The sequence below is a fragment of the Pelmatolapia mariae genome, linkage group LG3_W (genome assembly GCF_036321145.2).
Source record: "Pelmatolapia mariae isolate MD_Pm_ZW linkage group LG3_W, Pm_UMD_F_2, whole genome shotgun sequence".
In the NCBI taxonomy this organism is placed as follows: Eukaryota; Metazoa; Chordata; class Actinopteri; order Cichliformes; family Cichlidae; genus Pelmatolapia; species Pelmatolapia mariae.
In genome coordinates, this window is record NC_086229.1 from 9,801,436 (window position 1) to 9,945,614 (window position 144,179).

The window sequence follows — 144,179 nt, forward strand, 5'->3', positions numbered from 1 at the left end:
ACAGAGTGAGCATTTCTGAGGCCCAAAATAAACTGAGTAGTTCACTGAATGAACACTGTGAGCTCAGTTCCTTCATCATTAGTATGGATTATATATGTATATGTATTATATTAGTATCATATATATCAGGTGCTGCTGGTTTCAGTCATTCTGCAAATGTGCTGTTTGTAAGGTTGTAAAGCTGCAGTCAGCTGAGACTGAAGAAGTCACCTGATCAGTGAGCAAAGGTGAAAACGTCCAGATGAACAGAATCAAGCTTTTGGGATCAGCCAGCAATGCAGCATCATTGTTGTTCAGGTTCAGAGGTTTGCAGGAATGAACTGATGACCAGAAACAGCTGCAGAGTCCAATCAAATACCAGCTGGAGTTCAGCTGCATTTGAAGAAGTCAAAGAAAAGTAAGGATGGCAAAGGGCGATGTTTTCTTCCAAAGAACTGAAAACATGGTCGACGCCTCATTAGAAGAATCATCTGGACATTTGTGAGGAACTCTAACCAAGAAAGCAACGTCACACAGATCCAACAGACAGTTTCCATGACTGGAAGTGTTCAGTGGAAAAATGCTACATTGCATTATTGCATCCTCTCACCACAGGAGGCGCTGTTGGCACCACTGATTGCTGATCATCTCTGATGATCTGATTGATCCTGTGAATAACGGGACTCACTGAACTCTGTGACACAGTGAAGATCACAGAGTTTAACATCTGACTGACGTCACACAGACAGAAGGATGAACCAGTGAGGCACAGAACACAGTTACTGGAGATACTGGATCAGCTCCATGTGAACCTCTGATGGAGAAGCTGCTGACCCAGAGAAACATCAGGACATGACAGGCAGCTGCACTGATCTAACAACATGTAGCAGAGCTGATCTATGTTAGAGGATCTATGACAGCAGCTGAAAGTCCAACACTGGATACCAGCTGAGCCTGTGCTGAGTGTTACAGGAAAAGAAACACTGACACTGGGAGACACAGTGATGCTGACTGGGGCACAGAGCTGAATGATGCAGCATCAGGACACTGTTTCAGTCTGACTGACAGAGAAACCTGTAGCTGCATCTACATGTGAGGCAGAGGCCACACAAGCAGCTTTCTATGTTTCACAGTGACTGAGATCTTCAGTGGGGGTGGACATGCTCCTGTACAGACCTCTGAGGAGAACCAAGGTGCAGTCAAAGAGTCCAGTCTGTCCTCACAGATGTCAACATGTGGTTTCATCAGGTCTGCTGTCAGCTAGCAGGCTCACATCAGAATCACTGTTCCTGAAAAACACAGTCTGTGTGACATCATCAGTCAGCTGATCGTCCCAGATCTGAATGGTTTCTGTCTCTACTGAGGAAGTCAGAGAATATCACTGAGGTGTGGATCAGGTCTGAGTGACCTGTGGAGGGACAGCTTTAAACAGTCCACAGGTCTCACGTCCTGCTCAGTCTGGTAGCAGATACCTCGTATTGTTCCAGATGTGCTGACATCACCAGCAGCAGCACAGCTGTGTGATACGATGAATCTCAGTTATTGATCCAACACACAGTAAATACAAAGATCAGGATTTATGAGAGTAATCATTATGAGTCTGAACACATGATCACTGAATGTTAGTCTCCACAATAATAAGCTAACACAAGCAAACACAGCTTTCAGCTCTTATTTTGAAACTTCTTTAGAGAGCTGTGATGTGAGCGTGCCTGGCTCTGAGGCACTTGGGTCAGCCTCTGTTGTTTAGAAGTGTTACAGACTGTGAATGACACAGACCTGTCAGTTTCATGTTTGTCTGTAACACAGCTCAGGGCTCCATGCTGAACGCATCCATCCAGTGTTATTGATCCAGGACTAATACCAGCATTGGGATCAATACTACACAATCACATGTGTCCACGTGATGGATTTGACCAGCTTTATTCATTAATGATCAATCAACTTATTTACTGAGTCCAGCTTCATTTAAATGATCCAACCATGAAAATGACATCAGTCCTACAGAAGCACTTAATGCTAACAGGAAGTCATTGATTAAGGTGGAATAACACAGAGACACAACCACTCACAGTTAACCTGACCCCACTAACTGCATGTGTTTGGACTGTGGGAGGAAGCCGGAGTACCGGAGAGGACGCACACAAACACGGGAGAACATGAAACACTGAAACAAAGATGGTGGATTTGACCTCAGGACCAGGCGCGTCATTTCCAGGGGGGTTACGGGGGCCATGACCCCCCAATAATCAGATCCAGCCAATATAATTTCATCATTCCAGTTTATAAAATTATAAATTATCTTGATTTTCTTTAATCGTTTCAATTATTATCAGCAAAATAGTTTCATGTTTAATCATCTAGTAATGTAACCCCGCCTCCTCCGCTGCATACTTGGTATTACCCAACCAGCTTTCTCTACAAACCTTCACTGTTTGCTGTATGTTTGTTAGCGCAGTCGCTGGTGCCAGAGACTGCCAGTGACTTCAGTCTGAGGGTTTGAAGTTTCCATGTCTGTGTGGTGTGTGGTGTGAAGGCTGCTGGTTAAACTGGGACTCACTGTTTAAAGCACTGAGTGCTCATAGAGAGATGCTCCATGAGTCCCAGTACAGACTACAAACATGGTGGAAACTTAGCTTTGATATCCACACACTCTGCACGTCTGTGAGTAACTGTGATGAAGATGTGCAGAGATCTGTGTACAAACAGGAGAAAGACTGTAAAGACTCTGTGCTTCTAACAGCCTCTGTTAACATATGTGAGGCTGTTTGTTGTTGTTGCCATGGAGCTTTTCACTGTTTGGGTCAGCAGGTCATGTGATCAGGTTTGTTCTGCTCGACGATGGTTCAGTGTCAGGGTTTGTTTGCATTCATCAATAAATATCTAAATAAATCAAAGACTCCATGTTTGTTCTTTCATCATGTGACCTCTGCTCATCCATCTCTGTGTGTATCAGGATACATTTAGTTCATAATACACAGAAAAATCAGAGTTATTACCTGTAATAAATGTGAAAGATTCCTGCAGTGATAACCAGGCAGGACTGAAACACATCACAGCTGTCACCACGGTAACAGCACCGTCCATCCACAGGTGAGGGGAGGAGCAAAAAGAGGGACTTTCACCATTTTATACTAAAAACACTCAACTAATGTTTCTAATATGAAACAAATAAGCCCACATTAATGTGAGCATTTATTAAATAATAATAATAATGATTTCCTCCTGATCTCATTTCCATAGCAGAGAAAACTGTGGTGTATATTGAGGTGGAGGGTGTGGTCTATGGCTCAGGTGTAGAGTGAGGGTGGGGTGCACCACAGCAGCATGCTGGGACTGCTGAGGGTGGAGGAGGGAGTGATGATGACATCAGAGCTGCAGCAGTCAGCAGCACAGAGACCAGTGAACACACAGTCTGTTCATCTTTGCATAGATACAATATATACACAATATTGAATGACAGAGACGCTGTGTGAGCTTCCACAGATACACTGACGTCAGCATCCAGAGTCCTCCTGCTGCTCCCCCCTCAGAGCCCCGTGATCAGCACCAACACATTCAGTTAGATGACAGAGTCCAGCTGCAGCTAGAATCAGCTCTGTGAACAACAGCACAGCGTCAGTGTTTCACACTCAGTGAAAGGAGGAAACAGCAGAAGAACACCATGTGTGCTACGTTTCCCAGGACACACTACAAACTGCACAAATACAGCACGTGGAAGGACCTGGAGCTGCATTTAAAGAGAAAAGACAGCGTGATGTCCTGTATGGACAGGTGGAAGGAACCAAGTCCTCAGCTGAAACACTCGTGTTTGTCCACAGACAGGAAACACAGCAGGAAACAAAGAAGCTCATGGATAACACACTTCCTGTCAGTCACAATGAGGCTGGAGCCAAACACAGAAAGGTGTTTTTGTCCAGATGAGCCCAGAGAAGAAACACGAGTGTTGATCAGGGCAAGCTAAAAAAATAATCTAAACATGTGTGTATTGGCAGTTTTGACGGGCATGAAATCAGCAATGGGTGGGTGAAAGCCATTCACCAGAGCTTAACTGCTGCTGATGTGGGCTGGCCTTCTCTGCACGCTCTTCAAGGCTGCTGTGTTTTCTGAAAACTTCCAACATTTGAGATTCTCCCGCAACCAATTTACGCTCATGACAGTTATGAGGATATAAATACCTCGCACTGTTGGGAGTAAATTCTTGCAAAAATGTGTTGTCTCCCTGTGAGGCAGTCTTACTTGCTCGGGAACCCATGATAACAACAACAGTCGGCGTCACAGACCACGTGTTCTACTCCGCACTTACTCAGACAAACACACTCAACACAACAACAACACAAAATAGGCCTATTGTCCAGCACATCTGGACCCCGCGGAACTTCTCAATGCCCCACAAAGCGGTCTACATTTCGCCCCACTAAGACGGCGAACCAAACAAAAGTTCGAACTGCGCAACTCTGCGACTTAATGCTTCTGTACAGGCCCAGGCTTCTTTTTTTTTTCTTCTGCCCAGGCCAGGACACTAATTTTGGGGGGGTTAACTCTGACTTCCTTCACAATCGCGTGTCTTGATTGGAGGGGGGGATCACTCTGACCGGCCAGCTGCTCTGACTACGCAATTGGCCAGCTTCACCATTGGTCCGGGATGCCTTTCCACCCGTTATACAGGTGTCCCTCCCTCAGACTCCGAGAGTCTGGCCAGCCCTCATGACGGGGTGGCACTGCCTACCAGGCGTGTGAAAGAAAGCAGAGGTCCACGCTTTATATCGGTTGACCTCCCCCAGTCCTCACTGCCTCCCCCTTCTCGGAGAAACCCTCTACAAATCTTGTGTAGTTAGTGTGTAGTGTAGTCAATAGTTGTGTTGTGTGTGTCAGAACAATGAGGCGACTGCTGAATGTTACAGGTGTTACAGCAGTGATACATCTCCTGTTGTCAGGCCTGCAGGTATCAGGCTGTTGTTCTCCTTTATCTCATAGTGGACAGAAATTATTTTTTGGAGTGGCACAAATAATTTGTGTGGCATCAGATTTGATACAGAACAGCTGATTGTTCTGTAAATAGTTTGAAATGGTTATTTTTAAAAGGGTAAAAGGTAAATGGCTGCAAATAACTTTGTTTGAAAAACTTGTGCATATGATTTTAAAATGGACAATTTATATTTGCATATAAAGTTATGAAATATGATTCATTAAAATTGTTTGTGGTTGAAATAGTAAAAAAAAACCTTTTTATTCTCAGATTTTATGTTTATTTGTCTGGTTGTAGATCAATTGTGTTTATACAGTATGTAAAAATGAAAACATAACTGTAAATCAGACACGTGAGGTCGTGCTGAAAAGGAAGATAGTTTTTAAAGGGAAAATGTGGAGGGAAAATCAAAAGTAGTTAAAAATGGCCAATTATACCCTGGACCCAAACTTCTCTTTTTTTTAAGTAATGCAATAGTTACTTTTCAAGTAATTAATTACTTTTAGAATATTGTAACTCAGTTACTAACTCAGTTACTTTTTTGAAGAAGTAACTATTAACTATAATGAATTACCTTTTCAAAGTAACCCAACACTGGTTACAGGTGGGTGCAGCCTGCACTTTCTCGAGACAGACCAGCTGCACCACAAACACTTCAAACCTCATCTCAGGACAAAAACTGAAAGAACAACATAAAAAAAGAAGAAAACAAACCCTAGAAACATGCTGGGTTACAGGAGATGGCAGACGTGTGAGTCTTTTTTCTGTTAATGAACAACAGAAAAAAGAAAAAACTGGAATCTGTAAACAGTTACTCCGAAAAGGATCCAGATGTTTCAAAATACTTGTTTCAATTCTGCGAACATAACTGCTGCAGTTAATGGAATAAAAGTCGTCACTTTTCACCCCTAGTTATGGATTTAAGGATCAAAGGATCAAAGTGGTGGTAAGATTCTAAATATATGTGATGTCATTATCCCATAATGACATCACATATATAGGTTGTCACATGACATTTATCAGTAAAGTTACCATCTCTGTCACCCCCCCTCCAAAAAAATAAGTGCTATTGCAATAACCGATGTTTTCTACAGTCATCTGTGCTAACAGATGGCAGCATTTTAAAGCTGGGTCTTACTCTGCCCAGGCTGCTCTACCATAGAAGAAGAATGTAGACCTACAATACCTTGAAAAACTTTCACACATTTTGTCACTTTACAACAACAAACGTAAGTGGATTTTTTCTTAGATCTTCTGTGACAGACAAACACAAAGTACCAGATAACTGTAAAGTGAAAATGATGGACATGGTTTTCAGATTATTAAGCAAATAAAATCTGAAAAGTGTCATGTTGATTAGCTTTCAGTTCCCTGTACTCTGATACCCCTAAACAAAATCCAGTGATATCAATTGCCTTTAGAAGCCAACCAAATTAGACAAGTTTACCTGTGTGTAATTTAGTCTCATTATAAATACAACTGCTCTGTGACGGCCTCAGTAGTTTGTTACAGAACATTAATGAACAAACAGCTTCATGAAAACCAAGGAACTCACCAGGCAGGTCAGGGATAAGTTTAAAGCAGGTTGACCAAAAGTCATTAAAAGTCCCATCTGCAGTTTGCCTGGAACCATGTTTGGACACAGCAAACAGTGGAAGAAGGTACTCTGATCAGACGAGACCAAAGTTAAACTTTCTGGCCTATATGAAAGGCGCTACATGTGGTGGGAAAAATAACATCATCATCACCTCATCACCCTGAACGTGCCATCCCCACTGTGAAACATGGCAACATCATGCTGTGGGGATGTTTTCCTTCTACAGGGACAGAGAAGCTGGTCAGAGATGATGGGAAGATGGATGGAGCTAAGTAAATGGGAATTCTGGAAGAAAATCTGTTGGAGGCTGCAAAGGACTCGAGCTTGGGATGTAGATTTACCTTCCAGCAAGACAATGACCCTAAATAGAGCTTGAGCTGGTTTACATTGAAGAATGGGCAAATATTTCAGTCTCTAGATGTGCAAAGCTGGTAGAGACATACTCCAAAACATTTGCAGGAGTAACTTTAGCAAAAGGTGGCTCTATGAAGAGCAGGGGGTGAACAGAAATGCAGCCACACTTTTCCAAATTCATTTGCCTAGAATTTTGACAAACATGTATTATTTTCACACCTCTTCACAATTATGTGCTACTTTCATAGAAAAGGTCAATAAAAACATATTTTGTTTGTGGTTTCAAGGTGACAAAATGTGTAAAAGTTCAAGAACTATGAATAATTTGTCAACTTCAAATCACCACACAAGCACACATCAGTTCACATGCATGTACACATGTGCAGAGTAAAAGCATATGTGTGCATGCAACTTCAAAAGTTAAAGTAGAAAAAGACTGCAGACTTTAGGAACAATATGGAATGAGTGATAGTGTCATCACCTTTCCATGATTTGGAAACATTTGTTTCACTGTAACATTTGTTTCACTGTAACATTTGTTTCACTGTAACATTTGAATGATCTTTTTTGTCACTTCAATGTCTCCCTCTTGTATCTTTGCTACACATTGGATATAATTTTTCTTACCATGATGATGCGTGATCTTTACTCTCAAATCATTTTAATGGCTTCAGGAAGTTGGCCCTCTGCTCCAAATTACTGTTTAATAGGCAGTTTGTTCTTTACTCTAGTTTGTTCCTTGATTGTAAAATCTGGTATTTTTGCAAATTTGGCTCAGGGGGACCTGAACGCCAGGAGACAATTTATTGTATTGGCCACAAACAATCTAATGGAGGAAAAAAATTCCCATAAATATTAATAAAGATTTCTATCAGAGCAAATTATCTCTCTCTCTAACCACGTCGTAACCTAGCAGTCATATATAGCCTTTAATTAATCCTGCATTTTTGTCAAAGACATTTGTCACCATGAAATTAATAGTTTAAAACAGCAACACGTGAGCAGATTCACTGAGTAATCAGAAAAGTTTAGCATGAATCTGGACATTAGATTTAAGCTTGAAGTTTTAACCTAATCAAATATCACTTGGTAGAAGCTCCTTACCGTGTGAAGAAATCTCTTCTCAATCTGCTGTCCTCTTTTGCCTGCATCTTGTATTTTTTCCATCTGAGACTGACGTTATTCCATCTTAATTATTTTTCTCCGTGAAAAACACAGCAGCTCATCTCATCCCGGGGCGCCAGCGCCTCGAGCTCCGGATCTCAGCAGAAAAGTGCCGATAAACGTTGCAGGCTGATCCAGGTTCTAGTATGTGACGTCACAGCTGGAACGCTGTTACGCCTCTGCGTAACCATGGTTACAGGGGACGCTTTGGAGCTCAGCAGCAAAAGATTTCAGGTTAAACTCTAAAACCAAATAAAATCAATATACTGTACATGTGTATAGTGTACCGCGTTCGTTTTCTGGAAGAGGCTGTACAACAGAGTTAAAAGGTGACCGATGGCAGCCGTACTGAGGTGAGTTGTTGAGGATATGTCGAGCACGGCTGTTTTGTGCTCTTATACACTGTTAGCCTGTTCTGGCTGGCGTTAGTGAAGCTGCTTTCAACTGGATGTCACATTGTTGAACTCTGATGATTAATGAACTCTCGATGTGACGATGGTAGAATGTAATTGTAACCCTGTGTTCATTTAGTCCTTTGATACCGTTTAATATCCAGTCCATCTGTTTGGTGTTTTTAACATGCCCTGGAATAATGTAAAGTTTTACAATGCCGGTGATTTACGACTCTTTCGCGACAGTCAGCTGGGGAGTAAACTGTGGCGGTTCTCAGAGGTAGCTCATGTGAGCCAGCAGTGACATCTGTACATGCAGTAGCCTTAAAATGCTGATTATTTATTCTCCTGCTAGGTAAGAATTGGTGTTTTATACGTACATTGTTTCTTTCCGTATGTTATCGTTTGGTTATGTTATGATGTGTGGTTAATGATGATTATTAGTGTGCTAATCGTGAATAAGCTAGTAAGCTTGAAAATTAGCAGCCATGTTAAGCGGACTTCGGTGATCAAGTTCGTGTGTGACTGTTTGGAATATGGCTGGCACTACTTTTAAGAAGCAAGCTAAAGGGATGTGTTTTAAAAAGGTGCAAGGACCTAACTCAGTGAGTGAGTGTGTTCAGTAAGTTGTCTTTCATGTTGTGCATTTGAACTAGCAGACTGTACTGTTGTTGTTTAGGGGCTATGAGCTCACATGGGCTGTGTCCCAATCCAGCGACCGCACGTACACAAAGTAACACAAAGTACCAGAAGTGCGGAAGTGCGAGGCTTGTGAAACGGGACGGTCTAGCCATCGTCACGCTGCTCAGGTTGCCTAGCAACCATGATGCTAACCGCGAGAAACGTGTCATACAGCTTTGTGTGACAGAAATGAAGGAGAAAAATGTTTTGTTGGTCCTTCATTTTTGTCATGACATCACTTTGAGTATCTGAGGCTGAGACCACGTGACTGTAAAACATGAGAGTTGTTCTTCATTCTGTACAACAGTCATTTTAAGATTAGTTAGTAAATAACAATTAGCTCATGTTGTTCATGAGACTAAAATCATTTAACTTTGGTAATGTAAATATAATATGGTCAATGTTATATAGAGAAGGAGGATTTAGTGTTTGTGTTATTACGAGTGCTAAACAAGAAGAGTTCCAGATGGTCCAGTGGACACATGTGTGACTCCTGTGATTAAAGCATCTTTCTTTCAGCTTAACGAGTGAACCGTCAGCTCGTTCAAACACACGTTAAAGTCCGTTTGGCTCGACACCACCGAACAGAGGCAGCAATATAACATAGCTAACATTAACAGTGCAGTGAATCCTGCTTGTGCCGTCATATTCAGGACTGCAAACCGAGCAGCATCACTGACTTTCAGCTTGTTGTGTTTGTGGATATATGACTGACTTTAATTATCCATGAAATCATCACATTCTCTGTAAGATTAAGGTCAGATATATAAGTAGAGGCTTTAAAACCAAGTTAGTACAAACATCACTAATGTCACATAACTTTGCCGACATGTGGCCAACAGTAATGTTTTAATATTCTTCATTATTAAACATTCGCACATGAATAAGTGTGAAAGTTTACTCATCGGCCGCTCCGCTTCAGCTCTCTACCGTATTTTTCGGCAAAATTATCCACACCCAGCACTGCACGGCCCATCGCGTATAGGTGTAACGGAGAAACAGCCAATCAAATCGCAGCTTTTCAGGCATTGGAAAAAAAGGATTTTTTTTACACTGAACCGTCTGAGCGCTGGTTCGAGTCCTGGTTGGGACAAAGGTTGTGTTACATTATCAAAAGTTAAACACCATTTTCAATTTACTTATTGTGGATAACATTTACTTTTCACTTTGCTTTTTCTTATTATTTCATTATCATTTTATTTATATTATATAGTGTTATGGTGTGTGGAGCAATTTTACTGCATTACGTACCTATACTGTCACAAAGTACATAACTCAGACTAAACTGTATCATCACAGTTTTGAGATGATACATACAAGACATATAGTCTACAATTTGCAGACATCCAACTTTTAATTCAAAGACTGAGGCTAAAACTATAATACAGATAGATTCTGTTGGCATAGAAAATGAAGCTTATGCATAATTTCAATAAGGAAGATCTGTAATAAGTCATCTGTTTGCTTCCTGGTGGCTGCCAGTTTATATCTATTCATTTTCCAGCACAAACTCAGTACTGACATCATTACTTTATTCCAGTCATGCTCTTGCCAGCCTCCACTCTGCATGCTTTAAATCTGTTGCTCTTCTGCTTCTGCCATTCTGCATTTCAGATCCGCAGCCATGCAGCCCGCCTTCTCTCCTTTCTCCTCCTCACTGTGGTCACTCAGAACCCTGTCCCAGCCTCCATCTTCATCTTCATTACTACCAGCATGTTGACTCTGGGGTGGTTGTTGTGCAAAATCCTGTCACTGCTGGGATTCTTTTTGCTATGATGGGTCATTGGAGTCTTAACTGCCAAACAGTTAGATTTATTTCTGTATCTCAATAAATCATGTTCAGTTTCTCTACATCATCTCTCCTTATTGAATTGTTTTTGTAGATAAGTTTCAAGCCAGAAAGCAACAATACCTAAATATTATCACCAGAAGTGAGAAACTGTCTGCAGCTCCAGCTGTGTGCTGCATGTATTAAAGATAACTTTAGACATTGTGTGGTGGTCATGTCTGAAACAGGCTGTACAGTCACACAGATAAAAGACAGCAGTCATGTTTCTAATAATATAAATTAAAACAGAAAGATTATGAAGATAAAAGCTGTGAGACTCCTCCAGAGAAAGGATGGCTTGTTATCATTACATGAAGAGATTTAGAAATAGTATGTAAGCTTTCAGGGCAACACTCATAACTTATTAAAACTGATTACCTGATGGTGAGCACACACAGATATATAAACATACAGGTGAATCTAAGAGGTTATAGAGAAGAGAGCTGTGCTGATATTTTAGCAGAAAACTATTTATTTACACTTTTATATTTACAATCTGTTTTTATTTATATAAACAAAAGAAACATTCACAACTAGAACAAAACTGTCTTATGTACAATATCAACTGTTTCTCCCTTATTTACTGTTTTCTTCCACCATACAGCCAGCATACAACTATACTATTAGAGGAACATCGCCGGAACGTGGCCAGAACACACAAAAACAAGAACAAGACAATATATAAAAGTTCAAGTTCAGGCTCAGCTTTGGAGAGCAATTCATGTAAAACTATTTGACTCCAGTTCTGAAACCTTTCATGTGAAAACCTGTGTTTGCTCCTGAAGATCCTCTGGGTGTGGACCCTTCTGCTGCTGCTGGCACAGTGACTAGTTATGCAGAGACAGAGGACAGAGGCATGTGAGATGTAAACAGACTTAGCCATTATCACGTCTGACATTTAGTAATAATGCAGTACTTACAGCTCTGCATGTGTAGTTTTACAGGTGAGATGCTCAGCATTGCGTCCTCCAGGTCTTTATCCTCATCCATCCCTATAATGCAGGCAACAATTAGATAAATATATACTGAACTTGTTTCACATAAACAACGTTACTAAAATATTATTAAAACAACTTAACCAGGGGTTTAGTTGGAGCGTTTGTGGAAACAGACGCAGACTGCTGCTTCTTCCGCATGTACTGCTGCAGCTTATGCATCCGTGTTCCTTGACTGCAGCTCTTCCTCATGATAAAGTCTCCATAGCCGTCACTTCTGCCGTCCCAAATCTCCCTCCAGGTGCTCTTGGCTCATGAGCCAAAGCCAACCAGCTGATCATCCTCAGAGGCTTCTGCTGCAACGCTCACTCTGCTGGCCTCATAGTTCAGAAGAGTTTTTATCTCTGTTAAGCTGATGGCATACTGTACAAATGAATGCAAGCTCTCCTTGCCATGTCCTTCTTTCACAGAGGTCCCTGCAGCCTCTTGCTTCTGGGGATCTTTGATCAGGTACATGGTGTACCCGACATTCATTCTCCAGAAGCCCCCGGAAAGATTTCCCTTTATACTTTCCAAACTGCAGGATGTACTCTCCCTGCACTTCCTTCATGTCAGAGGCATCCCCTCCTCTCTGATAGATGACAGTCAGAGCATCGTCCTCCCTCACAGATGCAGACTTGGATATGGCGCAGTTTTCTTCTGGATCTTGACATGCAGTGAAAAAATAAACAATTATATTAAACAAAATTGATTCCAAACAGAAACAAAGACATTTCAGGTTATAATCTTGCTGCACATTGTGGCTGAGTTTAACAGCAGGATGCAGGAGAACAATAAAGAGACACAATCTGAATCAACATTTGTGTTATAAGTGTTTTCTCTCCAGGCAATACAAACTGTTCTGTCTGTAAATAAAAACCTTTCATGGTTGAATGCAAAATTTGTGCCAACTGCTTAGTAGTCATGGTACATAGGAACTGCAGGCAGATTATCGTCATACCTATTTAAGATATCCTGTTTATTCTTACACTAGTGGGCATTGCTCATGTTAGTGAGATATCAAGACTGTCGTATAGATAAGATTACTGACCATTACAACATGAATGCAATACAAATTTTTTAAAAATGCAGGTAAAGGCATTTAGCATGTCATCTCATAACAAGCCATTTATCGATTATTTAATTACACCACATTATAGTAATGTCAGTGTCACAGCAGTCAGAAACCTGCCAAGTTTATTTAACAGTAAAACACGTCAATGAAACACGCAATTTATTTAAGGACCAGGTTCATTCAGGATTTACCGTGCCACTTTACAACAGCGGATAAACTCCCACCGTCTTTAACCGAGCGATCGATGCTTCGTAAATGCAATCGCAACACGTCTATTACCTGTAATATACACCTGTAAATGTATTCTGTTGGTTTACTCTTATTTCAAACGACGTTTCTTACCTTTGATCAATGAACGAGGATCGTTGAGATGTGTTCCGAGCGGTGAGTTACTTGTTTTCTCGTAAAAGAGGAGATTTTTTAAAAGTGCCGCCGCGTCTCAAACTCGCAACAGCGCCGGAAGACCGTAGTGGCCAAAAATATATTACATCCGTAGTGGTTTAGCACTACCATAGAGAATGAATGGGAAACGGTTTAGGCCGTTTAGCTAAACAATCCCAGGCTCCCGCTGCACTATGAATTGTGGGATATATGGGACCACGAAGTGTAAAGCAGATGTGAGAGAGGCTGTGATGAAGTCCTGGAGTTTTTAAGGACGTACGTGCTGCAGTCCAGAATATGAATATGTTGGACACAGGTGGTAAAGTGCTGTCACACCCTGAATAAACTGTGCTCTGTTCTTTGGTAAGCTGACATATTTGTCACATAATCACATGGTTTATCAGAGGGGAAGTTTTAGAATACTAGAGTCCAAGGTTAGGTGCAATAATATTCAACCGTAATATTAGTTTATAACTAGGTCTTGTCAGTTAGCCAGTGTTGTGTCAAAAAGTCATGTCTGCCATAAACTAATTCCCAGTATTTGTCAAAAACCAGTTGATCATATTTAAACTGCTGTAGACAACTTTTTATGTATCCCTCATGAGTGATATTGAGTCATCTTGTGCCACAAACAACATTCCTGTCACAAGGTAGAAGCTGTAACCATGTTTTGGCAGTGATTTTTACTTCTTATTCTTTCATTTGACATTAAAATGACTTTTTTAAAGAGCAGAAACTGCAACTAATATAATAATAGTTCTCTAAACATATTATAAGTTTCCCAAAAGGACTGGGTTGGTTTTAATATAACACAGAGTTATAAATATACTTGAAAAAATGGGTCGTTATTAAGTTTGATATATCCCCTTTTGTAAATCATGCTCACTAAAGTCTGTTTACCAACATAAGTAAAGACACTGGAAATCAGTTTTTGTCAGACGATGACTTTTTGTCACAACACTGGAGGTGAAGCAGGTATGATCCTTCATATCTGGAGTGTGAAGGTGCAGACATAAGTTCAGACATCCCTGGATGTTTAAGAGTTTACAATTTCTCTGGTTCATTAGCTTTAGTCAGTTAGTCACTAATCACTCAAGATTAGTTCCCAAGTCCTCCTGAATTCAAAGAAATAGTCAGGGGATTGGGCCCTGTGCTTTCCCACAGGTGAACTCAGGTGAAATGAAAGAAGTAGTGGATTACCCTCCTCCTCTGGTACAATGATAACTCAGAAAAGCTCCTGGGAGTAAGGAGATCAGGCTCAGGAGTGGTTCTAAGAATGTATATGTGTATTTATAAATGACATCCTTAAGTAATGCTTAAATAATGAGGAGATTAAGCAGTGACCAGTGACACGTTTAACAATGTGTCATTGTGTCATTCTATGTTTGTTTATGAGAACAAGATCCTTGTTTTCTATCAAATAACGTAAAAAATGACTGAGTGCACCTTTAAAAATACTAACTTAAATAAACCAAGATAAGCCAGCAGTCCATAATGTGTGCACTATGTCACTAAAGTTATTGTCACTGCAAATGTAAAAGTAAACATAAATGAACCACAGAGGAAGTGACATGACTTTGAGGACAGATGTGATCAGGTGGAAAGTGCAGAAAGCTGACTGATGTCGATCTGTGGCTGCATTAAATGTTGGCCTGTCCTGTATCAGCCATTCAGGATTTTCTTTGATGAACATTTAGCTCTTATGGCATGAACTTGCTCAGTGCATTATTGTTGGCTTTTCTACAGTCTGATATTTGTTTAATAATTGATCGATACAGTGTTAAATAAGTGCATAAATAAGATGTTAAAAACCTCATCATCATATCAAACATGATAGATTTGTTTGGCACATGCTGACTGCTTTCTAATTGTAACAGAACAGGAGGCGAGAGCAGAGAACAAGAGTGCAGCAGTTTGGTGGAAGGTGAAGAAGAGGTGAGCATCCAAAAGACGAGCAAGAGGACAGTTTCATAGGAGACATCACGGCACAATAAAGGCTGTAAGAGCAGAGATTCATCCATATTTTTACTATTTTTCCTTTTAGTCCCGCTGCCTACAATAAATCAAATATAAAGAACAAACAAGAACTCAAATTGCATTGTTGTTCAGTATAATTCTGTGACTTCAACCTTTAGCTAACGTGTAACGTTTGACATTTCATATAAATGTGACTATAACATACAGTCAATAATATTAGAAAGGTGTTACTGAGTGAAACCTCCAAAGTCTGGATTTAGCTCCAGTGTTTTAAGATCCCAGCAGCGCTCGTATTTATGGCCACATTGTTCAGAGAGACGAGCTTTCTGGGTGCTGACTCAGAGGGACCACTTTAGTTCATTGAAACTTTAATGCCAGTTTAGTTTAAGACATTAAACTGGACACGTTTTGAATCAAATTGATAATAACAGAGCGATGCAACAGTGTTAGTGTGACGCCCTGCATATTTGAAGGATTATGATAAACCTCCGTTCTTACTGAATCTGTAACATTGATCTGCCTGCATCATTTTTAAACAGTTTGTGTTGTTGTTGTGTTACTGTGCACAGAGAAAAACTCACCTGATGTAGTGGTAAGGCCTTATTCACCACTAGATGGAGACAACCTGGCACAGGTATTTTCTCTACACACTAAATTTCACACTGAAAGCCTTGGTGGGAATTTTTGTTTACATAGAAAGCAAAAGAAAAAATGTCTTGAGGTCTTTGCAGTGTTTTGTGCTTTTCAGATACTATTAAATTCTGCTCTTTTGAATTTCTTTGGTGACAGAGAAAGACTGGACTCAAAAAATGATCTTTATTTTTACATTTGCAGAAATGGAGACCCGCCACACGAACACACAAGCTCAGGTCTGAATTCTTTGCCAGCTGCATATATATTTCTGCACTGCGTCACACCGACACACAGTTTACTTTTTGTCTGGTTTCCTGTATTTTATACGCCTGTGCAGCTCTGCACTAAAACTTGCTGTTCTCTGCAGCAGCATGCAGTTTCCTCTCAGTACTCTGTGACATTGTGCTCAAACTGGTGTTCTCCCAGTCTGGCCTCATTAAAACAAAATAAACAGAAAATAAGCATTAAGAATATATATTTATTTCATAACAATACACATGGAAACTTCACACAGACAAACACACACACAAAACAACAAAATGCTCGTCTCATTTTGAGAATTTCACCACTTTTACTTTTCATTTAAAATAAGTTTGTCAGTGAGTGGCTGCCACATAAGTATAAATCTAAATCATACATGTGGGTAGGGCTGCACAGTCAGTAAAAGTCTCCAAGGCTCTGCAGAGCTCCAAACCTCCTCTGCCACAGACAGAAGCACCAAAAATGTGCGCTGGGAGCTTCATGGAAGGATTTCTACAGCCAAGCAAATCTATATGTGTGTGGCCAAGAAGCTCAGTCCATGTAGGGTATCTTAGCACAGTTTGTGTCAGTTAGGTCAGCTAGTGGGAGGGCAGAGAGGGCAGCCTTTACAGTATTTTATTGTAGAGTGACAGGAACTGCCTATGAGCTTCTAATCAGGCAGAAGTGTTGACAGAAAACATATCAAAGGAAATACGTTGATGAAAATCAAAGAAGAGAAATATTTATGTGATGTTCTATTTTCCTGAGAGCTGATTGGCTGTGATGACTCCTTCAAGTACTACATGAAACTTTGTCCTGCTAGTTAAGCCTGCTGTCTGTTCTCAGGCCTCCTCCTGTTTCACTGGCATATATCCATCACCAGAGGGCTCCACTGACCTGCCTGCTGACATCAGAGCACACCCCTGTGTCATGTGACCTGTCCCAAGCAAGTTCAAAGGCAGCTGTGGTAGAGAGAGCAGGGAGTTTAGTAGAGCACTGGAAGGATGAGGTGGAAACGGTAGATTCAGTGGACGTGGCGTCCTCCATCTGTCTCCATGCTCTCTTTACTGGCCTCTAAAATCACTTCTAAAAACTTCTCCTGTAGCTGCTTTTGTTTAAATGTTTAGCATTTAGAATTCAACTTTACTGTCATACATGTCTAAATACAGGGTTACAAAATACAGTTTGCATCTGATCAGTAAGTGCAATAAGAGCAGATTATATACAGTAAGTTCAGTAGAGAGCAACATGTACTGGTCTGTACAGATAAGGGTAGTATAAGTGGTGAAATAGTCATGAACAGAGAGACCAAACATACAGCTGAACAAATGTATAGCATACAGATGTTTTATATTGCTGTACAGATGGGCAGATTTACAGGTGTGCTATGAACAAATATACAGATGTGCTACATATGTACAGATGTAGCAGTGTGAGGTAAACAGATCTACAGAGCTATGAATATATCTAGAGCAGTGGAAGTGTAGCTCTCTGAACAGACTAGTGACCAGTGTAGGCACTATAACAGAGACTCTGTCAGTGTCCTAAAACTACAGCAGTAACCAGTGTGAGCATGTGGTGAATGTTGATAATGATCATGGTCACTGGGAGGAGGAGTGTAGAAGGGTTCAGTGAGTGTGGATGGAAAGGTTCAGCAGGAGGCTGAGTTCAGCTGTGAGGAAGAAGCTGCTCCTAAACCTGCTGGTTTTAGTCTGAAGGCTCCTGTAGCGCCTCCTGGAGGGGAGGAGCTGGAGGAGTTTCTTGGCAGGATGAGTGGAGTCCCTGAGAATGATGCATACTCGGCATAGACGTCTCTTCTTGTGGACATCCTCAATGGCAGGAAGTGGAGTCCCTGTGATGTGTTGGGCAGTTTTCACCACCCGCTGCAGTGCCTTGCGGTCAGCAACAGAGCAGTTCCCACACCAGACTGTGACACAGTTGTTCAGGATGCTCTCTATCGCACAGTGGTGGAAGTTACCCAGTATGTTAGCAGACAGGTGGTTCTTCTTCAGGGTCCTCAAGAAAGAGAGGAGCTGATGGGCCTCCTTGACCAGGCTGCAGGTGTCAGTTGACCAGGACAGATTCTCAGAGATGTGGATCGCCAAGAACTTGAAGCTGGAGACCCGTTCAACAGCTGTGCCATTTATGTAGATGGGGATGTGGGTGTCCGTCTCCTCTCTCCTGAAGTCCACAGTGAGCTCTTTGGTTTTGCTGGTATTCAGGAGCAGGTTATTGTCAGCACCACACAGCTAGGTGCTTTACCTCTTCCCTGTAGCAGACTCATCGTTGTCACTGATGAGAGTCACCGTGGTGTCATCTGCAGACTTGATGATGGAGTTGGATGCATACCGAGGTCTGCAGTCATAGAGGAACGGGCTCAGCACACAGCCCTGTGGAGTGCCAGTGTGAGTGTGATGGTGGTAGAGCTGTTATGGCCTGGCCTAACATGCTGAGGTCTGTTAGTCAGAAAGTCCACGATCCAGGTACAGATGGAGTTGTTGAGTCTAAGATCCACACGTTTGGTGATCAGCTTGGAGGGAAGAACTTTACCTGATCTGAAGTCAACTAACAGCATTCTTACATAAGTATTGCATAAATATCTGAGTACACGTTGCAAGAAACTGCATTCCTAGATCACATCCAGTGTGTGCTGGTGCAGCAATGCTACAAAAATGTTCCACGTGGTTGTTTTTGTTCTTCCTACTGGTGATGATCCAGTGGAGCTCCAGTCACTCCAGGCTGGTGGTGCCACAAAACAGACTGCAAAACACCTGTGCGTCCATGACTGATGCTGCTGCTTCACTTCTTTATGAATTGATCTTTTTACGACTGTTCACTTTGGACGAGCAGGAAACAGCTGACTTGTGGCTTTGCAGGAGGATTCCCTTTAACAACAAGAGCATGCACACAGTTTGTTTAGGCCACCATGAAGAGCTCACATTGTAAGTCACAAAGAGTCGGTATATGATACTGTAGCTTCCACTCACTGAGACAGGAGGGCTCGTAGGAGGTGATTACACTCTGCTTCATTGGGTTCCAGTTCAGATTAACACATGGAAGGACGGAAACTGGAAACAAATGTTAGAAAAATATTTACTGTTATAAAACATTCAGTGAAAACAATATCGATTTTTCTGTTTGGCTTCAAATCTGAGTCTCCAAAAGCCAGTCAGACAGTAGAGTTGGTATAAACAGAGAGAGGAGAGGAAGCTTCTTTTAGACACAGGAAGGAAAATATTTAGATTCACTTCAAAGGATAATTCTGTATTTTTAGCACTTTCCACTTTCATGCCATTAAGCTCTAATTAGCTTTACTTTCACTTAAGATACATGAACACAGAAAAGTAAGAGTGTGATTCTGGCAAAAGATAAAGTTTCTCATTGTTAAAGGTCCGTGCTCACTGACCCCTCTGTCTCTTAACTGCTGTATATGTGCTGGACTATTTGGACACAGTTAGACTGTGATTGTATCTGTGGGGCTTAGAGACAATGACATTTGTTCACACAGTGGATTCATTTTCAAAGATCAGGGAGCTTTAGGGCTGGTCTGACATTAACTGGCTCTAGGTGGCAGAAAGCGCTGCAAGGACTGAGAACAAACAGTGTTCATTTGGTGCACATTATGACAGCTGGGATTTATGTGTGTGTACATTATGTGTTGAGGTTTTCTCTTTGTGACTGAGGTCCTTACTGGCGGTGAGATTTGTGTTGAGCGTGCAGTGCAGAGTGATCAGATGTGCTGTTCCACAAACAGGATGTTTTTGTAGTCACTGTAGCGAGTGAGATCTGTGAGAAATAAACCAGGAGAGATCAAACAACAGATCTTAAGTCCATGATACAATCAAAATGAAGAGAAAAGGCTAACTGTGTGGAAGGCTGAGACACTCGTCACTCTGCAGACGAGCAGCAGAGACAGTTCAACAGGCCACAGAGTATTTTCCCAGAAGTCTCGGGGATCATCAAGATGTTTTCTGGCAGAACTGAGAGCAGCCTTTGTTTCTTTTGCTCAGCAGGGTTTTCATCTCACAGTGTGATTTAGCAGGTGGGGAATCCTAAAATCAGCTGCAGTGGCTCTTTGTAGAAACTGAAATCAACAAGATGTAAGCAGGTATTTGATGAGCTGTCCTGGCTGATTTCCACCCTCAACACTGACAGTTTCCACCGTCTTTTTTCTACATGTAAGCATCACCAGCTGAAATTCATGTTCATCTCTGTTACACTTGATGTAACCACGAGCACCACAGCCACTGTCACACAGTTCTTTACTGTAAACTAACCTGATTATCCTGCACTAACCTGCAGAGGACTTTCATGTGCTCTTTAAATAACACAGTTAGTTTGCTTTGCAGCAATATGAGAACGTGAAGACTTCCATGTAAGCTTTCAGTTTATATCCCACTGAGCCGTCCTTACCTTTAAATATAAGCTCTCCTCTTCCTGTCCTGTATTCTTTCTCCATCTCTGCGTGAAGTTATCTCCAACTCTTTTCCCTGTGTGTCCCTGTGAAATACAGCAACTGGACCTTTAGCTGCAACACACTGTGAGACAAACTGCACAAAAACAGTTTGTGTGTTTGCTGATGTTTGTTGAGCTGATAGAAACGTTGCATTTGAGATTACCTGCCATAACATGTTACTCTCTTTATGCTTGATCGTCTTCTGTAGGGCTCGTTAGATGCTGAAGTACTGCAGCCACAACTTATGGACACCTGCAGTCGTTGCAGAGCTGTGCCAAAAAACCAAAACCACACAGCGGCCCACTTGGACCCTTTACTGTGGCACACGTCATCTATGTGTGCCACAGTAAAGTTCTGTGACATCCCCTGGTGATTATTTCAAAGAGGACGGTACGCTCAGAGTGACAGAAACAATGACCCCCTGCAAATGTGTTAAACCAAAAGTAACAACAAAATGTCAGATATTTGTTTCAGAATGTAATGAGGAAAAGTAAAAAGTACTCCAGTAAAGCACAGATACCTGAAAATTCTACTTTAGTTCAGTAGAGTACAGAGTATTTGTACTTTGTTACTTATCCCTTGTGATGAACCTTAACTGAGGCGAGTGGGTCGTGCAGCTCTTTGTTGTTCTGTTTTGGACCTTTTGGATGCCCGGCCGCTCCGAGGAAGGTTTCCATCTGTGGATAATGGCTCTCACTGTGGTTTGGTGGAGTCCCGTAGCTTTATAACCCTGTCCACACTGATCTCAATTCATTTGTTGCTGAATTTCTTAGGATGCTGGCATGAAGTCTGGCTTTGGAGGAGCTTCTGGTCTGTGACACACAAACAGTTCATTTATCTTAATAATAAACATTTTCATTTACAAAGTGCATTCTGTGTTTACTTGTGTTGTTGTGTAATATGTAGATGTGATGGTCTGAAACATTTAAGTGTGACACTTTTTCACACTATGGTATTTTATTTTTGATATATTTTTGGAGCGATCATGATCGGCCACCTGGACCAAAAATGCCAGGGCTGCTTTCTGTCAGTGTGACATATTTAACTGTTTTTCTACATGATAATGAAAAAGCTGCTGTGACAGAAATCTGTTGGCACGGCCAACTTAAATCGTAAGAAATAAAGGTGTACAAATATAGAAAAAAGCCCTGACAGCTCATTGCCCAGACTGCAGTTTTTTCCTTCTGATTTTTAAACTGTAGTCGTGAAAAATCCAGAAATTTCTGTAGCAAAAAGTGAAAAACAAACTTTTCTGTTATTTAACTGTTATTTGCTTGACAACTTTGCGTAGCATGAATGGAAATAAAGGAGGTTTTTATTACTAGGAGAAGCTGTAACACTTATAAAAACACATTTAAAGACCAAATTCATGCTTGTGCTGGTTTGTGGTGAGCAGCAGATCCAACAAGTTAAGAATTATTAACGACTTCAAGCGTTCAGGCCGGTGAGACTCATTTAGACACTCAGTGAGCCATGGCTCTGTGGTACACGCACACATCTCTGCCATTCAAAGACACTTTGTATAACTTTATTTTCACATGTACATCATCTTTTTCAAGAAAGCAACATTTTATTCAGTGTTTTCATAAAAACGTTATTTTAATGCATTAACTACTACCAGGGAGAACACATGAGGTCTGAGGCTGGACAAGTTTGGAACAAAGGAAAATGAAATCAGGTTTATCCCTTTGATCAGTTCTGCACTCAGCTTTGCAGTCTATCATTGAAATGCTGCTCATTTGATATTTTTGCTTCGTCACTTTTTCCCAACACACCAGCTTTTAAACCCCCGTCTCTCTGCGTGCCTGGCCTGCATGATATGGTCCCTGTCTTTGCATGTGATTGGCTGCATGCTGTGCAGTCAAAACCAGAGTCAGAAAGCCAACCAGACAATAAAGTTGGTATAAACAGAGAGCAGCCATAAAGAGAGGAGCTGAAGCTGAGTGCAATACCTGCACCAGACTCAGCATGAGACTAAAAAGGTGCAGCTTGAACTGTCAGGCAAAATACTCTGTATGGAATGAGAATGGATGTAGGAAGAATGTAGGAATGATTAATGGAATAATGAGCAGAATTAATAGATTCACTTGAAAGGATAACTTTCAGATCATTGCCATTAATAAGAAGCTGTACATAGTAGTTCGCCCTGTGCACTCTTTAATCTTTAAAATGAGTCAAGAGAAACTTATATATGGTGGTTTTGCACGTCTCCTCTATGTGTGCGTTTTAAGCAGGTTTTAATGTTTTATCTGTTATATCAGGTGTGTATTTATACAAAATGAAATTATTTCAAACAGCTGATCCAATATTTAATGTTGCTTTATCCTGACACTATGGAGTATTACTGTTTTTAATTGTGGAGTGGAAGGTCTGCTAGTTTTTTAGACTGTTATTGATAGTGTCAGCTTTGACTGAAGGACGTCTTCTTTTGCGCATGCGGGCCGCTTTGAGCGTTCACACTAGAGCGCGTTTGCTGTCGCATTTTATTTGTAGTGTGAACAAGCAGACAAAAAAATTGGATTTGATCAAAAAATCGGAATTGAGCATCAAGACCTGCAGTGTGAACGTAGCCTAATTTCAGCTAAAGCACACACAACGCGCTCTGTTTAGACCCAGAGCAACAGTATTGTTTGACTGATGGCCTTAATATAAAGACTTCAGACTTTACGTTTCCCAATTTTTGCTTTAAGTTAATTTGTTATTTACATAATAATGTAAATAACCTAATAATGATCCTTATTGCTGTTTTAGAGGAGCGCTGCTTCAAAAGAGAAAGTGTCCCAGATCAGATTTGAAAATATTGGATTTGTGCCGTTCACACTGTCACACCATGATCAGAGATGGGTCACATATGGTCAAAAAAATCGGATTTGATGCCTGCAGTGTGAACGCAGCCTGAAAGGTAGCAGCAAACTACTGTGAAAGCTACTGTGACACGAGCTTTCACAGTAGCGTTTCTAACTTACTAGTTAGTAAGTCTGTAGTTCCTGCCTTGTTTAAACCATTGTGTTAGTAATTCCAGCTTTGTGTCCGAGTCCTGCACTTTTGGTCTTCACTCTGACTGCCACGCACAGGTTATTAAGACAGGCACATTACTGTGGACCTTTGACCTCTTCCTTAAGGTCAAATAAGGTCAAACTTTCATAAAATGCTTTTTCATATTTAAAACTATGCTTAAAATTCTACTGCCTTTGTTTGCATTTTCATTAGGAAATAATAATACAGATTCTAAATATGACATTGGCCACAAAATGTGTTATTTCTTCAAAGAAAGTATTGTAAAGCCAAAGAATACATCCAAAATATAAGAGTATTCTGGTGAAAGTAAACAATCATCAGAGAATTAGCTGCCTCGGCAGAGAGTTGCTCTGACTGCTTCTTTCTTTAGACAATAATTCTGATGGCAAAAAAAAGACTGTTTTTAGCCTGAATGAAGGTTTGCTTCTTGTTATTTGAGTCTGTTGTTCTGAATTTGGCTCTGCTGACTAATACAAATTAATCTTAAAATGCATTTAGATAATCTCTTCATGTTTTTGATTGCACATATAGATGAATTTATATCAAAATTAATTAAATAGCTAAAGTGTTACGTTCTGTTTGGTTGTAATGAAGTATTTTAAATTAATTTTAAGTTAAACACTGTAATGTCATTTAATGTCAAAAAAATCAAACATTTAAACATTATTTAAACATAAACATTATTGTTTTTTCCACTTCAGTAAAATCTGAATGTTGACTTCACTGGAACAAACAGGTTTTATCTGCTCATGCTGGCTGTTTGCAGTTAAAGGGGAGAACAGAGTCCCATCACTGATGACTGATCACTTTCTGCTCATAGTTTTAAGTTTAGTATGATTTTATTAGCTATAAAACTGTCCCAGTTTCATTGAGCGCTGAGGATGAACCAACACATTACCGTCTGTGTGCTTAACTGGTGACAGATTAAAGATAAGAGATCTGTGTGTGTTGATGTTAACTTTAAAAATCTGCCGTCTGACTGCTCAGACTGAGTCAGAGTAAAGTTCACATGCTGACGTGTGGAGACATGAAACCCTGTTGTAGCTGCAGGTGTGAACACACTGATCCCAGATCAGCTGTATTTGTAACATGAACATTTCTGTTGTAAAGCTTCAAATGTTCAGCATGTTTCTCTGTTTCCAGTCTATAGATCCAGACACACTTTCTACCTTCACCTGTGCAGTAAAGACTGAGAGCAGAGCTGAAACCAACCGTCCAATCAGTGAGCAGCATCAACACCTGAGCTTCATTCAGACTCTGTTATTGAAGATGTTGTTGGTACAAAGTTCATCTGCTGCTCACATGAATCCATGAAAGATTTATTTCACTGAATGTTTCTTCAAAGCTCATTTCAACCTGTTGAAGTCATGAATGAAAGTGCAGACTGAGAGTGGATCACATGATGTGTAAGGTGTGTCATGTGACATGTTCAGTATTGTCACACGTGTCTAGATTGTCCCTGATATCATAACTGCTCAAACACTGATGATTATATTTGAAGAATTATTACTGATGGCAGCAAAGTTTGAATGGAGCTCTCTGTCTGTGCTGATTTGTCGCCCTCTGGAGGTCAAAACACAAACTGCATGATGTCACTGTGACCACCACAGTGACAGGAAGTGTTTTTATGACTGAAACACTGACATGATGCTAACGGCTGTCGTTAGGCTCACTGACAGCAGTGCTGATGTGTTCATGTCAAACACTGGCTCAGGTCAGACTCCTTCATCCTGCTCCACAGCCACACAACCACATGTTTAAGGACCAGTGGACTTTCCAGTATCACATCTGTTAGCTTGGTGTCTCAAATGAAAGAATAGATGTGGATCTGTGTTAGAGCAGCTTCTTCCTCCATGGATGTCCACGAGCATCAGTCCAGCTGCTTTAATTCAATTCAATTCAATTTTATTTATATAGCGCCAAATCACAACAAAAGCAGCCTCAGGGCCCAGCAGAAGATGGAAGAGGAGGAGGATGGATCAGTGTGTGACGCCCTGTGACTCTCACTGATGCTGCGCTCACATCTGTTTTCCTGTTGGATGGAAACGGGCCACCGTCTGGCATGTCTCGTAGTCTGTGTGACATCCCTCGTGTCATGTCAGGTTAAGTGTTTTCAGGATTGTTGTGCAGTTCATGTTGAAGTTATTCATGTATTGCACTGTGCACAAGGTTCTAGTTTAGTTTGGCCACTGCCCTTTCTGCTTTATGTTGCCCTGTATCAGCCATAATATAGGTTCACCTTTTGTTATAGATATTTCTGTCTCTGTGCCTGTGTCCATACCTGGGTCCAACACACACACACCTCCGCACAGTCTGCCTCAGCCGATCGTGACACAGTTATCAGCCCCATAACTGTGGCTCAGATTAGCACCTGCTAGCAGGCTCAGTAGGTCGTTATCACCAATTCATGAGCCGCAGCGCTGTGTCCCAAAAATATTATTTCTCTTATCGACTTGAAACCACTGACATGATCTTTATTTTAAAACAGGTGAGCAGATCCAGTGTATGTCATCAGTGAGCTGGTGAAAAGATGCCAGGACAAGAACATCAGCCTGGACTGTGTGTGTGCTGTCCTCACATATACATGTCAGTATCTTCTTTTACTATATGGCACAAGAACAACATTTCCTGTTTATAAAACACTGTTTGGTGTTTATCAGACAAACACCCACATAGCAAGCAGGTCTGGATCTGGTATCAAGCCGGCACTGCTGGCTGACTTCCATAAGACGTATGTCATCCAGATACAGGCCAGGCCTGGCATAGATGCCACTGTTTATGTGACTGCATGCCATATCTGGCTTGATTGTGCTTTGGGTTATGTGGCCCAGGCTCATAGAAAACAGGTCTTGGGAGGAGGAAGTCATCAGATCTAGGTCTACATATTTCTGTATTAGTAGTCAAAATGACTCATTTAGATTCAAACTGAGACAGCTAACATTTCCTACTTATAGAAGTGCAGCTCCTTCAGAGATGGGACAAAGAGGAGGTCACCAGCCTGCTGAGGCCAAGTTCGATTTGATTTTCCAGTCAACGCTGAGAGACTTTGACCAGGAAGTCAGAGGTCAGCTCATGCTGCGAGCAGGAAATGAATCAAGGAAGAAGGATCGCTCTACTCAATCTCAAAGAAAATCTCCTGGTACTTGTTTTATAGCTGTTATTTATATTCATTATGTCCATTATAATGATGAGCCTTTTGATATTAACTAGAGATGGCACGATACCATTTTTTTATGTCCGATACCGATACCGATATCATAAATTTGGATATCTGCCGATACCGATATTAATCCGATATAGTGTGTTTTTTAATCAATAAAACTGTTTTTTTTTTATATCTTGCTGCATTTTGTATAAGTTCATACTCAAGTTTAAATAAACAACAACACTAAAGCTATTCTGTTATACCTGTATGTAAAAAATACACTGCACCCAAAATATTTCATAGTTCAGCAATACTGATCAATCTAATAAACTTAAACCTACTCCATCCTCCCTATTCTGGTATTTTAAAGAGTACTTAGCAAAAATATTAAGCAACCTAACTAATAGGGTTGCAAACTCCCAGCAAAAAAAAAGGGAACCACCCCCCACCCTCCACCTCATGATTCTTAATCAACGTAATCAACTTTAATTTGATGCAGTTTGAAAAAAAATGCACAGAAATAAATTATTTTTCAAGAATAATTAAATAGATTCAACATCTTTCTTCTACAAAATTGCAGACTGCACAGATGGTATCTTCCCAAAGGAAAAAGTACTATAGCTTACTGGGGTATATTAGACATTTAACAGTTACTATATACAGTAATGGACTTCTATACATTTTACATCAGATTAAAACTTTGGGTGTAAGATTGAGATAATTATTTATTAAAAGCTAGACATTTTAAATGGGAATAAGAAAGAAAAGTATGTCTTTGTGCCCCCTTTTCCCTGTTAATGCCCTATCGGCCCCCCTGGCAAAACTTTGCTAGATCCGCCCCTGCACAGTAACCAGCCGTCAGCTACGTAGAAAAGGATCCTGGTCTAGAAAGTAATATTACATAAATTCTAACAACAGCTTATCAAGCTTAAACGCGCTGCTGTTGTTCAGCTGCTGTTTTCCTCCTTGTGGTGCAAAGTGGACCAAAAACAAACAAGAGAGACGGACTCGCGACAGAAAAGCCGATCAGCTGATCGTTAAGCAGTTTCATGAAGTAGCGGCAGGAGAGGGAGGGAGAGAGAGAGGCAGACGCTCCATATATCGGTGGTTAAGCTTAACGCAGGTACGCTTTACAAACATTTAGAGGTGAACTTACACACTTCCTTTACTTCTGTCTGGGATAACTTCCTCGGAGATGAATGCTGGATTGCTAGCCAGGCTACAAATACACACAGCCGCTCTATCACGTGATGCACACTGCTCCGACTGCTACGGTGATGAGCCGAGTTACGCCGTGTCGCAAGTTTTGTGATGTGCTTTTTTGATATTTAATGGATCGGATTACATTTTTTATTTCTCACCGATATCCGATCCAGTAATTTACGTCAGTATCGGACCGATACCGATACCTAATATCGGATCGGTCCATCTCTAATATTAACAAGCACGTTTTCATTGTCACAGAGAGGGAAACGTTGTATTTTCTGCGTCTCTTCCTCACAGTAAAGATATTTGTATCGCACTCCTGCAAAGAAGATTCTGTAGGTAAACTGTTGATGGGACAATAAACAAATTTCACTTTGTAAAATGTTCTGCAGGGAGGTTGTGGTTGCTTCTTAGTCTACCATGACCTGGATGACTGAGAACCTACGCAGACACATTCTGAAGGAAGGGCTCCACACTTATTGGACTGATTTAACTGTGTTCATTGTCATCTAGCAAGTTTTGCTTTAATGTGTCTCTATCGACAACACAAAGCATTTTTTTCACTATTTATAAAACATAGAAGTCTTAAAATATATCTGCAGTGCTTGGTGTAAATTCAGTGATTCAAGCCGCAGTTGGTTGGAGTCCAACAGTCTGCAGTGGCCTCCACAGTCCACCGTCTTCACATCACAAGGACAGTTTCCACATGTCTGTGACGTCTCCTTGCACTTGTACTTATGCCTTGATGAACAAGTAGGTAGAGTTCAAATGTGGGTTTTCTGTGAGTTTATAAGTACAATTTACTGTTACTGCTGCTGTTTTTGTTTTGTCAGGTTTGTTTCATGAATATTTCTCAGACAGAAGAAGGTGATATTCCAACGGACCTGAAAAGCAGAGCCGTCGATGCCTTACATTTGAAGAGCAGAGCAGCTGAAGAAAAGCTGTGACTCCATCGTGAGATGGACACTGTGATTCATCACCAGCAACACACTGACCTGCATTCATCCATAGATGACACTCAGTTCCACAGCTGTTCCTGTTCACAGCTGCATCCAGTTAGAGAGGAAACTGTATAATGCAATGATGATGTTCCAGTGTCCTGCAGATGGCGTTCTTGCAACGCGTTCAAAGAGCCGACACTGATGATGCTGCTCTGCTCAACTTACTTTAGCCTGGGTTGGACTCTATATGAGCAGCTTCCACTCTGGTTTCACTGTTAAACACACTTGTTTGATTTCACTTGGAAAAGCTGAAAAATAAATATGTTATTGCAAAATTATTTGTTGGTACATTTCTTGAGGGTCAAATATCTTGTTTGATTTGAGGAATGAACTGTTAAGGTGTTAAAAATGAATCATGTTAAAATATTTCAATTTTCAATTTCAATTTCAATTTTATTTATATAGCGCCAAATCACAACAAAAGTCGCCTCAAGGCGCTTCATAGGTACAGAGAAAAACCCAACAATCATATGACCCCCTATGAGCAAGCACTTTGGCGACAGTGGGAAGGAAAAACTCCCTTTTAACAGGAAGAAACCTCCAGCAGAACCAGGCTCAGGGAGGGGCGGGGCCATCTGCTGCGACCGGTTGGGGTGAAAGAAGGAAAACAGGATAAAGACATGCTGTGGAAGAGAGACAGAGGTTAATAACAGATTTGATTCGATGCAGAGAGGTCTATTAACACATAGTGAGTGAGAAAGGTGACTGGAAAGGAAAAACTCAATGCATCATGGGAATCCCCGGCAGCCTACGTCTATTGCAGCATAACTAAGGGAGGATTCAGGGTCACCTGGTCCAGCCCTAACTATATGCTTTAGCAAAAAGGAAAGTTTTAAGCCTAATCTTGAAAGTAGAGATAGTGTCTGTCTCCTGAATCCAAACTGGAAGCTGGTTCCACAGAAGAGGGGCCTGAAAACAGTTCTATTAGTGGGTCTGTGTGATCAGCATCAGTGGGTGAAGGTGAGGCCTTGACTAGTAGAACGTCATGTTGGTGTATGACAACACATGAGCCAACATCAGACTCCGAGCGCTACGATGCTAAAGATCAGAAGATCCAGTGTGACATCATCGTTACCTGGCAACAGCAGCCCTCATCTGACTTTATTGGAGGATATTTACACCAGCAACACTGTTTAGTTTGATATGACGGATTAACAACATGCTGTGATATCCAGTTCATCTGTAATAGATACTGGATCTAATCAGTCAGCAGATATTTGATCAGCTTATTTATAACTATACTAGAAACAAACACAACTGTGTTGGTGATTCATGCAAACTTGCATATCAGCCTTTGAAGGTTTTGTAGTATTGAGAACAAAGAGGTTGTGTTAGGGCTGAAAAGCCCGACTTGTTCTCCTCTGCAGGTCATCAAATGCACCACAGAAGTTTGTATTTACACAGCCTGTATATGTTTGATGGCTTTATTATTCTCTGTTCAAAGACAATAAATGTGCAAAATGTCTCATGTAGTATCAGCTTCATTTAAAATGACTGCAAACATTTAGAGAACATGTGCTGCTGTTTGTCCTACATTTCAACACTGAATGAACCCTGAAAACGTGATGGCAGGTGGCAGATTGGAGTCCACATGAAATATCGGCTGTATGAAGACTGGAAAATATAGATGATACAAACATGCAGCCAAACATTTGTGGACATGGATAAACTCTCTGATCCAAAAAGCAGGAAGTGACACAGCTAGAAAATGAAAGTGTGTAACAGCTGAAGTCAAATGTAATGCAGAGTTGAATCTGCACTTGGATCCATGTGTGAAAGGTCCACATGTAGGGATCACATGAGTCCTGATGTTTGTCAGTGCAGCTTGATAACTCCATCTACTGTGGGCTACATATACTGGGCTGGTAGCCAAAATAAGAGATTTTTAAAAACTCAGACTGAGGTCTTAATTTTGAAAGGCAGAGTTTTTTGAAGCTGCTTCCTGAAGCAGGACCCTAAACAATAAGAAAAAGCAGATTTAAAAACACTTCATGTCGTCTGTGCTCTTTAAACTGACATCATGCAGTTCATCTTATCACCAGCAGAGGGCCACAAATCACAATCAATGAAGAGTTCAAGGAGATGTTACTGACATCAGAGCTGTACGTATTGCTCTGATCAATATGGAAGTTCATGTTTCTCTGATTGGATCAGTTTTAAAAAGCAGCTGTTTTATAGAATGACAGAAACATGAGAAATGATGAATGTCTTTAATATTTGATACACTGAGTACTACTGGATGTCCATTTATTCAGCCACGATGGAAACATCCCATTAAGAAGGAGAAATCAAACATTTGAATTCATTTTAATGAGCTCAGACTTGTTGAAAATGCAGAGGAGCTGGTTGTGAACTGAGCTTCAGAGAAACATAACGTACTGATATTCACTGTGAAGCTTTGAGTGGAAAAAGACAGAAAAACAACATGTGGATCCTGGAATAATGGGAGCTTCCATCTTTAAAGGACTGAAGAGGAAGAAGTTTACAAGGAATCATTTAGAACAGTGTCAAACATCAACTGATTCAATCCATGAATCTGAAAACGTATTTGTGAGTGAAAGAGACAGAGATGTACAGACTGAACTATCTGTTCAACAGTCAGAGTGTTTCTCTAACAGGAGACACTCTTTACACTCCACTCAGCACAGAGTTAATAAGGAATCAAAACCTAATCTAAACCCAGGATAAAGAGTTTGAGTGAATGTGGTGTTGAAGGTGTGGAGGTGGATCAGAGTGTCAGAGGAGACTCTGTAGAAGGACAGAGTGCCAGCAGGACAGTCCACATACACTGCTGCTCTGTTAGAGACAGAGGAGGAGGAGGAGGAGGAGGAGGAAGAGGAGATGGATGTTACTCTGTTATTGTAACAGACATAAACAGGACCATCATCAGAACAGTTTAGCCTCCAGGACTGATCATTCCCTCCAAGTAAGCAGTCATCACCACGGCCTTTCCTTCTGATGCTTCTGTAACTCACTGATATATAAACCTCTCCTCTCCACTCGACCTCCCAGTAACAGCGACCAGTCAGACCATTTCTACACAGCAGCTGAAGATAAACATCAAATCTGTCTGGATGATCAGGATATGACTGAACCTCCTCCACATGTGTCACCTTCCTGTTGTTGTCAGACATTTGGAGGTTTGTGTGTACTGTGTTTGTGTCGATTGTGAGTTGACAGGAATCTGATGGAGAGAACAAACACAATCCAGCTGCAGTTATTGATCCATCATCTGTTCATTGATTGACACTTTGATGATGACTCCTGACATGATGAAGATGGATGAATGTGTGCTGCTTTGTTTTCATGAATCCCATTAAAAACACACTTACACTTCCTCAGACCTGGTCTCAACCATCGGACTCCAGCAGGCTCCACCCTGAAAGGAGGAGGGGGGTCAGAGCAGCACAGTCAGCATGCACACATGGACATTACATGGCTCTCATACACATACTGTTAGACAATTGAGCATCTAGTCAGTTGAAGTTATTGGATACTGATGTGGTAAATTAAGTAGCAGACAGGGTAGATAGTCAGTATCAGCTGCTTTGGGGTTAATAAAATGAAAACTTTGATTGTTGTAAATGGTGGTCGTAACAATAGTAGTAATAATAATGGTAAATGGCCTGTATTTATATAGCACTTTTCTAGTCCCTAAGGACCCCAAAGCACTTTACATATCCAGTCATTCACCCATTCACACACTGGTGATGGCAAGCTACGTTGTAGCCACAGCCACCCTGGGGCGCACTGACAGAGGCGAGGCTGCCGGACACTGGCGCCACCGGGCCCTCTGACCACCACCAGTAAGCAACGGGTGAAGTGTCTTGCCCAAGGACACAAAGACCGAGACTGTCGGAGCCGGGGCTCGAACCGGTAACTTTCCGATTATAAGGCGAACTCCCAACTCTTGAGCCACGATCGCCCCATGATGATGATGATAATCAGTGGTGGGTGTAATGCATTACTTGTAATCACTTTAAATTGTTCATGACAGAATAGAATAGCCTTTTGTCATTGTACATGTAAAAAATTGGTTTCTCCACATCAACTGTACCAGCATAAAATATAAATAATAAGGCAGCAGGAAAAAAAGAAATAAATACAAAACCAGAAATGACAGGCAATCTCCTGCTGGCTGGCTTTTCATCCCCTTGATGAGTGGAATCGACGAGTGTGACGGCTCAAACCCTGAGAATTTATGTCCCCTACCTCATTCTGCTAATCATGTGGCTTCTACCTCACCGAGCATGGTGGTTTTAAATGCTCGATCTATAACTAATAAATTGTTCTTGCTGAACAATTTTATATTTTCTAAAAAACTGGATTTTTTATTTCTGACTGAGACCTGGCAGCCGGTCTCAGTCGTCCCTCATTGAACTTGCAAAGATGGCTATTCCTTCATCAACCAAGCTTGCGTGTCTAGTTGTGGAGGAGGTCTCGCTGTGGTATTTCAGGGCCAACTTTCATTGAACAGCAAGAGCTGTTCAGCGAAAGTTGGAGATTTTCTTTCGTTTGAATTACATCTGATTAAATCTGAAATAAGGATCCGTTTTATAGTGCTGTGGCTGTAGCTTATTCTTACTGGAGTTCAGTGAGTTCTAATGCTCCACTATAAACCTCCAAAAGTTGATTCTGTTCATCTGGACGTAGCGTTTTGTGGGAGAAACGTTTCATCACTCATCCAAGTGACTTCTTCAGTCTCAGCTGAATGCAGGTTTCCCCAATTCTTATAAACAGTACATTTGCATAATGATTGAAACCAGCCCACTGAAGGAACAATGGGCTGGGAGGTCAGTTACTTAATCATAATTATGCAAATTCTCATGACCATTGATCAACAACCACTGACCAAAACCCACTGATCAAAGAACACTGATCAATGGCCATGAGTACCATTCACAGAGAGTTGGGGAATGGCTGCAATCACAGCATTGTAAGATGGCGAAAGATTTACCCTTAGGCCCCCTCCTCGATTCAGAGATGGTCTTTCCCTTTTCACGTAAATGGCCTCCTTGACTCCGCGCTCAAACCAGCGTTCCTCCCTGTCCAGGATGTGTTCATCCTCATCATTGAAAGAGTGTCCACTGGCCTGTAGGTGTAAATAGACTGCAGAGTCCTGGCCTGACGAGGTAGCTCTTCTGTGTTGTGCCAGAGATTGTGGGGAGGATTAAAGATGAACAAAGGGTGGTGGGAGAACAGTGAAGTGAGGATACACAGTGTGAAACTCCTTTAAGTGAACAATAATGTTGATGTGATATACAGAATGTCGGGAAAGAAATTCTGGTTTTAATGTGATTCTTGATTTGAGAATCAAAGGGTGGGATTGTATAGGAATTTCTTTCACTTATGTATTAACCACATTATTTTATTGTAATGCCTTGGTGCCACTGGATTTTAGCATGTCTGACACCCATACTGTAAGACAAATGGTGGGGGTCTAGTTAGGAAGTTGGGGGAAGCAGACAACTCCACAGGAAGAGTCTTTTGTCTCTTCCAGGGAGTGTGAATCTTAAGGTGTGAAACATCTGTGTACTGCCTTTTTGTTCCTGGAGAAGGTATTTAACTGAAGAGCCATGCTAGGCTCAGTGAGACTCTGCTGACCTGCCCCGTGGTCATGCAGGCTCTCCATCAAGCTTGGTTTTTATGTTCTTTTGTGTGTTGGATTAAAGAATGTTAGCTACAGCTCACCGCTCGTCTGCAGGCTTTATTTAAGTGGAAAAACTTCCACAACAGACCGGCACCGACCATAACTAGTGGACGCATTAGTTATTTCTTAGCCCGGGTGGTACCCGCGGGAGGTCAAGCACCCGTTAAAAACCCGGTGGTCGACGAAGACCACAGTTTTACTGCGCTGTTTGAATAGCAGGGTCGGACCCGGCCGTGACCATTTAAAACGTGACTGACTGGTGAAGCTTTAAGTAAAGCCGAAAGCGTGAGTGTGATACTGGACACTCTAGGTGGAGCTCTCTGTCAGCTGCGGGAAGCGGTTATAAATTAATTAGGGCTTAGCGATTAGACCGCTCTCTTAACGGCGTTTCCGAAGCGGAATTTATTGGGCAGTAAGGTCGAGGACCTGGGCTTAGATGCTTTTAAATTGGTCAAAAAGTTAGGTGTACCGGTACAAGAGGTTTTAAAGAAGTGATAAGGATAAGAATAAGAAACTGTTGAATAACCTGTCTTGGCATCTGGCGTTTTTTCATGTCTATACAGGCCTGAGTATATAAAATAAAGTGTAAACCGGCTGTGTACATTGCTTACATTGATCATAACTGGGTGTGGTGTGAAAGTGATTTACCATAGAGGTTGAGTGTATGAGGATTAAACGTAACAGTGTGTGAAAAGTGTGGTGTGAAATCTGTTGGTGAAAAGAAAAAGGCTTAATAGTATGTGGCTGGAAGGTTTTAAAGAGTGGTGAAGTGTTTAAGTGTTTCTAGAGGTGAAGCTGTGTAGTGGTGAAGCATTGAAGAGGGAGAGTGTGAGAGATGTGGATGTTGTTTAGTGAAGAAAAGAGCATAATAGAGCTTTTGGTGATTTTGTCAGAGGTTGTGTGTATTGTTTGAGTATATTGAATAAACCTGTAGTCTGGTGTCTGAGATTTTGCATTGTGAGCACGGGTGTGGTGATATTTCATGAGGAGGTCAGTAAGAGGCCTCCTGGAAAACTCCTGTAAAATAGAGTTGTTGTTTTGTTGTTCAGTATATGAAGTGCAAAAGAATTAATTGTGTGATTTGTGGTTGATTTTTCTGTGTAGCCTAATGAGGCAGAAGTGTGTGGGTTATTTTTTGATATTTTATTAAGTGTGAGCTGGTTCATGTATGTTTTCTCCCTATTAGAAGTGGGAGAAGTGGAGTTATTTTTGTGTTAAACTTTGTTATTGCTGGGTGACGTGAATGTGAGAGTGAGCTTTTGCTGGCTTCGCGTGCTTAATTAGTTGTAGTGGGTTTTTTGAGAAGCTTTGTGTTTTTTGTTGTTTAGGCGAAGGGGTGCAGTTGACGCACCAACCGTGTGTGTGTGTGGAGAGAGAGAGAGTCTGTGTGTGTGTGAGGTGGCTGTGAGAGCTTAGAGGAGGTGCAGCTTAGGCAGACAGGGCGCCTCTGACTGTTAAAGGGGAAGTACGGCGAGGCAACCCAAAGGGAGGAGCTCAAGAGCGGCCATTTTGTGGGTGAGGTTAAATACAGAATGGCTGACAGCGAAAGGGCGACCCCCAGTGGGGAGAAGAAGTACAAGCCACTGAGGGAGCAGATTATACAACTTAAGAAGGCCATCAAAATTACCTCTGAGGGAACTCCTAAGGAGATTGCCCGAGAGTGTAAGAACATGGAAAATGAAGTGAAGAAATTACGTGAGAATCAACAAAAAACTTTGGAGGACAGAGTACCCCTCCATTTGATTTTTCAGATTGGAGGTGAAGAGTGTGAAAAGAGGATAAAGGAACTGGAAGATGAGCCGGAGAGACGCTTTCTGGGGAGAAAAGTGATGGCAGAAAAGAAGTTGATGATGGAAAGACAAGGTAAGTGTTGTAAGCTCATGATTATGTGTCAGGGGGTGTCTCATTGGATGAAGGAAGAGGATGTGGTCGAGACCAGTCCAACACTGAAGAAGGAAGCCATGGCTGAGGGGACATCAACGTCAGTTTATCCCAGCCTGACACAATTCTCGAGTGCCCCTCCCCCTCCGTATGCCTTTCCAATTTTGGCTGTGGAGGGTGGCACTCTGTGGGGACGAGGAGGAAAAACAGGAACAGTGAAGGGAGGAATTGTGGATTTCCAGGAGGACAGCAGGCAAGTGACCCCTGCCCAGCAGGCAAAGGGAGCCAACACAGGAGTGACACAGCCTAAATCAGCGGCAGTTCCATCAGAGGTGACTCCGTCTCAGCCAGTTGCTGGGACATCACGAGGTGGCATAACTACACCATGTGTGACTTTGCTTCCTCCCTCGCACTTCAGCCCAGAGTGCAGATAAGGTGACACCAGAGCGGGTCAGCCAGGAAGCGATAACCCTGGATTCATGGACCTCAGAGGAGGATACGCCTGCACCGCAACCTCAGAGTTTGCCGGCAAAGGTGAAGCAAAAGGCCTGTCGGAGGCTAGATGTCGGCGACCTGGAGGAAAATCAGTGGCAGGGGGAGGTCCTTGGGAAAATATCTACCAATCAGGAAGCCGTGACAAGGTTGGAAGTGAAGTTGAAGGAGCTGGAAGAGGGGATGGTTGCCCAAAGGATCGAAACACTGGAGAAGGAGATTGAGGTGTCAGCAAGAAGAGGACGGAAACCACGGGAAGTGTTGGCTTTGGGGATTGAAGGGTTTGCCCCAAAGTTCAAAGCTGACTTGGGTCTGAGGACTCTTCGCTCTGGAAGGGCTTTGGGGGAACCAGAAGACAAGAGACAGTCGATTTTTAAGACAAATCAGACCCAAAGCATCGCCTTGCAAACCAATGAGGGGGAGCTGGACCCAGAAGATGTGGTGCCACTCACTATGCCTTTGCTGAAGGGGCTGAAGGGAGAACCAGACTATCACCCCTACAACATCAGAGACTTGGAGGCATTGGTGAAGCAACTGCCCCCGATCACAGAGGGAGGAGCCGCTTGGCTGAGAAGGCTGCGCAGTCTCACAGAAGGGGAGGAGCTTGCTCTGGGTGATTTTAGAGCTATTTCTGGACGGGCTTTGAGGGGGTGTGGCTTGGCTGACGTGGAAAAGATAGCAGGCACCACATGTGCTCCAAATGACGTCCCCTATGAAACGGTGCAAAATGCTCTCGCTAACGCAGTGCGTGACAAATATCCAACCCCTCACACTGGCACCACACCTAAAATAGTGTGGAGCCCAGAACACACTCCTAGAGAGTTTATAGAGCATGCAAAAGAACAGTGGATTATGCAGACTGGAGAGCATCCTGGACAAGAAGGGGAACATCGGGCGTGGTTCCGTTCTGCGCTGCTGGCAGGTTTACCAGAACCTGTAAGAGTTGACCTGGAGAAGAATCCAGACTTTGCGGTTGCAAATTCTACAAAGTGGGAGCGACATGTCATACACAGACTTGAGTTGGAGAAGGACGAGGCGACCAAAAAGAAGAAGGAGTTGGAGGAGGCGCAAGGGCAGCTGGTGAAATTGAAACTGGCTGAGGCCAGAGAAAAACTAAGTGAAAGGAGAAAAGAAGGTAAGGAGGGAGCTAAGAAAATGCTGGTGGCGAAGCCTCAGGGCGATCCGATGCCTGACTGGCCAGATCTGGACCCGGTCTTGTACCCTGATGACCGATGGCCCGCCAATGGACCAAGGCAAGGACGACCCGCGGGGAATTGGGGGGCTAGTAGGTCACTGAGGGGGCGTGGTGGATCTCAAAGAGGAGGAGGACTAAGGGGCCGTGGTCTGGGGGGACCTATGCTGGACCCCAACATGTGCCGAAAATGTGGAGGACAAGGACACTGGGCTCGTGACTGTCCTACACCATGGCCACAAGAACCGTATTATCCACCCCAGGCACGTGGAGCTCCTCGAGGCAGAGCAGTCCAAACGAGAGGACATCAAGCTCCAAACCCAGGCATGGCGCCGGTGGCTCAGTATCCCCTGACCGACTGGGTCAGGGAGGAGGAGCAGTACTGACGGGACCCACAGAGATCCGGCAGCATGGGAATGGCAGATCCCATGTTGTCGATGACCGTGGAAGGGACTGAAATGACCTTCCTAGTGGACACTGGAGCAACTTACTCAACGTTGAGACAAAGACCAAGCAGTGCAACACTTTCCAATCACACGGTTAGTGTAGTTGGTTTCTCTGGGGTTCCGATGACTCTGCCAATGACCAATCCAGCCCTGACAGAGCTGGGAAAACAGACATTGAAGCACAGATATGTGGTGTCTCCTCACGTGCCAGTGAATCTGATGGGCAGGGACCTGCTCATTAAACTGGGAGCCACTATCATGTGTTCGGCTGATGGATTAACAGTTACGCTTCCGGGAGGAAAACAGTTCCTGTGCCTGGGGTCACATTCAAAGAACCAGTATTTGCTACAAGACTGTGAACAATCGACAGCTGACATATACTGGGGTCGGTTGGTGGACGAAGGCATTCTAAGACAATACCAGCAGTGGAAACCTTGGATTATGGCCTTGGCTGTCTATTCTCCTCCGAGAGATCCCTACCATGTCACCCTCTATTATGACAGGGACGATGATGAAATCTACAGGGACCATTTCCAGTCTGAACTTGAAGGTCAGACGTGGAATGTGTGCTCTCAAAATATCTCTGTCGGTCCTGAAGGCGTCGCGGCAGCTGTCAAATTAACCGAAGAACAACGGCCTTGGTTCAATATGGGACCTGATTCAGTGCCCCACATCACATTGGCGGTCCATGAGGGTCATCAGGCGAAGGAGATGGGAACGATGGTCAGGAGAGCGCTGGATGAGGCCTGTTGGCAAGCCACTCAGATTCCAGATGTTTGGTATTCGCCAAAATGTAAAATTTATCGTATCACCTGCCTGTCAAATGACGCAGTGATATTGGAGCATGAACAAGTCTCAAGAATTCATGGAAGAGAAAGAATAGACCATGCTGATGCAGTGGCCGCACTTGCGACTCTTCCTGATGTTAAGAGATTTTGGGGTTTTTACTCCGACCTGGGTTGCATTACAGGAAAACTCCTGACACCTGACACTTTGTGGTCAGCATGTTCCACAGATGTGGGCCTGGCAACTTGCTCGCCTGTCTTGTTCCAACTGAAGTCTGATGCACCAATCTGGAAACCGCAGTACAGACACAAACGAGAAGCTGAGGAGGGAATTGCAGAAACCATTGAAGGGCTATTGAAAGTGGGAGTGCTGGAGCCCTCACAATCCTACTGGAACACTCCCATTTTGCCAGTAGAGAAGCATGGGACAGGAAAGTACAGGATGGCACATGACTTAAGAGCCATAAATGCCGTTCTACGTACTGACACTGTGCCTGTTCCAAATCCCTACACAGCACTAACAGCACTAACACCAGACCAAAAGTGGTTCACGTGCATTGATCTAGCTAATGCATTTTTCTGTCTCCCACTGCATGAGTCCCTTAGGGACATTTTCTCATTCACATACAGGGGGCAACAGTACAGATACACATGGTTACCACAAGGGTTTGCATTGTCACCTGGGATTTTCAACCAAGTGTTGAAAGAGGCTCTCTCACCGTGTCACCTACCAGAGGGGTGCACACTGGTGCAGTATGTTGATGACTTATTAATCGCGGCTCCGTCTGTTTCGGCATGTACGGCAGCCTCACTCACCATACTGGAGAGACTTGGTGAGTGCGGGTTCAAAGTGAGTAAAGAAAAGTTACAGTTGGTCCGACCAGAGGTAACATTTCTGGGCCGTGTCATTGCTCACAAATCAGTGGGGTTGCTTAACACACACAGGGATCAGATTCTGACACATCCAAAACCGCGCACAGTTAAGGAACTGCTCTTATTCTTAGGCTTAACGGGATACAGCCGGCAGTTCATTCCAAATTACGCGGGCAAAACAGCTCCTTTGAGAGATTTGGTGAAAGAGGTGGGTGTCCGTAACCTTAAGGCTGAGCTGCCATGGACATCGGCCACCGAGTCGGCGTTTATCACACTAAAACACGACCTGTCAAGATCTGCTGATCTTGCCATGCCTAACTATGATGAACCCTTCTATCTTGATGTTTCAGAAACACACGGGATAGTTAACGGGGTGTTGTTTCAGAAAAAGAGGGGAGGAAGAGATGTACTTATGTACGTCAGCATCAGACTGAATCCATTGGAGACAAGCCACCCTGTATGCACACAGCATGCAATTGGGGTGGCAAAAATCATACAAAAGACAGCACATATAGTGAGGGAGCATCCATTGAAAGTACTGACCACACACAGTGTAGTGGCATATGTTAACTCGCAAACCTTCACTATGACACCATTGACACAGCAGAGAGTGAGCAAAGTCTTAGACGCTCCAAATCTGACATTCACACATGAGGGAATCAACATGGCAGATTTAATGGGGTCAGGAGAGCCGCACGACTGCGCAAAGAGAGCTGAAGTGGAAGAGAAAATCAGAGAAGATTTGAAGGCGGAGCCTATTGTGGGAGCTGAAGATTGGTTCACCGATGGATGTTGTCACACACTGTAAAAACGATAACTAGTAATTGTTGATTTGAGTAAAGTTTTCAAAGTAAACTGACTTAGAAATAAAACTTTCCATTTACAACCTAAAATAGCTTGTCTGCCCAACAAATTTCTTCCATTGTTGTCCTAACTAAGATTTTCTAGCGAGCATAACAAAGATTATCAACTTTTGAGTAGATTTTTTGAGTCGAGTTGGGAACGGTGGGAAACCCCGTAGGTGACTGGCACACGTCGTGGTCTGAATAAGTTTGAACTAGACCAAACGAGTCTGAGCAGACTGTGTGATAGTGGTTTGTCGATGTGTTCTGAACTGAAAACCTGCTAAGAAACTTTGAACAAACGTGGCCAAAGTTGGATGAAAATTAAAATTTTTCGACCATTACGGATTTTACCTGGTCTGAAGTTGGAGTGTATTATTTGACCATTTTTTGGACAGGTGTGGGAGCTGCCGGCCATTTGCCCTAGCAGGTAAGCTAACGACATCTGTTATTAGGATTTTCTACAAGCGCTAGGCTGCATCCTCCTGAGGACCCAGGAGGGTGGAACGAGTAAAGCACTGAAAAAAAGCCAAACAATAACATATTTAAGTCATCTAAGGGACTTATATATCATGTTTAAGCTAGCGAAGGACCGCGCGGGGGGTTGAAAATGATATGCCAGGAGTTCGCTGTTCTCGCTGCTCTAGCAAGCCTTGAATCCCCAGCTAGCTATCGAAGCTGGTGGTAACAGATGTCTCCGAAAACGTAGAAGCATTTTTGCAAAAATGTGTTGTCTTAATAAACTGAGCAGATATTTGAAATTTACACAGCTACATTCTCGCCTGAAAATACCTTAAAAGTTTACTTTGTGACCCAGAAAGAGTAATAAGAGTAATATTAAAACTAAGTGGCTGCCGCCATTGTTTGAAACTAGAATCGGCTGGGCCGCGCTATGAATTCTGGCATAGGGTGGGCCACGAAGGATACACCTGACCCATCCTTCAAAGCTGTGGAAAGTATTGTATTGTTTTGAGAACCTTTTTGTTGGTGGAGTATTGATTTTATGTACAATTCCACGGGTAGACGCGATCTGTACGGTCCGACTTTGCACATGCGCAGTAAGGATCGGGGAGTCCGATCCGTAACTTTTTTTTCTCATTTTTTTTTTTCTACATTATATTGAAATGTTTCATTATTGCAAACATTTTCTCTCAGGCGGAGAGAGGTCGTGGAGTGTCAGCCTATGGTATCTGAGGTCCAGGAGAGATGACCTGCGCTGTTTTCCTCTGAGGAGGTAAGACTGTCCTAATTTATTTATAATTTAATTATAATTCAAATTGGGCATGATTTATACTTATATTGAAGCAGTACGGTATTTGCTGGGGTAATGCATTGGCCAACTTTACTATCTTGTGCTACCACTCCAGTCAAGGCCCTTGCCAGTGTTATATTGAAATCCTTACCCTGAACATTTCTGCCAGTACAAAAGTCCCCATGCTAAATCGAAATTGTGAAACAGAAAGGCAATCTCATAATTTTGACTTAGCATGTATTTTTTTTTCTTTTTGTGCTAGAAATAGGACTTCTATAGTCTGAGATTGTTAGGGAAAGAATACTAAGGCAGGTCACAGAATCTGATTGGTCACAGATTTTGGTGCAACTTAGAACATAATATGTATTTTCATATTGATACTGGGTTTTGTGGGGGGTGTTTCTATTCCTGTGCAAAAGATGTATTCATGAGAGATAGTAGGTAGGTTTTGCTGTTGATGACACAGTCAGGCATATAACATGGTGCAGACTGTCCAAGACAGCTACCCAGGAATTTTCTGTGCTGAATAAATGACAATATTTTGGTGAATGTATTGTTTAGATATCTGAAAATTTCATCGGATCACAAGCAAAGACCTCCTGGGGACCTTCAATGCATCCCTTGACAAAGTTGTGCCTGGCCTGCCTGCTGAAACTGTACTGGTCTAAGAAGGGAGCTCTTGGTGAGGAGATGGAAGACCTCCTGGATAAACTTGATGAACAGGTGAGTGAAGTGCTCCTTTATCTGACATTTTTAGAAGAGAGTATACTTTTCTCTTAACAGAAACTGAAAAAGATGTTGGCTTCAAACAAAACACATCAGTGGATATGTCAGTAAAAATGAATGTCATGAGTCATTGCTTTGTTCTTATTTGGCAATATTTTATTTAATTTGTAAAACGAAATTAAAATTGTTAACATGGTGTTGTTGTTGTTTTTGGGGGGGGGGGTTGTACGTTTTGCGTGTTGCTGGGTCTGACCTGTGCTTTACTTTCATTACTATGAGAGTTCTGATTTTGCATTGTCTATAGTACACCATGTTACTTCACTAATTGAAATTCTTGTTTTCCACTGAATACTCTTTAGACATCCAACACTGTGTCCAACGGGCACTGAGAGGCCTGCCCATTTTCCTCAAGAGAAGATGCAACAGAGGTTTTCCTGAAGTGCTTAGTAAGTACAAAAAAGTAATGCAAGTAAAACTAATTGCTATGAGATGTTTTTAAAGGATGAGTTTATCCAAAATGGAAATGTACACTTTCTCAGTGCAGTCCAGATAATTTTATAGTGGGGATTGCAGTTGTCATAACTCAGTCCTTTTTTTCTGCTGAGCAGCAGCTGGGCATTGTTAGTGGTTGTTCCATAGCAGAAAATATTTTTGTACAAAACTCACAAGGTGGCATTAATTAAAAGAAAATAAGCTTTTTCTTCTTAAAACCTCCATGGGTCAAACGACCAGCATGGTATAGAGGTTAAAGTTAAAATCTTTAGAAATTTGTTTTGTCTTTAGTTTTTCTTAGCTTTCAATAATTCATATTTTACTTTTCTTCAGGACACTGACATTTTGGAACCAGTGTTGAACGGTGCATCAGTTGCCATCCTCACCATCCTACAAGATGACGATGCTGATACGTCTGTGCGAGAACATGCAGTTGTGTTGGAAGGGGACATTGTGCTACATAACATTCCAGATCTCTCTACTGCCCTGGCACACCTCTTTGGCCTTCTGTATGCCCTCAACATTGATTATCCAAAGCAGATGAGTTTTACCTTTGAAGCAATTCAGGCCATCTTATTTTGGCCTGGTCGGACAATATGAAGGTGAAGTGGATAAATCATTATTCAAAATGTAAATTTTAGTCAGATGAATCTGTATTGTTGAGAATATATGGTGAAAATTTGTCTTGTAGTATTTTAAAAGATTTGTTATAGTGTTAGTTTCCTCTTCATTGATGGTAACATTTCTAAGAACTTTTAACTTCCATAGTTCATCATAGTAAGCCTGTGTAAAATGTCAATGTCTGGGTGCATAGGCAATCATTTGTAGCACTACCCTATTTAATGTGCAATAGTTATGTTCAGCTTTTACAAGACGGTCAGGGTGTGTGTGCATGAATTATTAAGTTGCTGGACACTTTTCTTTTTTGGTTCTGGACTCTAGAATTTTAACGTCTCTGCTGGGGTGCTCAAAGCACCCAAAAGAAACTGGCAACACGTTTTGTTTGTTTGTTATTTCTTTTCTTTCTTTCTTTTTGTTTTTTTAACAGAAATTCACCCTACTACCCATGACATTCTGAAATGTACTGAAAAGACTGTTGAACAAAATAAATAAGCTTTTAGATAACATTGAATTGTGCTTTGTTTTATTCTATATCTATTTATTAAGTGTTTTTTCAAGTATAATAACAACATACATTTTCCTTTGTTTATATAGGTAAATTTTCAACTCACTGGAGTAAGAATTGTATGATTACTCAACAAGAATATCTGTGTTTGGTGAAGGCAGAAATACATGGCATTGAAACCAGAATTTCTTCGTTAGACTTCCAGGATTATCCTAATTAGGTGAACAAGAAGATCCAAGTTGGCAGAACTTGTAAATCTTAGTTGAGTCAACAACAGTTGGCAAAAGTTGAGAAAACTCAAAAATCTCTTGCATCATGTTGCCTTGAAATTTTACGTTTTCTCAACATTTTCTTTTTTACAGTGCAGAGATGAAGAAGGATTAAAGGCAGGCTATGCTGTAGTCTGCAGAAATGGGACTGAATTTGAAGTAAAAGAGTCCAGAAGACTTGAAGGGCAGCAGTCGGCTCAGAGAGCAGAAGTAATTGCTTTAAGCCGAGCCCTGAGACTTGCTAAAGGGAAAAGAGTCAACATTTACACGGATTCAGCTTATGCCTTTGGAGCAGCTCATGTGGAGCTAGCTCAATGGAGAAGAGAAGGATTCAGGACAGCAGACAATGCACCAATCTGCCACAAGAAGGAAATGGAGGAACTTGAACAGGCCTTGGAAGATCCGGAAGAGGTGAGTATTATAAAATGTAAAGGTCACTCTTCTGGGACTGGCATGGTGGCCAGGGGAAATGAAGAAGCCGATCGAGCCGCAAAGGAGGCTGCAGGATATAAAGGACCAAGGCAGATGGTGCAAATAAGTGTGGAAGAAGAATCAGGAGTCAACATGTTAGAGGAGGCCAGGAAGGCCCAAGAGGAGGCGGCCCCAGAGGAGAAGGGGGTCTGGAAGAGCCGAGGAGCATGGGAAGAAGGAGGTCTCTGGCGAGGACCCGAAGGACGACCTGTGCTGACTGCAAACCTGGCAAAACAGAAGATCACCAAAGCACATGGGCTCGGTCATGTGGGTGTGGCCCAGATGGAGAGACATCTGTGTCATTGGTGGCACCCATTCTTGAAAGATATGATTAAAGAGAAAGCTAGGACGTGCCTGATCTGTGGGAGGCACAATCCAAAGCCAGTGATAAAGCCAGAAGCAGGTAAGTTTCCCATTCCAGAGAGACCAGGAGAAGAGATTGTCATCGACTTCACTGACATGATCGACTTGGGTCCAGGAGGAGTCAGGTATTTGTTGGTAAGTGTAGATGCTCTGACCGGCTGGCCAGAGGCGTGGCCTACAAAAAGAGAAGATGCAAAGAGTGTAATTAAGTGTCTGATTAATCATTACATTCCAAGGTATGGGTTTCCTAAACGAATTCGGTCAGACAATGGAACACATTTCAAAAACAAAGATTTGGCAGAAGTAGAACAGAGGCTGGGGGTGCAACACAGGTTTGGAACTGTGTATCATCCTCAGTCCCAAGGGAAGGTAGAAAGAATGAACCTAAACTTGAAAAACAAAATAGCCAAAATTTCTGCTCAAACGGGGCTAAATTGGGTTGCAGCTCTGCCCATTGCATTAATGATTATAAGATGTTCTGTTAACCATTCAACAGATTTCACGCCGTACGAGCTGCTGACAGGACGGCAGTTTCCAGGTCCCTGGACGGCAGTCCCGGCGGAAGAAAGTATAAAAAGTAACAGAACGCATGCAGAATATTGGAAAGAATTAAAAGCTCTTGTGTCTAGTTTCACACAACAGGTTGCAGCAGGAGTGAGCCCGGTGGACAGGACCATCCCAGACGCCAAGGTGGTGTGGCTGAAGGTCATTAAGCGAAAGTGGAAAGACCCAAGATGGACGGGGCCATTTGAGGTGACGGCTCGTACCACAACAGCGGTCCAGCTGAAGGGGAAAGGCGAGACCTGGTTCCATTGGTCTCAGTGTGCAGTGGCAGACGAGAGCTTGGTGGAAACAAGCTCATCTCCAAATAACACGGGTGGTAAAAAGAGGCAGAATAATCCTCTCACCTGTGCAACGACTGACCAGTAGTCTACCTGGTAAGTCGAAGAAAGAAGAGGAGGATCGCAGACCATCACGGCGCTCAAAGAGGAGGTGCCAGAGAGGCGTGGAGTTTGAGAGGCTGGGGCTCCAGTCTAAAGTTACAAGGAGAGTATGGGGATTAGAACCATGAGGTTGTGGGGAAATTGGAAACTAATCAGAGTGTTGGCATGTGTGAGTGTTCTAATATGTTTGTTTATCTTTTGGCAGACTGGTGAATTGCCCAGACGCAGAGGTCCAGCCGCTCCAGAGTCCAAATTGATTGAGTCGCGAAGAAAATTCAAGCGTGACGTCTCAGGTGAAGGTGATGAGTGCCTCAGCACCTCTGGCGGGATCGAGTTAGATTATGTTAACGGGTCCACAACATCATTCACGTTCGATTTGTGTGATGTCATTAAGTGTACAGGAGCTAGTAGCAGCTGGAGAGCATATGATGTGTGGGTTTGTAATCACCCCATGATATGCTTTCGTAAGTCGGTTTGGGGCCCTTCGTGGAGCGAACATGTTTACATCTACATAACAGATCAGTGGTGTGCGTGGGAAGATGTGGTAGGTTGGACAGGACTAGGATGGCAGCCAGCGGTGCCGCAGGCCCTTAAGGGGATAGCCATTCAAAGGGATTATTCTGTTTCACATAACCCTGTCACTCTTTCCCTAGGACCGTGGAGTGAACTTCCTGAATCGGGGATTTCAGGAGGCGCGTTCTATCTGGTAATTGGGGTAGATGTGATAGGGACAGATCCATCAGGTGTAATTCGGGTGAACTTAGTTAATCCAAAGTCTGAACCATCTCATAAGGGTGTGGTCACAAATCTAACAGAGCCAACAGTCACTTCGGGTACAATTGCTCATAAGGAGCACCAACCAAAAGAGAAATGGCTTGTCACAACAGATTACACTAGACTAAAACCTCAGGATTTGATTGAGCGTGCCACCGGTTTCAGTGACAGTAATCTCTGGCTTGATTGGGTGGCTCAAAATGCTAAAGAACAAGAGGTGTCTGACTGTGTTGCCTGTGCTACAGCTAGACCTCGGTTGTTTACTGAGCCTGCGCCTCTGTATCCAGAGGATGAGTGGGGTTATAATTGCATGCTGAGACTGACGAGAGAAGCTGTGGTCACAGGTAATTGCACTACGCTGTCAAGTTTATATCCACCTATTGACAAACGTACACGAACAGGTTCATTCACACCTAAGCGAGATAATTACACATGTTTTGAATTTGCTACAGACAGTGTGAGATACACTCTGGGACAAATTGACCCAAGTTGGTGTATAAGGACGCTCACGGGAAAGACCACCAACAATGTAAGTGACCCAAACACAATAATAGGTACATGGGCTAGAGGTGGATTGTATTATTACTGTGGACATTATACTCTTTTGGTGCAGGTTCCTTTGGGAAGTGTGGGGACGTGTGCTATGGTGCGGTTAGGAGCACCATTAATGCTGATAGGGAGTAAGGTTAAAGCCATTCCACAACATGACACACGCACATTGACAGCCAGACGGAGGAGACACATGTTGAGGGTAAGAAGCGCAACGGGTACACATCGTTATGACCCAAGAACGGACTCCCCAACCTGGATTGACTCAATAGGAGTTCCCAGGGGAGTTCCTGATGAATATAAATTAGTTAACCAAATAGCGGCAGGTTTTGAGAGTGTGTTTATATGGATAACTCCAAATAAAAATGTTGATCGCATTAACTATGTTCATTATAATTTGCTGAGGCTCTCTAACCTTACCAGAGACGCGGTGGAGGGGTTTGCGGAACAATTAGGCCCGACGTCTTTGATGGGGGTGCAAAATCGCATGGCTCTGGACATGTTGCTGGCCGAAAAAGGAGGTGTATGCTCTATGTTTGGTGACATGTGTTGTACTTTCATTCCCAACAACACTGCTCCTGATGGCACGGTAACCAGGGCGCTGGAGAGTCTGAAAACTTTATCCAAAACTATGCATGAACAATCAGGTGTGAATAATGTGCTGGGGGACTGGATGACGTCTGTTTTTGGGCAATGGAAGGGTGGGTTTATGTCTGCCATGTTTTCTTTTGTTACTTTTATAGGTATTTTGGTTATAGGTTGTTGTCTCATCCCTCTGACCAGACGAGTGCTGATGAAGCTGGTGGAGAGGGCTATGGATTCGGAGCCAGTTGGTTTAACTGGTCCTGGGTCTATGATGCCATTGCGAGAGGTGGCTAACTGGTCTGAGGAGTGAGACAATAATGATGAGTGTTGGCCTTTTTCTAAGGCCAAAGAGGAGGAATGTGGAGAGGAAATTATTTTTTCTGTTACTATTCATAACCAGCATATATGAGTGTGCATTATTTTCATCATCATGTCATTAAAGCATTAATTGAATCTGTTGATGTTATATTACAGTTTGTATTCCAGGTGTGATAACAATTATAATTCCATAATAATCTTTTATCGCAGGTTGAACTGTATTCATGTTATCTATATATATTCATATCTGTTTACACTATAACACATTATGACAAATAATGAACTCACAGCATAGAGCTCTGTGTGTTTCTGCAGAGTCTGACTCTAGTAGAAGGTTGACTGAGGACACGAAAACACTCATCTTGGGCCTGCACATACACACACTGTATCTAGACTGTTTTGTTCTGTTCAGAAGTTGCTACGTGACTTGTCCAGCGTAGAAGATGGTTGAGCAATGATAAAAAACATCTGGTGGGGTCTCTACCGTCCACTGTGCTGGAACGTTCTTAGATTACAAGAATTGATACTTTCATTTCCAGGAAATCTAAGTGTTTGACGCTTGTTCTCCGTCATCAACTGTTATATATACCACTCCTTATTATTGTTCGGGGAAGACTGATGCTGTTTTTGGTGATCGTGCTCGGCTTCCCACATATATATGTGTGTTTAATAAAATCATTGTTTTGACGCATCACTGGGCTCTGTAGTCGTTTGTCCCTCACCTCAAACTACGAATTCAGGACACGTGTTTTGGGGTTTAAAAGCCACAGAGACCCGGTGTTTAGAAAAAATGCGTCTCAACTGCTCCGATACTCCTGACACATATGGGATCACTACAGGTTTATGCTGGGGCAGCGGTTGTCCTTCTCTCCTGGATCGGCTGGAGCTTTCTGTAAGTGCCTTTCCCGCTTTGACAAAAGTCCAGCTGGGATAACCACATTTACTCAGGGCCTTCTTGATGTGCTGTTCTTCTGCCTCCCTGGCCGCTGTGTCAGTGGGGATGGTGCTCTGTGTTGTAGCGTCCTGATGACACCCAGTTTGTGCTCCAGTGGATGATGAGAGTCAAACCTTAGATACTGATCCGTATGCGTAGGTTTACGGTACACGTCAGCTTTTAGATGTCCCCCATTACTGATGGAAATCTCACAGTCTAAGAAGGCTAACCTGCCACTTTTCATATCCTCCCTAGTGAATTTAATGTGTCGGTCCACCAAGTTATTGTGATCTGTGAAATCTAGTATGTCCTGAGATTTGATTTTCACCCAGGTGTCATCCACATATCTGAACCAATGGCTTGGTGGTGTTCCAGGGTAGGATAGCAAAGCCCTCTTTTCCACTTCTTCCATGTACAAATTGGCCACGATGGGTGAAACTGGGGAGCCCATGGCACACCCATGTTTTTGCCTTTTGGAGATTTACTTTCCTGGATGATTGAGAATGAATCAAGACGCTCCACTATAAAACTGTCCAGACTGTTTATAGTCAGGGATTTTAACAAACACATTGATGATGTCTCCAAAGGTTGATTCTGTTCATCTGGATGTAGCGTTTTCAGAGGGAGAAACTTTTCGTCACTCATCCAAGTGACTTCTTCAGTCTCAGCTGACTGCAGGTTTCCCCAATCTTATGAACAGTACATTTGCATAATGACTGAAACCAACCCATCAAAGGAACAATAGGCTAGGGAGGTCAGTTCCTTCAACATAATTATGCAAATTCTCATGACAATTATCAACAACCACTGATCAATGGTACCATTCACAGAGAGTTTGGGAATGGCTGGAATCACAGCATTGTTTGATGGCAAAAGATGTACCCTTAGGCCCCCACCTTGATTCAGAGATGTTCCTTCTCTTTACTTTCCCAGTACATATGTCACGGTTTGCGGGTGCAGGCCGTGTGGGAATTATTTAGGACCAGAAGCAGCAGCTCAGGTGCAGGTGAACATTTATTGACAGGAGTGCAAATCAACAGAAATGGCAGGTGACATGAACAGGAAAACCTAAACTGGGTAAAACTAACAAAACAAACCAGAAACGAAGATGCAGGGAGGTCCGGGGAAATATACATGGAGAGACGCAGGGAGGCCGAGGGGAAACAACACAGACCAACCAGCAATCACTAAGACAAAAGACACGACTAAAATACACTCAGAGAACACAGGGAGATTACACACAGGTGGGGGACACAGCTGGGAGAGATTAACCTGACGAGACAAGGGAGGCAAACTGAAAACACTCACATCAGACGCAGACCTTCACAATAAAACAGGAAACACATACACACAAAGACACAGACTAGGAAACGCGGACTTAACACAGGAGTAGACGGCAGAACAGAACAACACTAAACAGGAGGAAGAACAGAACCAAAATGACACTAATAGAAAACACAAAACGCTGGGTCAAAAGGACCCAGGATCATGACAACATACCCATATAAAAATATGGGTATGTACTGATAAGTGATCAGAATTATAATATTTTGTACTGTCTGAGGCAAAATTTCCCCGATTCAAATCGAATCGAATCGTGGATCAAATCGAATCAGGACTTTGTGAATCGGAATCGAATTGATTCTAGAAATCAGTGATGATACCCAGCCCAAGGTGAGTGTCAATCAATCAATCAATCAATCAATCAATCAAAGCTTTATTCGCCACATGCAGGTTGCCCTGCAGTGAAATCCCCCCCCCCCCCCCCGACCTTACGCACACAACACAGACATCACATGGGGATACAAGTCGGAGATCGGTAGCGTTACAGAAAAAACACTGAAATGTACACTACAATGGGAAAGTACAAGAGGAAAAAAAGAGACCTCTACTCATGCTGTGCTTCCATGGTAGGACAGCATGAGAACAGGAGACAAAAAAACTCCTCTGCACAAAAAGCACATAAATGTCCACGGCACAACATTATGAAAGACATGACAAGCCACACGGTTGGGTGGGGGGTGAGGAGTAATCCGAAGCAAACACAGCAGCCACCCTGCACAGCGCTACCATTCCAGAACGGCACACAGACCCGCCGTGTTCCCACGCAGGAAACAAGCATCGAAGGCGTTTGGAAAGGGAGGGGGGATGAATGTGTGCATATCAGTGAGTGTGTATGTGTATGCGTGTCCAGAGTTTAGCTGAGACAGTGTAAAAACAGTCGTTATCAGGGTGTTTTTGTTCGGCTCAAGTCTTGCGACCGCAGCTGGCACCAAGAGGGTATCCGCATGAAGTGATGGTGCTTTTTACTTTAGTGCGAACAGCTCATATGAACTTCAAAGCAGTTCTATAGTACAACACTGGTCTCTCAATCTCCCGTTGGAGAGCCGCGAGCTTCGCCATACTTGCGTCTGTGATGTTGTCATTCTTGTGTTCAAAGAGGCGATTCTGAGAAGTCACGACAGTGTGCCTCCCCGAGATGTCATCCGATTTGCACCCAGAGATGTTATTCCGAGCTAGCCCTTCCAAGATGTATCCAGTCTGCATTCAGAGATCTTATTCTGAGTATTCACAGCAGCCGTAGCCTCTCCAAGATCATATCCATGCTGCACTCAATGAGCCCATTTTGAGAAACTCACGCCTCTTCCCATCGTTTCAATCCCAGCGGGCAGCCTCGTGGAGGTTTGAACAGCCGGTTCTGCTTTCTTAAGTCAGGGCCAAGCCAGCTCCGATCAGCCAGAACCCTGTTATCATGGTTCCGAATAGGTAGATATCTTCAGCACTCAGGCTCACCCAAGCCAAGACTTGTCGTTGAGAAAGGGGTGTCAATTGCATGTAAGGACCAGTTGATCCAATCCATAATTCCTCTTTTAGGTTTTAGAGAACAGACTGTGAGAGAGTGTTCCAGGGAAAAGTAATACAAAAACACAAGACTAGACAAAGACATTAGAGGCTAAGCAGGGAAGCTAAGGGAGAGGAGAAGAGGAGAAAAGTGCGACCGCCTTCGCTGAGAGCCAAACGAGCACCACAGTCCAGGATGAGACTGGATATATGAGACAACGAACATACACGAATACATCAGGAAGATAGCCCTAACTGACTGCGTGCTCAGCGAATACCTCAGGCAGGGGAAACCCAAGAAAGAGGAGGAAGACAAGGAACCATCATGGAAAGACAGGCCCCTGCAGAATATGTACCAGCCGGCAGATAGAGGAGGTGGCAGACATCTAGAAATCCTACCAGTGGCTGGACAAAGCTGGACTGAAAGACAGCACAGAGGCACTAATCATGGCAGCACAGGAACAAGCTCTGCAAAGATGCCTGCAATCCAGCACATAACAGCAGCGTGCAAGATGCTAGCAAGCAAGGGATACATGGATACTGTTTCGCTAGCTTAGCTCGTAGCCGACTCGTTAGCACCATGGCTACTTCACCTGTCCCTCCTGCACTTTCTTGCTCATTGTGTCAGATGTTTAGTTACTCCTCGGCCTCCTTTAGCAGTAATGATACCTGTAACAAATGTAGCATATTTGCAGCTCTGGAGGCCAGGATTACTGAATTGGAGACTCGGCTTCGCACCCTTCATTCACCCGTAGCTAGCAAGGCCCCTGTAGCTGGTGCAGCCGAAGATAGTGTAGGCCCCGCTAGCTGTTCCCCGGCAGACCCCAAGCAGCTGGGGAAAGAGGGCGGCTGGGTGACGGTGAGGAGGAAGCATAGACTTAAACAGAAGCCCCAGTACACCACCAACCTGTTCATGTGTCTAACCGTTTTTCCCCACTCTGCGACACACCCGCCGGGGGTCAAACTCTGGTAATTGGTGATTCTGTTCTCAGACATGTGAAGCTAGAGACACCGGCAACCATAGTCAATTGTCTTCCAGGGGCCAGAGCAGGCGACATTGAAGGAAATTTAAAACTGCTGGCTAAGGGTAAACATAAATACAGTAAGATCATAATTCACTTCGGCAGTAATGACACCCGGTTACGTCAATCGGAGGTCACTAAAATCAATATTGAATCGGTGTGTAACTTTGCCAAAACAATGTCGGACTCTGTAGTTTTCTCTGGTCCCCTCCCCAATCAGACCAGGAGTGACATGTTTAGCCGCATGTTCTCCTTAAATTGCTGGCTGTCTGAGTGGTGTCCCAGAAACGATGTGGGCTTCATAGATAATTGGCAAACCTTCTGGAGGAAACCTGGTCTTGTTAGGAGAGACGGCATCCATCCCACTTTGGATGGAGCAGCTCTCATTTCTAGAAATATGGACCAATTTATTAAACCGCTTTATTAAACAGCTGTCTTAGCTAATTATAGGCCAATCTCCAACCTTCCTTTCATATCAAAAATCCTTGAAAGAGTAGTTGTCAAACAGCTAACAGATCATCTGCAGAGGAATGGCTTATTTGAAGCGTTCCAGTCAGGTTTCAGAGCTCATCACAGCACAGAAACAGCTTTAGTGAAGGTTATAAATGATCTTCTTATGGCCTCTGACAGTGGACTCATCTCTGTGCTTGTCCTGCTAGACCTCAGTGCTGCGTTCGATACTGTTGACCATAATATCCTATTAGAGCGATTAGAACATGCTGTAGGTATTACAGGTACTGTACTGCAGTGGTTTGTATCATATCTATCTAATAGACTCCAATTTGTTCAAGTAAATGGAGAGTCCTCTTCACACACTAAGATCAATTATGGTGTTCCACAGGGTTCGGTGCTAGGACCAATTTTATTTACATTATACATGCTTCCCTTAGGCAGCATCATTAGAAGACAGCATAAATTTTCACTGCTATGCAGGTGACACGCAGCTCTATCTATCCATGAAGCCAGGTAACACACACCAATTAGTTAAACTGCAGGAATGCCTTAAAGACATAAAGACCTGGATGGCCGCTAATTTTCTGCTTCTTAATTCAGATAAAACTGAGGTTATTGTACTCGGCCCTGAAAATATTAGAAATATGGTATCTAAGCAGATTCTTACTCTGGATGGCATTACCTTGGCCTCCAGTAATGCTCTGAGGATATATATATATATATGTATACATATACATATACATATATACATATGTATATGTATATATAAACATATATATATGTATATATATATATATATATATATATATACACACATACATATATATACACACATACATATATATATATATATATATATATATATATATATATATATACACATATATATATATACATATACATACATATAAAAAAACACCCAGCACGCCCCTGCGGGCGGTTTATCCTTCAAGCTCGGGTCCTCTACCAGAGGCCTGGGAGCTTGAGGGTCCTGCGCAGTATCTTAGCTGTTCCCAGGACTGCGCTCTTCTGGACAGAGATCTCCGATGTTGTTCCCGGGATCTGCTGGAGCCACTCGCCTAGCTTGGGAGTCACCGCACCTAGTGCTCCGATTACCACGGGGACCACCGTTACCTTCACCCTCCACATCCTCTCGAGCTCTTCTCTGAGCCCTTGGTATTTTTCCAGCTTCTCGTGTTCCTTATTCCTGATATTGCTGTCATTCGGAACCGCTACATCGATCACTACAGCCGTCTTCTTCTGTTTGTCTACCACCACTATGTCCGGTTGGTTAGCCACCACCATTTTGTCCATCTGCATCTGGAAGTCCCACAGGATCTTAGCTCGGTCATTCTCCATCACCCTTGGGGGCATCTCCCATTTTGACCTCGGGACTTCCAGGTTATACTCGGCACAGATGTTCCTGTACACTATGCCGGCCACTTGGTTATGGCGTTCCATGTATGCCTTGCCTGCTAGCATCTTGCACCCTGCTGTTATGTGCTGGATTGTCTCAGGGGCATCTTTACACAGCCTGCACCTGGGGTCTTGCCTGGTGTGATAGACCACAGCCTCTATGGATCTTGTACTCAGAGCTTGTTCTTGTGCTGCCATGATTAGTGCCTCTGTGCTGTCTTTCAGTCCAGCTTTGTCCAGCCACTGGTAGAATTTCTGGATATCAGCTACCTCCTCTATCTGCCGGTGGTACATACCGTGCAGGGGCCTGTCCTTCCATGATGGTTCCTCGCCTTCCTCCTCTTTCTTGGGTTTCTGCTGCCTGAGGTATTCACTGAGCACGCTGTCAGTTGGGGCCATCTTCGTGATGTATTTGTGGATATTTCTTGTCTCATCCTGGACTGTGGTGCTGACACTCACCAGTCCCCGGTCCCCTTCCTTCCGCTTAGCGTACAGCCTCAGGGTGCTGGACTGGGGGTGAAACCCTCCATGCATGGTAAGGAGCTTTCTTGTCTTTATGTCAGTGGCTTCTAGCTCCTCCTTTGGCCAGCCTATTACCCCAGCTGGGTACCTGATCACAGGCAGGGCGTAGGTGTTGATGGCCCAGATCTTGTTCTTACCATTCAGCTGACTCCTCAGGACTTGCCTGACCCTCTGCAGGTACTTGGTGGTTGCAGCTTTCCTAGCGGCCTCTTCATGGTTCCCATTTGCCTGCGGGATCCCCAGGTACTTGTAACTGTCCTCTATGTCTGCAATGTTGCCTTCTGGTAGTTCAATCCCCTCAGTTCTGACTACCTTGCCTCTCTTTGTTACCATCCGACTACACTTCTCCAGCCCGGATGACATTCCAATGTCATTGCTGTATAGCCTGGTAGTGTGGATCAGTGAATCGATGTCTCGTTCACTCTTGGCATACAGCTTGATGTCATCCATGTACAGGAGGTGGCTGACAACCGCTCCATTTTGTAGTCGGTATCCGTAACCAGTCTTGTTAATGATCTCACTGAGGGGGTTCAGGCCTATGCAGAACAGCAGTGGGGACAGAGCATCTCCTTGGTAGATCCCGCACTTGATGGTGACTTGTGCTATGGGCTTGAGGTTGGCCTCTAGTGTTGTACGCCACATCCCCATTGAGTTCCTGATGAAGGCTCTTAGGGTCCTGTTGATCTTGTACAATTCTAGGCATTCCAGTATCCAGCTGTGGGGCATTGAGTCATAGGCCTTCTTGTAATCAATCCAGGCAGTGCACAGGTTGGTCAGTCTGGTCTTGCAGTCTCGGCTGACTGTTCTGTCTACCAGTAGCTGGTGTTTTGCGCCTCTGGTATTCTTGCCAATCCCTTTCTGTGCCCCGCTCATGTATTGACCCATGTTCCTGTTCATCTTAGCTGATATGATGCCTGACAGGAGCTTCCATGTAGTACTGAGGCAGGTTATTGGTCGGTAGTTGGATGGGACCGGTCCCTTCTTGGGGTCCTTGGGGATCAGGACCGTCCGGCCTTCGGTTAGCCATTCCGGGTGTCTCTCATTAACTAGCAGCTGGTTCAGTTGTGCTGCCAGACGCTCGTGGAGTGCAGTCAGCTTCTTCAGCCAGTAGGCGTGAACCATGTCGGGCCCTGGTGCTGTCCAACTCTTCATACTGGAGACCCTTTCTTGGATATCTGCCACTGTGATGGTTACTGGACCCTGTTCAGGGAGGTCGCTATGGTCTGCCCTCAGATCCACTAGCCACTGAGCATTGCCGTTATGGGTTGCGTCCTTCTCCCATATGCTCTTCCAGTATTGCTCCGTCTCCAGCCTTGGTGGTGCTGTTCTCTTATTGTTCCCTTGCCACTGAGAGTACACTTTTGCTGGTTCTGTGGAGAACAGCTGGTTTATTCTCCTGCCTTCTATCTCTCTGGTGTACCTCCTCAGGCGGCTGGCCAAGGCTGTAAGTCTTTGCTTGGCAGTTTCCAAGGCCTCAGGTATGGACAGCTTGCTGTATTTCTTATGCACCTTCTTTGTCGCGTCTTTCTGCAATTCCGTTAGTTGGCTTACCTCCCTTCGTGCTACTTTGATCTTGCCCTCTAGCCTCCTTCTCCATGGAGGGTACTGCCCCTTGTGGCTGTTCAACTTTTAGCCAAGCATCTCACTGATCGCTGCTGCCGTATTGTAGATCAGCTTGTTGGTGTCGGTAATCGTGGTTGTAGGTATCATCCGTAGTGCTGCATTAACATCATCTAGCAGACCTTCTGAGGGTACTTCACGTAATCTTGGTAACCGGCTACAGGGGATCCAGGTTATATATATCTACATATATCTATATCTATATATCTATATATATATATATATATCTATATATATCTATATATATATATATATATCTATATATATATACATATATATATATATATATACATATATATATATATATATACATATATATATATATATATATATATATATATATATATATATATATATATATATATATATATACATATATATATATATATATATATATATATATATATATATGTATTGAACAGCCACAAGGGGCAGTACCCTCGATGAAGAAGGAGGAGGGAGGGCAAGATCAAAGTAGCACGGAGGGAGGTTAGCCAACTAACGGAGTTGGTTGCACATCTTCACTCTCTGCACATCTTTATCACAGTTACTCACAGACGTGCAGAGTGTGTGGATATCAAAGCTAAGTTTCCACCATGTTTGTAGTCTGTACTGGGACTCATGGAGCATCTCTCTATGAGCACTCAGTGCTTTAAACAGTGAGTCCCAGTTTAACCAGCAGCCTTCACACCACACATCACACAGACATGGAAACTTCAAACCCTCAGACTGAAGTCACTGGCAGTCTCTGGCACCAGCGACTGCGCTAACAAACATACAGCAAACAGTGAAGGTTTGGTAGAGAAAGCTGGTTGGGTAATACCAAGTATGCAGCGGAGGAGGGGGGGTTACATTACTAGTAGAGATGGCACGATACCACTTTTTTATGTCCGATACCGATATCATAAACTTGAATATCTGCCGATACCGATATGAATCCGATATAGTGTGTTTTTTTAAATCAATAAAACAGTTTTTTTAATATCTTGCTGCATTTTGTATAAATTCATACTCAAGTTTAAATAAACCACAACACTAAAGCTATTCTTTAGAAATCAGTGATGATACCCAGCCCTAGTGAGTAGCCCAGGCCTGACAGATGTGAACTTAAGGCCTGATCCGTCTGAAATTCATAGCCACTGCTCTGACACGGTGCCATCAATCTTTGAACGCTGAAAAAGCAACAGTGTTTCCAGAAAACACATTATATGCTGAAATAAATGCATTGCCCAAGTGTCCCCTCTCCCCAATGCCTTTCAGCAGCATGCAACAGCAAACAGGTCGTCAGAGGAGGCAGAGATGATGATTAAGTTTAACATTTTCCACAATATTGACAAAGCAATTTAAGTACAAGATTATTAGTAAAACATTTAGAAATGAATATTGTCTGTATGGACTGTAATTCCCCCCCCAAAAAAAACGTGCACATGTAAAATTGCAGAGTTAAGCGATGCGGTTGAAAAATTTTAGTGTGCCTAACTTTTGTGCCGGTACGCCTAACTTGTTAAAGTTAGGCGCACCGGTGCAACTGTGGCAAAAAGTTAGTCTAGAGCCCTGGATAATGAGGGAATAACATACACCTTGCCATGTAACAGCTGAGAAGCCAATAGTCCCATTACTTTTGGTCCCTTAACAAGTTGGAGGCACATTGGAATTCCTACACCGCTCACCTGATTTGGATGTTAATGCACTCAAATAAAAGATGGCAGTCTGCAGTTAAAGCACATCTTGTTTGTTTTATTTGGAATCCATTGTGGTGGTTTATAAAGCCATGGCGTATAAAGACATGTTAGAATTGTGTCGATGTCCCAATTTTTATGGACCTGACTGTATATATACAGAGGGAGAGAGAGAGGGAGAGAGAGAGAGAGAGCTAGACAGAGAGACAGAGAAAATGAGTGAAGGACACAGAAAATGTTTCCAGCTCTTCCTCCTCTATCAAACATTCTCTCCATACCTGAGAGTGTTTAGTCTCCAGCGTGGATCCTTCAGTCCAGCCGACAGCAACTTCATTCCTGAAGTCTCTGGATGATTGTAGCTCAGGTCCAGCTCTCTCAGTTGGAAGGGGTTGGAGCTCAGAGCTGAGGCCAGAGAAGTACAGCCTTCCTCTGTTATAAGACAACCTGATAGACTGTAGACACACAAAACACAACAATCCATTTGTAAACACTGCAAAGAAGGATTTTTCCTCGCTAAATACAGTGCCAACAATACATTTGATTCCATTTAGCTTCATACATGATATGACAATTCACAAAAGATGGCAGTAGTTGTTTACTAATATTGTACTTTTGGAAATACTAGGAACCACAATTAAACCTGCACCCTGAAATTGAATATACTATTATATGTCTTTTTTTGTTGGGGGGGGGGGTTGCAAAATGATGAGGGCTTATCATTCAGGACTTTTAATTCAACTCTGAATTTAACAGGAAGTCCCTTAATCGACCAATATGGGAGAAATATCATCTCTCTAGTCCTGCTCAGTACTCTCACTGCAGCCTTTTGGAGCAACTAATGGGTTCTGAGGGACCCAGGGCTCTAGACTAACTTTTTGACATGGGCGCACCGGTACGCCTAACTTAAAAAATTTAGGCGTACCGGCACAAAAGTTAGGAGCACTCAAATTTTTCAACCGCTTCGCTTAACACCGCAGTTTTACATGTGCACCTTCTTTGGGGGGGAAGTCCATACAGACAATATTCATTTCTAAATTATTAACTAACAATCTTGTGCTTAAAGTGCTTTGTCAATATTGTAGAAAATGTTAAACTTAATCATCATCTTGGCTCCTCTGACGACCTGTTTGCTGTTGCATGCTGCTGAAAGGCAGTGGGGAGAGGGGACACTTGGGCAGTGCATTTATTGCAGCATAAAGTGTGTTTTCTGGATACACTGCTGCTTTTTCAGCATTCAAAGATTGATGGCACCATGTCAGAGCTGGCTATGAATTTCAGACGGATGAGTCCTTAACTTAACACAAAAGTTATCAATAGTTCTTTTCATCTTTTCTTATTACCCACAGCTACATCCACTTCTCTCAGGCCTAGGCTGCTCACTAGGGCTGGATATCATCACTGATTTCTATAATCTATTCGATTCCGGTTCTCAAAGTCCTGATTCGATTCAGTTTAGCCTCAGACAGTCAGAAATATTATAATTCTGATCATTTATCAGTACTGACACTTGTGAGACTTCATCAGAATTGTGAACATCACAGCAGATGCCTTTGTGTAAAAGTAACTGAGAATAAAACACAGAAAAACATGAAGGAGATTTTCCTGGTCTGGCTTTTTATAGCAGATAACCTTAAAAATATTCTGCAATATTCCGCAATTTTGCATAATTTTAAGAAGTTTAAATTTCTTCAGTATTGAACAGCAGAAATTAGGCTTTCTTGTCGGACGTCATTTACATGAAAAAAGAAAAAGACAGCGCTGTAAACAACGGTAGACTGGTGGGTAATAAGCGAATGAATAATCCAGAAAACAGAGATTTGAGACGGGAAACTGTTCTTGAAGTACACACAGGGAGCTGTGTAGGAAGTGTAATTTTTATCGTGGTGGAAGCAAAACAGCAAAAGTCAGAGGGAATTCATGACGACATTGATCAAATGTGAAGCGCAGTTTGCTGCTTCTTTTTGGCTCGGCAAATTTTGGTTGGAGAGAGAAAACCTGCAGCTCAGAATCAGCGCAAAAAGACGGAAACACAGCGCGGACCCGACGCATCAGAATCGCTAAGCTCCGACAGCGTGTCCGTCTGCGGGCCGTCCGGTGAGAAAGCCGAGAAAGACAAAGCTGATTCTGATGCGTCGGGTCGCTCTGTGTTTACGTCTTTGTGTGGAATCCGTTAATGAATTGATATCGCTTTATTCAAGCTACTCACCTCTCTCTTCTACCTGCACTTTCCACTGGACCACGGCCAATCAGAGAGGTCCCGCCCCTGACTATCTCTGATTGGTTTAGTCCACGATAGGGGCATAATGTGTGTCTGTTGTTGACCACATGGAGAGTTACAGAGATTTTTTTTTTGTTACCTAAACAGGTGCGACCAAATGTTGGTAACAGTTGGTCGCACCAGTGCGACCAAATTTTTTTTTTTAGTCGCACCACGGAAAAATTTGGTCGCATTTGCGACCAAATTGGTCGCACTCTAGAGCCCTGGGAGCTGTTATAAAGTTCTGAAATAAATATATAGCTATAGTCCAACCTCAAAGTAACAAATGCTCAAACCATTTTAACTGTTTTTCCAGCATGACTGAGACAGCACTATTATTCATATGGATGAAAGGCCCAGTCACAACCCTGATATGCTTGGCATCAGTATACTCCTAGTGTTGGTCCTAAGCCAGGATAAATGTGAAGGGTTGCATCAAGAAGATGTCTGGTGTAAAATCTTTGCCAAATATAAAATGCTATTGGCCCAGAGGGTGAAAACTGTGGCACTGTTACCCAATAGCCAAGGAAGACCAGAGGGGGAAGTTGTATGACTTGGCAGGGGGAGGTTGTATGGAAAGGAAGCATTGTGGATATGAGAGTAGGGACTCTAATTGTAGAGATTCTGAGTGGAAAAACAAGAGAGCTGGTAGTGATTACCAAAAATAAGGGCTAGGTCCTTAAAGCAACACTGAGCTCCAGAGAGCTCTGACTCATCTTGGCTCAATGACCATAGAATAGATTGACAACTTATCAGCTCCCCAAATATGAAGCTAGAATGTCTCCATTACACCCTTGATGTTAAAAGATGGGACAGGGGTGGGTCATCCATCCATGTACTTCCGTTTTATCCGGGGCAGAAGCCCAGAAATCCCTCTCCCCAGCCACCTCCTCTAGTTTGTCCGGGGAACACCAAGGCGTTCCCAGGCCAGCCGAGAGATATAATCTCTCCAGTGTGTCCTGGCTCTGCCCTGGGACCTCCTCCCGGTGGAACATGCTCAGAACACCTCGCCCAGGAGGCATCCTTGTCAGATCCCTGAACCACCTGGCTCCTTTCGATGTGGAGGAGCAGCGGCTCTACTCTGAGCCCCTCCTGGATGGCCGGACTCCTCTAATGGAGAGGCCAGCCACCCTTCAGATGAAGCTCATTTCCACCGTTTATATCCGCGATCTCGTTCTTTCGGTCACTACCCACAGCTTGTGAGCATAGGTGAGGGTACAGACATAGGTCGGCCGGTAAATTGAAAGCTTCGCTTTTACGCTCAGCTCTCTCTTCACCACAATAGACCGTTGGAGCGTCCGCATCACTGCCATTAATTAAATTATTAGATGATTTCGACATAAAATCCTGTGTCGCAACAACTGATATTTTTGGTTTGTCAGCCGGTAGAGAAGCTTTACTGTAATGTGTGTACCGTGCACTGTGGTATTGTTTTTCTCCTGTTCCTGTTACAGAACACAGTGGTGTTTTGTGTAGCTTAAATCTTTTACTCAATTAATTTCACATTTTACATAGCAGCTTTTTCACGTCATTCTTCTGCTTCTACTAATAATAGTGGAAAGAATGTTTTGGAAAATTTCAGAGGAGGAAGACGAGGAACCATCATGGAAGGACAGGCCCCCGCATGGTATGTACCACCGGCAGATAGAGGAGGTGGCTGATATCCAGAAATCCTATCAGTGGCCAGACAAAGGTGGACTGAAAGACAGCACAGAGGCACTAATCATGGCAGCACAAGAACAAGCTCTGAGCACAAGATCCATAGAGGCTGGGGTCTATCACACCCAGCAAGACCCCAGGTGCAGGCTGTGTAAAGATGCCCCAGAGACAATCCAGCACATAACAGCAGGGTGCAAGATGCTAACAGGCAAGGCATACATGGAATGCCATAACCAAGTGGCCGGCATAGTGTACACGAACAATCTGTGCCGAGTATAATCTGGAAGTTCCGAGGTCAAAATGGGAGATGCCCCCTAATATGGCGGAGAATGACTGATCTAAGATCCTGTGGGACTTCCAGATACAGACAGACAAAATGGGGCTAACCAACCGGAAATAGTGGTGGTAGACAAACAGAAGAAGACAGCTGTAGTGATTGATGTAGCAGTTCAGAATGAAAGCAAAATCAGGAGGAAGGAACACGAGTAGCTCGAGAAATACCAAGGGCTCAGAGAAGAGCTCGAGAAGATGTGGAGGGTGAAGGTAACGGTGGTCACAGTGGTAATCAGAGCACTAGGTGCGGTGACTCCCAAGCTAGGCGAGTGGCTCCAGCAGATCCCGGGAACAACATCGAAGATCTCTGTCCAGAAGAGCGCAGTCCTGGGAACAGCTGAGATACTGCGCAGGAACCTCAAGCTCCCAGGCCTCTGGTAGAGGACCCGAGCTTGAAGGATAAACCGCCCGCAGGGGTGTGCTGGGTGTTTTTTTTAATATATATATATATATGTATGAGTGCAAGAGGAACTGACCTGAAAAATAGGATCATGGCCAAGCTTGAAACCTGGATCCCCCGTAGCCGGTTACCAAGATTACGTGAAGTACCCTCAGAAGGTCTGCTAGATGATGTTAATGCAGCACTACTTACAATACCTACAACCACGATTACTGACACTAACAAGCTGATCTACAATACGGCAGCAGTGATCAGTGAGATGCTTGGCTACAAGTTGAACAGCCACAAGGGGCAGTACCCTGCATGGAGAAGGAGGCTAGAGGGCAAGATCAAAGTAGCACGGAGGGAGGTTAGCCAACTAACGGAGTTGCAGAAAGGTGCGACAAAGAAGGTGCATAAGAAATACAGCAAGCTGTCCATACCTGAGGCCACAAATGAACCAGCTGCTAGTTAACAAGAGACACCCGGAATGGCTAACCGAAGGTCGGACGGTCCTGATCCCCAAGGACCCCAAGAAGAGACCGATCCCATCCAACTACCAACCAATTACCTGCCTCAGTACTACATGGAAGCTCCTGTCAGGCATCATATCGGCTAAGATGAACAGGCACATGGGTCAATAAATGAGTGGGGCACAGAAAGGGATTGGCAAGAATACCAGAGGCGCAAAACACCAGCTACTGGTAGACAGAACAGTCAGCCGAGACTGCAAGACCAGACTGACCAACCTATGCACAGCCTGAATTGATTACAAGAAGGCCTATGACTCAATGCCCCACAGCTGGATACTGGAATGCCTAGAATTGTACAAGGTCAACAGGACCCTAAGAGCCTTCATCAGGAACTCAATGGGGATGTGGCGTACAACACTAGAGGCCAACTCCAAGCCCATAGCACAAGTCACCATCAAGTACGGGATCTACCAAGGAGATGCTCGGTCCCCACTGCTGTTCTGCATAGGCCTGAACCCCCTCAGTGAGATCATTAACAAGACTGGCTACGGATACCGACTACGGAACGGAGCAGTTGTCAGCCACCTCCTGTACATGGATGACATCAAGCTGTATGCCAAGAGTGAACGAGACATCGATTCACCGATCCACACTACCAGGCTATACAGCAATGACATTGGAATGTCGTTCGGACTGGAGAAGTGTAGTCGGATGGTAACAAAGAGAGGCAAGGTAGTCAGAACTGAGGGGATTGAACTACCAGAAGGCAACATTGCTGACATAAAAGGACAGTTACAAGTACCTGGGGATCCCGCAGGCGAATGGGAACCATGAAGAGGCCGCTAGAAAGGCTGCAACCACCAAATACCTGCAGAGGGTCAGGCAAGTCCTGAGGAGTCAGCTGAATGGTAAGAACAAGATCCGGGCCATCAACACCTACGCCCTGCCCGTGATCAGGTACCCAGCTGGTATAATAAGTTGGCCAAAGGAGGAGCTAGAAGCCACTGACATCAAGACAAGAAAGCTCCTTACCATGCATGGAGGGTTTCACCCGAAGTCCAGCACCCTGAGGCTGTACACTAAGCGGAAGGAAGGGGGCCGGGGACTGGTGAGTGTCAGCACCACAGTCCAGGATGAGACAACGAACATCCAAGAATACATTGGGAAGATGGCCCCAACTGACCGAGTGCTCAGTGAATACCTCAGGCAGCAGAAACCCAAAAAAGAGGAGGGAGACGAGGAACCATCATGGAAGGACATGCCCCTGCACGGTTTGTACCACCAGCAGATAGAGGAGGTGGCTGATATCCAGAAATCCTACCAGTGGCTGGACAAAGCTGGACTGAAAGACAGCACAGAGGCACTAATCATGGCAGCACAAGAACAAGCTCTGAGTACAAGATCCATAGAGGCTGTGGTCTATCACACCAGGCAAGACCCCAAGTGCAGGCTGTGTAAAGATGCCCCAGAGACAGTCCAGCACATAACAGCAGGGTGCAAGATGCTAGCAGGCAAGGCATACATGGAACGCCATAACCAAGTGGCCGGCACAGTGTACAGGAACATCTGTGCCGAGTATAACCTGGAAGTCCCAAGGTCAAAATGGGAGATGCCCCCAAGGGTGGTGGAGAATGACCGAGCTAAGATCCTGTGGGACTTCCAGATACAGACGGACAAAATGGTGGTGGCTAACCAACCGGACATAGTGGTGGTAGAAAAACAGGAGAAGACGGCCGTAGTGATCGATGTAGCGGTTCCGAATGACAGCAACATCAGGAAGAAGGAACACGAGAAGCTGGAGAAATACCAAGGGCTCAGAGAAGAGCTCCAGAGGATGTGGAGGGTGAAGGTAACGGTGGTCCCAGTGGTAATCAGAGCACTAGGTGCAGTGACTCCCAAACTAGGTGAGTGGCTTCAGCAGTGCTAAAGCCACTCACCTATTTTATAATATATGATCTATCTATCATATAATATAAAATATATATATATTAGATTAGCAAGATATGACTGAACAGGTTATATATGAAATGTATTCTTACAGCAGCGAATTCATATCACCTAAAGCAGACCATATGTACACTGCCAGTTTGAGCCACACCTTCTCACTCAATGTGTTTTCTTTATTTTTTACACTTCCTTTATTGTAGGTACTGAAGACATGATATATTTGAAGTAAGCTATATGGAATTATGCAGCAAAAGAAGAAAAAGAAAAAGGATTGATAAATAACTCTAGATACGTCTTATATTTTAGATTCTTCAAAGTAGCAGCCCTTTGCTTTGTTGACGGTGCTGCAAATCCTTGGCCTTCTCTCACGAAGCTTCATGATGTAGTCACCTGTAATGGTTTTAATTTAATTTGATTCATTTAATTTTCATTTTGTGCCTCGTCAGGGTTCATAATTGGAATTTCTTGCTTTATTAACCCCGAGTCATTTCAACCTGTATTGAAGGTAGGGATGGGTACCGATAAGATAAGATAAGATAAGATAAGATAAGATAAGATAAGATAAAACTTTATTAATCCCTCGGGTGGGTTCCCCTGGGAAATTCGGTTTCCAAAAGCACAGCACCGACAGAAGTTACAGAGCGTGAGCAGAATATTATATATATACACATATATAAACAGAGAGACATATATAAATAAAATATACGAAGGGGATAAATACAATAAATAGGAATAAGAATACAAGTGAATTGCACATTTCAAGTATTGAAGTCTATTGCACCGTTGACTATTAACAAAAGGTATTGCACAGTGCCATACCGGTATCCGATATGGCACCGGTTCTGACATAAACGGTAGCAACCAGACTGAAAAGCAGCGCACATTTCGGTGCTTTATTTCTGTGCTTTTTTTTTTTTCCTGAGATGTCATACACTTTGGATTCTAGCCAATCATTTTACCTTTCCAAGGATAGTAGGCGGGCCCAGGTACATAGGTTCTTTTAAAGCAGAGCTACAGATTTAAAAATGCCCAAGGCGAAACGGTCAAAGTCTGGCTTTACTTCACAGCAAAAGATGCAAATTCAGCAGCCTGCAACAAGTGCTTTAAGGTGAAACTGTGACACTGTGCAAAGGAGGTAACACCTCAAATCTGATGAAACATGTCGTAGTTACATGCGGCTGTCTTCTAGTTTGATAGAGTGAAACCATATATGCCCCATAGCTGCAGAAAAGGCTAACATACAAAAAACAGCTAAAATGAGAGGTTTTAGTACAAAGTTTATGTTTTCCATTGTTTAAGCACCAGTTCGAGCACCGTTTAAGCACCGGCACCATTTCAAAAGTACCGGGTTGGCACCAGTATCGGATAAAACCTAAACGATACCCATCCCTAATTGAAGGTGCAGACTTCAAACTATATACCAGTTTTTAAATTGTGTTGATAGGCCACGTAAAACCAGATTTATGACAAATATATATACACCTTGGTTGCATTTTTAGGTAAATAGCTGCATATACCTTTGTTGTTTGCAAAACTTGTACATAGGTTTTTAAAATATACAGTTCCTATTTGCATTTCAAGAAATGAAAATGATTGGCTAAACATGTTCGTGGTTTTTGCAGTAAAAAACATAACTCTTTTCTACTTGGATTTTATGTTTTCTTGTTTGAATTTAGATCAAGTGTGTTAATACAGTATTTCAAAATGAAAAAATAACATCAAATTGCAAACATGTTAGGTTGTGCTCAAAAGAATGATACAAAACAAGGCAATGTAAGCATTTTTAAAGGTGAAACTAGTCAAAAACAGCCAATTATACCCTGGACTGCAGAGGTTTAAATATACATTAATGATGAAGTCTGAATCCTGACCTGAGAGTTTCCAGTGTACAGTTTGGACTCTTCAATCCAGCAGACAGAAGCTTTACTCCTGAGATGTGTAGGTCATTGTTACTCAGGTCCAGTTTGCCTAGAGTAGAGGACTGGGAGCTGAGAACTGAGCACAGAGCTTCACAGCTTCTCTCTGAGAGGTTACAGCCAGACAGTCTGAAAATCAGTTATATTTTAGAAAAAAATGAAATCACTTACTTTCTACTACAAGAAAAACATATTTTCATGTCCACTTTATAAATAAGAATACAAATTAAATTTTAACCCTTAAGGACCCACAGTGACACTGGTGTCACCGCCCCTTTACACTTAGAGAAAAACTATTTATAATGGTTTAACTTTGACTTTTAACTAATAAAGTCCCTAAGTGACGTCTACTGCACAAACTAGTTCAGTCATGTGACAAGTGAGGCACTCTGGGTGTTCAAGACACCATTTTCAAAGTCTTGGTCCACCTGGTTAGCTAATGAGACCACTCTGCTAATTTTAAAAACTTTTTCTTTTTCCAAAGGTAAGCTTTTACTCATTCAGCAATTCTAAACTTTAGATAAGATGTCATAGGTCACTTGTAACCTAGTTTGGTAATATTTGTGAAACAATTTGATCTAGAATCAGTTTGTTAAATATCGCTGTGACAAATATGTCACATCGGGCATTAAACTCCAAATTTTCTTTAAAAAACTGATGTGACATATTTGTCACAAAAAGACAAAAACTGATCATTTGCTTGGTCAGTTTAGCTTGTTCTGTTATTTTAAATAAACATATTCTTTGTTGTTAATTCTCAGTCATATTTAACTAAATTCAAGCATACCTAATTTGTTAAATTACCTAAATTTGTGATGGAACTTTACTTTAGCTTTGTCGAGGCGTTTTTCAGTTACCCCCTATTTTCTGTCATTTTCACTCTTTTGTAGAATGGATAAAAAGGAAAAATATAGTGTTCAAGATGCGCTGGAGTTTATCACTGCAGAGGACAATGAGTATGAGGGATGTGAAAGTAGCTCAGATGAAGATTCTGAAGACCCTAATTACATCCCCCACAAAGACGTGGAGAGTGATGAATCAAGTGAATCCAGTGATTCAGACAGTTGTGATTCAAGTGATTTAGAGACAAAGACACATTCAAGCCATATAGACACTGGGCAGCCCAAGGCAGCTATCAAAGGATAAAAATCCTCCTGAAGAAAGAAAATGTTCGAAACCCCTGAGACCACATTCATGGGACCCTGTGCCAAACCTCCAGATGAGATCCACACTCCACTGGAGTACTTCAAAAACTTCATCACAGATGATATGCTGCTGTTGTTAATGGAACAAACAAATTTATACAGTGTACAAAAATCCAACCATCTGAGAAATGTAAATACCACTGTTAAAGAACTAGAAATACTCATTGGTCTCTATCTGAGGATGGGTCCATGCCAAATGCCTGGAAATCGAGCATACTGGGAAAATGACACCAGGTGTCCTATGGTAGCAGATAACATGTCCCGCAACCGATTTCAAACCCTGTTGGGATCTCTACATTTCACTGACAAAACAGATTTATTACACAGAGATGCAGAAGACAAGTGCTGGAAGATCCGTCCATGGCTTCAAATGCTTCGCGAACAATGCCTGGATATCGTCCCAGAGGAGTACAACTCTGTTGATGAGCAAATGGTACACTTCAAGGGGACACACAGCCCAATAAGGCAGTATGTGAAGGGAAAGCCCCACCCCTGGGGATTGAAAATCTGGGCCCGGTGCTCATCCTCTGGTATGCTCCATGATTTTGTTGTTTATCAAGGTGGTACTGGGAAGAAGACTTTACTTGGGATTGGAGGAGATGTTGTGGTGAAGTTGTGTGAAACTCTGCCAGCTGAGCAAAACTACAAAGTTTTTGCTCATAACTTCTTCTCCTCAACCCCACTTGTGCTCACACTTCTTCATTGGGCTGATTTATTTTTTTTATTTTTTTCCAAGAAGCTTGTTGAAGTAAACCAAGAAGTGTTACCATCATTATCCATGTTAAGAATTTGAAAATAAAAAGGAAATTCTGTTTTTAAAAGCAAGAAAGTGTTTACAGAATTACCTTCTAAATATGGAACAAATGTACCTTGTATGCCCAATGTGATGCATATGTGACATTTCACACCTGGGGCAGTGGGTGGAGCTATTACAAAAAAAACTTCAGAAATGTGTTATATATGATTCATTTGATATAACTTACAACCCCCATAATTTTCATGAAAGTAGAAATAGGTCTGGGTTCTTAAGGGTTAAGTCTTAAAATAAGCTTCATTAACTCCTTCAAGTAGTTAAGAGTTTGCTGAGTATCTTATATAGGGATGGGTGCCGGTCTTCTAACATAAATGGCAGTAACCAGACCGATAAGCAGCGCACATTTCGGTGCTTTTTATTTCTTGAGATGTCATACACTTTGGATTCTAGCCAATCATTTTACCTTTCCAAGGATAGTAGGCGGGCCCAGGTACGTACATTTTTTTTAGAGCAGAGCTACTGATTAAAAATGCCCAAGGCGAAGCGGTCAAAAGTCTTGCTGTACTTCACAGTAAAAGATGCAAACTCAGCAGCCTGCAACAAGTGCTTTAAGGTGATACTGTGAAAAGGAGGTAACACCTAGAATCTGATGAAACACACCTCGCGACGCATAGCATTTTTTTCAAAGCCGAGAAATGCACGGTATTTGATGCAAGATCTCACACCGAGCACATCTACTGCGGGTGTGGTGCCTGTTATCGGACCTGGAGTTAGCAACATCCCCCAAGAACCCGAAGAGTAGAGTCCTGGCCCCTAGCCCTGCCAGTGTAGTAGAAATGATGATGGATGATGATGGCAGCAGCAGCCGTGCTTCTCTGGGTGAGTAGCTTAATGTTGTTTGTGTGTAATTTACTTTTAGTAGACTATCCACGTTATTAAATGAATGCACATAAGGTGAATTAGCAAACACTGTCATAATTACATGCGGCTGTCTTCTTGTTTGATAGAGTGATACCATATATGCCATTTATGCCCTATAGCTGCAGAAAAGGCTAGCATTGTTATCTTTTTACCAAAAAAAAAAAAAAAAAAAAACAGCTAAACATCAGAGGTTTTAGGACAAAGTTTGTGTTCTCCATTCTTTAAGCACTGGTTCGAGCACCATTTAAGCACTGGCACCGTTTCAAAAGTACTGGTTTGGCATCGGTATCCGACAAAACCTAAACGATACCTATCCCTAATCTTATATGCATTAGAAAGGCAGAAAAACACTGTATGACATGCAGACACGCTCACGAGTAAACAACATGAGTCCTGTTCACCTGGGCTAAAAAATTCAACCTGTGTTGTTATTTTGGTAGTATGGATCCCAGAGGTGCTTGTTTTTGATGACCGCTAAATTATGCTAGAGAAAGTATCCTGCCAGGAAATGCTCAATCAAGAACACTTTTTGTAAAACACTTATTGTAAAAGGGCTAGTAGTTGTTTACTGACTGGGCTTTGTTGGAGGCTTTGACCACTGGCAGCATTCTCAGAAGAGCCTCATCTGAAGCAGAGTATTTCTTCAGGTCAAACTCATCCAGATCTTTTTCTGATGATAGCAAGATGAAGACCAAAGCTGACCACTGAGCAGGAGACAGTTTATCTGTGGAGAGACTTCCCGAACTCAGAGACTGTTGGATCTCCTCCACTAGAGAATGATCATTCAGTTCGTTCAGACAGTGGAACAGATTGATGCTTTTCTCTGCAGAGAGGTTCTCACTGAGCTTCTTCTTGATGTACTGGACTGCTTCCTGACTCCTCTGTGAGCTACTTCCAGTCTGTGTCAGCAAACCTTGTAGGAGAGTCTGATTGGTCTGCAGTGAAAAACCCAGGAGGAAACGGAGGAACAAGTCCAGGTGTCCATTTGGATTCTGTAAGGCCTTGTCCACAGCAGTCTCGTAGAAGTGTTTCTCTGCAGATTCTCTTGTTTCAGAGTTCTTGGACGTTGTTTCTTGTTCTTCCAGCAGATTGAGTCCAGAGTTGATGAAGGTCAGATGGACATAAAGAGCAGCCAGAAACTCCTGAACACTCAGATGGATGAAGCAGAACACCGTGTCCTGGTACAGCCCTCTCTCCTCTTTAAAGATCTGTGTGAACACTCCTGAGTACACCGAGGCTGCTCTGATATCGATGCCACACTCTGTCAGGTCTGATTCATAGAAGATCAGGTTTCCTTTCTGCAGCTGATCAAAAGCCAGTTTTCCCAGAGACTCCATCATCATCCTGCTCTCTGGACTCCAGTGTGGATCTGTCTCAGCTCCTCCATCATACTTGACCTTCTTCACTTTGGCCTGAACCACCAGGAAGTGGATGTACATCTCAGTCAGGGTCTTGGGCAGGTGTCCTCCCTCTCTGGTTTCCAGCACATCCTCCAGAACTGTAGCAGTGATCCAGCAGAAGACTGGGATGTGGCACATGATGTGGAGGCTTCGTGATGTGTTAATGTGGGGAATGATCCTGCTGATCTGTTTCTTATCTCTGAATCTCTTCCTGAAGTACTCCTCCTTCTGTGGGTCGGTGAACCCTCTGATATCTGTCATCATATCAACACAGTGAGGAGGGATCTGATTGGCTGCTGCAGGTCGTGTGGTTATCCAGAGGCGAGCAGAGGGAAGCAGTTTCCCCCTGATGAGGTTTATCAGCAGCACATCCACTGAGGTGGACTTTCTAGGGTCAGTTAGGATTGTAGTTTTGTGGAAGTCCAGAGGAAGTCGACACTCATCCAGACCATCAAAGATGAACACAACCTGGAAGTCTTCAAAGCTGCAGATTCCTGCTTCTTTGGTTTCAGTAAAGAAGTGATGAACAAGTCCCACCAAGCTGAACTTTTCCTCTTTCAGCACATTCAGCTCTCTGAAAGTGAATGGAAATATGAACTGGATGTCCTGGTTGGCTTTGTCTTCAGCCCAGTCCAGGCTGTATTTCTGTGTTAAGACTGTTTTCCCAATGCCAGCCACTCCCTTTGTCAGCACTGTTCTGATTGGTTCATCTCTATTAGGTGAGGCTTTAAAAAGGTCTTCTGGTCTGATTATTGCTTCTAGACTGCCGGATTTCCTGGATGCTGTTTCAATCTGTCTGACCTCATGTTCATCATTGACCTCTGCAGTCCCTCCCTCTGTGATGTAGAGCTCTGTGTAGATCTGATTCAGAAGGGTTGGGTTTCCTGCTTTAGCGATGCCCTCAAACACAAACTGGAACTTCTTCCTAATCTTAGATTTAAATTCATGCTGACACCACTGGAAATTTCTATTGCAGGTTCCTAAAATAATTATTAGAGAAAATGCAAGCAATCAATGGTTAATGAAGTGCACATATTTGTATGTATTTCTGTGTATTTCTTCAGACAGTAGTAAATATTTTATTCACCCATCACATAAATAGAAAGAGAAATACTCTCACCTCTCTGCAAACGCTCAGCCAATTTCTTCTGCTTCATTCTCTTCAGAAAGTGCAGTGTGATTTTTACAAATGCTTCTCTGCTGCTCTTACTCTGCTCTTCATCCTCATCCTGTAATAGATCCCCATCCTCACATTGACTCTTTAAGCATTCTAGGTCATCTGGACTCAGATCCTTCTGGATCTTCTTTAGCTCATTCTTCACAAAAGTGATGATTTTGTTCTCCAGTATCTGGAAGAGAATACTTATAAATAAATACACAAATACACAAATACACAGGAGACAAACTGTCTCCTGCTGCAAGGAAAGAGTACTATAGCTTACTAGGGTGTGTATTAGACTTAATAGCTACTATATAAAGTTATGGACTTCTATACATTTTACATTAGATTAAAACTTTGGGTGTAAGATTCAGATAATTATTTATTAAAAGCTAGACATTTTAAATGAGAATAAGAAAGAAAAGTATTTCTTTGTACCCCCCTTTTCCTTCTTAATGCCCTACCTGCCCCCCTGGCTAAACTTTGCTACATCCGCCCCTGCACAGTTACCAGCCGTCAGCTACGTAGAATAGGATCCTGGTGTAGAAAGTAATATTAAATAAAATCTAACAACAGCTTATCAAGGTTAAATATGCTGCTGTTGTTTAGCCGCTGGTTTCCTCTTTCTGGTGCAAAGTGGGTGATAAACAAACAAGAGAGACGGGATTCGTGACAGAAAAGCCAAGCAGCCAATCAGTTTCACGATTGAAGTAGCAACAGGAGAGGGAGGTAGAGGCAGTCGCTCCATATATCAGTTGTTAAGCTTAACGTGGGAATGCTTTACAAACATTCAGAGATGAACTTACACACTTGCTTTACTTCTCTATGGGATAACTTTCTCGGAGATGATATGCCGGTCCCATAGCAAGGCTCCAAATGCTCAACCAGACCGCCGTCAGGTCTTGCATGCCACAGCCGCTCTATCACGTGACGCATACTGCTCCGACGTGCTAAGTTTATGAGCTGAGTTACGCCATGTCACAAGTTTTGTGAGGTGCTTTTGTGATATTTAATGTATCGGATTACATTTTTTTAGTTCTCTTTGATATCCGATCCTCATATCATCATCATCATGATCATCGTTTATTTGTATAGCACTTTAAGAACACACCAGGCAGACCAAAGTGCTGAACAACACAGATCAAAACAACTAGCATAATAAAAATACAATAAAATCATTAAAAATACAATGAAAATAATAATAAAGGTGTCAGTTTCCTACAGAGTTAAAAGCCAGGGAATAAAAACAGGTTTTCAATCTGGACTTAAAGACCTGCACTGATGACGCTTGTCTAATATGGAGGTGAAGGTTATTCCAAAGCATCGGAGCCATAATTGAAAACGCTCAGTCTCCTCTGCATTTCAGCCGCGACTTAGGAACCGACAGCAACAGCTGCTCAGCTGAACGGAGCAAGCGAGGAGGAACATGTGGCTTCAGCAAATCAGATAAGTAGACAGGAGCCAGACCATTTAAAGATTTACAAACCAATAAAAGGACTTTTAAACGAACCCTAAATTCAATGGGAAGCCAATGCAAGGAAGCCAGAACTGGAGTGATGTGATCGAATTTCCTACTACCGGTTAAAAATCATGCCACCACATTTTGCACTAACTGCAGGCGTGACAAGGTGCCCAACCCAACCCCTATTCAAAGGGAATTACAATAGTCCAGACGTGAAGTGTTAAAAGCATGAATAAGAGTTTCCAAATTGGGTTTGGAAAGGAAAGGCTTAACCTTTGATAGGTGTCTGGGGTGATAAAAAGCAGATTTTACCACCACATTTACATGACCTTCAAAAGTAAGCGCGGAATCAAGTTTAACACCAAGATTAGTGATCAAACTTTTCAAGTGGGAGGTCAAATCACCAAAATCAACATCTGGAGAATCAGTAGAACGATGCAGGCCATATAAAATTGCTTCCATTTTGCGAACATTAAAATTCCGAAAATTACTTGCCATCCATGATTTAATATCGCTAAGACAGTCAAGCAGTGATTGACATGGGGAGGTATCCAAATGACTAAAAGGTAAATAAAGCTGACAGTCATCAGTATACAAATGAAATGACACTCTGTGTTTACGAAAAATTGCACCAAGAGGGAATAAATAAAGCGAGAAAAATAATGGCCCGAGGATAGATCCCTGGGGCACACCCCAAAGCAGAGGGGCCAGAGAGGAAGTGGTCAACCCCAGCTTAACACAAAAACTCCTTTCGGAAAGATTTGATTTTATCCATGACAATGCCAAATCAGAAAATCCCACACTGTGGTGTAAGCGGGAGATCAGCAGGTCGTGGTCCACTGTGTCAAATGCAGCTGTCATGTCCAATAACACAAGCACAGCATATTTACCACGATCAGTAGCAACAAAAATGTCATTCATAACTTTAACAAGAGCTGTCTCCGTACTGTGAAAAGGCTGAAAACTAGATGGGAAGATTTCAGACAGTTGCGAGTCATTCAAGTAGCTGGGTATATCGGATCGGTCCATCCTTACATAATACACAAAATCACCCTGTGAAATGATCAGGACCTCAAGCAGCTTCAGGTAATAGTTTGTAATATTTTTTTATACAACAATGATCTATTTGTTGGGTTTGATGTTGGGGTAGTGAGCTTTCCAGCGGCTTCACCAGGAGGAGGATTTGTGGCCTGGCTCGCCTCCTCCCTCTTCCCGGAGAAAGCGGCGCTCATGCTGCTGTCACTCTGTGGCTTCCACGCAACTGCCTGTTCCCGCTGGAGACTCAGGAGAGCCAGTCCAGGACTCTACGGCTCCCACACCGCCGCCTGTACCCGCTGGAGGCTCAGGAGAGCCCGGATAGCACTTCCTTGTGTCCACTGGGGGTTCAAGAGAGCCCATCCACCTACCGCCTTCCACGCGGTTGGCCAGACTAACTTTACCACAGTCGCAGCAGTCTTCCACGGGCCAGCCTCCAGACCTGCTCTGTTGTCGCTGCTGTCTTCCACAAAGCCGGGTTCCTGATCCACTCAGTTATGGACTCTGTGCCGTCGGCCTCCAGGTCGCCCCACAGAACTGTGCAGTTTCGGACCACAGTGCAGTCAGCCTCCAGGTTTGGCCTCTGAACTGCTTTTGGACTTTGTGTCTATGGACTCATGGTTGACCCAGCTCCTCTGTTTCGTTTTGGACTTCTACTGTGGAGATTCTGATTTTGTTCCGTTCTCAATTACTCGGCTGAGGATTATGATATTTAAGGCTGGGAAGTAGAACAGGTCTTTGCTGGATGATTAAGTGAAACAATTTCCCCGGACCAACTGCCTTTCCTGTGTGGAGAACAAGTATGACTGTCATGGACTGGCTGTGTGGGAGCAGGGAGAGGACCCAAACGCAAACTCGTAGACACAAGGGATGAACTCAAAACCACAGCTTTATTTGCTGGCTGGGAAAAGCATACAAAGCAACCTAAACTAAACTGGAAAATCATAAACTAAACTCACAGAGAGACACAGGGAGATCCACACACCATGAGGGAGAACGCGACGCAGAACTGAGGGAGACGCAGACCTAAATACACAGAGGGTTAACGAGGGAAGTGGAAATACACGGGGAACACAGGTGACACTGATAATCATAACGAGACAGGGCAGGAGTGAACACAACGTGACGTATACTGACGAGGGACTGTCAAAGAAAACAGGAAGTGCACAGAGGTTCAGACAGGCGGAGAGAAAGAGGACAGACATAACGGGCTGGGGAAAAACATTGAATGAAACACAAGGAGGGGAAACGAGGGCTCAGATACACAGAGGGGCACACAGGGGGTAATCAAATAAGAAACATCTTAACAGAACCTAGAAACCAAGGCATAAATAAAGAACAAATCCCAAAACACACGAAAAACTAAGAATGCTGGGCCAACATGGCCCAGGACCATGACACCACCCCCCCCTCAAGGGCTGGCTCCTGACAGCCGAAACCCGAGAACCAAAAACAAGAAAAACCAAAACAACCCACCCAGGCCGGGAGGCGGGGGACCAGGACGGAGGGACCGAAACCAAATGAAACACAAAGAGCATGACACAAAACCAGGGTCATAGGAACACAAAAAATAGTCCAAGACAGGGAAGCAATGTCCACATAGAACAGAGTGTCGACTCGGGGGCGACAGCACCAAAGTTCACAGTACGGCTGTTCCGGAGGCCGCCCACGCGAAAAGCGGCAGTGGCAGCAGAGCGGGTCCGGAGGCCGGCCGCGTGGAAGACGGCGGCGACGTGGACACAGTTCAGGGGGCCGACCGTGCGGGAGGCAACGGCGGCGACCCAGGCGAAGGCGGTCCGGGGGCCGCCCACGACGGCGATGGCGCCTGGCCAGGGGCCTGGAAAGTGGCCAGAGAGCTGCAGACCCAGACAGGGCAGGACCAGGCGACACTGAAGGCGAAGACACGGAGGCGGCAGCTGGCGTAGGTGAGGCAGAGGCGGCAGCTGGCGTAGGTGACAAGTCCGAGGCCGCTGCAGACGAAGCTGCGGGCGGTGGCGTGGAAGCCGGAGACGGAGGCGCAGCAGCCGGCGGCGTGGAAGCCGGAGACGAAGAGGCCGCAGGCAGGACGGGTCCCTTGGACCCTCCAGCGACGACAGGAACCAAAGGCCGGACGGGCCCCTTGGACCCTCCAGCGACGACAGGAAGCAAAGGCCGGACGGGCCCCTTGGACCCTCCAGCGACGACAGGAAGCAAAGGCCGGACGGGCCCCTTGGACCCTCCAGCGATGACAGGAAGCAAAGGCCGGACAGGCCCCTTGGACCCTCCAGCGACGACAGGAAGCAAAGGCCGGACGGGCCCCTTGGACCCTCCAGCGACGACAGGAAGCAGAGGCCGGACGGGCCCCTTGGACCCTCCAGCGACGACAGGAAGCAGAGGCCGGACGGGCCCCTTGGACCCTCCAGCGACGACAGGAAGCAGAGGCCGGACGGGCACCTTGGACCCTCCAGCGACGACAGGAAGCAAAGGCCGGACGGGCCCCTTGGACCCTCCAGCGACGACAGGAAGCAAAGGCCGGAGCGGTCCTTCGGACCCTCCAGCGGAGGCACGAGGCAAAGAGTCCACTAGCCGACGAAAAGGCAGCTGGCACTGCACGGAGCACTGGCTTTGCCCAGGAAACACTAACACGGAGGAGTTCTCTGAGGGCTGCTTAATCTTCAGGGGTCCAGTACTAGCTGGGGGGTGAAACCTAGCTTCTGGGGAGGCCCTGGAGTGCATTACGGTGCTTGAAGCAGCTAAGGCGCGAGAAACTCCCAGGGTGGAACTCAGACTTTTTCCCTGCAAAAAGTGAGTGTGAGAAACTGGCGACGGAATGAGCGACGGGGCTACGGGGGACACTGGAGCTACGGGGGACACTGGAGCTACGGGGGACACTGGAGCTACGGGGGACACTGGAGCTACGGGGGACACTGGAGCTACGGGGGACACTGGAGCTACGGGCGGCACTGGGGCCTGAACTACGGGCGGCACTGGGGCCTGAACTACGGGCGGCACTGGGGCCTGAACTACGGGCGGCACTGGGGCCTGAACTACAGGCGGCACTGGGGCCTGAACTACAGGCGGCACTGGGGCCTGAACTACAGGCGGCACTGGGGCCTGAGCTACAGGTGAAACAGGGGCCTGAGCTGCAGGTGAAACAGGGAGCACAGGGGCAGGCTGGACGGACAGAACTGGGGCAGGCTGGACGGACAGAACTGGGGCAGGCTGGACGGACTGAACTGGGGCAGGCTGGACGGACTGAACTGGGGCAGGCTGGACGGACTGAACTGGGGCAGGCTGGACGGACTGAACTGGGGCAGGCTGGACTGACTGAACTGGGGCAGGCTGGACTGACTGAACTGGGGCAGGCTGGACTGACTGAACTGGGGCAGGCTGGACTGACTGAACTGGGGCAGGCTGGACTGACTGAACTGGAGCAGGCTGGACTGACTGAACTGGAGCAGGCTGTAGAGCAGGTGACTGGGCTACAGGAGACTGGGCTGGAGTGTGAACAAAAGGCAGTTGAGCTGGGGACTGGACTGGGGGAAAAGCTGATGCCTGCGCTAAGACCTGAGCTACTGGAGGCTGGGCAGCTAAGTGAGCTCCTGGAGAAAGTGGAGGTGTGGTGGAGAGAGGATAGTGAGGACGCAGTCTCTTTCTGAAGGGAGGATCGAAGGATTTGGTTATTAATCGTGACGGAAAAAGATGCTGACGCCGAGAATACCAGGCTGCGAGGGCGTCCAGAAGGGCCGCAGAGTCTTCTTTGCCTGGATCACCAATGTCAAACAGCTCAAACCAAAGCCTGGCTCTCAGAGCTGCTATTATTTGTTTCAGTCTTTTGATGTCCGAAAAGCTGGCTGTGCAGAAGGTGGAAGACAAAAAGTTGTCAAAAAAAACAACCTGGACGTGTCTCTCGGGAGCGTCCTTAGCGTGGATAACGCCCCGGCAATACTTCCACAACTGCGCGAGAAACAGTGGGTCTGCTGTCATGGTTGGCTGAGCTAACTCTTCGGAGCCTTCTGAACACGAAGACGCTGGCTGGACAGACTTGCTCACACTTACAGTGGACACGGGAACGGGTGCAGGCTTCTGCCAGACACAAGCTGCTCCCACCCGAGGAGTAGGTACAGGTGCAGAGGCAGGCTGTGTACTAGCTGGCCTCACCTCAGGGACCGGCACTGGTGATATGGCAGACCGGACACCAGCCACTCCCACCCAAGGAGTAGGTACGGGTGCAGGAGGAAGCTGAGTCACGGCTGCCCTGGGAGCCGGAGTAGGGACCAGCTGAACCTCAGCTTTCTCCACCCGAGGGACTGAAACGGGTGCAGAGAGAAGCCGGGCCCGAGCTGCCCTGGGAGAAGAAACACAGGTAGACGGAGAGGCAGGCTCAGATAAGACAGTTTTTGAATGGGCAGACTCAGGGGTTACACACACAGGGTCAGAAAAAACTGTTTCATCAAACATCGGAGTAGCCCCTCTGCCATCACAATTTACAGTCTTTGACTTAGCCGTCTTTGGAGGTTTTAAAGGGTGGTGAGAGTCCTTGATAAATCCCAACTCAGAGGGAGCTGGATGGAAATAGTTTTCCCAGTCTATGTCATCGTCCATAAGGGAAGTTCCCCACGGATCAGAGGTGAGTTTATTACTGTTAATGTCAGATGGGATGTGAGGATAAAAGTCATTGCCGCTTACCACCGTGGGTTGTTCACCATTGTCCGGCTTATGGCGGCGTGTGCGCCGCTTCCTACGGGAAGGGGAAGCGGGCGGAGAAAACAGCTGAGCCTCCGGCATGCAGAACGGCGAAGCCGAGGCTGGAGCGTGGGCATCTGAAGAGACGCGGAGAATTCCCACCTGAAGCGGCCGCAGCTTGGGTGCAGGTGAAGCAGCAGGTGGGGGCTTTCGGCAGCTCCGGGGACCGCCGAGAGCCAGCCGAGTTCCTCGGAAAATCTGCCCGTAGTCAGGAGTGCCCCACGGCCTCAAGCGGAGCTCCTCCTCCAGCTCGGCAAAGGCAGCATCCTGACGCTCACGCAGCTGAGAGCGGTTTGCTGGGTCCATGTACTGGTCGCGTTCTACTGTCATGGACTGGCTGTGTGGGAGCAGGGAGAGGACCCAAACGCAAACTCGTAGACACAAGGGATGAACTCAAAACCACAGCTTTATTTGCTGGCTGGGAAAAGCATACAAAGCAACCTAAACTAAACTGGAAAATCATAAACTAAACTCACAGAGAGACACAGGGAGATCCACACACCATGAGGGAGAACGCGACGCAGAACTGAGGGAGACGCAGACCTAAATACACAGAGGGTTAACGAGGGAAGTGGAAATACACGGGGAACACAGGTGACACTGATAATCATAACGAGACAGGGCAGGAGTGAACACAACGTGACGTATACTGACGAGGGACTGTCAAAGAAAACAGGAAGTGCACAGAGGTTCAGACAGGCGGAGAGAAAGAGGACAGACATAACGGGCTGGGGAAAAACATTGAATGAAACACAAGGAGGGGAAACGAGGGCTCAGATACACAGAGGGGCACACAGGGGGTAATCAAATAAGAAACATCTTAACAGAACCTAGAAACCAAGGCATAAATAAAGAACAAATCCCAAAACACACGAAAAACTAAGAATGCTGGGCCAACATGGCCCAGGACCATGACAATGACAGTGTGTGGGAGAGTGTGAGAGGATTTCCCCTTCCCCAATTGGCCTTTTGGACCCTGGAACCATGTTTCCCTCTTCACTTGTTTATAGTTTGCACTTTGGTGACCTGTAAAAAAAACAGCTTTATTTGATCTAATCCCATCTGTGCCTGAGTCCTCTCTAACCCGTGAGAGAATCATCCAGCCAACATGGACTCAGCAGACTCGGCAGCTTCAAAACCCCACCTTGGCGATGCTGGCAGCCAGGCTGGAGTGGCATGAGAAGATGTTTACTCATCTCCGAGGAGAAATCACCAAGCTCATCCAAACCGTGGCCCAGCAAACATCGCTCACAAAAAAAAATCCACCACCTACTCCTCCTCCGCCAGCAGCTGCGGCACCTCCCGTAAGTGACGCACCTATTACACCCACTCCCGTTGTTGCGACTTTCATCCATAAACCAATGTCCCCAATGGACAAGCGGTGACACTTACAAACTGTGTTCAAAACACCCAATAATACACAGAGTGAATCTGCGTGTCCTACTGCTTCTGAAGTGTCTGTTGCTCGGTGTTCCAATGTGCTAGTGTGATGGTGCCGTTTCCAATTACTCATTTGAGAACTGCGTCCACTCATCTGAAAGCTCCGTGACTCCAAAACGTATATCCAAAAATCCTCTTCATTGTTTTCTGATGCATGCGATAAAAGACAGGTTTTCTGTTGACTAAATGTTGCGACTTTCATCCATAAATAAAGCCGCGGCCGGCTGAGTTGGTTGTGTCCCTGTGACGCGCCTCCAATAATCCATAATGAGTCATACTTGTACTTTGCGTATTTATTTTAAGAACAAAACAAAACAAACTTTTGCGCTTTGAATCAAATTACAAATAGCGCATGCATTAACTGATGTGCCAAAGAAATGACGGTCAACAGAAAAGTTTGCCCACAAACCACTCACCCAACACACCTGCTGTGAACACCGACATCAGGTAAATAGACTGTGACCACACCCACATGCCATCAGCTGAGATGCAGGTAAAGCTATACACCTGCGCCACCATAACAAATAAGCAAAACATAAACATTGACTTTGGCTCTTACACCCGTGTTTTTGGACACACTTCTCCCTACACCGGTAGCATTCTCAGGTGAGCCCGGCAAATGTGCAGGTTTTCTCACACAGTGCTTGCTACAGTTCCGTCAGCAGAGTTTTTCTAATGATGGTGTGAAAATTGCCTATATTATGCAGCTCCTACAGGAGCACACTGACGTGGGCATAGGCGGTGCTTCAAGCTAAGCCTAAGATAACTTGCACTGAGTTTCTTCACAAATTTAAAAGCTGAATGTCAGCAGAACACATGCAAAAATAGTTGTTGTACATGTACAGACCATAAATATGGAGTCCAGGTGTGTTTGATGCTGCTGGGCAGACTGACCACTGGGAACCTCTGAGCTCTGCTGGTCCACTCTGTGGAGGAACCATGAAGAATTAGTTCAAGCACAAGATAAAGATCCAGTAGTTTTCTGCTCAAATAACTTTATCGGAATCACCTTTGGTGAAACATTGCTGACAATACCTGCTGTGACTGCTTTGTGCAGCAACTACAAACATTTGTGTAACTGCTGATCAATCCTACATCATTGAGTGAATCTGAGCTCAGTCCTTCACACAGAGCAGCTTCAGCTCTGGGTGTTGGTGGATTCAGGAGTGTTCAGGATTCAGTTCAGGAATTTCTACAATATTTCTGTTGGATTAGGATTCAGAGTTTGATTTGTTTGGTGTTTCTAAAACACATTATTGTTGGGCGACCATGGTTCGTTGGGCGACCATGGTTCCGTGGGTTGGGAAACCACAAGGTTGCCGGTTCGATTCCCTGCTCTGTCTGTCTTGGTCGTTGTGTCCTTGGGCAAGACACTTCACCTACCTCCTACTGGTGTTGGCCAGAGGGGCTGATGGCGCGATATGGCAGCCTCGCTTCTGTCAGTCTGCCCCAGGGCAGCTGTGGCTATAACTGTAGCTGCCTCCATCAGTGTGTGAATGAATAGTGGAATTGTAAAGCACTTTGAGGGTCTTGAGAAGCACTATATAAAATACAATCCATTATTCTTCGACCATCCTATGGAAGAACGACTTGTTTGCTTTGTGTCACAATCTGACTTTGTCCTGAGACTCAGTGATGCTACAAGAAGAGCAGCAGTAGGAAGATTTAGAGCTGAGTTAATAACACTAAATAAAATATGAGGTCTATTAAAGTTATTACACTTAATCTTAGAGAAATACTTTGTTTCTGATGCTCTTACAGCTTTCTGATTGTTTAACAATGATCTGGTAACATTATTCAACCAGGGCTGGGTCTTAGGTTTTAGACTCCTGGTTAGACTCCTGAGACGACCAATGGGATCAAGGATTTCCAAACAGGTTGAATTAATCAGAGAAAGCAGGCTGTCAGTGGTCAAGTTTTGTTTGTTTTATAAGAACAAACAAAACGATCATCTGTATCTGAGGTAATCATGTGAGATCAGTATTTATGCACGTCAAGTCTAACACACTGACAGGAAAGAGGAAACTCAAATATTACAGGTATGTGGTCAGAGAATTATTGTTGCAGATTTCAGGGCCACAGACAGCACAAGATCCAAAGTACAGTGGGAATGGAAAGTATTCAGACCCCCTTAATTTTCCACTCTTTGTTGTTTCCACTCTTTGTCAGAAATGTCAGAAGTCTAACATTTTGATCTCTTTCATTGTTTTCTTTTTAATGAATCTTTGTAACAATCTGAGGATGTTTCAGGTCAGATTTATCCAGGAAACACAAACACAAACATGCTCTCTGACCTCGTTGGTCCAGGTTCACCACTGAAGTTTGGAGGGTCATCTTTGGACCGGTCACTCCTCACAGACGGACAGCTGGACCCTGCAGACTGTGACCTCTGACCTCTGCAGACACAAACATGATTGAAGCAGCTGTGATCACACAGACTGCAGATAATGCAGCTGTTTCCTGTCAGTAACATCCTCTTAGATTAGAGTTCAGCTTTTTACAGGAAAACTGGACAAAACTGATTTTTGTTACAAATTCATTTTCATTTCCTCTCAGCTCACAAACACAGAAAATCAACCAGAATCAACACTGATTATAACGTCAGTGCAGAATTATTTCTGTTACTCAGTGAGTTCAGCTCTCTGACCTCGCTGGTCCAGGATCAGCACTGAAGACCGGAGGATTTTGATCTTTGGACCGGTCACTCCTCACAGACGGACAGCTGGACCCTGCTCTGTCCTCCTTTTCCTCCATCATCATCTTCAGTCAGTCTGAGAGGTAAACCACAAACACTCAGTGAATTCACATTAACAGGAGTAATTGAGTTACAGTCACTGACCAGTGACCTGTCATGTAACCTAGAAACCAGGTCAATATGGCTGTATCCCAATTCAGAGTCTGCAGCCTTACAGGCCGCATTTTAAGGCTGCAGACCCTGAATTGGGATACAGCCAACCAGTGTGTTTAGTCTGACTTCCGGACTCTGATCACACAGCAACCGCAAACACACCGTTGGTCCAGCTGTGAGTCCGTTACGTGAACTAAGGAGCGGCAGATTTGTGCTGAACTAAGCTGCACACAGCTGATGTTAGCCAGGAAAACATTACACACTAACTTTAATACAAACACACACAGTTTGTTTGGTGAAGAAATCGAACATGAGCTGAACAAACAGTAAAGTTCCTAAAGACAAACTGTTAAAGGAGGAAACAAAGCAAACTTACAGTTTCTTCACAACAACAACAATAAGCTCCACTCCACGAAGTTCAGGAAGTGAAAGTAAACTTTGAGCCTAATGCGGCGTTTGCGGACACTCGGGAGCATCGAAACACTGTGCTGCATTCAGCAACCTCGGAAATTCCGAAACCTCTGGCAGGTTGTAATTTATTTCTGCTGGTTTTCCTGTTTGAAGCACAAACATCCGTCATCACTTTGTTGTTCTTGTTCCTGCAGCGTTTGGATATTTCAGCACTAAACTGATGTTTCTTCAAAGCTCATTTCAACCTGTTGAAGTCATGAATGAAAGTGCCGACTGAGTGTAAGAGCCAAAGTGAATGTTTATGTTTTATTTGTTATGGTGGTGCAGGTGTTTAGATTTCCCTGCACCTCAGGTGATTGCATGTGGGTGTGGTCACATGTTATTTACCTGATGCTGGCGTTCTCAATGGAGAAGTTGGGTGAGTGGGTTTTTGCACGTTATTTGACATCACCTTTCAGTCCCATTCTCAAATGATATAAGTTCATAGATGCACTATTTCGTTTGAATGAAAGCGAAAAGTTTGTTTTTGTTTTGAAATAAATACACAAACACAAGTGGGGCTCAGTTTGGCTTATTGGAGATGAGTCTCAGCTCAAACCAACTCAGCCAGCAGCAGCTTTATTTGTGGATGGAAGTCGCAATATGGCGTTATTTTTGTGCCACTATTCTGAGCGCACAAAAAAAAAAATTTGCAGGTGCAAGTGTTGCATTTTGAGGAGAAATTTATTTTGAGCGAAGAAAAGCTGAATTTGAGTGAACAAAATTCATTGCTGCGTGCAAAAAATTTATTTCAGTGTTTGCTATTATCCATACACACACACACAAAAGCAGCCCCTCTCGCTCAGTTTTTGCATTCATCAAAAACCACGCTTCACATTTGATACCGTTTGATACCGATACAGTTAATCATAAAACCTCTAAGCTCAGCAAGTTCTTCATTCAGATCTGGTTTCTAAACTCCAGGAGTTTATCATCCAGGGCAGCATGCAGTTTAGTTTCCAGGTTCACTTTATATCCTGTATATTTAACTCCAGCTGTGCTCTCAGACCGACCGTGGACCCAGCAGAACTGGGTTCAGATCTCTGGGGCCACTTACATCACCTTCATGTCCCGGGTCCATGAGAGTTCTTCAACACCACCTGGTAAAGAACTCTATAGGACCAGTGACTGTAGTACAGAACCATCACTGTGTGAGGACACAAACCAGTATCTTTGATGGTGAGGACGGGACCCAGTAAACTATCTAAATACTGCAGATTTAATGAGGCTGTGCTAAATGATGAGGTCACTAAACAGGAAGTACAGAAAGATTTAACTCAATGGCTGTGTCCCAATTCAAGGTCTGCACGCTTGAAGTACGCACACTACGCGTACTACGTACGGTGCGTACTATAAGTACGAGAAGTGCGGAAGTGAGAGGCTTGTGAAATGGGACGGTCTAGCCTTCGTTGCGCTGTTCAGGTTGCCTAGCAACCATGATACTAATCGCGAGAAATGTTACATACACCATTGTGTGACATAAATGAAGGAAAAAAAATGTTTTGTTGGTCATTCATTTTGTCATGACATCACTTTGATTAGTTGAGACCACAGGACTGTAAAACATGATAGTTGGGCTTCATTTCTGTGCTGAACAGTCATTTAAGATTAGTTAGTAAATAACAATTAGCTAATGTTGTTCATGAGACTAAAATCATCTCACTGTGGTAATGTAAATATAATATGGCCAATATTATATTTATTGTCAGATCATATATATATATATGAGCTTGAACTCTGGGTCAAAGATTCAAGTTGCAGTTATTTATATTTCCTATCACCTTAAATCTTCACTCAAAGACAAGTATCTCTGACAGTGTATATACAGATGTATTATATATAAGAGACAAATATTGTTCGTTTAATATGTTGGCATTATTACATTTGGCTCAATGCTTACATATATGTGTAAAAAACAAAATGTCCGAGCTGTGAAAACTGTTGGTGATAGAATGAAGAGTAGACTGATATATGAGATATTCCTTTATTGGGTGAGAAAATCAGACCATGTCATAACTGCTTTAAGTCACACAGAATAGATATCAGAGCATTAAACAGGCTGACTTCTGCTAAATGGGTCAAACTGGGCAGAAAGTATACAAACACATAACATCCTTATAGAATATGATGTAACACTATAGATCAACTTACCTCAGAATATATAAAGCATTATAAACAGTTACAGCAATATGATGCAACAAACACAGCAGTGCTACTAATCCAAAATACTCAAAGCTTCATAGAACTGAAACAAACATTTATTTTTAGCTCCATTCTGCTGCTGATACATACTTTAGGTTTCTGAATATTAAAGTTGTTGCTGCCTTTCATAGTGTGTAACTTGAAGGCCCTGAGTACTTTCTCCCACACTGAAAACACTGGGATGATAACATTATTTGAACATTACCTAATAAGACTGATTCAGGAGAGACAATTAGTTATGTTAAACTTTCCTAGCAGTCCTTCACAAACAGGGAACAGTCTGTCTATTCTCTCCATCTGTCAGCTGCTGCTGGCTCTTCCTCCTCCTCTTCCTCACACACTGCTGAGTTTGTCCTGGTGGATCATCAGGGGTGCAAAGCCTCACAGATGATGTGCAGCAGTGGGTCCCTCAGTCTGTCCTCACTCTGGACACTTGCAGTCGTCACACATGGAAATCAAATGTGTGATAAGCTGCAGGATTCAAACACAAGTGTAACTTATAAATACATGTTCATACTTTTATTCCACAATCAGAGAGAAAGAAACAGAGAGAGAGTGCAGGACAGACAGACAGGTGACAGTCTCAGGTGTATACACTGCTACAAAACAGCACAAGAGAAGGAGGATTTAGTGTTTGTGTTATTACGAGTGCTAAACAAGAAGAGTTCCCAGATGGTACAGTGGACACATGTGTGACTCCTGTGATTAAAGCATCTTTCTTTCAGCTTAACGAGTGAACCGTCAGCTCGTTCAGACACACGTTAAAGTCCGTTTGGCTCGACACCACCGAACAGAGGCAGCAATATAACATAGCTAACATTAACAGTGCAGTGAATCCTGCTTGTGCCGTGATATTCAGGACTGCAAACCGAGCAGCATCACTGACTTTCAGCTTGTTGTGTTTGTGGATATATGACTGACTTTAATTATCCATAAAATCATCACATTCTCTGTAAGATTAAGGTCGACTATATATGTATTTAGAAGTAGAGGCTTTAAAACCAAGTTACCGCTGAAAGTACAAACATCACTAATGTCACATAACTTTGCCGACATGTGGCCAACAGTAATGTTTTAATGTTCTTCATTATTAAACATTCGCACATAAATAAGTGACATCATATTCAGTACTTACTTTTGACAGTTCACTCTTCGGCCGCTCCCTTCTGCCGTATTTTGCGGCAAAATTATCCACACCCACCGCCTCGCTATGAATTGTGGGATATATGGGACCACGAAGCGTGCACCGGACCACGCTTGATATTTGGGGAAATCGACGGTGCATTTGGAGTACACTTTGAATTGGGACAGCCGTCGTCGCGTGGCGGTGACGTAAGAGCAGCAGCAGCCACACAGACAGGAGGCGTCTGCATCAGTGAAGGACTCTTTGACATTATATCCACATCAAAGCAAACACACACTGGGACAACACACAGGAAGATGATGGACGAGGTGGGAGGCGGAGCAAGTCTCCAGTTTCACCAATCACAATCCATCAGGACTGTTCATCAAATGAAACGCTCGCGTCATAACGAGACGTCGACACGACCAAACGCCATCACAGAGACGTCTCTGCTCGCTGTCAGAAGACGAGGACGATGAAACAGGAAGATTTGAACTCTTCTGTGACATCAACGCCAGGAGAGGCTGAAACACGTCCTGACCTTGAACATCACAGGTCCCCACGGGCACACTCCCATCTGACACATCACATCCTGTAACAGGAGGAGAGCGCCGGGGTCGTGCTCAGGAGACATGAAGTTCAGTTACAGCAAAGACCATAAAGCAGCATGTAAACAAAGTGCACAGGGTTCATTCATGTTTGCAGGGCGCCATCACTGCGCCTCCACAGCTGGAAGTGTGTGCGAGTGTTCAGTCACCCTGCAGGGATCTGTGATCACTCTCAGAGAAAACCAATCATAATACAGACACTTTTCTTTCTCCCTGCTGGAGGTTGGCTGGAGTTCTTTACTGTCCAACAGCTGAGCTGGACAGAAACAATCACAGGTTTCCCTGACTGAAGGTCACCGTGCTCACCTGTGATCAGCGTGGGAGGAGTTTCAGGCCTTCAGACAGACGGCTGCAGAGCTGCACCAACGTTGTTGGTCCTGAGTCATGGGGACAGCAAACGACTTGTCAAAGCATCTGCAGGAGAAGAAAGCTGAACTTTATTAAGCAGCAAAAGGACATAAAAGCACTAGATGTGAGTAAAGAGCTGCTCATCGGCCCTATCATCGTGTGTGAGGTCTGAGGTCTGGTCCTTCTAATAAAGATGCTTTTCCTCCAGTACATCCATGAACTCGTGGGGCTGAATGATCACATGTTATCACAGTGATCATGAGGCTCAATGTAAAAAGTTCAAATAGACTGAAACACCGCAGATAAAGGTCAGAGGTCACGTTGATGCCTTCATGTTTGACCACAGAGCGGTCAGTCTGTGTAACAGACTCTGTGATCAGTGATCAGTGCTGTGGGTCCAGACCAGAGGACATGTTGGATCTCTTCTTCTTTCACGTCCATATTAAACAGCTGCTGCGATGAACTGTGACTGTTAGCAGTAACTCATTAAATATGTCTGCACACTGTGAGAGAGCCGTCCTCCATCAGTGAGGCTGACAAACGCTCACACTGGGAACAGGAAGCAGATTTCTGTCTGACTGTCCTGATGGACAAAGGATGAAATCCTCTGTAACACAGTCAGCCTGGTACAGCCCATAATCCAATCCAACTTTATTTATACAGCACTTTAAAAACAATAACGTGACCAAAGTGATTCCAATAATAAAACAGAGACAGCAGTTAAAATCCATCCATTAAGCAAACAATGAAATTAATATAAATAAATACATAAATGAAAGAGAAGAGAAATAAATCAGTGTGTAAATTAAATATTAAAACATGAGTAAAATAAACAATAAAATTAACAAAATAAAAGCATTAAGAGTGGCCAACAGCTGACTACAAACTGACTAAAACTGACTCTGGTACGACTCCTAAAAAGCCTTTGAAAAAAGGTGAGTTTTTAAAAGTGATTTAAACATTTCAAGTGTTGGGGCCAAACTAACATGGAGGGACCGTTTGTTCCATAGTTTGGGGGCCACAACAGTGAAAGCTCGGCCCCTTATGTGTTTCAGTCTCGACGTGGGGACAGCAAGGAGTGACTGGTCAGATGATCTGAGAGACCTTTGTGGAGTGTATCGTTGTAGAAGGTCTGACAGGTAAGAAGGAGCCATTTAAAACTTTAAAAACAAGCAATAACATTTTAAAATGAATTCTAAAATGGAAACCAGTGTAAGGAGGCAAGAACAGGGTAATGTGCTCACGTTTACGTGTCACTGTCAACAGGCAATCAGCAGCATTCTGGACCATTTGCAAGCGTGATGGTGAACCTGATCAATACCAATATAAAGTCCATTACAATAATCAAGGCGAGTGGTCACAAATGTGTGCAAAACTCTCTCCAAGTCACAAAAAGAAATAAAAGGTTTAACTTTAGAGAGCTGCCTCAGCTGAAAAAAAGCTTTTTCTCACCACTGTATTTACCTGTAGGGCGTAGATTTGGCATGGATGGAAGGGCCATGCCAAATCCATCCACCAATAATTTGATCTCTTCAAGTAAAGAAAAAAACGGTTTGTCAACATCTCATTCACCCAGCGGTGCAGAAAGAGTTTTCTACTGGAGTCCTACATCATGTGACAAATATGGCCAATGTGATTGGATGTGCCTTTCAGGGAGCTCTGTTTAGTTTTAGCAGCGGCAAGCCTGCACTGTGAGGAGGAGTGGAGGAAGAACTGAAAGGACATGAAGGCTGCGCTGTTACACTTTTTAATAGCTGGAAACTTCAACTGTCATCAGAAAACATCAAATATTCTGGATCCTCTCTGCAGTGTCTCTTCTTTCCTCTGTGACTTCCATGGATTTTAGCTCAAACATGTTTTTAAATGGTTTGTCAGCAAACTGACCTCTGACCTCTACAGTACTGACCTGTACAAAGAGCTGTCAGTCTCAGCTCTTCTCTCCCAGCACTGGTGGAGCAGGTGTAGTTGCTGCTGACAGCCGTTGTTGGTTTTCTCAGAGACAGGCGGAGGTCTGAAGTGTTGAGAGCATCAGCTCTCATCGATGTGCGCCGCTGTAACGCTGCTTTTGTCCTCTGAGATCACCAGGTATGAAATCCGAGTACTGACAGGACAGCAGGACAGATCTTCCCCCCTCATTCACTTTCATGAGCACAGCCAAGGCATGCTGGGAAACTGAGGCCACAGCAACAGATGTAGAAATGACCTGCATGCTGTGGGTTTGTCTCAGAGTCAGTAAACTGAAATCTTGGAAACACAACATGAAACAGCTGGAAATATGTTCATGTTGCATAAAACCCGTGTTGCATTACAGATATTTATATGATCCATATTTAAGGTGGATGGGCTCATCCAGCCACTCTCACACCATCATATCACCATCCTGGGTTAGTGTCTTGGTCTCAGGTCACAACATCAGCACAGTCTTGGCTTGGCTGAGGTAGTTGAGTGGTTCTTGTTGTCCCTGACAGCTGCAGTGCCATCAGCCATGCAGCAGCACAATGACTGCTCACAGTCAGTGAGGCTCAGTCTACTGTAAACATTGTCCTAAAGTGGTGGCAAAGTGGCTGCAAGCTGGCTGCACATGCACTGTGTCCAGTACTCCCAGTACGTGCACCTGCAGATGATATCCACAAAGCTCTGAGTGTCACAGAGTGGGCCTGTGCTCAGGTCACTCTGCCCCATTGAATTCTACTCTAAGAGTTTTACAAGTGTGAGTAAAGTTATATATACAAGTTGGTGGCTGATAAGGTCTTGTAGTGACCCCTGACCCCGTGGTTCTTATTGGTTAATAGTAGCTTAGAGCATCTGCACCAATCATAAAGCAGCAAGTTTGGAGCTCGTGGGTCTCTGCAAGTAAGTCCCTGTAATGTTGGCCAAGCCTGATATACTAGAAACATCTGTCATTACCAGCAGATGAAGCTGCCCTTAAAGCAGGATCTCACTTTAAACCTGACAGAAGAATTTGCTATTAGCATACTATGGTTATATGTCTCTCTCTCCTGTCTCTCACCTGTCTGCCTGGGTGGAGCTCAGCTGGGCTCCGCCCTTGGCCCACGCACCTGCCGTGAGTCTACCTGATGACCTGGACTCCTGGGCTATTGAAGCTGAGGCTCAGAAGGCTTCTTCGCTGGGTGGTGGACTTACTCTCGTCAGTACAGCCCCGATAAACCCCGTTTGTCGTGTGATTACTCTGTTTATGCTCACCGCAGTTCTCTTGTGCTCAGGTTCTCGCACTCGTCCGTGACCCCGATCTGTTTCCCTGGTGGCGTGGAGTGGAGTGAGAGTGAGTGTGCTGAAAACAAATACGAGAGGAGCGAGTGAGCGGAGCGTGTGTTGGACTTTGTCCCTTTTCCCCTGGACCATTGCACATCCTGCCCTGTACACGTGGGGTTTGTAAATAAATGTACGACTGCTGTTCTAGTTCAGCTGCTCTGCTGACAGCTGCAGTTATTATATGACATTTTATTATTGTATTATCCATCCATTCACCTCTACTGTTCTTGCATTACATCACATAGTCAGCATAAATATGTTTTTAATGAACGATGAAAGTGGGATGAATTTAATGACCCTTGTTGAGAGAGGTGGGACAGAGAGAGACAGAAGTCCCCCCCTCACCTCTTATTGCCTCTGAGAGAAATAAAAAGGTTTTAACATTTAGGCTGTTGTGTTTACAATGATATGAAGTGCTATTAGTAAATCATCTTCATTCTGAATCAGAAGTTTAATGAATATGTTGAATAATTGACATGATTTAAATGTGTAGATGTTGTGTGTGTAGACTCAGCTTTGAGAGATTAGTGTGTGTGTGGCTGCAGGAATGTTGGAAGATAAGAAATGTGCCAGAACTCCATCCTGATAAAAGACATTAAGAGTTAACAATAGAGTCATAATTCATATGTGATTGTGCTGATAGTTAATCCTGCTTCACTGACTGAAACTGTTTAGAATACAATCAGGTAGAAGTTTAACCAAAGCAACGAATAAGAAAATCTGATAATAACTCTGTAGGCCCCACACTGAGAGTCTGTGTGGAAAGGATGGAGGAGCCACTAATCTAACATTAACATGGAAATCAAATCAATTATACTGAATATGTTTGTTTCTGGGAAGAAAGTTTTCCTGTATGTTTGAATCAAAAAGACATTATGTGGATGTTGATGTGAAAATGAGCTGATGGTGAATCTAACTGAAGATGAACTGCATGGGTTGATGCTTCATAAAGTGAAGTATATTCATATGCAGCCAAATGTTCATAATGGAATTTTCTATGTTAAGAAGAAAAGAAGAAAATGAAATGAAGCGATTTTGAAGCTAAAAGTCAGACACAGAGAGGATGAACGTTTATGGTTAGTTGCTCGAATTCTTGCGATGAGCAGAGACGTCATCTGAAGACTCGTCCCGTGAGTCCACAGTTTGACACAAATTCATAGAAATTCTATCAGGATAAGATAGAAGACCTTTATTGTCACTGTTACCAGAACAATGAGTAGTTTCTCTCCATTGGCAGCTTGTATCTGTTTACATTCAGATTCTGAGGATAATAGAAGAAGATAAATAAAGATAAGAACAAGTTTCAGAGGCACCTACACAGGGAATGTGTGTAATGCACAATAAATGAAGTAAACAAAAGGATCTGCACAAGTTCTATACAGAAACAAATCTATAGATATATCTGCAGGTACAGTGTAAAGAGGAGGATCAGGTCAGTATAAGGTGCTCTGTGATTGGTGGGATTGCACATTGAGTAAGCGGTAGGAATGCTGGTTGCTGCTGTAAAAGAATACAGTTCTATAAATAGAGGCAGGAATTCTACTGTAATGAATACTGGTTAGAAATAAATCTAGTGCAAGTGTCCATGAGTGTTAACAGCACAGTTAACCTTCAATCAGGGTGGAGGTAGAAACTTCTACTGAGTCTGTTTGTCTTTGTTGGACCTGTAGAGTTTACCAGAGGGAAGGTGGGAAAGTGAGTGTCCAGGGTGGAGGGGTCCTTGATGATGATGATGCTTCCTGCTGAAGGCTGCCAGTATAGATGTCTCTGAGGGGGGTCAGTGAAGTGCCGATTGGCCGCTCTGCTGCCCTCACCACGCGCTGCAGTTTCCTCTTGTCCTCCACAGTGCAGCAGTTGAAGCAGAGGGTGCAGCAGGAGGTCAGAAGGCTCTCGATGGTGGAGCAGTAGAAATTAATTAGCAGGCTTTGGGGCTTGACATTGCTTCCTGAGGAAGTACAGCCTTTGTTGTGCTTTCCCTACCTGCTGGGAGATGTTTGTGGACCAGGTAAGGTCGGCCGAGATGTGGACTCCGAGGAACTTGAAGCTCTCCACCCTTTCTACCTCCTCCATCAGTGTAGAGGGTGGAGTGCTCAGATGGCTTTGTTCTGCTGAAGTCGATTATCATGTCCTTGGTCTTGGCTGTGTTCAGATGCAGGTTGTTGTGGTCACACCATTGCTTCAGATGCTGAACCTCCTCTCTGTAGCTGAATCATCGTTGTTGTCCATCAGTCCTGTGATGGTGGTGTCATCAGCACATTTATAATGGTGTTACTGGTGTGGAGAACAGTCATGGGTGAAAAGTGAGTATAAGAGGGGACTGAGGACACACGTTCAGAGTGAGGGTGGAGGAGGTGTGGCTCCCATCCTGACGTTCTGGGGTGTGTTGCTCAGGAAGTCCAGTATCCAGCTGCACAGTGAGCTGCTGGGTCCTAAGTTGCTGAGTTTATTAACCAGTTTGTGGGCTTGAACTGTGTTGAAGGTAAAGTCCACAAACAGCATTCTCACGTACGTGTTTCCTGCTGTCCAGATGTGTGAGGGTTGTGTGAAGAGCTGTAATGATGGCGTCCTCTGTCCACCTGTTTGCCTTCTACAGACTGTAGCAGTGAGAGGTTGAAGATGGAGGTGAAACCTCTGCTGGTTGGTCTGCACATGCTTTAAGCTCTCCACCGGCTGCACCGTCAGCACCAGCTGCTTTCCTCGCATAGACTCTGTGTGGCTCTGACCTGATGCTGCTCCAGCTGGATGGGGGCGTCGTCCCTCTCTGTAACGCAGGATAGGTGTTGGTGTCACTGTTTTGTTGGTCAAAGCAGAGAAGAACTGCTTCATGGTGTCAGGTGAGGTGATGTGTTTGTTTGTGTGCGATTGTCCTTGTAGCCAGTGAGTGTCTTGATCCCTGCCACATGTTTCTGGAGTGGTTTGTGTTAAAGTGTTCCTCGATGCGCTGTTTGAATCCGCGTTTGGATTCTTTGATGCCTTTAGATTAGACGCCTCTTTGTAGGTTTGTTGGTCTCCTGATCTGAAGGCGCTGCTCTCAGTAGAGCTGCACCTCACTGTTGAGCCATGGCTTCTGCTTTGGGAACACTTTGTCTTTGTTGTTGTTACACTCTCAGTGCAGATGTATGAGAGTACAGCAGATGTGTGGCCCTCCAAGTCTGTTCCTTCTGTGAATACACTCCAGACCATATTGTCCAAACAGTCCTGCAGGGCTGTGGTGGATCCACAGTCTAGTGTTACTGTGTTACTTCTGGGTCTCAGAGACAAGGTTTGGATTTCTGAGGATGTTTCTGGGGGATCTAGTTTTGGTTAAATTATAGTTCTGCATTCTTCATCATCATTTCACTTATTTCTTGGTGTTCACATCTCATTAATTTTATTTCTTTTGTTTGCTCTCAGTTTAACCCTAACCCTAACCCTAGCCCTATTAAAGATTAATATCAGTTTATACTAGAGATGGACCGATCCGATATTACGTATTGGTATCGGTCCGATACTGACCTAAATTACTGGATCGGATATCGGTGAGAAATAAAAAAATGTAATCCGATCCATTAAATATCAAAAAAGCATCTCACAAAACTTGTGACATGGCGTAACTCGGCTCATAACCGTAGCACGTCGGAGCAGTGCGCTCACGTGATAGAGCGCTGTGTGTATTTGTAGCCTCGCTACCAAACCAGCATTTCATCTCCAAGGAAGTTATCCCAGAGAGAAGTAAAGCAAGTGTGTAAGTTCATCTCTGAATGTTTGTAAAGCATTCCCACGTTAAGCTTAACAACCGATATATGGAGCGACTGCCTCTCTCTCCCTCTCCTGCTGCTACTTCAGTCGTGAAACTGCTTAATGATCAGCTGAGTCCTTCTCTCTTCTTTGTTTTTGGCCCACTTTGCACCAGAAAGAGAAAACCAGCGGCTGAACAACAGCAGCACCTTTAACCTTGATAATATGTTGTTAGAATTTATTTAATATTACTTTCTACACCAGGATCCTTTTCTATGCAGCTGACGGCTGGTAACTGTGCAGGGGCGGATCTAGCAAAGTTTAGCCAGGGGGGCCGATAGGGCATTAACAGGGAAAATGTCACGATCCTGGGTCTTATGACCCAGTGTTTTGAGTTTTAGTTCTTTTGATCTTTATAGTGTATGTTTAAGCTTTAGGTTTCCTATGTTCATTTGCTTATCAGTTTTCCCCTTGTGTCTTCCACCCATGTTAAATCTCCCTAGCCCTTCATGTGTTTCATGTCTGTCTTTCGTTGTCAAGTTCTGGTTTTCATGTCTGCGTCTCATGTTTCCTGTTTTATTTTGAAGAGGTCTTGTGTTCCTGTGTTCATCGTGTTTAGTTTTACTCTTCCAGTGAGGTCGTTATGTTCATGTGTGTCAGCTGTTCCCCCATGTGTTCCCACTTCCCTCATTAGCCTCCTGTGTGTATTTAGTCTGTGCTTTCTCATTCAGTCTTTGTCGGATCGTCTGTGTTGTTTCCATGTCAAGTCCTGCGTTCAGGTTTTCATATGTATATCCTCATCATCATTGCCATGTTTAGAGTTTGTTTGTTTTTCTGTTTGCCAGAGTTTTCATAGTTCGTGCTTCCTTTCTAGTTTACCCAGTTTAGGTTATTGCTTAGTTTGCGTTGTTTTTGCCCTTTTATTTTGTACTTTCCTGTCTGCCTTAATAAACAGCTCATCAGTTAAGTTTGAGTTTTGGAATGTCTGCACCTGGGTCCACTCTTCTCACTCCACGCAGTTTGCCTCGGCAAACTGTGACAGAAAAGGGGGCACAAAGACATACTTTTCTTTCTTATTCTCATTTAAAGTCTAGATTTTAATAAATAAATATCTGAATCTTACACCCAAAGTTTTAATCTGATGTAAAATGTATAGAAGCCCATTACTGTATATAGTAACTGTTAAGTCTAATATACCCTAGTAAGCTATAGTACTTTTTCCTTTGGGAAGATACCATCTGTGCAGTCTGCAATTCTGTTGAAGAAAGATGTTGAATCTATTTAATTATTCTTGAAAAATAATTTATTTCTGTGCATTTTTTTTCACCCTGCATCAAATTAAACTTGATTACATCGATTAAGCATCATGAGGTGGAGGGTGGGGGGTGGTTCCCTATTTTTTTTGCTGGGAGTTTGCAACCCTATTAGTTAGGTTGCTTAATATTTCTGCTAAGTACTCTTTAAAATACCAGAATAGGGAGGATGGAGTAGGTTTAAGTTTATTAGATTGATCAGTATTACTGAACTAAGAAATATTTTGGGTGCAGTGTATTTTTTACATACAGGGGCCTGTTCTTCGTACCTCGCTAAGTAAGTTAGCCGGATTTGAATGTTGACGATTTGGCGTGATCTTGGATCGTTCGGTTCTCCGAAGCTCATCCGGGACTTGCTGTCATAGCAACAGATCCGTAAGAGTAAGCCTGCTCGGGAGCAGGTTTACTTTATGTAAACAGGATTAGATCGCGGCCACTCAGGTATGTCCGCTGCAGTTATATGAAAGCAACAGCGATATTTCGCCACTGTTTTACCATAAATAAATATTATCAATGTAACTAAAGATAATGCAGTATTTGATTCTTTATTGATTTCATACAGATACATACAGGTCATTTCCGAAAAAAAGGGAAATGTACTATTAATCATTCTATTACATGTAGTAGATCATGTCAGATGTAATTCATAGTTTAGAGTAGTAATAGTAAATTACTACGTGCAATCAAGATGAGAGACCACGGCTATAAAAGCGAAGGTGGATTTGGGAAGTCTGTCGCAGCCATGTCCTGTCCGTTTGTACGCGAACAAGGAAGGTGCAAGATTGATAAGGAGAGTTTACAGAATTTAGCGTATATTGCGGGATAGACGGGATCCTTTAGCTCAGCGCGACGGTGTGCTCATAGAGAGATATCGATTCTCCCGTGGGGGTATTATTTACTTAACACTCTCTCTCTCTCTCTCCATATATATATATATATATATATATATATATATATATATACTTACTGTACTGTATATACTTACTCCCGACTTACTGTGCATGCTTCAGTCACCCCTTGCATGGGAACAGGTAAAAGTGATGGAGTGTTATGTCAAACTACACACAAAAAACCCCACAATGTCAATAAATGTCACAGTACAAAAAGGGGTGTGACGAGGGGGTGCAGGCCCACCACCTGTCTTTATTTGCTCTGCCCTTTTCTTGGTTGCTGTTATAAACAAACAAACAGATTATTCCAGGGTCTCTTGTCATAGACTAAGAGCAATATAAGTGATAAATATTACCATTCTGTAGAATATTCTTATATTTCACTTTTACTTTTTCCCATGTTCTAGTGGGTCCTGTTGTGGCTCTAATGTGAAAGAGGATATGATGTAATATAATATAATGTGGTATAATATAATATCACATGATATAATGTAATATCATGGATCAACTTTCTGCCAGCCCTCTCTCCTTGCTTTCGCAGCCTTTGCAGTGTTCCCTTGCGTTTTAATTAAACTCTGAAACTCCTGATATCCCTCAATCAAGAGTTCTTGCTCTGCTGCCGTAAAATACTGAGCGCTCTCCTTCGACATCTTCGCCGACCAATCACAGGGTTGCCGATCAATGTTTCTACTATCGATGCGTAGCCCCTTTTAAGCCACCCAGTGATCTCAGATTACTTCATCCAGCTGTACTAATCGTCAACAACAGGTGCGTTCAGAGAACCGGATTAGCGAGCTCACGGTTAGCGCGATGATTTGATCTTGGATGTGTCATTTGATCTTGGATGTAGTAAGCGAGGTACGAAGAACAGGCCCCAGGTATAACAGAATAGCTTTAGTGTTGTTGTTTATTTAAACTTGAGTATGTACTTATACCAAATGCAGCAAGATATTAAAAAAAAAACAGTTTTATTGATTAAAAAACACACTATATCGGATTCATATCGGTATCGGCAGATATCCAAATTTATGATATCAGTATCGGTATTGGACATAAAAAAGTGGTATCGCGCCATCTCTAGTTTATACATGCTGCAGAGCTCCAGATAAAACTTTTCCTCCACATTTGGCAGCGAAGCTTCAAAGAGCCGGAAAGTAAATAAACGGCTCATGGAAATGACTTTCTGTGTGAGGCTTCAGTGTTAGTGGAGCTGCTAAAAGTGGTGGATCTAAATCTGCACCTCAAAGTGCCTTTGCATACAAGTAGAAGGGGAGTGAGTGGGTCAGCGCTCAGGGCACAGACACTAAGTTGGCCTTAAACACACCATTTATTTCCATGGAAACAGACACAACCAGAGTTACAGGTTAAATCCCCCGATACAATAAAAAGAGTCTCAACACACTAAAAACCCTGCCACAGAAATAACTCTACACTGTCAACTATCGAGAGGAGAAATATTTTACTGCTATTATTGGCTGCTATTTTTATAATCATCATTACCATTTCATGATTGAGAGTGATGTTGCATTCAGATGCATTCAGATGTTCAAATATATTGGTATTATATTAGTCTTTATTACAGGTTCAGTTATAACCACTTTAAACTGTGGAATTGAATCTATAATTTAAAGGTTTTTGAATGTTTTTATATTCTTACACATAGTCTTCAGTGGGTGAGAAAACTGAGTTGCAGGCTGACAGGAAACGGCGTGCTTTTGCAGAAGTGAAACCGAAAGCAGAGTGAGTGCAAGCCAAAGAGTAGTGTATTTATTATGCATTTATCTTTATTAAGCTTTAAGTAGTTGCATTAGATTGAAACATTTGTTTTAAACATTTCACATATAAGTCAAGATCAGTACACACAGGATGGCTTTAGCCTGGTTGCCTAAGTTGAGGTCAACTAAGGTGCAGAGAGCATCTGCGCACAGACAGACGTGACATACACATACAGACACATATAGTGAGAGGTCATGACACGTACGCAGTACACAGCACGCACGCGCCCCCGCACGTGCACACACAAACAGACTCATTTAGTAGGTAAGAGTTTATGACTGCAAAGTTGTGCATGAGTGACATTTTGTGCAGAACGTGGACCAGATGTCCCAGAGATAAGCCTGGGCAGGATGGAGACAGGAAGCACCTGGCTGCGACCCGAAGAAGATGTTCTGTTTGTCTCAGCAAAGCCAGCTTAGATCCAACATTACATCAACATTATAGATCAGTTTCTCTTTCAGGTCAAAGCTTGTTGAGAAGCCGCTTGCTGCCCACCTCACAGCCTGCTTGAAGCAACACCACATCTATGAGCGTTTCCACTCTGGTTTTGGTCAAATGCATCCACTGACACTGCACTACTAACAGTAAGCAGTTATATTGTGATGTCAGCAGATGGTGGAAAATACACAGTCCTGGTCTTGTTGGAGCTCTCCTGCTCTGAACATCTGAAGCTCTCCACCACATGACTGAGCACAACTCAGGGAGGAACATTTACTGAAGCTGCTGCAACATTTCCTGTCAGCACATGATTGTGTGACAGTCAAGGAGCCACCAGAGGACACCTGCTAACAGGGCTGGTATCCTCACTCATTTCTACAATCCATTCACTTTTAATCGCTGAAGTTTGCCTCAGACAGTCAGAAATATTATCATTCATTTCCATATTTTTATATCTATAAAAGAAAGCTGACACTGTGAGACTTCATCAGAGGTGTGAGCATCACAGCAGAGGCCTTTGTGTCAAAGTCACTGAGGATAAAACAGAAGAACATGAAGCAGATTTTCCTGGCCTGGCTTTTTATAGCAGATGACCTTAAAAATATTCTGCAGTAGAACAAAGTTACAGAGGTTTGATTACAGACACAGCTGAGAGTTTTGCAATTTTGCATCATTTTACAAAGTTTGTTCAGTTTTGAAGAGCAGAAATGAGACTAAGTCAAAAACAACAACAAACCCAGCGGCCGACAGCGCTGTCAACAACGGTAGACTGGTGGGTAACAACAAGCCAATAATGCAGGAAACAGAGATTTTTAGATGAAACTGATCCTGATGTGTCTTTGTGCAGAATCCGTGTTCCTGCTCTCAGTTACTGTTTCAGCTGTTTGATGGTTGTTGAAACTGTGGGAGCTTTAACCTGAGATTCAGGCGTTTCAGGTAAAATACATTTATATTTAAACATCGATTCAGGATTTTAATGAATCAATATGACGTTACCCAAGCTAGAATCGATTTCAATCACTAATCAAAACCCACCCCTACCTGCTAACCATCGGCATTATGGGTAGTGTAGTAGGAGACACTCACCTGACTTAAAATAGTGCCGGAAATGAAATAAAAGACCTCCAGAGACGATGAGAACAAGAACCATGAGAACCAGCAGAACCAGGAGAACCAGCAGAACCAGCAGAACCAGCAGAGCCAGGAGAACCACGAGAACCAGCAGATCCAGGAGAACCAGGAGAGCCATGAGGACCAGGAGAACCAGGAGAGCCAGGAGAACCAGGAGAACCAGCAGAACCAGGAGAACCAGGAGAGCCATGAGGACCAGGAGAGGCAGGAGAACCAGCAGAGCCAGCAGAACCAGGAGAGCCAGGAGAACCAGGAGAACCAGGAGAACAATCAGAACCAGCAGAACCAGGAGAACCAGGAGAACCTGCAGAGCCAGCAGAACCATGAGAACCAGGAGTACCAGGAGAACCAGCAGAACCAGGAGAACCATCAGAACCAGCAGAACCAGGAGAACAAGGAGAGCCATGAGGACCAGGAGAACCAGGAGAGCCAGGAGAACCATCAGAACCAGCAGAACCAGGAGAACCAGGAGAGCCAGGAGAACCAGGAGAACCAGCAGAACCAGGAGAACCAGGAGAGCCAGGAGAACCAGGAGAACCAGCAGAACCAGCAGAGCCAGGAGAACCACGAGAACCAGCAGATCCAGGAGAACCAGGAGAGCCATGAGGACCAGGAGAACCAGGAGAGCCAGGAGAACCAGGAGAACCAGCAGAACCAGGAGAACCAGGAGAGCCATGAGGACCAGGAGAGGCAGGAGAACCAGCAGAGCCAGCAGAACCAGGAGAGCCAGGAGAACCAGGAGAACCAGGAGAACAATCAGAACCAGCAGAACCAGGAGAACCAGGAGAACCTGCAGAGCCAGCAGAACCATGAGAACCAGGAGTACCAGGAGAACCAGCAGAACCAGGAGAACCATCAGAACCAGCAGAACCAGGAGAACAAGGAGAGCCATGAGGACCAGGAGAACCAGGAGAGCCAGGAGAACCATCAGAACCAGCAGAACCAGGAGAACCAGGAGAGCCAGGAGAACCAGGAGAACCAGCAGAACCAGGAGAGCCAGGAGAACCAGGAGAACCAGGAGAACCAGCAGAACCAGGAGAACCAGGAGAGCCAGGAGAGCCAGGAGAACCATCAGAACCAGCAGAACCAGGAGAACCAGGAGAGCCAGGAGAACCAGGAGAACCAGCAGAACCAGGAGAACAATCAGAACCAGCAGAACCAGGAGAACCTGCAGAGCCAGCAGAACCAGCAGAAACAGGAGAACCAGCAGAGCTGTGACCCAGGATGGAAATGGTTCTGTAGAGAAACACAAACTGTCAGGTGACCTTTGACTGAATGTAATGAATTAAAGAATCTGCTCAGATTTAAAATGGTGAAGCAAGCATGCTTATTGTGACAATATTAAAAGTTCAGTTTGACTGATTGTGATCGTCTACAGCAGGGTTTTGGTTTGATGTTGACCTTTGACCTGCAGTGGGACATCTCTCAGTCTAAATGATGTGACGGAGCAGGTGTAGGTGGCGCTGTCAGACAGGTGGAGGTTGGTCAGGTTCAGGCTGAGGTCTCCAGTTTCCAGAGCGTCAGTCTTCATGGATGTTCGGCGGCTGTAACGCTGGTTTGGATCTTTCAGTTCGTCTTCTTGAAGCTGGTGGACGGTTGGAGGACTGAGGTCGGAGCGACTCCACACCACTGTGGGGCTGTCCAGTTCAAAAGTGGGAAACTCACAGGGCAGCAGGACAAACAGCTCTCCCTCATACAGCTCCACAGCCGAGGCATGCTGGGAAACTGAGGACACAGACAGAGTGTCACTTTGAGATCAAACGTGGACACAGCTTCAGTTACACAATATCAAATATCTACATATAGAAATAAAATCACTGTGCAGGTCAAATAAATAAATACAATAAAGAAGAAATAAGACGTGGTATAAGTGAAAAGTCTGAGTTCAGCTCGTCGGCTCACAGAAACACCGACTTCCTTTTATTAATGAGGCGGAAACTTTATCACTGAGTTTAGTTTGGACAATCCACCAATCACAGAGCTCCATCAGAGACCTTTCAGTAACTACATTCACCAGCAGAGCTTTGATGGCGCTACTCTCCATGACCACTAGATGTCTCCACACTCTGTGCTGACTCCAATGAATGATCAGAGCTGCTGAGCCTGTTTGCAGACCGAGGAGGAGCTCCTGGTGATCCGTGAGGGACTAAAAAGCTCTGATAACGTCCATCCAGCAGCTGATAACAGGGACATTTGGTGCCATGTCAGAGCTGCACAGTCAATCATCAGTTTTAGTTTGAAGAGTTCAAAGCAGCAGCAGAGAATCTAAAGTGTGTCACACAGCACCAAGTTTCCTTTGGTCACATATGAAATGTGAGTCAGAGCTTCAGCTACACAACAACAACACACACAGCAGCTGATTGTAACATGAGCTCATCTGAAAGCCACCAAGAAGAATCCAGTGATTTGAAAGTTGCTGCTTTGGATTGTTAGTTTGATCTGAATCAGAATCCAGTGTTTGATGGAAATCTCCTCCTGAAACAATGAACCAGGTTAAAATACTTTAAATCAGTGCAGATGTATAATGTAATTTAACATGTTGATAATGGTTGTAGTGGGCTTGTAATGTAAATGTGATTAAATGTGACATTAATGGTGACGCTGCATAAACCTGATCAAACAGTTCTATTAGTGGGTCTGTGTGATCAGCATCAGTGGGTTAAGGTGAGGCCTTGACTAGTAGAACGCCATGTTGGTGTCTGACAACACATGAGCCAACATCAGACTCCGAGCGCTACGATGCTAAAGATCAGAAGATCCAGTGTGACATCATCGTTACCTGGCAACAGCAGCCCTCATCTGACTTTATTGGAGGATATTTACACCAGCAACACTGTTTAGTTTGATATGACGGATTAACAACATGCTGTGATATCCAGTTCATCTGTAATAGATACTGGATCTAATCAGTCAGCAGATATTTGATCAGCTTATTTATAACTATACTAGAAACAAACACAACTGTGTTGGTGATTCATGCAAACTTGCAGATCAGCCTTTGAAGGTTTTGTAGCATTGAGAACAAAGAGGTTGTGTTAGGGCTGAAAAGCCCGACTTGTTCTCCTCTGCAGGTCATCAAATGCACCACAGAAGTTTGTATTTGCACAGCCTGTATGTGTTTGATGGCTTTATTATTCTCTGTTCAAAGACAATAAATGTGCAAAATGTCTCATGTAGTATCAGCTTCATTTAAAATGACTGCAAACATTTAGAGAACATGTGCTGCTGTTTGTCCTACATTTCAACACTGAATGAACCCTGAAAACGTGATGGCAGGTGGCAGATTGGAGTCCACATGAAATATCGGCTGTATGAAGACTGGAAAATATAGATGATACAAACATGCAGCCAAACATTTGTGGACATGGATAAACTTTCTGATCCAAAAAGCAGGAAGTGACACAGCTAGAAAATGAAAGTGTGTAACAGCTGAAGTCAAATGTAATGCAGAGTTGAATCTGCACTTGGATCCATGTGTGAAAGGTCCACATGTAGGGATCACATGAGTCCTGATGTTTGTCAGTGCAGCTTGATAACTCCATCTACTGTGGGCTACATATACTGGGCTGGTAGCTCCATAGTGTTGGAAAGAAACTATTCAATGTGCAAATTTAAAATCAGAGGCTCTTCTAACACAGGAGCCATGTTGAGTTTAGATCACAGCGACCACCGGCAGTCTGAAATGGAATGAAGCCCATTGACAGCCAGCAGGTCTAAACAGGAACGCAGCCATTTGTATGCGTGGCAATGATGTGGCTGCAGCTGACACAGGATTGGTTCAAACTAAACATCATTTCACAGAGTTCACAAAGAAACTCATGTTTTTATCTTTGAAGATCATCATAAAGTAGAATTGATGGTCCAGCAGACAACAGCAGGAGGTTTGAGCCCTTCTGATGCAGCAGAAACAGGATTTGGAGGAAGATGTTAATAGATTAGAAAGAATTGTACACTGTGAATCAATGCAAGTCTTTCTAGATAGACAGATCTTTAATAATCCCTCAGGTAGGTTCCTCTGGGACAGTCACAGATAGAGACACCAATTCTGACGTCCTTTGAAAGTTTTCATCACTCGTCATGTACACAGATGTTAATTCTACATATTCCTAGTACTGAACTCTAAATCAATATGAAGAAAATGCTCCTACTAATCTGCATATATGTTGATATCAAATCCTTTTCCAGCACATGGATAAATCTCTATAAATCTTTCAGTCTGATCAGAATGGGCACAGTGTTGTTATTGCAGCACTCCCTGATGTTTGAAAAGCTAAATGTCCATTTTAAAGTGGTCGTGTGTAGGATTGTGTTTCCTTCCTTTGTGCAGTTCTTACAGTAAACATGTTTGAATGTTTCCTGTTCCCCTGATGCTTCTTCCTGTTGGATAAAGTTGGTTTGAATAACATGTTCTTATAGGTTTCAGTGAACTTCAAACTGGGATCCACTTACAAAACTGTCTCATTTTATTGGAACGATCCACATTTGCATCCATTCACGGTACATTTGACATCTGAACACGTTTGTACACATGATGAAAGGACAGATGGTGTTTGTGTGTCCTTCTTAAACTTAGTGTGAATGTTTCATCATGTAGAACTACTTAGAACAAAGTCTTTGGGAACATTTGGAGAACACGTTTAGGAAAGTAACATCCTGGTAGAACATTTTCTTAAAGCAAAGCAGAGCTGCAACATGACTGTGAGGATTCACAATAATAAAGTCACAATACTTTATTATTATGAAGACTAAAGTGCACCTTAATGCTGCCGATGAATACACATGTTCTTTGTGAAAGCATGAGCACAGCTGACATGCACCACACTGACCCCACTCGCCCCATTTCTTCATCCACTTCTTGCTCTTGTGCTTGAAATGAGACGCAGACGCAGCAAAAGTAAGAGGCTCTAAAATCCACAAAAAGGGGGCTTGTTAGATCAGGATATTGATGTGATCCATAGAAAACATGGATAATACACCACTTTATTTGAAGACATCTGTAGCACTGCCTCAGGATGTTTCCACAGACTCCTCTGTGCACCTAAAGAAAAGGTCAAAGGTCAGCAGCACATGTAGTTGGGACGATTCTTCATTTACAAACAACAGTCGCACAAACTACACAATGATTTTCCTCCAATTAGGACTTTTCACTTGCAGAAATGGTCCTGTGTGATTTGTAGGCTGTGATATAAAAACTAGCTCCTAATGGCAGCGATTCACTCAGTAAACATGTGTTTCCTTCACCAACCTCACACACAGATCCAATAAGATCAGGAAGTGGGCAGTATAGTACAATATGTGTTATTTTGTACTGTGCTGCCCAAACTAAAGATCTGCTGAAGTGTTGGAAATGATTCAGATGTTTATTTTGGACGATACAGCAGAAGATCAGACATGAAAGTGGAGATAACACAGAAGACCTGCAGCAAAGGGTCAGAGGTCAGACTGGGCCACGTGATTCAACAATGAGCCAATGATCATCAAGTAGTGACTAAAGCAGAGCCCTGACGTTCTGACATTTATCACACAGTTAGAACAAATGTCTGCTGATGACTTCATCTCATGAAATGACTGATAGATGTCAATTCATTGATCAGCTGAGCTGCTGATCTTCATCGTGCACAGAAACATTCAGCTTGTTTCAATCAGTAAATAACTCCCACTACTCCCAGTTTGAACTGTTCCCACTCAAAATGCTGTCAGAACAATGATCATTGTAGAACTTCACAAACATCACGTGTTGTTTTCCACATGGAAGATCAGCAAACATACAGAAACTTCCTGTTGCCACACACGGCCTCTAAAATCTCTTCCACGCTTTCTGTCTGAAGTCCACTCTCTGTGTCGGATCCACAGGAAACAACAAGATCTTATTAACATGGTTTTCAATGTGTCTCCTTCCAAAAAGTCCAACCAATGAACAAATGTGTATATTTGTGGAGGCCGAACAAAAGCATGACACATTTGTCTGTTTCTATAAACTGGTGTCAAACACAAATATGAAGAGTTTCATTGACAGACTCCAAAATGCCCCCGCAGTGAATCACAGGGAAATCCTACAGTGTGCAGAGAATCTTAATGGCTCCAACATCAACACATCCACAATGTTGGATCCAGTTCTACCTCACAGAGTTACTAAGACACACCCTCTGCCAGCATTACAACAGCTCCACCTGCTTCACCTGCCTCCTCAGCCTCTGTACACCTGAAGAGAAAAGAAAGGCTCCAAAAGCTCAAATCTACAAAGGATTCATGAAGTTTCATCCAACAAGAACATGTTTGCCTTCCACAGTGTGCTGTTAGACACCACTGTACCTCTGCCATTTCAAAAAGAGCAGCTTGGGAACATTTTGGCTCCAAACACTTTGTGTTTAACTTCCTAATCTTTGTTTTCTTTGTGAAGCCGACAACATCTGGAGCTTTTTGACTCATAGAAACATCATTTTGTTCTTTAGATGACAGCAGATTGGGACTGAATAATCAATCACTATCAAACCAATAAAGATGCTGATTTTACAGGAACTTTGTTGGAGAAGCTGGAAAGACATGAAACTGGTGGAGATCCCAAACCAGTTGATAGTGCTGATTATTCCAAATAAAGCTGTTTTCCATTTGAGATGACTTTCTGTCCTGATATATAATAAAGATGTTGTTGTTTTTGAGCCCCTGTATTAAAAGTAGATCCAGTTTAAAGTCAGCTTGAGTTTGATGTCTTTATGTCAAAGCTGCTCATGATGTTGAGCTGCTGATGGAATAAAAACAGGTAAAAATCTGCCTCAATATAAAAGCATGTAGTCCAGACTTAAATGGAGCCTATTGTTAGCTGAGGTCCACACACAGTGTTTGACAGTGTAAACTGTGTGAAAGGGCTGCTGGTGGAGCTCACTAGGATGAGCAGGTGACCATGTGCCACGAGGTGGAGAGCAGCTGGCCTGGCTTTGATTCTGACCACGCCCCCTTTCTCTCTCCCTCTGCTTTGCTGTCACTTATCTTCACTGCTCTGTCCAATAAAGCTGAAAAAGGCCCCAAATCAAAGAAATCTGCTGCAGCCTCTGAAATGTCTTCTGTTTCCTTCCCGACGGCTTTTTCACCGTCAGCCCATCAGACAGTCCAGCAGCATTTATGATGATGTCATGATGTTGAAGAGACTGCTATGGTGGCCTCCCATGACCCCCAGCCTCATCTACACTGAGATGCAGACATTTGAAAAGCAGACAACTGAATAATAGTCCAACACAACAGTCTGTGTACAGACACACACTGAGCTTTCATAGAGTCAAAGGAGTCAATCAAACACAGCTAGTTGAGTCATTTCTTGTGTGAGTCTAAAGTGAATCTAGTATTTGAAAGTCCACTTCCTGTATTTGTTGTTGAAGACTTCTTCAGCTTCTTCTCAAGGACATCAGCTGCTTGTTTGGCAGCAGAGGCAGTTAAGAAGCTTCCTGAAAAACACTGAACAGTGAGTTCACATATGACAAATTCAGCTTTCTATGTGCAAATGTGTCTGTGTCAACCTTTCAAATGCTGTTGAATCCAAAACATCAGCGGCTCCTTGGCTGCTCACTTCATGCACTTCTGTCTTTGTGACAGTCCATTGACATCACAGCTGTTTCCACCCCCAGTGTCTCAGGACTGGACACCTTTAAACATGTGGAGGATCAAACAGCCGTCCAGCTAAACATACATGAAACTATCAAAGCTGACAATCATTCCAATAACATCTAATGGTACATATATATAGACACAGGACTACAAGGAAATGGCTCTCAGCATCTGGCTGTGGGAACAAATGATCCCTGTTTGTGTTCAAATTGTGTGCATGTTTTAGACGTGTGTCACATGTAGAAACACAAAAATGCCACAATGACACAAAGATGTGTTTGACACAACTGTGCAGCTGTAAGTTGTTTCTAATGATTCATTGAAGCTCTTCTAACATTCTGGAGACAATCAGTCCATGAATCTGTTCAACACCACAACAATTTGACTTCAATGTGAACGTTTGCCATTAAATAACCTTCTTCATCCAGCTGACAGCATCCTTCATCCTATGATATGAACAGTTCCTCCTGTTGATGACAAACCTCTGACATGATCTGCTTGAGGAGCTTTTTCATGTGAAGCTCTCTGAGCTCAGGGCTAAGTTGCTGTGTTTCATCTTTAAGAGCTGCTGCCTCCTCGCCGTTCTTCTTCTCCTAATGACACCATTTCTGCTTCAGATCTTTCACTGGGCCTAAAACAGATGAAGAGTAGATCTACTGCTGTTCACTGTTTGTGTCAATATGGAGAAATATGAAAGACAAACACAGCACATACAGAGAAATGTAGACAGAATGTGCAGCCAGTGCAGTAAATGGTCTAAATATCAGCTCTTTAGAAAATGATCCTGATGAACATGAAACTAACATCCAATGAGAAACACAGCTTCCTTGTTTCATGTCCAATAACAATAAATGAAGAGCTAATAAAGAGCTATTCTATTGTAAAATGCTGAGATGATGATTAGACAGAACCCAGCGGCTCACCAAAAGCCTGCATTGCAAATCTATATGAAAGTAATCTATGCTCATATATGGCAAAATCCTTTAAGTGTCACTGTGTTTTTCATCTGTGCTCTTGTTGGTTGGACAAGTTTGTAAATGACAAAGAGCTCAGTGGACTTTGCATCCATCAAATCCTGTTAGATGTTTGTTTTTCCTTCACAGCTTTGTGATGAAGGCTAAAGAACAGAGATATGAACTATTGCCAATATGAATCCTGATGCATGACGTGGGCACAGACCCACCAAAGCAACACTCAGCTCACCTCATTCCAGGCGCTTGTCTGCTGGAGACCATGAGCCTTGTTAGTCACACATTAGCACCGTGGTAGGAAACAGCCTCCATCATTTCATTAGATCTGAATTTGGACTGTTTCCCTCTGGATGAGAACCAAGTCTGTCAAATCTATTTAGACTTTACTTTACAAGACTTTACTACAATAAAGATGCTAACATGTATCTGTAGCAACAACATCATTGAATCTAGAACAACTGGAGCCAAACCAGTGGCTCTGCTGGGATCACTGGTGAGCCAACACTTCCTTGTTGATGCAGATTTCAGGGCTTCCTGTTGCTCCTCCGTTATAACTGTTCTCTCTTCTCAACACATGATGACACAAAGGAATCAGCAGTGACGAAGATGATGCTGAAGCACACATTTCACACATATAACAGACCAGTGCAGTTACACACACCTCTGCTTGACATTAGGCCTCAAACAAAGACACAAAACACTAACTTGACTCTAAATAGAAGAAACTGGCAGCTTTTTCTGTTCTGTGCTTATTTATATTTGACACACATGCTTCTCTTTGTGCAAACACACATCGCACTATAAGGGTAACCTAGCACACAATGATTGGACAGCACAGTGATGATGCTGGGAGATCCTATACGAAGCAACACAGAAACACTGAGAACTTTAAACATTGATTATATTGAGATAAGCAGCCGACCCAGTCTAGATAAAGGCGAGCAGCTGGGACCGCTGCTGCACCAAAAACAGGTTTCAGTGTGTGTGTGTGTGTGTGTGATGTCTTTACTTATACTGGTCAATAGACTTTAGTCAACACATGATTGAAAGGTGTTACACATGAAATAAAAACAGTGTTTCATCTTTATTCCTCTGAAGCAGCTGCATTATAACCAATCTGCTCCTTTGTGGCCTTTAAAACAGCTTAAATAACTGTTGTTATATTTGTTTCTGCTCCTCTTGGACAGACGACTCTTGAAAAGACATTTTTGAATTTCAATGTGACTTTAACTGGATAAATATGGGATATATAAACGTCTGCAACAAACTGATTCCAGCTTCTACCTCATGATAGGAATGTTTTTGTGGCTCAAGATGACCTGATATCTTTCATGATGGAGACATTTGACACATGTTTCACATATTATAGACCAACAAGTTCTTCATAGCAGTTTAAATACGAGGAGTCACTTTTGGGCCCAGCAGATAAAACAGAGCCAATATTTCCTTCTTTATTTAAGTGACGTGTGTCACAGATGTGACCTAGTAAAGTGTAGCTGAACATTAGTAACGTTATTAACACTCTCAGCTCGTCCTTGTTCCAGACCTGAAGATCCTCTTCTTTCATTCAGCAGCAGCTTCAGGTCTCTGATGGTCCAGGCTTGTTGTTGGGAAACAGCCCTGCTGGGATGATGGTGTCCTCACAGAAACAGTCAGTGATGCTGTTGATCTCCATCACAGAGCACGTCCCAGTCTGCAGTCTCAGTCCTGCAGGGCCTCGCTGGCTTCCTGACTCCACCCAGTCAACAACAGGAAGTGTTTGCAGGAACAAAGTGAGGCTGTGGTCAAACAGGAGTTTTTATCTCCTGGCTCTGACTCTCACTGCGGCCCCGCTGCTGTGTCAACATGTGTTTGTGCTAAACAATGATGGAAAGTGTTATAAATGACTTGTTGGCCTCTGATCTGTCACAAACAGCTGAAACGTGTCTCTCATGAGTCACATGAAGGTTTCTGACAGAAAGGACAAAAAGTAGCTGCAGTCAGTTTGTGTCATTTTTAGATTTATTCATCTGGGAGAAAAATCTGAGGGACATTAAAATGTGTTTTTCACCAGAGACAAGAACATAAATATAACGTCACAGGTAAATGAACATATTTCAAGTAAACAGCTGGACTGATCAGGTCCAAACACAGAGTGATCAACAAACAGCTGTCATATCTTTATATATCAGCTCTTTATAAATCCTGTTCACTGCAGTCTGTTTCCTAATAATGTCAAACTGTTAGAAACACAGAAACATGGTCTTTGTTGACATAAAGCTGTCTGGGATCCTTTGTTGTTCTTTTGATGCAGAGTTACATTATAAATATAAAGAGTTATTTCAGAGTCTCATCAGTTTTCCTGCATGTCTTTATTGAACACATCAGCAGGGCTGAAGCTCTCATGTTAAACACACACTGATCTATGGACACGTTCATGTGTTTCTAACAGAACCAGGCTGTTATCAGCTGCACTAGCATGATGTCACACACACTGAATGTAACAGTGACAGTTTACATCATCACACAATCAGCTGTGATTGTTTCACTGTCATCAAACTAGTCAACAGGAAGTAGAATCAATAGAAACAATCATTTACTGAAAGCATGTCTGATGGAAATAAGTGCAGATTATGTATGAAGTATAACTGCACACAGTAACTGTGTTACAATAAGGACTTAACAGCGCCCTCTGCTGGAGTGTTTCAGTACTGCGTTAACTAGAATACACCACCTCCTCCTCCTCCTCACACCACCTGCTACAGCTCGACTCTTCTATGACTACAGTCATCCACAGCACTGATGTGAGGTCACATGGTTCATATGTAAGGAGCACAGAGACGTGCTAGCAGCTGACCTCAGGTCAGTTTAATGACTGTGAGCAACAGCTGTGTTCTTGTCACTGTGACAGGGAGACACTCTCAGACACAGCGGAAACAATTAAAGAAAATCAACAAGCTATTTATGCAAGATAATTCCTAATTTTATAAACTGGAATGATGAAATTATATTGGCTGGATCTGATTATTGGGGGGCCATGACCCCCGTAACCCCCCTGGAAATGACGCGCCTGGTCCTGAGGTCAAATCCACCATCTTTGTTTCAGTGCTTCATGTTCTCCCGTGTTTGTGTGCGTCCTCTCCGGTACTCCGGCTTCCTCCCACAGTCCAAACACATGCAGTTAGTGGGGTCAGGTTAACTGTGAGTGGTTGTGTCTCTGTGTTATTCCACCTTAATCAATGACTTCCTGTTAGCATTAAGTGCTTCTGTAGGACTGATGTCATTTTCATGGGTTGGATCATTTAAGTGAAGCTGGACTCAGATGCAGTAAATAAGTTGATTGATCATTAATGAATAAAGCTGGTCAAATCCATCACGTGGACACATGTGATTGTGTAGTATTGATCCCAATGCTGCTATTAGTCCTGGATCAGTAACACTGGATGGATGCGTTCAGCATGGAGCCCTGAGCTGTGTTACAGACAAACATGAAACTGACAGGTCTGTGTCATTCACAGTCTGTAACACTTCTAAACAACAGAGGCTGACCCAAGTGCCTCAGAGCCAGGCACGCTCACATCACAGCTCTCTAAAGAAGTTTCAAAATAAGAGCTGAAAGCTGTGTTTGCTTGTGTTAGCTTATTATTGTGGAGACTAACATTCAGTGATCATGTGTTCAGACTCATAATGATTACTCTCATGAATCCTGATCTTTGTATTTCCTGTGTGTTGGGTCAATAACTGAGATTCATCGTATCACACAGCTGTGCTGCTGCTGCTGCTGCTGGTGATGTCAGCACATCTGGAACAATACGAGGTATCTGCTACCAGACTGAGCAGGACATGAGACCTGTGGACTGTTTAAAGCTGTCCCTCCACAGCTCACTCAGACCTGATCCACACCTCAGTGAGATTCTCTGACTTCCTCAGTAGAGACAGAAACCATTCAGATCTGGGACCATCAGCTGACTGATGATGTCACACAGACTGTGTTTGTCAGGAACAGTGATTCTGATGTGAGCCTGCTAGCTGACAGCAGACCTGATGAAAGCACATGTTGACATCTGTGAGGACAGACTGGACTCTTTGACTGCACCTTGGTTCTCCTCAGAGGTCTGTACAGGAGCATGTCCACCCCCACTGAAGATCTCAGTCACTGTGAAACATAGAAAGCTGCTTGTGTGGCCTCTGCCTCACATGTAGATGCAGCTACAGGTTTCTCTGTCAGTCAGACTGAAACAGTGTCCTGATGCTGCATCATTCAGCTCTGTGCCCCAGTCAGCATCACTGTGTCTACCAGTGTCAGTGTTTCTTTTCCTGTAACACCTCTTCCTCCTCCACCTCACACCACCTGCTACAGCTCTACTCTTCTATGACTACTAGTGGTGCAGCGGATCACGGTTGATCCGTAATCCGAACCGATCCCACTCCACGGTTTGGCACGCACGTGTTCCGAAGATTTGAAAAAGAAGAAAAGAAAGTATGTGTATGGTGCGCGTGGTGGGTCTGTCAAGCGATAGTTATGGCCAGCGCTAGCGGTCCAAGTGGAGGAGCAGAGGAGTTTGCGGCATTTAAGCAGCCCTTTGCTGTCCAGTCCGACCGGGCTAAAGCTATTACAAAAAGCTATTGGGGTGTTTAGCTGCAGACGGGAGGCCATATTCCGTTGTGCAAAACAAGGAGTTTAAACTATGATGAACGTGCTTGAGCCACACTATGATATCCTGTTCGCGTCCACTTTACTGGCAAGATCGTTGAGCAGGAAAAGATTTAAGTTGTGGCTGAACTGCCCCAGGCATCCTCTGTTGCCCTAACTACTACAAATGGATGGACCTCCAGGGCAACGTGACCGTGACCATCATTATATCACAGCGGAGTGCGATATAATGAGCGGTAGGTATTATTGTAGGGTCTACCTTACAATATAAAGCGCCTTGAGGCGACTGTTGTTGTGATTTGGCACTTTATAAATAAAATTGAATTTAGTGGTAGAGACAAAGCCCTATACTGCCCTATATTGTACCATAATTTTTGTTTTAATAATTGCGTGGAATGAGTCTAGAGTTAAATGTTTTAACAGGTAAAAAAAAAAACTTCAATAAGTAAATAAGTAAATGTTAAAGTTTTTGTCTTTTTTCCTTTTTTCTCCTGATCCAAAAATTGATCCGATCTGTGACTTAAAACCGTGATCCAATCCGAACTGTGAGATTTTTGATCCGTTGCACCACTAATGACTACAGTCATTCATTATGAGTTATGAGTATTAATAGATAAGCTATCAAAAAAGAAGTTGGCCGATAGTGAGTTACAGCTTTGGCAGCCTTTAAGTGACAGTTATAAATGTATTGTAAGACATCTGTTAAGATATAGCAGCTGACTGATGTAACCCTGATACTCAGTGTTTATAAAACATCTAGTATGAAACTAGTATGTGTAGTGCATGTAGAGTTTATAGTATTACATAGGGTATGTTAACTACCTTTTACCAATGATTTTGTATACCATTGAACATCCTGAAATGACTGGTTTGTAACTGACGCAGAGTAGTGTTTATAAATGATTAATCAATGAGTTTTAGAACATGAAAACATAATTAATAAAAAGTGTTGTACATTAGCTTATTTATCATGAATAAAGTGTTTAAAGCATTGTTTGTAAACTACTAACTGATTATAATAAAATACTTTGTAGATGCTGTAGAGAGAATTAAGTAACCATTAACTAATGCTTAATAGATAATTAACTAATGCTTAATAGACAATTAACTAATGCTTAATAGATAATTAACTAATGCTTAATAGATAATTAACTAATGCTTAATAGTGTGCACTTATAAAGTGTTACCGAAATTTGTTATGAAATAAAATAAGCTTATCACAAAACTAAACACAATCGATTCCAGATTTAATAAATTGATCGGAAAATCGATTATTGAAACACACCCCTACTTTGCACCACCATTGTTCAAGTGAAGCCAAAGGCAAGTTAAGTACAGTATTCTATCCCTCGGGTTGTTTCTGAGGTATGTTTTTTATATGATTGTTATATGATGGGTCATAATCACTGGTTCTGTAAGTAACTCTAGCAACGTGTCAGTAAATATGCTTATTGCTGATCTTCTCATTGCAAAGTGTTTTAAAGGCTCACCTTTCAGCACATTCACTTCACCAGATGCACCTTGTTTCTTTTCCTCACCTTTGATTGGGTGTGGTGCTTGGCCTTAATTGCACTCACCTGTCACTCATTATATAAGGACTGCACTCACCTACCCCTCACTCTTCCTTCACTCCCACATGGGGCGGCAGCTGAGGTGAGTTTCTCTTTGAGTCTCCTGAGTTCATGTATTATTTTGAGTTACTTAAATCATACTCTGTTTCCTTTCAGAGATAGCAGACCATGTGTGTCTTTCCTTTCTTTACCCATAAATTAATAAAACAACAAAACCTGTAAATGATTGACTGCTTATTCTCATTCTAATCGGATGAGCCCATGATGATGACTACTTAAACCCTGAACCTTCCTTCCTCCAAAACACAAAGCCTGCCATCTAGTGGGTTAACAGTGGAAGTGTCATGTAAGAGCACAAGCAGGGTTTTTTCTCCCAGTGCTCGACGGGGGAAGGTCCATTTCTCTGTGTCTCTGACTATTCCTGCATCTGTTGCTCTTGGAAAGGCATAATCTGTAACTGTGGCAAAACAATTGACTGTTCTCACTTATTAGTACCTTGTTCAGTGAAGTGATGACTTACTTGAGTGTTTAGAGAGTTTGCTACATTACTAGTGTAAGCTAGCTGTTAGTGCTTTGTTTACCCTGCTAACTTGAAACATATCAGCGTATGGTGTCAGCTGTATTTTTTGACATGCAATGCACATGTATTGTCAATGTTGCAATTGTGTAGTGACTGTTTTCTCATGACAACAATGTTGAATGTAACGTTTGGGTATTTGTATGGAGACTAAGTATAGCTTACTCTGTTTCTGTCATTACAGCTTTATGAAAAAAGAATGAAAGTATTCACAAATGGTCCAAATCAGTAAAGCTCTGAAGAATGCAACACGGAGTGTTCACTGAAGCCATTTAATGTTTAGCTCTCTGCATAAGCTGGATAGAGACATTCAGCTGAGGGCAGAAGATACAGTTTGAATCAGTGCAATATTATTTTCACACATCAATGAACCACTGAACTCATTTACAAACTACACAAATACATATAATGGTCAGGGATCAACATGAATCTGTCTTCTCTGTCTATTTGACTTTAATCAACTCTGCAGTGTCTCCATCAGAGTAATAAAGCCGAAATCCAGCATAGAGCGGCTGAGTGAATGTGGTCTGGACTCTGTGGAGGAGAGTCATGGTTTCAGAGACAGAGTAGAAAGACAGAATACCTGCTCTGTGATGCAGATACACTCCTACTCTGGAGGACCAAGGACCTGAGAGATCAGTTTGGACTTTGTTGTGCAAAAATGTATAATTGGCTTTCATTTTGTACCAATGTAATGCCCAAGATTTGTCATTGTTTCCAAATCCAAGGTCATCGTGGCTAAACTTCTTGTATGAGACTGCTACGCGAACTGCTTTACCCCTACACTCCACCTCCCAGTAACAACGTCCACACAGACTCTCTCTACTCAGGACCTGAGAATATTCAGTGAATCTTTCTGGATGATCACAATAAAACTGTTGTTGTCTCATAAATGTTACTTTTCTGTTTCCCTCAGATAAAAACAGCCATTTGTTTGCTGTGTGTGGATCCAGTGTGATCTCACGCGAATATTTTAAGAATTCACCTCTGGTCTTTGGCTCTGGTGGTGACAGTAAAACATCCACTTCAGTGACTGTCAGTGAGATGTTTGTCTGTTCCTCTCTCAGAATGTCCTGTAGTTTATCTCTGGTCTCTGACACAGCTGCTGTCACATCCTCAAAGTAGCTCAGAGGACGGATATTGATGCTGGATGAGTGCGTAGACTTACTGAGTGCTGACAGTGAGGGGTAGCTGTGTATAAACTGGTTGTGATCCTCTGTGCGTGAGAGCTGCTCCAGCTCGCCGTCTTTCCTCTTCAGCTCAGCGATCTCCTGCTCCAGCTTCTCCTGAAGCTCTTTGACTCGACTCACTTCAGTTTCCTGCTGGGATCTGACCTGCTGCTTCACATCAGAGCTTCTTTTCTGGATGAGACGGATCAGCTCAGTGAAGATCTTCTCACTGTGCTCCACTGCTTTATCAGCAGAGCCATTGATGGCCTCCACCTCCTGTTGAAGCAGCTTCACATCTTTCTCTCGCTCCTGGATTCTCTGCTGGATGTTTAGTCGACTCACCTCGAGCTCCTTCTGCTTCTCAGTCCTTTCTGCTGCAGCTGGGACTGTTTCATGGCCTTTATGTTCATCCATTGTGCAGAGATAACAGATACTCTGCTGATCAGTACGACAGAAAATCTTCATCACCTCATCATGACGAGAGCAGATGTTCTCCTGGAGCTTCTTGGAGGGGGCCACCAGCTTGTGTTTTTCAAAGGCAGGAGACTCAAAATGAAGCTGAATGTGTTTCCCACAGTATGAGATCACACACACTAGGCAGGACTTGATGGCTTTCAGCTTCCTCCCAGTGCAGACATCACAGGCCACATCGTCAGGTCCAGCATAGCAGTGGACCTCAGCTGGAGCAGCTTGGAGTCCAGTCTTCTTCAGCTGCTCCACTAAAGCTGCTAAAATGGTGTTTTTCTCCAGGACAGGCCTCAGTGTGAAAGTCTTCCTGCACTGAGGGCAGCTGTGGAGTCCCTTCCTGTCATCTTCATCAAAGTGGGTTTTAATACAGTTCATGCAGTAGCTGTGCCCACAGGGAATAGTCACCGGATCCATCAGTAGATCCAAACAGATGGAACAAGCGAAGGTTTCTCGGTCCAGCTGAAGTCCTTCCTGTGCCATTTTCCTCTCAATGTTAGTGACTGCGGGAGTTTCTCTTCTGAAACTAGCGTGTTTCTACAGTGAATGGGGCCTGTCAGGTTTATCAGGTTGAGCCTCATTCCAGGCAGAGGAGTGGTTTGAGAGCAATTGTGCGTTTAACCCTTTGGCATTTAGTGCTCACATCAACTTCAAGGGCGGATCTAGAAGGGTGGCGTGGGGTGGCATCCACCCTAAAAATGATCTCTTGCTACCCTTAGTGCAAATCTGTCTGTCTATCTATCTGTCTATCGTAGACTGATAGACTGCAGCTGTCTGTGTGCATGGGTGTTGGACTGGCACTGGCAGAACTCAGGTGGTGGGGGTTGGTAGGTGGGTATTTTAATAGTTTTGATCAACCACCCACCCGTCCCCAGTATCTTGTTGGTTGTTCTGGTGTATTTTTCATTTGAACTGTTATTCTGCCAGAGCACTCACATTTACAAGACGGCATTGAACGCCTCATGGGTGTGTCAGGAAAACTCTTGTGTACGTATGTTCCTTGAAGGGGTTTTGGAGTCGTTCTTTTTCCACCGCAGCAAAGGGCTAGGAGTTGAAGAGGAGCTGCTGTATGTTTTTGTCATTTATCTGATTGTGAAATAAAGCACATGCAGTGAGAAAGCAACTCCCGGAGTCATCCCTGCCTTAAAGCTGCAACACATGCATGTAATTAACCTGCTATGTTCTCATCTTCCCTCAACATGTATCACCTGGACACTCTCACCAGTGAAGCTTAAAACCCTTTCGGACGGAACATCAACTCTAAACAAGCACAGTTATGCATTGTGTATAAAATGATCATAAATAAACCTGTGAATAGAAAGGTTAATGTGATGACAAACAAATTCAATGCAATAAGAACCCTGTAAACAATATTACTGTTAAAATAATACTGTAAAACACATTATCAATGCATTCATCATAAGGCAGATTATATAATAGCAATAAAAGAATCTCTGAATCCCAAAAACCGCCAGATGCAGGCAGAGGGACACCCCTGCCCTGCTGTGGATTGCATCGCCTCCCACTATGCTGGCTTGTGCGCGTTTCTTTTCCTCCTGCTCGCCTTTCGTGCGTCGCCTTCCCATCTCTGCGGCTGATAGGCCGCCTCGGGGAACACCCCCACCTCCACAGGTGCTACTATTGTTCTTAGTCCACAGTGGATTAAAAGAATATTGTGCAACAACACTAAAACACACAATATCAGGATAAAACCTGATATTTAAATAAACAAACATAAATACGACAATAAAATCATGCAGGTAAAACCAACACTATGCACCAATGCACAGTCTGATCAAACTGTGTGACATCAGCATGTTTCAGCTGTGACATTAAAGATCTAATCAAACTAATAATGAATCACTTTGTTTGTGCAGCAGGAAATGTTCAGGAGCTCGTCTCTTCCTTCCAGCTGCTCTGATGGATCAATAAACCTGTGATCATGTTGTAAAGTGAGTTTGTTTCTGCACTGTGTGAACTTGACACACACACTGAGTCAGTTTCTGGAGCATCCAGCACACAGTCTGACTGCAGCTCTGCTGGACCTGAGCGATCCCTCTGATCTTCTTCTTTCTAATCCTGTCCATCCTGTTCACCTCCAACCAAACTCTCAGCATCTTCAGCTCTGCCACCTGCAGCTCCTCCTGTCTGTGTGCCTCCATCACAGCAGGTCTCACTGCCATCTCCTCCTCTTCACTCTTACTGCTCTCCTCCTGTCATAAATCAGCCCTGACCTCCTCCTCATCTCTGCTTGTTTGTACTTTCTCTTCTCTCCAGACTCTCCTCCTCACTCTCACTACAGATCATAACTTTGTCTGCAAACATCAGAGTGTTCATCAGCACTGCAAACGGGCTCAGAGCCACCTCTTTGTGAGTCCACTGCCTGAGCCTGTGAGTATTTAGAAAGTAGAAAGACAGAAACTCCAGGTGTGGACAATTAGGTATAATGGGATAAAACACAAGGGGAAACAAGGCACAGGAGCTCAGAACTACATGAACACAAATACACAGCGGGAGACATAGGAGCAATTACACAAGGAAATCTGACAACCAATAGCTAAACATAACAACCAAGGGACTAAAAAGTTAAACTAACAAGGTGGACTCAACCATAATACAAAAATAACAAAACACAAAAGCTGAAACCGCTGGGTCATAACACCCAGGATCATGACACTGGATGCTTATTACATTTACAAGAGTTTGAACATAATGTTTCTAACATGATAATAATTAAATCATATATGATCTGACGAAATTAAACTACTTAACACTTCTCAGTTCTTGTTGAGATGATGTGATACAATCTAGTAAGGGAGGTTTGTTGCCGTAAAGGCAGATGACTCTCAACATCACAAGATCAGGTGAGATTTCAGACCACAGGAAAGTCACTGGGGTTATCTCAGGAAGAGGCAGAAAAGCATAGATGTGGTGGATCTTATAGTCATTTTGAAAACGTTAGAATGAATCTCTTTTGATTCATCAACATGGAAATATAAAAAACAAAAAAACAAAAAATAATACAACCAAATCACTCCCAGTTTATTTACAACATTTGAAACATAGTGTAGCTGATTCAAAACAAGTGAAAGTGCTGAAAGGGAAAAGATGAAGATTAATGATTTATTTCAACTCATAACTGGGTGCAGCAGCTGAGCTTTGACCTGTGAGCTGCAGCTTAAGCCTCTTATGGTTCAGTGTTTAATGTGCAAACTGTTTATGGCTGCAGAGACGCCCACAGTCAGGCTATCTACTCTTGAAAAGTGAATTTTTATACACAGTGCAGCAGCTACTTTTGACCTGTGAGCTGGAACTTCAGACTCTTTGCTGGTGTGAAGTGTTTAATGTGACTTCAGCCTGCAGACACAAAGGACTAACGAAGCAGAGGATTTTCTCAGTTTCTACACAGACCTGGTCCTTAACAGCAGAGAGCTGCAGAGTGAAGACGCTCATAGGAAGAAGCTGAGTAAGTGCAACGTCCTCTTTGAATCCTGTGCAGTGAGAAAGCAACTCCTGGAGTCATCCCTGCCTTGAAGCTGCAACACACTTTATTAAACTGCATTTCTCAATCCTTTTTTCAATTGCACTTTAATAAACTTCATTTCAAAAACCTTTTTCGAATTGCACTTTAATAAACTGCATTTCAAAATCCATTTCCCTTTCCTATTCGCTCAGGGATTAACATGTGGATTAGCAGTTGGATTAGCAGTTGGATTAACAACTTCATTTTAAAAATCCTGCTGCTATTCAAATTAGCCACACCGTGGGATGTAAGGAGCTCTCTGATTGGTTGGTCAGACACAGGCTGTCTTCCTGGATTTTTCTAGCTCATAGCTTCGCCCTGCTACAAAGCGTGTGTGCTTGTACAATGGCCGTTCAGCCTCGGGATTTACACTCGGCTCGACACAGATATGTGAAGAATGAAGGGACCCTGCAGCGAAACGGAGAACACCTTTGGCCTCACATACAAAGAATGTTTCGTTTAAAAGCAGTACAAAAGAACAGCTATGTCTGCAGTGAGAGGCAAAACAAACCAACTTTTCAGCGTTAAACAATCAGCTTGTAACCTGAGGAAACGGTAAGTTTTCTCTAAATATCTTTTTAGCTGTGGTTAGCTGGATGTCTTATGTTACAGCAGCTGTATCCAGCTCGAGCTGCGAGTCGTATTTCCGGCGCTACGTTGTAGTGAGATAAGTTTGTGGGTGTTTTGTGCAGGTTCAGCTGTCTTTTTAACTGCTCGCTGGTTAGCTATCGTGAGCTATAAGCTAACAGCTAGCCTGGTTATTGACGCTAGAGTTTCACGCACATGCAAACAGCTCGTCTCTACTGCTGTAACTGTTAAACAGAAGGCAATACTGCGGGTGACAGGGTTTATTATGTGAAACAGCAGCTTGTTTAGTTTAAACAGTCTGCATTAAGCTGGGCAAACACTGTGCGAGTTTTTTCAGTCACGTTATTCCGCTCCTGCTCAAACTGTACAATTAAATCGCAGAGGTTAGAAGTTCATAGGTCACGATGCAGGTCTCTCACTATACGGCCTGATGCTCTGATGCAACCTGAGTGCTCAAACTGTGCGTCCATAACATGAAGCTTATCATACAAAATCTGTCCCTCGCTCTCCCTCTCTCTGTCTTACACACACACACAGCACCACGACCACCACCATCAACTCACATCAAATTACTAATGAAAAAAATTGAACAGGCAGCTGTGATTGAGCAGCAATGTCCATCCAACTCTTTTCATGGTTGTTGTAGTCGTGATAATTTTGTGAGGCCACATTGAAAAGCCTCAGATACGGAAGCGTAGAGCTGCCACCGGGGCAAAAGAAAAATAGAGCTATGTCACGTTATAATGTGAAAAGTACAGTGGGGCAAAAAAGTATTTAGTCAGCCACCGATTGTGCAAGTGCCCCCACCTAAAATGATGACAGAGGCCAGTAATTTGCACCAGAGGTACACGTCAACTGTGAGAGACAGAATGTGAAAAAAAAAATCCATGAATACACATGGTAGGATTTGTAAAGAATTTATCCGTAAATAAATTCGCTCTGGCAAAATAACAGAGGAACATCCATCTCCTCCTCCTCGTCTGTCTCTAACAGAGCAGCAGTGTATGTGGACTGTCCTGCTGGCACTCTGTCCTTCTACAGAGTCTCCTCTGACACTCTGATCCACCTCCACACCTTCAACACCACATTCACTCAAACTCTTTATCCTGGGTTTGGGTTTATGGTCTGGTTTCCTGGTTCCTCAGTGTTCCTGTGCTGAGTGTAAAGAGTGTCTCCTGTTAGAGAAACACTCTGACTGTTGAACAGTTCAGTCTGTACATGTCTGTCTCTTTCACTCACAAACACGTTTTCACATTCATGGATTCAATCAGTTGATGTTTGAAACTCTTCTAAATGATTCCTTGTAAACTTCTTCCTCTTCAGTCCTTTAACCCTTTAAGACCTACCATAGAACCAAGAACGCCAGAGCTTACTACTTACTACTTAATATTTTTACATGCTGTGGAGCCATTTTTGGGAGCATTTCAAGTTGCTATACATAAATACAACTGTTATAGCCCAAATTTTAATAATATGTATGCATTAAGTCCATAGTAACTACATAAATTGCAAAAAAGTGCAATAAACTACAAGAAATTTGAAATTCGTTTTTGTTTTTTATATATATTTCTACTTAGAGAACTTTAAGAGGTTTATCCCTCAAAACTTTAAATAAAAAAAAGTTGCAAAAAATAGTTTACAACTACAGGAAAATTAGTTTGAGTGTCTGCATAGTTTTATTTTTGAGATACACCAATTTTCATATACTGCAAAAAACCGAAAATCAATCCTATAATGCAAATTTGCAAAGAAAACACCATATGCATAAAAATAAACTATTTAAAGCAGTGCAATTTGAGTTCTAAGCATCCTAGAAACTATTCAGAAAAGCATAAAGTCAAACATGACTTTTCAAAACACCAGTAAAGGCTTATAAGGCCTACAAGTAAAAAACTCCCTTTTTTTCGCGAAAATGACGCCACTTCCGGTTTTGGGGAGGTAATGGCGGACATGCGATAGTTCGCACTGAAGTCTATTTCAATGTAGGAAGCTGATCGGATTGGCAAAGTGTGTTTCTGGAATATTATGTTTTTGTTCCTGCAAGCGCTTTTTATGCAATTTTTGCAAAGCTTTTTGTGGATGGAAACCATGACCTAGGCCAAGCTGATGGCATAAGATGTAAGTACAACTCGTCCAGTTTCATATGCAAAACAAATTTGCACTAGCTTACGTGGTTCCAGTTCTACAGTGATTTAAAAATAGTTACGCAAAACGGAGCGAGCCCGCTCCGACCGGCTTTAAAGGGTTAAAGATGGAAGCTCCCATTATTCCAGGATCCACATGTTGTTTTTCTCTTTTTCCACTCAAAGCTTCACAGTGAATCTCACTATGTTGTGTTTCTCTGAAGCTCAGTTCACAACCAGCTCCTCTGCATTTTCAACAAGTCTGAGCTCATTAAAATGAATCCAAATGTTTGATTTCTCTTTCTTAATGGGATGTTTCCAAACTCTCCACATGCTCTTACTGTTTCACTCATTGTTGGAAGCTCATCATGTGAAAATGATAGCAGGTTTATATGTCTCACAGTTACTGACTGAGATCTTCAGTGGGGGTGGACATGCTCCTGTACAGACCTCTGAGGAGAACCAAGGTGCAGTCAAAGAGTCCAGTCTGTCCTCACAGATGTCAACATGTGGTTTCATCAGGTCTGTTGTCAGCTAGCAGGCTCACATCAGAATCACTGTTCCTGAAAAACACAGTCTGTGTGACATCATCAGTCAGCTGATCGTCCCAGATCTGAATGGTTTCTGTCTCTACTGAGGAAGTCAGAGAATCTCACTGAGGTGTGGATCAGGTCTGAGTGAGCTGTGGAGGGACAGCTTTAAACAGTCCACAGGTCTCACGTCCTGCTTAGTCTGGTAGCAGATACCTCGTATTGTTCCAGATGTGCTGACATCACCAGCAGCAGCAGCAGCAGCACAGCTGTGTGATACGATGAATCTCAGTTATTGATCCAACACACAGTAAATACAAAGATCAGGATTTATGAGAGTAATCATTATGAGTCTGAACACATGATCACTGAATGTTAGTCTCCACAATAATAAGCTAACACAAGCAAACACAGCTTTCAGCTCTTATTTTGAAACTTCTTTAGAGAGCTGTGATGTGAGCGTGCCTGGCTCTGAGGCACTTGGGTCAGCCTCTGTTGTTTAGAAGTGTTACAGACTGTGAATGACACAGACCTGTCAGTTTCATGTTTGTCTGTAACACAGCTCAGGGCTCCATGCTGAACGCATCCATCCAGTGTTATTGATCCAGGACTAATACCAGCATTGGGATCAATACTACACAATCACATGTGTCCACGTGATGGATTTGACCAGCTTTATTCATTAATGATCAATCAACTTATTTACTGCATCTGAGTCCAGCTTCATTTAAATGATCCAACCATGAAAATAACATCAGTCCTACAGAAGCACTTAATGCTAACAGGAAGTCATTGATTAAGGTGGAATAACACAGAGACACAACCACTCACAGTTAACCTGACCCCACTAACTGCATGTGTTTGGACTGTGGGAGGAAGCCGGAGTACCGGAGAGGACGCACACAAACACGGGAGAACATGAAGCACTGAAACAAAGATGGTGGATTTGACCTCAGGACCAGGCGCGTAATTTCCAGGGGGGTTACAGGGGTCATGACCCCCCCAATAATCAGATCCAGCTACACTGAAACTGAAAATTTCATTTACTTTTACTGTTTTTAAAGCTTTTAGGCTGCTTTGTGGCTCACTTATAATTAATAATTAATTAATTAATTCTAATTTTCTAGTTTCTAATTCTAATTAACTAATTAATTAATTAAGTGTAAATTCTAATTCTAATCTAATACTAAATCAATTATTATCAGCAAAATAGTTTCATGTTTAATCATCTAGTAATGTAACCCCGCCTCCTTCGCTGCATACTTGGTATTACCCAACCAGCTTTCTCTACCAAACCTTCACTGTTTGCTGTATGTTTGTTAGCACAGTCGCTGGTGCCAGAGACTGCCAGTGACTTCAGTCTGAGGGTTTGAAGTTTCCATGTCTGTGTGATGTGTGGTGTGAAGGCTGCTGGTTAAACTGGGACTCACTGTTTAAAGCACTGAGTGCTCATAGAGAGATGCTCCATGAGTCCCAGTACAGACTACAAACATGGTGGAAACTTAGCTTTGATATCCACACACTCTGCACGTCTGTGAGTAACTGTGATGAAGATGTGCAGAGATCTGTGTACAAACAGGAGAAAGACTGTAAAGACTCTGTGCTTCTAACAGCCTCTGTTAACATATGTGAGGCTGTTTGTTGTTGTTGCCATGGAGCTTTTCACTCCAGCTGTTTGGGTCAGCAGGTCATGTGATCAGGTTTGTTCTGCTCGACGATGGTTCAGTGTCAGGGTTTGTTTGCATTCGTGTTATCCTTGATCACAGTTCTAAACAAGTTAACTTTCTTGACTTCAAAGTAACCCAAAAAAGAAACTATATGTCCAGTTCTCTTTACTCCAAATCTGGTTTAAGGCTATGCTGTTGTTGTGATATGGCCATACAAATAATATTAAACTGAATTAATCTTAAGAAAAATATGGTTGCTTCATGGCTACCTGTTCAGAGAATTTGCAGACTTTTATGGAAACTGTCACAATGTAACACTGTCAAAACAGGGTTGATCCATGCTTCTATGAACACTTATTCATATATCAACAGCTCTGAAAATCCCCCTTTTTTTTAAAAGTAATGCAAAACAGGATCTCTGTGCCTCTAAAAAACCCAACCAAACTGGCAATTACCTCTAAACAAATGGAAGTAGTTTATGGCTCTTTATCACCTGCAACATCATGTAACACCTAGATGTTAGACTCTTTTACCATCACATTTTCAAGGGTTTATGTGTTATCCTTGATCACAGTTCTAAACAAGTTGCCTTTCTTGACATAAAAGTAGCCCAAAAAAGACAAATATACATCCAGTTCTTTTTTACTCCAAACCTACTGATCGGAAAACATTATGTGATGCTGGAAGTTTTCATCCTATCCACCTCCAAAACAAGTTTACCTGTAAGCCAACACATTAGACTTAAGCAAATTTGTGAAATTCCTGAACAATATGCTTTGTGCAGTAGCAGTAGTACTAGAACTAGTACTAGTAGTCCTAGTATTGTGCAGCAACCAGGCTTCAAGAGTGATCACTATTCTGGCTTTCAAATGGTGAAAACATGTCACAGTCTTAGCTGCAAATCAGAAATGTTGGTAAATTTAAAAAAGGATTTTAAACTTCAGCTTTGACATAGACACAGACTTTATTAATGCCACACTCAGAAAATCCACATGTTACACATGATTTAACTCACCTGCTAAATCCCCAGAGCAATGACCCCATCAGCATCGTTAGCCTGAGTGTTGATCCTCCAGGTCAGCGAGTGAAGTTGTGTGTGTGTGTGATCAGAGGTGAAGCTGCTTTCTACAAAGTCTCAACAACAACATCTTTAGAAACAAACATCAACAACCAGGAAGAGTCTAAAAGCACTAAATATGAAACAGACCATTTACCATACCCAACACTGAGCTCCTGCACAGTCAGATGGAGTGAAACATAAGGTCCCAGTGGTGTTCTGTTGGATTTAGCAGGTGAGCGTTGTTGCCAGTCAAAACCTTTTTGGAAACTCTTTACAGTGTAATTATTGGTTTTTACAAACAAATGTATTTGTTTGTTTACTTGAAATAAAACTTTTTGGAAACCCGTTACATCAAATAAAACTTTCTTGGAAAAACTTTACAAGATTCAGTGTAATTATTTGTTTTACTTGAATCAAATGTATTGGTTTATATACCTGAAATAAAACTTTTTGGAAACCCTGTACATGAAGTAAAATGTTTTTGATGTTGTAAGTTCAGGCATTAATATTTTCAGCTGATAAGGTGAACTTCATACAAACTTTGTGTTAAAAAACCAAACAGTGTCTCGTGAGTGTGTATTGTAGTGTATTGTGACTGCTCCATCACAATGTATAATTTGACTTGTGAGGTACACACAACAAGGCCAAGAAGAAAAAGGGGATAGTTTACTACGTGCTATAAAAACACAATCCTTGATCTTTGATCTTGCAACTTTATCTTTCTGTTCTGGTTTTAGAGTCATTGTTTCATTGACTCGTACTTTGGGAATCACCCTGTTGTGAGAAAAGGGTAAGCTAGGAGAGAATACAGCATTATACAAGCAGAGTGTTTTAGCTGTATCCATAGATCTAAGACATAAAACCTGTTATTAAAAAAAGTTAACTTAAGTATAGATTTAATTTTAAATTATTTCATGAACTGTCCAGGAATTACAGAGAGCTTTATACTGATACTGATATGCATAAACCATTGTTTAGAGGTTGTTGTGGAAGTTTTCCATTTAATAAAGCCTGCAGACAAGCGAAGAGCGGTAGCTAACATTCTTCAATCAAGAGAAAGTACAGAAACCAAGCTTGGTGAGGGACTGCCATCGCTGGGGCAGAGGGTGTGCATGGCTCTCAGTTAAATACCTCCTACAGGAACAAAAGGCAGTACACAGCTGTTTTCACACCTTTGGTCTTTCCCCCAAAGAAAGTTTCACACTCCCTTGCTATCTCTTACGGTGGAGAAAAGACAAAAAGACTTTTCCTGTGGAGTTGTCTGCTTCCCCCCAACTTACTTACCAGACCCCCACCATCTGTCTAACTGTTTGAATGGAGTATGAGGCAGACATGCTAAAACAGTGACCTAAAAGCATTACCAATAAACAAAGTGATCAATACATAAATAAATGAAATTCCTCTACAAGGTGATTGCCAGTTTTGTTGGGATTTTTAGAGACACAGAGAGTGAGAGAGATCCTGTTCTGAATTACTTTTAAAAAAATAAAGGAGGGTTTCAGAGCTGTTGATATATGAAGCAGTGTTCATAGAAACATTGATCAACCCTGTTTTTGGCATTGAGCGTTACGTTTGTGACAGTTTCAATAAAGCCTGCAAATTCTTGCATTTATACTGGAGAGCAAAGAAAAATTAAATGCTACTTGTGCTATGGAAAATCAGTTTCATAAACGCTACATAAACAGAGCTGAAGAAGACTGTGTTTGTAAAAACTAGCGGTAACGTCTGAGAATTATAAGTTATAAGACTGTTTCTGCTATCGAAACAATTTGTGTTGTTAATCCTGAACCATTCACGGTGACAATCATAAGAAGGTCATTTTACTCCACACACACACACACACATACGTGTTTTCGTGATATATCAGTACGTATGACACAAATGTGACAAATGGGAACGTGCCTTTCCGAAGGTCCTAGAGGCATGGGAATCACAAAAAGTTTGACCCATGCTTCCAGGAACACGCCCATCTGTTGAGATTTTGGCTAGGGCGAAGTTTTGGTCAAACCTGAATGTAATGCTACTTGTGAGGACACTGTCAGGTTTATGTGACTTATGAGTACCGTAAGGTCACACACTGATATTTCATGTTTAGGTGAATTGTGAAGCCCATGGAAACACATAATTTTCAAGTATACATGACTTATAAGGACCAGGTAAGGGTAGGGTCTGTATTTTCAGCTTGGCTCCTTTTGAGATTAAAATATACCAGGCATGGATGCACAATAGTAATGCTCACCAGTCGGGTAACTTCTGACAGAAATATCAGACATTTATGTGTTAGTAAAACAGTAAATCTGAGCTAGGTAGAGACTTAAAAAAAGACATAGGCCAAATGTTGTCAGTCTACTTTTCAAGTCTTAATATTGTAAAGCATTAATTAATTTTGTAGTGAATGTTCATGCGAATAAAAACATGGAACATTATCTGCATTTGTTATTATTTAATTGCAAAAAGCACCCAGCATAAACCACAAATTTATGAGTAACAACAATGCAATGCAGAAAACTGCAATACTGACATAACTGTGGAAGGAACAAAGCATCTCTCTTGCTTGTTTCTTTCTTTCTTGCATCTTTCTTTTAATGCTATGATCCTGTTGTGGATGTAATACTTTATGGCAACCCAGTGTGGAATTACAGGGATTATTTTACATAACCATCATCTTATCATTGCATTAATTATCATTTCATCAAAGTGTTTATTGAAGCTGCTGGCAATATGTTATAATTTATATTATAGGGGTTATCATAATCAAATATTACAGGTGCAGTTATAACTACTTTAAAATGATTGAGTTAAATATATATGTATCATAACTCATATGCTGAGTATATTGGTATAGTAAAATAGTAGCTGAGCAAAGGCCTGAATGTATTCAGCTTCTTGTGGTATTTGAGTTTGCTTAGTTACAGGTGACGGAAGGATGTCCAGTCCATGGTGACCTCAAAGGCCTTAGGTCATCACCATATTCTTAAGAGTATGCCACAAGGAGGAACTTCTGTGTTTGCATTTAATTCTTAAAATACATGAATGTTCTGTACATGCAAATTATGTGCTTGTAAACGCAAGAAGGGGCGTTACAATACCCTGATGTTATAAAAGCAATCTAGAGTGTATTTTGGGTAGAGATGTACAACTGTTTTGCAGTTTGCACCTCTCCACGCTGCGTGCATTAAAATCAATTGTTTGACCGACCTCTTCTGGACTATCATTGTTTTACTCTCATCCTCAATTTCGAACCCGTAACATTTGGTGCATTGGCCGAGGTTGAGGGAGATAAGTTGGAGAATGAGACTGAGAGGGTCCAAGGTGCTCAAACAGGCAGACACGAGTCAGTGGTCGAAGTGAGTGGACATAAGCCGGCTTATTTAAAGGTAAGGCACTACCTGTTGAATTATTTCCAAACAGTGCTGAATTGGTTCTGACAAAATTGAAAGTCTACTCACTGAAAATTACTGGTAAAGGTCTGTTTTGATTTTGGTGAAAATCTCATGAGAATTGAAGTTGAAGTAATGATAATGTAAGGTTAAGTGACAGTACTGATTAAAGGAAATGCAGATGGACTGCTAAGGAAAGAGAATTTAAAGTAGTTGGACTACTGAATAGGAATAGGTAAAAGTAACGGAAATAGGAAAAGGACAAGTTAAAGTAGTTGGACTACTGAATTTAGGATATAGGTCATTTGAAATCTGTATATGGTCATACAGTTATAATTGAATATAAAGCTGGGCTTGGACATCAATATAGTCGGTTTTGTGGTTTCATAGGATGTCTTTAAAATACAAGTAAATTTCTGTAGAACGGAACTGTGGGATGTTCTAGGAAGTGCATTGTCGGAAGGTGACGCTTCCAATTTGTCGGTGACGATCGACATCTTCCTCTGGGAGGGATAGTTCACTTGGCAAGTGTGGAGAACAACGATGCTCCAAAATAGCCACTGACTGGGTCAGTTTACCTTCCGGGACGGTGGTTTGCACTTTTTTGGTCAGTAGAAACCGGGTTTCGGGCGTGTAACTTTTAACTTAAAACTTTGGGGAAGCCTGGGATGTGAAATGTCCCCAAAACAGAGCTTTTCGGCAGGGGTTGAGTTGGTTGACGCTTTTAAATTGTGTAGGGTCTTAGATATTTGACCACGGCCCGGGGCCGAGACTGGTTAAATTGATCACAAAAAACTCAGGGAGTTTGTCCCTTGGAGGGTTAACTTAAAATTGTCTAAATTGTGTAGGTTTTGAAATGAGAGGCCTAAAATCTGTGCAGTTGTAATCATAGGACGTCTGTGTAAATATATTAAGAGACTTGTCTGAGTCTGTGAGTCAGGCTGGTATTATTTTTAGATTGGGTGTGTGTGTGAGAATGCAAATAAGGCAGCTGAGAGGTCAATAGAGTATGAGGAAGTTTATAGAGACTGCTACACATTGCTGAGGGCTGTATTTAAGACGCTGGTTTTGTTTATTACAATATGTAAGTAAAGTTTTATTTCTTGCCATGACTGTATGACTTTTTGCGGGGTTTTGATATAGGATACATAAACTGTTGATACTTAAGACCGTTACCTGGGTTCTGAGAACGGAAATTGAATTTGAGATGATTTAATTAATAAAGATGTCTGTAAGCGATGTGTGTTTTGGGGTGTCGAAGTAAGATGTTTTAGGATTTTTAGATGGGTTTTGTTTCAGTTTGAGATAATATATACAGTTACATTTTCTGTGTGTGTGTTGTTGAGTGACAACATGCGCAGTTTAAATTGGGCGCTGTTCCTTCCTGTTTGTAGTTTCAAAACACAAAGGCTGTGAGATTAAAATTACTGGGTGAGTAACGGTTTGACTTTTGACTAGGGAAATAATATGCTTACTTTTGGATCTATGAAGATATTTGACTTTGAGTGATGTTATGAGAGGTTGAGTTTATTTTTCTGGTTAAAAACACATAAGTATATGCACGTAGTACACCCACTCAAGAAATGATTGTGTGACCGATGCTACAAAACTGACCTAAAGAATGGTGATGTGTGTGGAGAAGTGTTAGTTGTCCTGATGTGTGAAAGAGCGCTATTAAAATGTGTGTGAGTGAAATGAAGGCATATTGTTTTTAGATAAAGATTTAGTAGGATTACTGATTATTTGCAGACTGTGAAATTAAAAGGAAGTCTCTGCCGAAGCTGTAGAAACAGGAAACCGTGTGTGTGTCTGGGACAGGAAATGCATGCCCATAAAAGGGAAGCTCACGGTGACAAGTGTGCACCCAGAGTAGAGAGAGAGATTTAACTCTGGGCAGATGAAGCAAAAGGGAGGTTTTAAGATAAACAATGAATATGATACTAATTATATGCTTTAGTGTGCCAATACAGGTGGACTCTCTCAACTTTGCAACCTTGAGTTCAGCAGCAGAAAAGTAGATTAAAAGAATTGGGAGAAAATAAGCCAGTCTTTGGCTCGAAATTGTGCAGCTTGAGCTCTCACTTTGTCCTTGACCCCGAGAAGAAACGCAAAGGACAGTCAATTTCCTGATGAAGACCGATAGAACATCGTGGACGTGAAGAAGTAACGGAAGCTAAAAGACAGTGCAGGCGAAAGCAGTAACACCGACAACGACTGATGAGTCCAGCAGCATGGAAGAAAGCACGTGATGCAACATGCCTGCTGGTGAAGAACAGCGTGATAAGTCTGCTTGAAGGCACTGACTGTCATATTTGCCAAGCTTGGAGAAATCTTGGAAGAAAAGACAGAAAAGATGAATGGAGAAGAAAACAGAGCAAATGAAAATAAGACTGAAGGAAGAGGAAATACTGAAAGATCAAAACAGAGAAGAAACACACTGTGTTTGCTGGGGCTCTGAAGCCCGAACAGGACACTGTGAATGAAAAGGACCAGTGAGAGATGAAGCTGGACGAGTTTGACTGCGAGAAGATAGGAGATGATTGGATTGAAATTGAACCCTGAACTTGTGATAGTTTAGGGATGTCCACCACATCACAACAAAGAGGTAAACAATACAAGAGGTAAAGATAATCAAAATAACTGACAATTATATTAATGAATAGAAAACACACATATACAAATTGTTACATGTGAGATTATTTTCGAAACGATTCAGAAGTGAGATAGTTTGAATCTAGAGCTCAGTGAAAAAATGCATAAATTAAATATGAATACATGAAAATGCAATGAATACATAAGGATGCAATGAAGAAGCAGCTTACACTCATGCAATTAAGAAACAGCTTACACTTAGTGTATATTGACATGAATACAGGAGAATGTAATGAAGAACGCAATGAAGGCATGCAATGAAGAAAACAGCTTACACTGCATTTACATGACCACATAACGCAAGGAAGAACACGCTTACATACATGACATAATTGGTATTTTTGACTAGAAAAAGAGAAATGGGTCGTTTAGGCGTCCGTGATAATAATGAAAATGTTTTAGTTTGTTATTTTCAGGAGTAAAGCAGACCCAGACCAATTCTCCAGATACAGGAGTCTGAAGAAATTACAGGTTAACATGAATGGATATGTTAAGGCAAGTTTCTGGTTGACTTGTTTACAGTGTCCAGGAACCTGACAGCAAGCCCTAACTGGTGGCGGAAGACCAGCAGGGCTGTTATTTAAGGTGGGGAAGTAAAATTTGGGTTAGTGATTCGGGGACGGAGAAAACTGACTCTTTCACTGGAGAATGGGAAAGTGTCTGTGAGACTGTGAAGCCATATATGCAAAATAGCACACACAAACATACGCAATGAAGATCGGCTTGCTACTTGTATGAGTGATAGAATGGTGTGAATGTTGAATAAACTGATTAAACTAGTTTAAAAGTGTGACTTAGGAGTGCTTTGCACTGATTGATGAAAACAAGGGATTAGTATAGAAAGAAAATGAAAATAATTGAATAATGGCATGAGGTTTAAAAAAGTATTTCTCTTGCCAAGTTAAATTGTTGAGATATGGCTGAGTATGCAAAAAGTTTGAGAGCTCGTGTGAATGTGGACAGAGGAGCTTGCTGTGTGTGTGTGATTGAGGCCTTAAAGGAGGGGTAGATTGTTCAGAGGTGCAAATTTGGTTAAGAGGTTTTAAATTGGTGTTGACATATTGTGAGAACGTGCTTATATGTTAAGGTTGAATGTGAGTTTGGTAAAGTGCTTAAAGGGGGATAATGTGTACGAAACGGTGTAGCTTTTTACGTTTTGGGTGTGTTCTATGGGTGAAATTTAAGATTGTTGAAGATATTTGAGGTTGTTGTTTTATTTTTAAAGAGGGAGTTTTAATAAACATGGACATGTTTAAGGGGTTTTGTAACAGTGCACTTATAAAGAAAAAACCTGTCAGGTGATTTTGTTTGGTACTTTGATGAGCTAATACTCAGCTCTCTTTTTTCTCATTTTTGTTGTAAGCAGGCCTGCAAAAGAAAACAATGGATAACGGCGCTGACAATAGTCTCAGGAGAACAAAAAGTAAGGTGACCTTGTCCGAATTACAATGGGACAGATTGTGGGTCCATGTCTAAAAGGATTGCAGCGAGCCAATCCAGTCCAAAAGTATAAAGAACTATTTTCCTAGAAACAACTAAAAAGAAAATAAATGAGTATATAAATTAACTGAGTTTACTGAAAGTGGAAAATGTGATTATTTGTGCGGACGTCTACCACTACCAGAGGTTAATGCGTGTGAGTGAATGTGTGGGAATGGACAGGTGAATGGACGGACCAGGCAGACCATAGGTTGGACCACCTGGACACTGACAAAAGACTGGACTAAGGCTTTTGTTTCTATGACGTTTCAAGGATGCAGGCTGTGGATGGAGCCAAGAAGGGATTTTGACATGATGATTAATTTGATTTCATTCCTTAAACACAGGTTTGAAGTTCTGGAGCATTTATACATAATATGATAGGACTAAACTTTTCTTTAATTCCCTAACCTGAGTGAAGGATTTTGAGTTTGTAACACATGAGATGTGTCACAAAAAGGGGGGTGTTAATATATGCGATTAGCTACATGAAATGTGCTCTTTTAGGGTTACTAAGCAAATGTCTACGTGACCTTTACCTAACAACCTTTGTGATGATAAACTTGTTTACCGACTTGCTCTCTTGTAGAACATACAGACTTAGAAAAGGGGAACTTCAGCTCTGAGTTTAGAGCTTGTAATTAAATGTGGGACTTGAAAAGAGGAAGCAAATTTGGTACAGGGCGTACTTGAGATGATCAGATGAGAGAAGGAGAAGGTCAGGAATAGTTTAAACTAAGATTGAGAAATTAATTTGGGTGAAAGGGGGTAGTAAGTGATTCAGGGCAGCTCACAGCCTGGCGTAAACGCAAGGTGCTGTCACACAGCTTAAGTTATTTGGTTGATTTATTTTATGACAAAATAATAAGGAAATATTAAAAATATACAACACGTTGAGGAGATCTCTTTTGTTATATTTTAGGGTTTAACATGGAAGATGCCTCTCTGGAGCTTCTCTCCTGATGCTACTCCACCAAAAGAAGCTTATTTATAGAGACTATGTCAGCTCCCAAACAGACAACAACAAACCAAGACTAGCAAAAAACAATCTGAATATAAATAATAACAAATAAAGAACAATACAGAATCCAAATCTGAACCAAAGAACAAAATAGTGAAATGTGGATTATTGGGTTTTTCTCTGTATATATGAAGCATTTGTAATGTGTATCTGCTCATTATCTTGTTTATGTATTTTAATAATGAAGGCTTGTAGAGGCCAGTTTTTACTCACATACAAGTGCTCAGCCAGACTGAAAAACAGGAAGCTGTAGTGCACAAGGCATATTAATAAATATAGACACAAAAAGAGGAACTCCCCATATAAACAACGTTCAAAAATGTGTGAAGTATAAAGTACCGAAATAACACTATATAAGTCACAGTTGATGATTCTAATGTTAGAGAGCTCTTGCAAATGGCGTCTGAGCTGTGCAGAGGTCTCTCTTAAGACAGGTATTTATGTAGGTTAGCATGAGGTTGAGTCCAACAGAAGCAAGGCACCCTAAATGCGCACAGCATGCAGCAGGGGCTGCCAAAATAATATAGGAAACAGCACATGTAGGGAGAGAACACTCACTAAAAGTTCTAACTAACATAGTGTGGTGGCTTATGTGAACTTGCAGGCGTTCACTATGACATCATTAGCACAACAGAGACTGAGTAAAGTTTTAGATGCTCGAAACCTGACATTTACACATGAAGGAATCAATATGGCAGATTTAATGGGATTAGGAGGACCTAATTAGTGTACTAAGAAAGCAGAACTTGAAGGGAAAGTCAGGGAAGACTTAAAAGCAGGACCTGTTGGGACTGGGGATTTAGAGATTTTATTGCTATCATATAATCTGCCTTAGGATGACTGCATTAATAACGTGTTGTACAGTATTATTTTATGTTTGTCATAACAGTCATGTCTCTATTTACAGGTTGAGTTAATTTTATACATAATGCATAACTGTGCTTGTTTAGAGTTGATGTTCCGTCCAAAAGGGTTTTAAGCTTCACTGGTGAGAGTGTCCAGGTGATACATGTTGAGGGAAGATGAGAACATAGCAGGTTAATTGCATGCACGCTTACAAACACACATGATTTATATATAGGCCAGGCCAGAGGCCTGGACTTGATGCAGCTTTCAACTTTACAGCTCCTAATTTGCAGGAATGGCGTGGAGTGTAACGAATGAATGCAAAACATGCTTACAGACACAAACATGACAGGGGTTTATTTTACAGGGTAAAGGTGGACCACAGGTTGCTTTGTTTCTGCTTAGCAACTACTGAGGTAAAAGGTCTTAAAGATAAATATGCAATAAGTGAACAGGAAACATGTGAGGGTGAGCCGGGTGAAACAAAATGTTGTAGATAATGGAAACTTGTCTAACGGGCATTAACAGTAACCTTTGCATGTTATGTATATGCTTGAGGCCAAAAGAGGCGTAAATCCAGATAGAAAACTTTGAAGTGTGCTTTTTAGCGGAGAGTCAGGCTGACATGGGGATGGTGTGTATTTTACTGGGGTTGTGTTTAATAAAACTACAAGCGTTGCTCACACACATAAAGAGTATTGAGATTGAATAAAGTTAATATAATGGATAGAGCCCAGAACATGATAATATATAAGTGAAATCAAATGCAATGTGTGATTTCACTTTTATTGGGAAAATAATTAGCCAAGAAATGTGTATTGAACTCTCCACATACATTGACACTGCGCAACTATGAGTGGGCCATGGAATCAAGAAACTGTTACATATCTGTATTAAACTAGCCAACATAGACTCACCACAAAATGATGTAGGATGTTGCCCTGCAGCGGGGGCAGAAAATAATTTGCAAATCAGGGATGTTATGTTGATTATAATATGCTTACCTATGTAGACACACACACAGAAGGGAAGAATTTCAAAACAAAACAAAAAACAACTTCCCTTATCCTGTCAAGCACAGGAGTAAAATAAAAATCTCTTTGGGCTAAGAAACTTATTAAAATGTTCCTTACCACTACATGTTTATTGTATGCAATGATATTAACCATGGCTGTGTTGTTTACGGTTTATATTTTGCAGGGTACTCCAGACCCCTTGTCTGAACACGGAGGCCAGTCCAGTCCAGCACTTCCTGAGACTGTAGTTGCTAAAACGGGATCGGTAAAAAGACAAAAGCGCGAGGTGTCAGGTAAAGGTGATGAGTGTCTCAGCAGCAATAATGGCATAGAGTTGAATTATGTTAAAGGGTCTACCAGCTCATTCACGTTTGATTTGTGTAACGTCATTAAGTGTACAGGAGCTAATAGTAGTTGGAGAGCGTATGATGTACAGGTCTGCAATCACCCCATGATATGCTTAGGTAAATTTAGTTGATCCAAAGTCTAAGCCGCTCGCAGAAAGTTCTATCACCATTCTGACTGATCAGATGCTAACTTTGAGAGCAGTAGCTCAAAAGTAACAGGAACCAAAAGGGAGAGTACTTCTGACCACAGATTACTCTAGACTGGAGCTTAAGGATTTAATCGAGCGTGTCACTGGTTTCAAGGACAGTAACCTCTGGCTTGATTGGGTGGCTCAAAATGCTAGAGAACAACATGTATCTGATTATGTTGCCTGTGCTTCAGCCAGGCCACGTTTGTCTACAGAGCGACTGGGAGCTCCACTCATGCTGATTAGAAACCAGGTAAAGACTATTCCATAACACAACTCGCGAACTTTAGCTGCCAGACATAAGAGACAGATTTTGGCCAAAAGAGGGACCTAGGGTACACATGTTTATGATCCTCGCCTAAACTCACCGACCTGGGTAGACTCCATAGGAGTGCCTAGGGGAGTTCCAGACGAGTACAAGCTGGTAAATCTGATAGCTGCAGGATTTGAGAGTATATTTCTTTGGGTAACGCCTAATCAAAATTTTGACCGCATTAGGTTCACTAAAACCTGCTGAGACTCTCTAACCTCACCAGGGACGCCATGATGGGGTTGGAAGAACAATTGGGTCCGAGTTTGCTGATGGGAGTGTAAAATCAAATGACCCTTGATGTGAGAGGGGAGGCGTATGCGCCATGTTCGGAGACATGTGCTGCACTTTTATCCCTATTAATACTGCCCCAGATGGCTCAGTAACCTGAGCTCTGGTGGGTCTGAAGATTTTGTCTAAAACAATGCATGAGCACTCAGGTATCGAAAATCCGCTGGCGTCCTGGATGACATCTGTGTTTGGACAATGGAAAGGTGTGGCTATGTCAGTGATATGTTCATTGGCTGTATTTTTGGGAATGTTGGTCATCGCTGGTTGTTGTATCATTGCTTGTGTAAGAGGACTGTTGGTAAAGGTAATGGGTTGTGAACCCTGGCTGGGTTGAGGGCATCTATAGGATGAACTTAGAACCCATAGAGCTGAGCAGGGAGTGATGCAACACGAAGTGTGGTGACATTCCTGATTGGAATGTCAAAAGAGGGAATTGTGGAATTACAGGGATTATTTTACATAACCATCATCTTATCATTGCATTAATTATCATTTCATCAAAGTGTTTATTGAAGCTGCTGGCATTATGTTATAATTTATATTATAGGGGTTATCATAATCAAATATTACAGGTGCAGTTATAACTACTTTAAAATGATTGAGTTAAATATATATGTATCATAACTCATATGCTGAGTATATTGGTATAGTAAAATAGTAGCTGAGCAAAGGCCTGAATGTATTCAGCTTCTTGTGGTATTTGAGTTTGCTTAGTTACAGGTGACGGAAGGATGTCCAGTCCATGGTGACCTCAAAGGCCTTAGATCATCACCATATTCTTAAGAGTATGCCACAAGGAGGAACTTCTGTGTTTGCATTTAATTCTTAAAATACATGAATAACCCTAACTCTTTAACACAAACGAAACGTTTACTGAACGTAAGGGCAGAGACAAATACTGTACAACACATCCCTTTTTTAAACTCAAATGATATTCCAATTCCTTAACCAAATGAAATACACTGTATAAATGAAATAATTCCCTTTCAAATTATATTAAACAACCCAACTTATGTTATCACCTTTTGGTAAGTGACTCACTAATATACACTCCAAAACACATTATATAAATCCACTAAACATATAATATTCACACATGGGCTCCACACACTCACATTCACACTTGTTGCAGGCCTGTTTGCTGCTCACGCCGGACGATGGAGAAAAATCCTCTTCTCCCCAGTAAGAGCACAAAAGTCTGACTTACAGTTCGGTTGCCCGGTAGACCGCCGTTCACCAGTCCCACACTAAATCCGATGTTAACGAGACCCGATGTTGTCTCTGCTACAGCACGTTAGCGAGTCACTGTCCAGCTCTCCGACAGTCCATAGCGGCTGCCTCCGGCGCAGCCAAGCAGTCCGGGCTAGCCTTTAGCCTCGGCGGTCGTAGCTGGAAACACAGCTCGGTGGTGCGACCATTGAAACAAAAAGTCACTTCACCCACACTCTGTTGTGAAGCTCTCACACGGTCAGCTTTCTAGTCACACACTCTTTTCTGCTAGTTAACCTCAGTAAAACTAGCTGAGTCTCTCACTTTGGTTCAGCTAACCTCGTGCATCTCCCCATGCCGATACACAGGTCCCGTTTTATGCTACCTTCACGGGCCTCCAGAAAATTAGAACTCTAAAAAATATTTTAACTCCCTTCAGAGTTACATACCATAAAATAATACTTTTATGATTAACATAACAGTTTGATTGCTCTAATTACCTGTATTTACCTTGTGACATATTACAGGGCAAATTACATTTAGGGTAGAGTTACATCACATAACATCAACTGTGAACACCTTATGTTACCATGGCGTTTAAGTCCATGGGAATTATGAGTATTCCCATCCGGGCTACATTAGTATCGGTTCATGGTATCGGTTAACTTTTACGAGTACGAGTACGCACGCATTTTACAGTATCGGCCCCGATACCCGATACCAGTATCGGTATCGGTGCATCCCTACTAAAAAGTCTCTCACAGGCTGCAGATGCAGGAAGAGCTGTATCAACTTTGATCGACAGCTTCTTGATGTGAGGAAAGCCATGCAATAGCTCCACACCTCCAGTGATTGGAGATGAAAGGTATCTCTCCAGCTCCTCTGCTTCTGGCTTTCCTGACCCCATGGATCCATCATCTTCGTCGGTTAGGCTGCTGTTTGTGCTGGCCTCACCCAGCTCTGGGTCTAGGTGATGTCTGATGAAGTGGAGACCTGTGGAAAGATGTAAGGTTTTCAAAAGAATTAGGTCTGGTCATTATTCATTATATAACGAAAAGCAGTTAACACCTCATGACCAGCTCCCAATCATCAATCTTATGGTCGCATGATAATCAAACCAGTTTGAAATCCTGTCGCCTCTCACACTACGCAGCACAGAAATGAAAGAAAAGGTGGAGCGGCATGGCAGCGCAGCGTGTGATCTGGACACAACTTGTAGGATGAGGCAAGCTCATCCGAGTACGTAAGCGTAGAGCTGCCACCCAGGCAAAAGAAAAATAGAGCTTTATCACGTTATAACGTAAACAGTTTATTGTTCTAACAATATACCTTTCACGTTTGAACAATATAATATTTATATTCTACGAATGTGATAATTATGTATATTGTAATAACGTGATATTATATTGTTCAAACATGAACAGTATATTGTACAAACAAAAGTATATTGTTAGAAAAACATACTTTTCACGTTATAACGTGACATAGCTCTAGTTTTCTTTTGCCCCGGTGGCAGCTCTACGCTTCTGTATCCGAGGCTTTTCAGTGTGGCCTCACAAAATTATCACGACAACAACAACCACGAAGAGAGCTGGATGGACATTGCTGCTCAATCACAGCTGCCTGGTCAATGTTTTTCATTAGTAATTTAGCAGTTGGTGTGTGTGCCTGTGTGAGTGAAAGACAGAGAGGGAGAGCGAGGGACAGATTTTGTATGATAAGCTTCATGTTATGGACGCACAGTTTGAGCACTCAGGTTGCATCAGAGCATCAGGCCGTATAGTGAGAGACCTGCATCGTGACCTATGAACTTCTAACCTCTGCGATTTAATTATACAGTTTGAGCAGGAGCGGAATAACGTGACTGAAAAAACTCGCACAGTGTTTGCCCAGCTTAATGCAGACTGTTTAAACTAAACAAGCTGCTGTTTCACATAATAAACCCTGTCACCCGCAGTATTGCCTTCTGTTTAACAGTTAAAGCAGTAAAGACGAGCTGTTTGCATGTTCGTGGAACTCTAGCGTCATTAACCAGGCTAGCTGTTAGCTTATAGCTCACGCTAGCTAACCAGCGAGCAGTTAAAAAGACAGCTGAAGCTGCACAAAACACCCACAAACATATCTCACTACAACGTAGCACCGGAAATATTACTCGCAGCTCGAGCTGGACACAGCTGCTGTAACATAAGACATCC

The 144,179-nt window shown here is 42.9% G+C and overlaps 2 protein-coding genes and 1 long non-coding RNA gene across 6 annotated transcripts; 1 reads left to right on the forward strand and 2 right to left on the reverse strand.

The window, feature by feature from the left end:
* The first annotated feature begins 8,378 nt into the window (after positions 1 to 8,378).
* LOC134624210 (uncharacterized) lies at positions 8,379 to 29,348 on the forward strand. Of its 4 annotated transcripts, none has more exons than XR_010573580.1 (8): positions 8,379 to 8,416; positions 15,272 to 15,393; positions 15,943 to 16,005; positions 16,206 to 16,240; positions 17,091 to 17,190; positions 26,207 to 26,304; positions 26,673 to 26,857; positions 28,903 to 29,348. It is a non-coding gene; the product is annotated as an uncharacterized LOC134624210 (long non-coding RNA). The 4 variants fall into 4 exon arrangements; XR_010573581.1 differs by lacking the exon at positions 8,379 to 8,416 and adding an exon at positions 8,680 to 8,810 and having other exon boundaries at positions 15,277 to 15,393; XR_010093477.2 differs by lacking the exon at positions 8,379 to 8,416 and adding an exon at positions 8,682 to 8,810.
* Positions 29,349 to 31,359: 2,011 nt separating this feature from the next.
* Positions 31,360 to 85,932, reverse strand: LOC134624181 (protein NLRC3-like). Its single transcript, XM_063469167.1, has 9 exons — positions 85,877 to 85,932; positions 85,300 to 85,423; positions 84,947 to 85,048; positions 83,500 to 83,578; positions 73,952 to 74,180; positions 72,005 to 73,811; positions 59,866 to 60,039; positions 32,403 to 32,449; positions 31,360 to 32,254 (listed from the first exon to the last, which is right to left on the reverse strand). The coding sequence occupies exons 2-9, from the start codon at positions 85,410 to 85,412 to the stop codon at positions 31,710 to 31,712; spliced, it is 3,096 nt and encodes a 1,031-aa protein (XP_063325237.1). The 5' UTR covers positions 85,413 to 85,423; positions 85,877 to 85,932; the 3' UTR covers positions 31,360 to 31,709.
* Positions 85,933 to 118,563: 32,631 nt separating this feature from the next.
* Positions 118,564 to 120,237, reverse strand: LOC134620472 (tripartite motif-containing protein 16-like). The gene has a single exon (XM_063466644.1). The coding sequence runs from the start codon at positions 120,235 to 120,237 to the stop codon at positions 118,564 to 118,566; it is 1,674 nt and encodes a 557-aa protein (XP_063322714.1).
* Positions 120,238 to 144,179: the final 23,942 nt, after the last annotated feature.

Excerpts from the sequence above, each read along its gene's own strand:
- LOC134624181 (XM_063469167.1), bottom strand. The coding sequence starts at position 85,412 with ATGATGATGGAGGAAAAGGAGGACAGAGCAGGGTCCAGCTGTCCGTCT. Across the intron at positions 73,812-73,951 it reads GGCTGAGCGTTTGCAGAGAG|GAACCTGCAATAGAAATTTC; the intron begins GTGAGAGTATTT and ends TAATTATTTTAG. Across the intron at positions 32,450-59,865 it reads TGGAGACTAAACACTCTCAG|GGTGGAGCCTGCTGGAGTCC; the intron begins GTATGGAGAGAA and ends TCCTCCTTTCAG.
- LOC134620472 (XM_063466644.1), bottom strand. The coding sequence starts at position 120,237 with ATGGCACAGGAAGGACTTCAGCTGGACCGAGAAACCTTCGCTTGTTCC.